Source organism: Triticum urartu, chromosome 1A (genome assembly GCF_056163025.1).
Source record: "Triticum urartu cultivar PI428250 chromosome 1A, HENAU_Tu73, whole genome shotgun sequence".
Classification (NCBI taxonomy): Eukaryota; Viridiplantae; Streptophyta; class Magnoliopsida; order Poales; family Poaceae; genus Triticum; species Triticum urartu.
This window is the reverse complement of record NC_141873.1, coordinates 12909400-13051611: the sequence shown is the minus strand read 5'-3', so window position 1 is coordinate 13051611 and position 142212 is coordinate 12909400. Positions and strand designations below refer to the sequence as shown.

General features: G+C 46.2%; 10 protein-coding genes, 1 long non-coding RNA gene and 4 pseudogenes across 13 annotated transcripts; 8 read left to right on the top strand and 7 right to left on the bottom strand.

Annotated features, from left to right (window-relative positions):
* Window positions 1–987: 987 nt before the first annotated feature.
* On the bottom strand, window positions 988–2808 carry LOC125535507 (putative 12-oxophytodienoate reductase 5). The gene is made up of 3 exons (XM_048698603.2): window positions 2630–2808; window positions 2073–2518; window positions 988–1692 (listed from the first exon to the last, which is right to left on the bottom strand). The coding sequence occupies exons 1-3, from the start codon at window positions 2791–2793 to the stop codon at window positions 1109–1111; spliced, it is 1194 nt and encodes a 397-aa protein (XP_048554560.2). The 5' UTR covers window positions 2794–2808; the 3' UTR covers window positions 988–1108.
* Window positions 2809–5317: 2509 nt separating this feature from the next.
* On the top strand, window positions 5318–6983 carry LOC125535421 (12-oxophytodienoate reductase 1). The gene is made up of 2 exons (XM_048698502.2): window positions 5318–6057; window positions 6221–6983. Exons 1-2 carry the CDS (start codon window positions 5511–5513, stop codon window positions 6808–6810), a joined length of 1137 nt encoding a protein of 378 aa, XP_048554459.2. The 5' UTR covers window positions 5318–5510; the 3' UTR covers window positions 6811–6983.
* A 7472-nt stretch (window positions 6984–14455) lies between these two features.
* Window positions 14456–22501, bottom strand: LOC147988377 (uncharacterized; annotated as a pseudogene).
* Window positions 22502–30109: 7608 nt separating this feature from the next.
* On the top strand, window positions 30110–32331 carry LOC125535321 (putative cysteine-rich receptor-like protein kinase 9). 2 transcript variants are annotated; one of them, XM_048698407.2, is made up of 2 exons: window positions 30110–30920; window positions 31684–32331. In XM_048698407.2, the coding sequence occupies exons 1-2, from the start codon at window positions 30128–30130 to the stop codon at window positions 31833–31835; spliced, it is 945 nt and encodes a 314-aa protein (XP_048554364.2). In that variant the 5' UTR covers window positions 30110–30127; the 3' UTR covers window positions 31836–32331. The 2 variants fall into 2 exon arrangements, with proteins under 2 accessions (XP_048554364.2, XP_087395424.1); XM_087539298.1 differs by having other exon boundaries at window positions 30110–30942; window positions 31684–31809.
* Window positions 32332–51043: 18712 nt separating this feature from the next.
* On the bottom strand, window positions 51044–54216 carry LOC147988376 (uncharacterized; annotated as a pseudogene).
* Window positions 54217–54274: 58 nt separating this feature from the next.
* Window positions 54275–55438, bottom strand: LOC147988375 (uncharacterized; annotated as a pseudogene).
* A 25112-nt stretch (window positions 55439–80550) lies between these two features.
* LOC125542495 (ras-related protein RABA2a) lies at window positions 80551–82712 on the top strand. The gene is made up of 2 exons (XM_048705551.2): window positions 80551–80917; window positions 82072–82712. The coding sequence occupies exons 1-2, from the start codon at window positions 80738–80740 to the stop codon at window positions 82561–82563; spliced, it is 672 nt and encodes a 223-aa protein (XP_048561508.2). The 5' UTR covers window positions 80551–80737; the 3' UTR covers window positions 82564–82712.
* A 3517-nt stretch (window positions 82713–86229) lies between these two features.
* LOC125542503 (ras-related protein RABD1) lies at window positions 86230–90302 on the bottom strand. Its single transcript, XM_048705563.2, has 8 exons — window positions 90092–90302; window positions 89917–89989; window positions 89761–89808; window positions 89598–89645; window positions 88099–88170; window positions 87663–87818; window positions 87173–87276; window positions 86230–86658 (listed from the first exon to the last, which is right to left on the bottom strand). Exons 1-8 carry the CDS (start codon window positions 90106–90108, stop codon window positions 86559–86561), a joined length of 618 nt encoding a protein of 205 aa, XP_048561520.1. The 5' UTR covers window positions 90109–90302; the 3' UTR covers window positions 86230–86558.
* A 2391-nt stretch (window positions 90303–92693) lies between these two features.
* On the top strand, window positions 92694–98095 carry PFI (tubulin folding cofactor E / Pfifferling (PFI)). Of its 2 annotated transcripts, none has more exons than XM_087544044.1 (15): window positions 92694–93082; window positions 93313–93483; window positions 94248–94294; window positions 94777–94923; window positions 95021–95095; window positions 95366–95475; window positions 95558–95685; window positions 95834–95895; window positions 95999–96106; window positions 96186–96220; window positions 96451–96519; window positions 97117–97208; window positions 97288–97364; window positions 97575–97652; window positions 97834–98095. In XM_087544044.1, exons 1-15 carry the CDS (start codon window positions 92773–92775, stop codon window positions 97930–97932), a joined length of 1608 nt encoding a protein of 535 aa, XP_087400170.1. In that variant the 5' UTR covers window positions 92694–92772; the 3' UTR covers window positions 97933–98095. The 2 variants fall into 2 exon arrangements, with proteins under 2 accessions (XP_087400170.1, XP_087400165.1); XM_087544039.1 differs by having other exon boundaries at window positions 97831–98095.
* A 153-nt stretch (window positions 98096–98248) lies between these two features.
* Window positions 98249–99277, top strand: LOC147988374 (SSUH2-like protein). Its single transcript, XM_087544049.1, has 4 exons — window positions 98249–98563; window positions 98679–98738; window positions 98844–98890; window positions 99055–99277. The coding sequence occupies exons 1-4, from the start codon at window positions 98387–98389 to the stop codon at window positions 99140–99142; spliced, it is 372 nt and encodes a 123-aa protein (XP_087400175.1). The 5' UTR covers window positions 98249–98386; the 3' UTR covers window positions 99143–99277.
* A 956-nt stretch (window positions 99278–100233) lies between these two features.
* LOC147988373 (glutathione S-transferase 1 pseudogene) lies at window positions 100234–100614 on the bottom strand (annotated as a pseudogene).
* A 6-nt stretch (window positions 100615–100620) lies between these two features.
* Window positions 100621–102753, top strand: LOC147988372 (uncharacterized). Its single transcript, XR_015616665.1, has 3 exons — window positions 100621–102090; window positions 102199–102256; window positions 102344–102753. It is a non-coding gene; the product is annotated as an uncharacterized LOC147988372 (long non-coding RNA).
* Window positions 102754–111724: 8971 nt separating this feature from the next.
* Window positions 111725–112927, bottom strand: LOC125532519 (uncharacterized). The gene has a single exon (XM_048696562.2). It carries the CDS (start codon window positions 112925–112927, stop codon window positions 111725–111727), a length of 1203 nt encoding a protein of 400 aa, XP_048552519.2.
* Window positions 112928–125464: 12537 nt separating this feature from the next.
* On the top strand, window positions 125465–127364 carry LOC147988371 (uncharacterized). Its single transcript, XM_087544035.1, has 2 exons — window positions 125465–126653; window positions 126929–127364. The coding sequence occupies exons 1-2, from the start codon at window positions 125489–125491 to the stop codon at window positions 126973–126975; spliced, it is 1212 nt and encodes a 403-aa protein (XP_087400161.1). The 5' UTR covers window positions 125465–125488; the 3' UTR covers window positions 126976–127364.
* Window positions 127365–136394: 9030 nt separating this feature from the next.
* Window positions 136395–138800, top strand: LOC147988370 (uncharacterized). The gene is made up of 4 exons (XM_087534665.1): window positions 136395–136651; window positions 136862–137544; window positions 138342–138638; window positions 138733–138800. The coding sequence occupies exons 1-4, from the start codon at window positions 136395–136397 to the stop codon at window positions 138798–138800; spliced, it is 1305 nt and encodes a 434-aa protein (XP_087390791.1).
* The last annotated feature ends 3412 nt before the right edge of the window (window positions 138801–142212 follow it).

Genomic DNA, 142212 nt, shown 5'->3' with positions numbered 1-142212 from the left:
TCTAAAATGGAGATCGGATGCAAAAGTTATGACAAGTTCGGAGATGCGCATATTGACATCAGATTATAAAATGGCCATATACTCGATTGAGATGGCCTCTGATGGAAAATGTTTCAACATGAAAGTTGTGTGTCTCGTCGAATCGGTTGATTTTGATATAAAAATCATCTTAATCCAAGGTCGTATGCAACCTGTGGAGGCAAAACAAGGTCAGAAACAGAAGCTGCAGAGTCATTTCAGACCGACCGAGTTGATTGACTCGGTGAGACCGAGTTGATCCGGAAAATTACAGAAAGTTACAGAAAGTTGGCAACGCTCACTCGGTGGGACCGAAACAAACTAATCGGTGAGACCGAGTTGATCTGGGAAATTACGGAAATTTACAGAGAGTTGGCCACGTTCACTCGGTGGGACCGAAGCAAACCAATCGGTGAGACCGAGTTGATCCGGAAAATTGCCAAAGATTCCTGTCCGGGTTAGGTTAGGGTTTTTGACGTTTTGGATGGACTTTTTAGTCCTTTTCTTGTACGGGAAGTTCAGCCGCCTCATAAATAGATGAGAGGTGACGGCCGATTGAACAACACACAATCAAACATATCAATCTATCATCTTTTATCTTTACCTTTATCTCCCTCCCTTGTTCTTCTTCTTCCTCGTTCTTCGTTCGTTCTTCTTGTTGCAGGGCGACGAACCTCGAGGCCCTAGGGGCGATCAGGTCGACCTAGGGCAGCCCATAGCCACCGCGCGCCCTGACGGGGTCCCTCCCGGGCGTGTGGGGTTTCGGGTCCTCAAAAGCACCCGCCGGATTGCCTGCGTACCGCGCTTCCGGTCGGGTCTCCTTCGACGTGAGCTGCGGTGCATCACCCCCGGCGTCGAGGATACACGGTGACGTGTTCGCGTGCGAACAATTATTAAATGAAAATCATAGTTGAAACAGTGTATGGGAGACTTGACAGAGAGTAATGTTTCCATAGAAACTTGAGCGACTTCAGCAATCATCAAACTAAGTTTATTGCTTCATGAAACAAAACACTTACACATACATCTAATTAGTGTCCTGCAGCACACTTATTTTGTTGTCGGAGCAAGAAGCTGACTCAATTGATGATTATTCAAGGAAGGGGTAGTCGGTGTAGCCGACGACAGGGTCTGAGGTGTAGAAGGTCGTTCTGTCATACTTGTTCAGTTCTGCGCCGACCTCAAACCGCTTTGGCAGGTCCGGGTTCGCCAGGAATAGCCGCCCAAAGGCCACTAGGTCAGTGTATCCCTCGGTGACCACCTTGCCCCCTTCCTCACGGTCATATCCACCATTGGCGATGAAGGTCCCTTTGAATGCTTCTCTATAAGGTAGCAACCGCTTCGGCACCACTCTCCGTCCATCCACAATGGCCATCCTCGGCTCAATCATGTGGATGTAGAGGATGTCATGGTCGTTGAGTTTGGTGGACATATAAAGTGCAAGGGAGTGGGGGTCAGAGTCATGGCAATCCATGTAGTCAGTGAATGGGGAGAGGCGGATGCCCACACGGCGGCCGCCGACCTCCTTGACGACAGCATCAACCACCTCGAGAGCGAAACGACACCGGTTTTCAAGGGTGCCACCATACTCATCTGCGCGGTCGTTGGCGCTATCCTTGAGGAACTGCTCGATGATGTACCCGTTTGCACCGTGTATCTCCACGCCGTCGAAACCTGCCACACCACACCATTCATGTAGGGGAGATCAGAGCACCATTCATGATACACGACCACTTTAGATATGACGGCAGTATCCAAGATACAAAATTTGGACATTCTAGTATGTATGTATTTACATGTTAGCGGATGACTTGTAAAATGGTTATTTGTTCTGAAATTACTACCTCCGTTTTACAACATAAGAGCGTTTTTTATCTAATGTCAAAAACGCTTTTATATTACAGAGAGGGAGTATTTTCGTTGGATGAACTAACGGTACTATTTCTGCAAAAAAAAGGTAAATTTATGTTTGTTGGTTGTCCAGGGAAGCAATGTTTGACCGAGCATTTCTGAGCAGAAAGCTGGCGTGTTAACGTCCTAATGTAGGTACGTACCCGCGTCGATGGCGTTCCTTGCGGCCTTCCTGAAGTCGTCGACGATGGCAGGTATCTCCTCAACCGTCAGCCTCCTCGGCGGCGAGAACTCCTCCCGATGCCCATCGAAGCTGATCTGCGGGCCCACCCCCTTCTCCGTGCTCGACAGCGGAGCGGCGCCGCCGGGCTGCAGCTCAAAGGTGGACACACGTCCGACGTGCCAGATCTGGCAGAAGAAGAGCGCGCCCTTGGCGTGCACTGCGGCCACGATGGGCTTCCACGCCTCGATGTGCTCCGTCGTCCAGATCCCCGGGGTATCGGTGTAGCCCTGCGCCGTGTCGGAGACCCCTGTGGCCTCGGCGATGAGCAGCCCGCCGGCAGTGGCGCGCTGGGAGTAGTACACGGCGGCGTGCGGCTGTGGCACGTTGCCGTAGGAGCGCTGCCTCGTCAACGGCGCCAACACCACCCTGCAGCATCAGCATGGTCGCCGGCCGGCCGTCGGTTCAGCCATGCATGATCCATGAGTGATCGAACATGTACAACATGTGGCTAACGGTTTCAGCGGATGGTTTAGGTACCTGTGGGCGAGGTCGAACTGGCCCATCTTGTACGGCGTCAGGAGAGGGATGGGCTCCATTGCTGATAGCTGAAGCTTTTCTTGATCAATTAATGGCAGAGGAGGAAGAAGAAGACTGCTGAGTGGTGTGGTAGTGAGTGGTGAGTAGTGGAGTTGACAGGACATTCATTTATAGATCATTGGTACGCAAATCATATATTATCATGTGATATGGTTATAGTAAACTAAGGTGATCCCGGCTGCTAATTGAGCCGACATACATCATGGGTGAGCTAAGCATGGAAGAAAAAGGCATCTTATTTTAGTTTTAGTCGTGCTATCACAGCTCATAAGCACGCATCAAGTTCTGTGTCTTTTGACTCCGCCAGAGACAGTGACCAATTATATGTACTCCTCCATCACTTTCTTCGCTCCCTATCTTTTGGGACGATGATGTGTATTGTTGCAAATAAAATCAAGCTTAACCTTTTATGATCATTATATTCCTAAGGAAAATCCCCGGTCCATTTTCTTGTATGCGAGAAAGGAAAATGAAAGGAACCATCCACAAGACTATATCCTCGCCCCTCTCGCTCTCCTCACTATCTACTTTCCCAGCCCTGGTCATCCACAAAACTAAGGTGGACCGCACCTCCATTGTTTTCTGCAAGGTTTTAGATTTCCATTTTGCATTGTACATGGCATGTGAAAGGAATAAGTCTCTCCTAGTCCCCGTCAATGGTGCTCACCATTGTACCGAAAGTCCTTCATTTAGGGGTGTGCGGTGAAAACGGCGACGAGAGAAGAAACGAAGCGTATATCCATGGTCAATGAAGCTTTCGTCAGTCGTCATTCCCGAGCATGGGCTGCACAACATTCATTCATTCTATGGTGCCATGTTGATCGTGGTGTCACTTGTTCGACTTTTGGAATCTTGATTGACATGTGGTATGCAATAAGCCACCTGAAAATTGTAAGTTGAAGTCACGCATTAGACCATGAAATGAATGTCGAGCAAGGCTTTCTTTCAAAACAAGAATTATATATACGCCGAAATGTTAGTTGGAGAGTCGAACTTGGATCGACAGGCTGCACGATCACATGACTAACCACTGAGCTCCGAGGAAGCCTCTCATTGCACGAGAGCACGATGCTTGTGCTTCGGATCAGAGAGAGCAGTGTCTTCCATGAGAAAAAAAAGATTCAGCAGCTTCATTTGATCCATTCCATGTTGCACTTGCATCAAAGTCCACTTGGCCCCTCCTCCTAAAAAAATCCACTTGGCCCCTGCTGTACTCAACACAATTGAATGCAGTCCTCAAAAGTCAAATTGCTTCCATTTGTTTATTCCCTCTTTGAAAACACTAAAAAAAGTTTCTACCTTTGTGATGTAGACCACAAAATGGTTGCGTGGCGATCCCACGGTTGCGCGGCGATCGGCTAAATTTTGGGCCGGTCGACCGGTGCCTAGTGGTCGCCAAAATGAAAGGAATTATCCACAAGACTACATCCTTGCCCGTCTCGCCCTCCTAACTACCTACTTTCTCAGCATTGGTAAGACGGTGTGGTCGCCCGCAACTCCTTTGGTGTTGTTTTTGCAGGGTTTTTGATTTTCTATTTGCATTGTACATGGCATGTCAAGGAATAAGTCCCTCCTAGTCCCTAATCAACAGTGCTCACCGTGGACCAAGGTCGATGAAGCTTTGGTCGGCCATACCCGAGCATGGGCTGCACAACATTCATTCTGTGGTGCAAATGCTGATAAAGGTGTCACTTGTTCGTCTTTTGGAGCCTTGATTGGCAGGCGGCATGCAATAAGCCAAGTAACAATTGTAAATCGAAAACATGTATTAGACCATGAAATAACTGCCGAACGAGGCTTTCTTTCAAAACGGGAGTTATATGTATGTCTGAATTTTGAGTTGAAGAGTTTAACTCGGGTCGACAGGCTACACAACCATGTGACTAACCACCGAGCTCCGAGCAAGGTTCTTATTGCACGAGAGCACGAGGCTTGTGCTTGGGATAGAGAGAGCACAAGCCTCGTGTATACACCCATGAGAAACAAAAAGATTCAACATCTTCCTTTGATGCATTCCATGTTGCACCAAAGTCCACTTGGCCCCTTATTCTTTGAAAAAAAGTACACTTGGCCCCTACTGTACTCAACACAACTGAATGCTGTCCACCAGACGCCTCAAAATTCCTCTTGTTCCATTTGTTTATTCTCTCATTGAAAACGCTAAAAAAGTTTGTACTTTTTTTAACACAGTATAGACGTAAGTGCTCGTATACACGTGCATACACTCACCCCTATGAACGCACACACACAAACCCTACCTCTATGAGCACCTCTGAAAGACTGAGCTAGCATATTATCTTGGAATTTACAAAGTCATCGTAGGCACCTCGTCGTCGACGGGAACTTCTCCTCCCACTGAATACGCATCGTCGGAAATTTTGAAATAATCTAGGAATAAATGCGAGTATCAGGATTTGAACCTTGATGGGCTGAGGATACCACAGTCCCTCTAACCATCCAATCACAAATTGGTTAGTTTGTACTCAATTTAAACTAAAACCACGACGAGTAATTTGGAACAAAGGGAGTGCAGGGGGGCTGCTGCTTTGGCGGAGGCAATACATCACGGCTTGCGTCAGTCAGTCACTCACTCAGTCAGTGCCTACCGATTCGACTGGCCAAGGGGCCAAGCTAAGCACAAAAGACATTTGTTCATGGTTGCAATCATCAGTGCATGCATCATAGCACGATGAAGATGAATAATAATCTGGTGATCTATATATACACTGCCTTCACATTGATCAGCAACGGAATCATCTCTGATCTCAGCTGCATACGTTGTCACTAGCTCAGTAGCTCACTGGTCACCCGCTCACTGGTCATGGCCGGAGAAGAAGGTGAGACGGGGGCGGCGGCGATCCCTCTGCTGACGCCGTACAGGGCGGGCAGCGGCGAGCTGGAGCTGGCGCACAGGGTGGTGCTGGCGCCGCTGACGAGGCAGCGGTCCCCGGGGAACCTCCCGCAGCCGCACGCCGCCGTCTACTACGCGCAGCGCGCGACGGCCGGCGGGATGCTCATCACGGAGGCCACAGGCGTGTCCGCCGCGGCGCAGGGCCACCGGCCCACCCCGGGCGTCTGGACGGACGAGCAGGTGGACGCGTGGCGGCCCGTCGTCGACGCCGTGCACGCCAAGGGCGCGGTCATCTTCTGCCAGCTCTGGCACGTCGGGCGCGTCGTGGGCAAGCTCCGGCCGGACGGGACGCCCGCTGGGACGCCGCGGGTGTCCAGCACCGGCAGGCCGATCGCCACTCCGCGGATGAACGACGGCGTCGAGGAGGAGTTCGCGACGCCCAGACGGCTGGATGTGGCGGAGATCGCCGGCGTCGTCGACGACTTCAGGAGGGCAGCAAGGAACGCCGTCGACGCCGGTACGTACGTACGAGCTCCGGTATCTGCTCGCCATTAACACTTCAAACACTCTGCTCTGTTTCGTGCCCTGCTCGTCGTGCCCAGCTTTAACTGCTCTGTTTTGTTCGTCGTGCTTTGCTCTAACTTCTCTACGTGTCTATGTCCATGGCGATTGGATTCTAGGGTTCGACGGCGTGGAGATCCATGGCGCGCACGGGTACCTCGTGGAGCAGTTCCTCAAGGACAGTGCCAACGACCGCGACGACGAGTATGGCGGCAGCCTCGAGAACCGGTGCCGCTTCGCGCTCGAGGTGGTCACCGCCGTGGCTAGGGAGATCGGCGGCCGCTGTGTGGGCGTCCGCCTCTCGCCCTTTGCCGACTACATGGACTGCCACGACTCCGACCCGCACGCCCTTGCGCTCCACATGGCCACCAAGCTCAATGGCGTCCCCGGCGGCATCCTCTACCTCCACATGGTGGAGCCAAGGATGGCACGCGCCGATGGTCGGCGGGTGGTACCGAAGAGGCTGCGGCCGTACCGGGAGGCGTTTGGCGGGACATTCATCGCTGCCGGCGGATACGACCGGGAGGAGGGGAATAAGGTGGTCGGAGAGGGGTACGCCGACCTAGTGGCATTTGGGCGGCTTTTCCTAGCCAACCCGGACCTTCCGAAGAGGTTTGAGTTCGACGCGAAGCTCAACGGGTACAACAGGGCCACCTTCTACACCTCCGACCCTGTTGTTGGCTACACCGACTATCCATTTTTGGGCTGACCGACTCATCGTTCACTGGTGGAGCTGAATATGTGTTTGACATTCCAGAAATAGTTTCAAGAACATTTTGAATATCTATGTGATTAGGTCTCTCAATGCGTCTACTTCACTAATATCAAATGTTCTATGGGTTTGTCGAAAACAAAATATTATATTGCTATTTGCTAGTGGTTCCCATAGAACATTTTGTAGAACTGCACTCCCCTAGAACAAAATACAATAGAACAAAATATAGCATTCCCACTTGCAGGCCTCCCCTTCTCACTCTCTGTCTCTCATACACACACCGCGGTGGGAATGCTATTTTAGGACAGTAGAACTGCACCTAATCTCCGCCCTCTCATGAATTGAACTGCACCTAATCACCGTTTGATTTCGTTCGATGGACATTCCTGATCATTTGATCTTCGTTTGATGCAGCATTTGGCACTAAATGTGCCACACATGCGCGGACAACGACCGTTCCGGGCCGCTACATGTCACGTGTCGTAGATGAGACCGGTGTAGTCGATGCCGAAGTCGAAGTAGAGGCGTGCGAAGGTTGACAGGCGACGGTGGGTGATGCAAACAGATTTTAGATCAAAAAACTAAAAAGAAAACACCAAACAAACGTTCGGCGCGAGAGAAAAATCCAGATCAATCAATCGGGAAAAAGACTCTCTAAGGTAGCCGATCAACATGATCGGCGAACAAACCCTCGGTACGGGTTGCGTGTCGCCCAGTGGAGATCATGGAGATCGACCTCCACGGGGGTGACGCGATGCGGAAGCGGGAATGACTAGGGTTTAGGATCGAGATAAGATTGATACCATGTAAGAGGATTAGAGAGGGATTGGTGATGTACTGCTTGAGCCTCGTAGGCGTATACATGACCATCTTGGAGTATAAGACAAGGTAGAAATCCTACGCTATCCTATTTCCTAACAATCACGATACTCATGGAGGTTATGCTACATGCAGTTTCTGGGATTAGGGAATGTAGTATCTGAAGCTACTCCATTTTTGTCACAACTATAGAAATGGTACTCCATTTACACATGTCTGATTTACCGAATCAGTCGAGCCAACTGTGTCAAGAATTAAATAACTTTTTGCAGGAATTAAATAACTATTTTCATACAATGAACATGCATTCCTGCATAATAATTTTGTGACCGCATGATTTAAGCCACTCCTCACCCTTAATTATTGTACTAGTTTATATGAAGCTAGCAATAGCAGTCCTACATGGTTTGTTTTTGGATGAAACACGATACACACACATACATCTAATAATCAATGGGCGGTAAAATTAAATGTTCGTCCATTGGTAATGAAGGTTCCCTTGAACGCCTCTCTGTATGGCAGTACCGCAGTAGCCGCTTCGGCACCATCCGCTGGCCGTCGATGATGGCCATCCTCGGCTCAACCATGTGGAGATAGAGGATGTTGTAGTCGTTGAGCTTGGCGGACATGTGGAGCGCGAGGGCATGCTGGTCGGAGTCGTGGCAGTCCATGTAGTCGGTGAAAGGGGAGAGCTTGGATTCTACGTCGGGGCGAGCAGTCCGATAATGATGGAGTTGTGAGGCAATGAGCATGAGGATGATTCACAACTCTTTCTGAAAAAGGTTGTGTGTACAAGTGTAATATGCATGTCTACACGAAGTGGAGAGCACAACAACCTGATGTGTGTAGATACATGTTGAACGGTGCATCATTAGTTGGATTTAGATTGAAGAAGAAAAAGAAGACGTGGAAATGCAATATGGTCCCATCTTTGAAAAACACTCCCTCCGTAAAAAAAGATAAGAGTGTTTAGTAGTGATCTAAACGGTTTTATATTTCTTTACAGTGGGAGTATGACATAGCAGATGTGTCATCTTGTTGATCGATAATTAACTAATTATATGTAAGATATATGATGTGATGTAATGACAGGCCTCTAGGTTGAAGGTTGAGATGTATTGAGGAACTTATGTATCAGTACTATTCTGTATTGAAACTATCATTTGTGTTTGCTATTTGTTATTATGTTTGCATAGTGATATATAATAGTTTATGAACGTATTGTGATTGCAATACTTGTGGTTAGCATTCTCTCCTGCACGGAGAACAGGAACCATCGTCAAGGCGATGTCTTTTATGCAGAAAAAATGGCCGAGGGCAACCGACTCTCACCAATTGCCATAGGGAAATGTTCCCTTTTAGAGGCACATCCGTAGACTAGAGACACTTAGCATGATGAATGGCAGAGGGCAGAACCAGACGCTCATATTCTTGTTTCATGGAGAAGCACCCCGATGCTTCAAGATCCTAAAATACAACGTCATAGTTGTTAAAGATTGCCGGGAGAAACTCTTTATGAAGCTACTCTTTTTTGTGAGACATGCGAAGCGAAGGTCCTAAGTGACCGATTCAATGTTGCTGAGGTTGTGCTTGAAGGTGGTGATGATTTGGTTCTCACGTAAAGCCTCATTAACGCGGATTTTGGGTTGTGAAGCAAGGACAAAGATGTCAAGAAATTTTTCATACAGAGGCGAATTACCCAGCCATTTGGCGAACCAGAACAACGTATACCGCCAATTACCCACTACAAACTTAGCACCTTAATTGAAGATCTCTTTGACTTTCACAACATTCCTCGGAGATGAGCTGCAAAAAAGGATGAATTGGGAAACTATTTGGCTTTAACGGTCCACTCCCACAACCCTATGGGGTGTTGTCAGAGCCTCCAACACTAGGAAATTTGTGAAATGAACCCACACAAAAAAGCCCTTTGCATCTCCTTCCCCAACGGCTAGGGGATGGGGAGCAACCCTAAGCTGCTGCCGACACCTTCCATCCCCCTCCCCCGACCCTTCCACCTCTCGCCGCAGCCGGAGGATGCCCACTAGCGAAGGTCAGGCCGGCCCCGAGGAAGGAAATGGCAGGGCACTTGTTCCTCGACGGCGAATTGCTTCCCTCCACCTCATGATCTGCCACAACTGTTGCTCTCCAGTCCTCTGACGCTCCCTTCGGACGTGGTGCAGCTCAGCCTCCACTGCTTGCCATGTCGGGCAGGACCACGTGCTACTACATGATTGCTCAAGCGCCGAAGTCGGCCTTGCCAGGGCCGTGCTGAGGCGTAAGCGGCTCTCTCAGCGGTGGCTACTCGTGAGGGTTGGGGTCGGTCACTCCCTTTCCCGCTGGTGGCCGCACCCGATCAGATTGACAAACGTGTCCCTCATGTATTTGATTTGGAAGGATATCTTTTACAAATCTTACTGTGGTGACACCAACTGACCAGTGGAGCTATATATTCTGGTGAACACCAAAGTCCTTGTGAGGGTTCTTCTCTCCATACCTGGTGGCCACTTTCGTCGCTCATACTGGTGAGGTTGCTGGATGCCGCTAGAAGGCTCCGCTGTGGGTTTTCACAGCTCTCGTTCTGGCCAGTTTGCTTTCGATGGTGAGATACAATCTATGGACAGTGGCTTGATGCAGAGCGTATAGTTGTGACACGGCAATGGTGGGATTCTTAGCCCAATGCATGTAGCTGCTGGGATCGTGAAAAAAATGGTGGATACAACAAATGATTGACTCTGATTGGTGGTGCTTCACGAGTATCAGGTCTCAAGCTCCGGGTGAAAACCCTATGTCTATGCCAAGTTGGTTATACCTAACAATGATGATGTTTTTGCGTCGTTAACTTGTTGAAGGCATTGATTGGATATGCTCGGACTTGTTCTTCATGGTGGAAACCAAGAATCCGACTTTTGGTGGTTCGTTCCGGTCACGGCGACGCTTGAGCATTGTTCCATTTCTAAAAGCGTTGTTGTTGAAGAACCACGTTTGTCCTTGTAGTGTCAAAGAGATGGTTGGTGCAGATATAGTAGTAGTAGTAGTTGTTGTTGTTGTTATTTGTCGTTCTCTGTTTAGTTTTGAGCCCTTCAGAATTTTTGTTCTTTTTCCTAGTTAAGAAATAGCTTTGAGTCGTATACAACTTTGCTATTCGTTCATGTATTTATTTGGGTGTGCGTTGATGTTGGCTGTTTGCATTCTAACGATGGAGATGTATGTTCACTGTGTTTGTACTTGCTTGATGTTTCCTTTCAAGTCAATAAAATTTACCCTATGTCCAATTATTATTTTCCTGAAATCAGTAGAAAGTAATACCAGGCTTCAACGACATTTTGACTTTTTGAATGCTAGAGCTAGTCAACACATACGGCTAGTTAAAGCTGCGGCAAGAACGTGCGTTGGTTTCGATTCACAGGAAAGGTAACATGCGGTACCCACTCTCCAATATTGGCCTGCATCCATCTGGCCGCACGCAATTGTCAGCGTACGCCATGGCGCTACCGGATCACCAATGCCTCCTCCTCCTCGTCGCCGCCATGCTGGTGTTCTCTGCGGCCGGCAGCTCCAAGGACATCACCGGGGGATACTTTGAGTACGACTGCCCCGTGAACACAGGGCCGTCCATCACCGGAGGCACCGTGTTCGATGATGACCTGAGGTCGCTCATGGCGGCCCTCCCGTCCGCGGCCGCGCCAACGGGCATCCCCTCCCTCCGGGCTGGCCGTGGTCGTGCGTTCGCCATGGCCCGAGGACTATGCTTCGGGGACTTGGCGCCGCCGGAGTCCTACCGCGACTGTCCGTCCCAGTCCGCGGGGATAGTCCTCGACGCCTGCGACGGCAACCGGAGCGCCGCCATGTGGACCGACGGGTGCTTCCTGGCCTACACCGACGGCAACGCCACAGCCTCAAAGGCCAACGACGTCTTCTACGGAGCGTCCTCTTCGTCCAATGACGTCTCCTGCGACGCGGAGGAGGTCGTCCCCCTGGCCCGGTCCCTGGTAACTCGATTACATGATGAATCTCATCCAACTCCTCACCGACCAACGAGTCTACGAAAAAATTACTCATTCTCGATGGGGAGCATCATGAAATTGGCGATGAAGATAGGTTGGTGATGACGAAGATCGAAGATCCCCTCTCCGGAGCCCAAAACGGACTCCAGATCTGCCCTCCCGAGAAAAAACAGGGCTTGGCGGCGGCTCCGTCTCGTGGATCACGATAATTCTTTCTCCCTGATTTTTTCTTCTGAAAATATATGATTTTATAGTTTCAGAGGGGTCATCAGCGGGGTCACCAGGTGGGTACAACCCACCTGGGCACGCCATGAGAGGGGCGCGCTCTGGTGGGTTGTGCCCACCCAGGGGCCTCTCTCCGGCGGGTCTTGGCTCCAGACATTCTTATTATTGGTATAAAAAATTCTCAAAAAGTTCCGTTTTATTTCGAGAACTTTTATTTCTGCACAAAATAACACCATGGTAGTTCTGCTGAAAACAACGTCAGTCCGGAGTTAGTTTTATTTAAATCATGCAAATTAAAGTCCAAAACAAAAAGAAAAGCGTGAGAAAAAATAGATACGTTGGAAACGTATCAGTCAAGAACTACTTCAAGTGACAAAAGGTTAGCAGAACGAAGAGGTGGGAAAAAATTCCCCAGTTCGGAGAATAGGAGAACCAATCGTGCCCCCGGCTCAAGGTGTCTAGCGACATCGTCGCAAATCTGCCGCAGATGCTACCCGGTACCAATCCTGGTGATTACCTGCCTGACGATGTACATTTTGATACAATGAAGGTGGACGAATTCAAATACCAGTACGGGAAGCATCTCGTCAAAGATGGAAGTCCTCCTCTAACAATGATGATGTGAAGATTCCATCGATGGTACATGAAAACCTGCAGCGAGTCTGGGAAGGATGCTTTGTCGATGAGAATTAAAGAGGACCACGACTTCATTGGACAAGAATTGTTAACTGTTGATTTTGACGAGTTTTTCCAGTTCTACAATCTAAAGGCCCTCGACAAATCACTCGTGGCTTGCTACTGTCTATAAGTACTACTTTCTGTAATTAAGTCTCTCTCTCTCTATCTCTCTCTCTCTATATATATCTATATATATAGCTCAGCTCTTTCATTGCATGTATATATAATTATCTTCACTATATTATGCAGATTGAAGATCGTCGAATGCAGAAAAACACAAATCTATGACATTGGATTCATTAACCCAAATATCATACATGAATGGACGGTTAAAAGGAATGTCTCAAAAAGGGAGGACAACTTGCTCAAATTGTTGCTCAATAATCAAAGCAAAGATAAAATATTCTTTCCTTACAACTTCAAGTGAGTGTTATTGTCTTGTGCACATTCGGTTTCCCATATTACTCAAGGTTATAGTAATGTAACTGATGAGTTATGCATGCGTGCGCAACTATCACTTTATTCTGCTAAAGGTTAAGCTTGAGCAGGGACTAGTAACCGTATTAGACTCGAGACGAAAAGATCCCCAGGAGTATGCGAAGATGATTGAGATGCTTCAGAAGTAGGTTCAATCGATCATTATCGCACCATATCGGCAACTTTGTTCGTTTCCTGATATCAAGTAATTATTTTCTTTGTCTGGCAGGGTTTGAAAAGAGTTCACTGCAATTTCTCCGGGACTGCTGACCGAGATGAAATTTAAACATCCGAAAGTAAGTACTACTACCTAGTTCCGCACATCTCCCATTGATTCTAGCTAGTTTCATCAATACCATTTAGCATGCTTTCTTATCAGTTTGATTGACCTATATTTCTCGTAAAGTACTTGTGGCAGGAAGTCGGGAATGATTTCTGTGGATACTACGTTTGCGAGTTCATCTACAACGAGACGACTAAGAATAAGCTGGGCTACTCTGAAAAACAATATGAAGTGCGTAAGCAAAATTATTCATAATTTCATTTTATTACCATCATTTGTGTTGAGTTTCATTCATACACATGTATTGACCCTCTTCTTCGATTTAGATCTAGCAGATGCGGGATGATCTCCTACCACAAGATCGCATAAAAGCAATTCAATAGGAAATCGCGGGATTCTTTATTGACCAGGTCATCAATAAAGCCAGAGAATACCATGTGGATCTTGACTTCAGATGTTAGGGATTGTAAGAGATCTTATATTGTATATATGTAGCTAGTAGCGTCGGATAGATATACGAAAACTTGTTGTTCGATCAATCTCTCGGAGAAGGAGGAGGTCGATCACTTCTCTCTGTATATATTCATGATGATGTTGTGTACTTAATAGCTAGCGTGTCGCGAGTTCTCTCTATACATATAGTACGTAGCGTTGACCAAGCACGGAGATAAGAGAGGTCACTTCTCTCTATTAGCTAGCTAACACAATATTTCTACTAGTGTATTATGGCCATCGGTGATGCACATATGGCAGTATAGTCGGGGTGGCTTTAGAAATGCCATAATAGGCATGTATGATGAACTTTTTGGGGGAAGATATTTAGGCTTATGTGTAGGAGATCGAGAGAAAGAATTCCACATATTTCAATGTATCAGTGAAGTATGCACTAAGTATCAATGTAAGGCAAGAAAATTAGGAGTACCGAAAATGCTAGCAAAAGAATGAAATGGAATATCAAAGCTCAGGGCATGTACCTAGTATTTAATTAATTAAAATGGCATGATATGTCTAGAGTCAAGCATCACATAGAACACCAAGCCACATATATATTCCTAGGGGGCACTTTGGTAGAAGTTAACCATCTTGACACCCCGGCCACACAAAATTCATCCGCTGTAAGGAGTCACCATGTAACAATAGCAATGCCACTCTAGGTGAAATCAAGACAACTGAAGCAAAGCAAGAGTACATATGTAACACCAAGCAACTTCAGATAAACAATTACCTCTCTTTTTTTGCGAATCCAATTACCTCTCAAACTGCAAGTAAAAAACTATTAACCCACGTAAAGCACAGACGGGAGACGCTAATTTTGACAAATCTAAAATTCTTTGCTATAATTGTTACTCAAGAGTTAATTATAATTTTTAAACATGATGTAACTTAATGAAACAACCAAAAATCATAGAAATTTGCCTAGCAGATTGTACATAATGTATTGAAATACCTAGAGATTTCAAATTGATGCAGAGGCAACTTGGTAGCAGTTGGTAAATTTGTTTCAAACATAATATTATGAGTTTGTATTTAACATGTGTTATTATCAAGTTATAGTAGGTTTCTTCCTATTCTAAACTGCATCACTTTGTTACATAGATTTTTACACAAATGTCTAAAATGTTTATAAACTAGACTCTCAATTCAAAAGATAAAATAGATGCAAACTTGGAAACCATATGAAAAGACATGGGCAGGTACCGGGTAATTAATCTCTGCCACAGCCCACAAAGCTACTCCCTCCTTCCATCTATATAAGGCCTAATGCGTTTTTCAAGACGGCCTTTGACTATTGACAAGATTAATAGTACATGACATGCATAATGTGAAAATTATATCATTGAAATCTCCTTTCACATACGAATTTGACGACATGCTTTGTGTAAGTTGTATGTCATATATTGTTGCTCTAACATTTGGTCAAAGTTAGTCTCGAAAAACGCATTAAGCCCTATAGAGATGGAAGGAGAGAGTAGCTATATTGGAAAAGTTTGTGTGCATTGATGGAGGAAGTGGGGACACATATGCATGTAACCAAATCTCCAACTAGATGAACGGCTGCACCATGCATGTATATCCCCATGCATGGTAGATATGTTTTTCTCCAGTTTTTCCAACATCATCCTAGAAAATGCAACGTCATTCTGAAAAAACTGTCATCGCACATATGTTAAAAATGCCATGAAAATCGTTCGAAATGCCACCCGTTCTTGACGAACGAACGTTCGTGAGATATGAGGTCCAAAACTTATGCCAGGCACAGTTCATGTCCCTGACTAATTTTGAGCTAGAGCGTTTGCGTGAGGCTTTGAGTGCTAGAGCTAGTCAAACATATACGGCCGGCCAGGTTGCGTGAGATTTTGCTGCTGCCTGGCTTGAACGTGAGTTCGATTCGATTCGATCCCCCGGAAAGGTTCCGTACATCAGACTGAACGACCCACTCCAGCACTTAACTCCCTCCGTATAGCTTCTGGCAAGCGCCATTGTCAACGCCATGGCGCTACCGGATCGTCAATGGTTCTTCCTCCTCGTCCTCGTCGTTGCCGTGATGGCGTTCTGTGCAGCCGGCGCCTCCAAAGACATCACCGGGGGATACTTTCAGTACGACTGCCCGTTGAACACAAGGCCGTTCATCACCAGAGGCACCGCGTTCGGTGACAACCTGAGGTCGCTCATGGCGGCCCTTGTTGGAAAAAATTGCGGTCTACCCTTTAATTTCTCTGTGCTTATCCGTGGTCCCGCTCATAGTTCGCATATCTAAGGTTAGGAGGTAGGGACCTTCTTATACTGTCTTTTCAACTAGTTTTCCGGATAGAGTCCAGATCAAATTACCAACTACGATCATATTTTTCTGTTAACGGATTCTACCCGTTATGTCCCCGAAGCACGCGCTTGTGAGCAATGCGCCATAATAGAGTGTAAATTCCTCTAATTATGTAGATCAACATTAGGGCTGTAACCTAACTATACGATCTAGCTCCTTCCAATCATCAGTGTACCCGTGTAGTCCTTCCAATATAAATAGTATATTGTATTTCACTGATAATCGTCCAGCTTCCTTAAGCATATATTACTTAAGTACATTCCAACAAGTGATAATTCCATGATAATCATGTAAAGTAATTCCATGCATAAATACATGTATAATTCCATAATGAGGTATTCTGAATATTAACAATTTCAAGTAATTTGAATATAGTTATAGGACACATAATTTGAATATAGTTGTAGGACACATATCACGATGGGGAAAGTAGCTCCATGCTATTTACGTATTAAATTGGCATATTTCTGAAGTGTACTTCCCCCACCAATCAGTGGATATTTCTTAATCAACTGATTTTCCACTTCAGTACAACAATTGAACATCACAATAAAACCTTCCGACTTGTATAGTGAAAAGTAAACATATAACCATATAAAGTGCAATCATAGATGAGCGGAATGAAATAAACAATCCTACCTCTAGTGGGAGTGGAAAACAAGAACTATGAGTATATATAAAAGAATGATGTGAAGCTTTTTATCCCCTTCCACCTTCAGAAAAGGTGTGCAAATCAAATACCCATTAGATACATGCTTCAGAAAACCAAATTACTCCCACTAAAGTTTTGAATTCCAGAACTAGTGACCAAGTCGTCCATGACAAAATTAATAAATTCTAAGCATGTGTTCCTATTATCAGCATTCCTCTCTATGGAGTTACCTTCCCCAAATAACAATTCAGGTTTCTAACTTCCAATGAACCATCAAGAAAGAATAAACCATTGTGTGAAATTCTGTAATGCACTAATTTTATCATTGAGCAATATTTTCACTCCTCCTTTTCCAAATAGTATTTCATAAACAATGGGTTTCAAGATAGAACCATAAATCAAACCCCTTCTTACTAAAGTTGCACAGAATGTCCTATAACAAAAATACTTTTCCTCCACAAGGGAGTTTCATGGCAAAATTTCCAATTCCAAATTGTATAAGATTTAGCAGCAATGATGAAACACGTAAATATGGATAATTTCCTTTGGCACTATCAGCATGTCAATAAAATTGCTATTGTATTCCAGCAACAAGACATAGCCTAAATCCATTTATACTTGAAAAAATAGCACCAAATAAATAAATATAGTGCAAATATTATCATTAGGCATACCGGCAAATGAAGAGCAAATTTCCTCGTCCTTGGAGTAACTCACATCTTCCTCCATAAACAAGTGATGCAATTATAATATGTACTTCTCTGAAATCCCTTTCCAGGTTATGCGTAAGTTTCCGCAGAATAATTCAACCATTTGCTCAACTTCTTCCAAGGAGTAGACGTATTTTCCTTGTTATGACATACATGCAGTAGATTAGCAAACCATTAATGAGTGATGTAATAAAATATAATAATTGTGAGATAAGCTGGAAGCGTATGCATCAAGCAGGGACGCGGTGCGTGTTATATAGGCACAAAGGCCGGAGAGATATACATCAGGAGGAGTTAGGATCGGTCTGCTCTTATCTACAGATTAAACAGAAAGGAGAGAGATCAATCCTAACGTCCTAACCATACAGAATCACGCACGCACGCCCTACCAACTTGCTACACACGGTTTATACATGTACCCTGTATTATACAGAGAATACAATGTCTAACACCCCTCCTCAATCACAACTATCCAAGTTGAGATTGCGGCGAAAAACTTCTAACTGCTTAGCTGTCAAAGGTTTCGTAAACCGATCTGCCACTTGATCACCTGTAGGTATGGACCTGATATTCAACAATTTGTTTGCCACTCTCTCTCGAACAAAGTGATAATCTATCTCAATGTGTTTCGTTCGAGCATGAAAGATAGGATTGGCAGACAGATAAGTAGCACCAAGATTATCACACCAAAGGGAAGCTGCTCGTGGATGATGCACACCCAATTCTGTCAAGAGAGTCTGAACCCAAATAATTTCTGCAGTGGCATTAGCTAGTGCTTTATATTCAGCCTCTGTACTAGAACGAGACACGGTAGCCTGCTTGCGAGCAATCCATGACACCAAGTTGCTGCCAAGAAACACTGCAAAACCACCTGTGGATCTCCTATCATCTGGACAACCCGCCCAATCTGCATCGAAAAAAGCACTAACCAACATAGAGTCTGACTTGCCAATTCTGAGACCATGAGTCATGGTTCCTTGCAAATAGCGAAGAATACGCTTTACCAGTGACCAATGTACATTTGTGGGAGCATGTAAAAACTGACAAACTTTGTTGACGGAGAAAGAGATATCAGGCCGAGTTAAAGTCAAGTATTGCAAAGCACCAACAATGCTTCTGTATTTGGTAGATTCCTCTCCTCCAAGAGGCTCACCATCATAAAGATAATTTTTCGGATGTTGGCAGTGGGGTGGGTACAGGTTTACAACCCTTCATGCCCACACGTTTAATCAAGTCGAGCAAATACTTGCCTTGTGACAAAATAATTCCATCTCGGGAAGGGGTTACCTCAATGCCAAGAAAGTAGTGTAAATCATCTAGATCTTTAAGGGCAAAGTCCTTGCGCAGATCTTTCAAAAGAGCTTCAACGGCTTGAGCTGAGGAACTAGTGACAATCATATCATCAACATAGATAAGCATAAAAATGGTGACCCCATGCTGAGAATAAAAGAATAACGAGGTGTCTGCCTTTGAAGGATGAAAGCCAAGAGACTTAAGTTTGGATGACAAACGTGAATACCATGCTCGAGGTGCTTGTTTCAGGCCATACAATGCTTTGTCAAGTTTGCAAATAAAGTGAGGTGACCGTGGATCTTTATATCCAGGAGGTTGTCTCATAAAGATGTCCTCTTCCAGAACACCATGTAAGAACGCGTTCTTTACATCTAACTGCCGCATGCACCAATTGCGAGAGACAGCTACAGACAAAATTAAGCGGATGGTGGCAGCTTTGACAACCGGACTAAAGGTATCCTCATAATCAATGCCATAACGTTGCTTGAATCCTTTTTCAACTAAACGTGCCTTGTATCTATCAATTGTACCATCAGACTTGCGTTTTACCTTATACACCCAATTACAGTCGATGATATTGTTTCCTTTACTTGGAGGAACCAAATGCCAAGTTTTATTTTCCAAAAGTGCGCCAAATTCTTCATTCATGGCAGCTTTCCACTTGGGATCACCAAGCGCCTCCTTCAGATTTTCCGGTTCACCTGTAGCACAGAAAGAACTCCAACGAATGCAACCATCTTTATAAACTTTGGGTTGAAAAATACCACTTTATGACCGTGTCTGAGCACGAGTGGGAGGAGGAGCTGCTGGAGCCGGTTGCATGCGCTCACAAATACGGTGCACCATAGGAGAGTCAGATGAAACAGCACCATCTGAAACAGCAGCATCCGCATGCAAATCGGAGACATGCAGCGAATCAAGAGGTGCCAAGCGGTTGTCCAAGGAATCAGCAACCGTAGCAGGAGACGCGTCGTGGGAGGCAGCTGCGTTAGAAAACAGTGCAGGACCAATGGAGGAAGCGGCCGCATCATGGAGAGCCCGGGTGGGAGACCGCGCGGGGTCCGCAGCTGCATGCGAGCCGGGTTGGTGCGCCGATCCCGTGGCGGATCCGCCCGACCCAGGCGCTGCAGTCGGCGATCCCGAGGAGGACGGCGCAGGCGAATCAGTAGCAAAACCCGTGCCGCTCGGATCTTCTGCGGCCGCCGACTCTGCATCACTGTTGGCCTGCATAAAATCATAATTTGTTGTGCTGTTTTCTCCTGATTCCTGCACACTATTAGCAGAGTTGGAATCAAAAGTATTGGAAATTGACATGTGATCATTCTGAACTTCTGTACGGCCATGAAGACTGGAGGAATTCAAAAGTGTGGGTGGAAGAAGAATGAGCTCTGCACGAAGTTGGGCACCGGCGTTGGGATGCAAGGCAGCAAAAGGAAAAATGTGCTCATCAAAGATAACATCACGAGAAATATAAACTCGTCCAGTGGAGACATCAAGACATTTATATCCTTTGTGAAGAGCACTATAGCCAAGAAATACACACTGCTTAGACCGATACTCAAGTTTATGTTTGTTGAAAGGTCGCAAATTCGGCCATACGGCACACCCATAGATGCGAAGAAAATTGTAATTGGGTGGAGTGCCAAAAAGTCGTTCTAATGGAGTTTGATTGTGGATGACACGACTAGGGACACGATTGATGAGATAGACCGCCGTAAGAAACGCCTCATCCCAGAATTTTAGCGGCATAGATGCATGAGCTAAAAGAGAAAGGCCAACTTCAACAATGTGTCGATGTTGCGTTCGGCCGAACCATTCTGTTGGTGTGCATGGGGGCATGATACATGATGGGTGATTCCAAGTCGCTCAAAAAACTGATTCAACTTTTGATATTCACCCCCCCCCCCCCAGTCCGTTTGCATGGCAATAATTTTACGATCAAACAAACATTCAACAAGTGCTTGAAAAAGATGAAATTTCTGAAACACATCGGATTTATTTTTGATAAGATAAAGCTAACTAAACTTGCTGAAATCATCTATGAAGCTGACATAGTATTTTTGTTTGCCAACAGAAAGAGGCCCGGGGCCCCATACATCCGAAAAAATGAGCTCTAAAGGAGCTTGAGACACACTAGTTGAACGAGAGTACGGTAACTGATGGCTCTTAGCCATTTGACATGCATCACAAACTAGATGATGATCTACTTTATTTGACATTTGAAGATTATTATCACGAAGAATTTTCTGCACCACCGGAAGTGATGGATGACCGAGGCGCCTATGCCACCTAGAAGTAGATGGCTTGGTTACTCCAAGAATTTGTCGTCCATGAGCAGCCGGTTGGCCAGCAACTGGGTACAACCCACCCTTACTCGGACCGTGAAGAATTGTGCCCCCCGTTGCCTGATCGTGAACAGAAAAGAATTCCGGGTAAACAACAAGATAGGCATCATTATCTTTAGTGGGTTGGTAACCAGAAATAAGACTTTGGGAGTGTGGAACATGAAGGATGTTGTTCAACTTTAAAGATTTGTGTGGAGTAGGGAGAAATGAATGACCAACATGCTTAATTTCCATGCCTTGACCACTTGCAGTGTGGATTTGTTCCGATCCGGTGTAGCGGTCACGAACAGCAAGCTTTTCTAACTCGCCGGTCACATGATCAGTGGCTCCGGTGTCGAGATACCAATTGGTATCGACGCCATAGGAGGCAGCAGCAGCGTTGGCAGATTTCTTGCCGCCGCCGCCGTTGCCACTACCGCCGCCTTGTCGCTTGGGAGGGGGGTTGAAGGTCTTGTCAAAATCGTTTGTAGCAGCGCCATGCAGCATGCCTTTCACGTTTGCAAATCTGACACTTCTCAGCACCCCCTCCTCCTGAAGATTGGATGACACCATTGTTGGAGAAGTTTTTGGAGGTGTCGCCCCCACCATAGCTGCCACCAGTAGGACGGCCAGAGTTGTTGCGGGGGCCGCCCTTGGAGGCAAGGTTGATGGAGTAGCTGTTGCTGTTGCCGCCGTTCTGCGCGTTGAGGCGCGCCTCTGCTGTGATCAGCAGCGAGTAGAGCTCCGTGAGACCGATCTGCTGATCAGTCCCGGTGCGGGTGGAGAGAGCTGCGACGTACGGGTTGTAATCCGAGTCCAGCCCCTGCAAGATGTAGGAGACTAGATCATCATCGTCGACAGGTTTCCCGGCCGCCGCCAGTTCGTCGGCGAAGCCCTTCATCTTGGAGAAGAAGAGGGCAGCGGACGAGTCTCCTTTCTTCGTGTTGCCGAGTTGTCCACGAAGCTGGATGTGACGCGCCCTGGATTGGGACGCGAACATCTGTATGATGGCCGCCCAGACTCCTGCAGAGGAAGTGATCGAGTGCACCTGAAGGAGAACCTCCTGTGACAGAGAGGCAAGGAGAAAAGTGAGGACCTGCTGGTCCTGCGTGTACCAAACAGCATGATCAGGATTCGGAGCAGATGAGAGCTCCTTCTTCCCGGAGACATCCTGCTCCGAGACCAAAACGGCGGGCAGCTCGACCGTGGTGCCATCTAAGTAGCCCATCAGCCCAGCGGCGCGCACGTGTGGGAGGACCTGGGCCTTCCACACCAAAAAATTGTCCCTAGCTAGCTTCTCTGTGATGGTGTGTCCTAGCGCAGCAAGGGAGGAAGCCATGGCAGAGCTTGAGGAGGAAGATGACATAGATGTGGAAGAGGTAGGCTCTAATACCATGTGAGATAAGCTGGAAGCGTATGCATCGAGCAGGGACGCGGTGCGTGTTATATAGGCACAAAGGCCGGAGAGATATACATCAGGAGGAGTTAGGATCGATCTGCTCTTATCTACAGATTAAACAGAAAGGAGAGAGATCAATCCTAACGTCCTAACCACACAGAATCACGCACGCATGCCCTACCAACTTGCTACACACGGTTTATACATGTACCGTGTATTATACAGAGAATACAATGTCTAACAATAATCAACAGATAGAATTCATAATTTGCTTCTTTTTCCTCGTAGCACCCGTGCACAAGTGCATGCACGGCTCTTCCGGCCGGCCTGTTGACCGTACAGTTGGCTAGATGTTAGACACAATAAATAACAATAGAAATTCCCTCTCTTTCCTTCCAATAATGGCTTGAAATTCCAGTAATTTTCAAATGAAAAATTGCTGTTCTTGATGATATAGATAGTAGCGGCAGCAAGCGTTGGCATGACCTGCAGTTCCCGAGCAGTTGCTCGTTCAACTTGGAAAGTCGTTGAGTGGAGATTTTCTGTTCCTTGGTCAGCAAGCTGCCAAGTTCAGGTCAATTAGAGATGAGTTTGATCCTGTATATCTGTCGACGCATCCGTGCCTATGCATGCAGCAAGTAGGAGAGGCCGCAAACTTCTGAACATCCCGACGGAGCGGTGCGAAGACCATGGGAGTCGCGACTGTTACATGCATGATGCCAGAGTAAATCTTTAACTTCCAGATCCGATTAAAATAATAGACGAATCTGTTAACAATTTCCGGCAGCAAATCTTTGCCGTGTTTCCGATCACACACACAGGCATTGGATCACCTTTCCAGCACTCCTTCCTCACGTGCCCTGAATTACCTCTTGTGGCTTCACGAAATATCAACACCAGTAGTACTCCTTGATCTCCGTGCAGCAAGTTTAACCTTCCATGCCCCACGTGATGTCACGATTAGCTTCCTAGATCTCCGTCTTGGCTTGCTTCCGTCAAAACTTCCAGCAACCTGCAGTGCGGCGCGCCAAGAGATACAAGCGGACTGCACGCGTGGGATCCGATTGTATAGGAGAACCGATCGACATACGAAGGAGTGTACGCAGCGGAATCAGATGCGACCGGCGGCAATCACGACGACCGCGGATAGTTTGCATGGGACTAGTGTTAGAGCGGTCGAACCTTTGCGCTGATGCCAATGTTGGAAAAAATTACGGTCTACCTCTTAATTCCTCTGTGCTTATCCATGCTGCCACTCACAATTCACATATCTAAAACTAGGGGGTAGGGACCTTCTTATACTGCCTTTCCAAAAAGTCCATCTCTTTCCAACTAGTTTTTCGGATAGAGTCCAGATCAAATTACCAACCACGATCATATTTGTCTGTTAACAGATTCTACCCCGTTATGTCCCCGGAGCACGTGCTTGTGAGCAACGCGCCATAATAGAGTGTAAATTCATCTAATTATGTAGATCAACATTAAGGTTGTAACCTAACTATACGATCTAGCTTCTTCCAATCATCAGTGTACCCGGATAGTCCTTTCAATATAAATAGTATATTGTATTCCACTAATAATCGACCAGCTTTCTTAAGCATATATTACTTAAGTACATTCCAACAAGTGATAATTCCATGATAATCATATAAAGTAATTTCATGCATACATACATGTATAATTCTATAATGAGGTATTCCGAATATTAACAATTTCAAGTAATGTGAGTATAGTTGTAGGACATATAATTCCAACATTCCCATCCGCGGCCGCGCCGACGGGTTTCGCCTCCCTCCGGTCTGACCGCGGCCGCGCGTTGGCCACGGCCTGGGGTTTCTGCTTCGGCAATTCGCCGCCACAGGAGTCCTGCCACGACTGCCTGTCCCAGTCCGCCTGGATGGTCCTCGACGCCTGCGACGGCAACCGGAGCGCCGCCGTGTGGACCGACGGGTGCTTCCTGGCCTACAGCGACGGCAACGCCATAGCCTCAGAGGCCAACGACGTCTTCTACGGAGCATCCAACAGTCGTCTTCTACACCGACGTCTTCTGCTCATTTTTTTTAAAATGGAGGCGTACCCCCGGCCTTAAAAAAATGGGGGAGAATTTCACTTCCCCGGCCTCTACACCACTGTTCAAGATATCTTTCGATATTCCGATAAATCGGCCGATTTATCGCTTACCGTTGTCTGGACGATAAGATAAATCGGCTGATAAATCAGCCGATATGGCGATAAATCGGCCGATATGCCGATAAACTGGCCGATTTACCCCTTATCATGGGTCGACCGATAAGTTCCCGATAAGCGATATCCCCAACATTGCTCTGCACCAACTAGGAATGCATACGGCCATTTTAGTATGAGTACCAAGATAAACATGATCCTCAGAATTTTTTAAATGAGTATCAAGATATTTTTTGATGAGTGGTTCCACCACACACCAAACTTGATCCTTAATAAATGGGGGAAAACCCCTGTGCATCACCTGTCAATTTTTGGAATTGAACTCGGGTCGTTAGGCTGCACAACCGCATGCCCAACCACTGAGCCAAGGCTCTCTTTGCTCATAGGGCCTAAATTGTTTCTGTGTTGATTATTTGCTTTGTATGATCAAATCCAACAGAACTAGATGACTCATTTGCGCTATGTTTTACAGGGTTTTTTCCATCCATTCAAACATCACGGAAAGAACAATTTATTTATCTTATGATCCAGTCAAAAATTGTGAAAACACAACCCAATAGAAACCAACGTATTTGATGGGCTGGAGGGTCCATGTCGGTATTTAGTACTCTCTCCGTCCCATAATAAAAAATCATTGTGCAAGCTATTTTACCGTACAAAACAATCTTGTATTATGGGATGAAGGGAGTAGTAACCAATGTATTGGCATCTTTTGTAAGCCTGGTTTGTTTGTAAGATGAAGAGAAGTTGTAATGGATAACGAGCTGCCTTTTTTATTTGCTTATAATTTGTACCGCAAGAAATTTCCCGCTTATGATTTGTAACGCTTAATGTTTGTAATGCAAGAAAGTAGCCCCGCTTGCCACACGCAAATGAACCTTGTATGCAAACCATGAAAACACTATGGACAACCAGCAACAAATGTCAGTCATTGGATTTCTTTTTACAGCCGATCGTTCCAAGGCGTCCATTCCACCACACTATGTAGATATTTACTCTCTTCGTCTTATAATATAAGAGCGTTTTTAACACTATGGAGGGAGTAATTCGCAAGGCGAGTATGTGAGCGCGCTAGATGCTACGAACATGCTGAGTGTAGAAGATGCTTTAAGGGCATCTCCAAATAAACTCAGCTGGTTTTGGACCGTTTGTGTTAGCTTTTGCCATTTAAGGGCATGTACAATGGTTAATAAGACAACCTTATCTTAAGTCTTACATGTAATTTAGAGATGAAAAAAGAGTATGTCTACAATGGATTATATTTTAGTCTTATCTTCAATAACTAGCAATTCCTTAAAACATGGTGAGACAAATTGTGCTAAGAGATCATCTCTTGTTTTATCTTAAATAAGAGAAGACAGACCTTTTCTTATGAGTTCTCTCTCCTCCACCTCATCATTTATCCTACGTGGCACTCCTAAGATAGCACCATTGTACATGCCCTAATTGGACCCCATCGATTCGCAAAGTGGTCCAGATGTTTGTTTTCCGGCAAATTCGAGACAAACGTCAGAGAGCTATACCGGCGTCCGGACAACTACTTGACCAACAAAAAGCCACCAGTGGTCCTCCTCTCATTTCGTTCTCCGCACATGCATGATCTCCACTCTTCTCTCTCTCCTACCAAATGGACAAATAAGGATTAAATTCCGAAAAGTGTTGGATGACTCTGTCCCGTATCATGTCTACGGACCATGTCCGGATATAAAAACGGATGTTTGCCGTGTCCATTTGTTGGTCAGCATTGGAGATGCTCTAACACCGCTTGTTCGTCTTCTTTGGCTGAGCGCGCATTTGAATTTTGTTGTATGTCAACGCAACTTTCGACTTGTCCTTTTTCGTACGCTTCACTAGAGGGGTCTTAAAATAGTCGTCATCAATCACTTGACTATGTTGGGTTGGAGATGCTGGCTAAACTCGAATTCATTGGATGGGACTTCGTCCTTGGAGTCGTTGATACATCCCGTACGTAGCTACTTTTCCAAACACTTCTGCTCTTATTTTGGACTCAAATTTCCATGATTTGAATGGAACTAACCCAGAGTGGCACTGTTTTCAGCAGAATTACCATGGTTTTGTTTTTGTGTAGGAAAAAAATTCTCGAATTGAGCTGGAAATTTATGGAGAATATTTTCATAATATACAAAAAAATATTGGCAAAGAGAACTGCTGGAGGGGGCCACCCAGGAGCCACAAGTCCAGGGGCGCGGCCACCCCCCCCCCCCCCCAAGGGCGCGCCCCCAGGCTTGTGGGCTCCTAAAGCCTCCGGCAACCCTAATTCCAACTCCATAAATACCTATTTATGGAAACAAATAGAGAGAAAAATCGTCACGTTTTAAGATACAGAGCAGCCGCCACCTCGGTGAATAGATGATCTCTGTTGACAAAGTTCTATAGGGTTCGCAGTAGCAATAGTGTTTACTTCCTGCCATATTAGTCAAAGATGTTGGCATTGAAGGAGGAGGTGATTTGTTGATTCGGTCATTGGGCGGAAGGGGCAACTATCTAAGGAACCAATACCCCTTCTAAATTGTCGGTCATTGGTGGTCTTTGTTGGCAAGCTAGAGAAAAAATCTACATTTGTTAGAGGTGTAGTTCATTTTTTTTAGAACGAAGGCTCACGACGAGCCAGGCTTTGAATTAACAAAGCCATCAATCGGCCAGGATTACAGCATCAACCCACTTACAGGAGCAGAAAAAAAACAGCTAAGAGATACATGGTGCTCTGCAATAGCTAGCTAGCTGCACGCAACCTACAAGCAAAGATGAAGAAAAACTAAAGCCCAGGAGCAGCTTGAAGAGAGTGAAGCCCTCCATCGATCGCAATCCATCGCTCAGTGACACCATGGAGGCCTTGAGGAGACACAACTTGCAGATTGGAAGAAACACGTTGTCAGCTCCATGGGCTGCGGCCAAAACGGATACACCCTTCTCCATCTCCGAAAGGGGCTCCCTGCCCCCTCGCCTGGCTCAAGGCGCCGATCCGTCGGAAGATGCAAACGCTCTCCCTAGAGCTAGGATGATTAACCGCCACCGAAGCCACCGGGAAGACCAAACCAGAGCACCGCCAACATGCAGCGCCGGGCTCAACAAGGAGAACCTTGGCACTGAGAGGAACTGCACACGAGGAGAAGCAAATGCACGGCGCGAGACTGGGATGACAAAGCTGCAATGGAGGAAGCCTAAACGCAGCCTCCAACCACGTAGCCGCCGAACGCCTACCAACGGAGCAGACTCGCCATCGCCCCAAAACTCACCAAAGGCGGCACCTTCATGAAGGAGACGGCGCCACGGGCGTCGCTGCCGCCCAATCCAAATGGATTTTGGCTTTTGCCCGGAAACGAGCAGGGGAGAAAGGCAAAAGGGGGAGGGAAGTACCAAAATGGCGCCTACATGAGGGGGACGGCGCCCGCGGGCGTCGCCGCCGTCGTGGCCGGCTGAGTCGGCCTGGATTTCTCCGGGCACTACACCGCCCCCAGCCCCAGCTTCAAACACGGCGCCATCAGCCAGGGACGACCGAAGACCGGATCTGAAAGGGGATCTGAGCGTTGGAGGCGAAGGCGTCAGATCCGGACGGGGGCCCCCGCAGCCCGGCGTCCGGCAGCCTCCACCCGCCGCCACCTTGCCGCCCGAGCGGCCAAGGCAGCCGGCCAGCACCCGCAGCCGCTGCTGGCTGAGAACGGCGTCGCGCCACCACCCGAGGCCGCCGCCTCGGCTCCAGAGCCCCCCGCGCACGACGGAGCAGGCAGAACCTCGCCGCCACCTTCCTCGGCGGCCGCGCGGCTTGCCGGCGACCCCCTCCGGTGGCGACGAGGTAGAGGGGAAGGGGAGGGGGCCCGGCGGCGGCTAGGGTTGGCGCCGCCCGAGTCGCCCCTGCGGGAGCGACGCGGGGGCCGGGGGGTCTTTTTCCAAAATGAGATACTCTTGAGGTGTAGTTCATTGAAATGGCAGTCACGAATGATCTGATCGGTTGTCCATGTCTGATTACCTTGTGCGCTGATTTGCAAGTCAGGTTTTCCGTTGAGACGTTCCATTGGCTTGTTCAATAACTGCGGATTCAAAGAGACATAAGCAAGCATAGCAAGAAATTGCATGATTTATGTACGTCAACGTGAGTAAGATGAGGATCAAGGTCTAGGTTCGGTGGAGGGGTGCTTAGAATCTTGGCAATGATGGCAGTGTGGCGAAGAGTATGAGAAAAAATAGCAGGAAAAAATGTTGCAATATTTTCAGTTGAGTTATGAACCCATTGATGTTTCGAAAGAATTAGATCCCCTTTATAATGTCTTACCAAACAATGGATTACGTAGGCAGGGTGGAAACACTCCTATTAAATATCATACTAAATGATCTCTATATTATGCCCATCGGGGATACACATATGGCAATATAGTTGGAATAGCTTTTAAAATGTCATAATAGGCATGTATGATGAACTTTTTTGAGGAAGATATTTAGGATTATGTGTAGGAGATCGAAAGAAAGAATTCTACATATTTCAATGTATCAGCGAAGTATGCACTAAGTATCAATGTGAGGCAGAAAATTATGAGTACCGACAATGCTAGCAAAAAGATGAAATGGATTATCAAAGCTCAGGGCATGTACCTAGTATTTTTTTAATTAACACAACATGATAGGTCTAGAGTTCAAGCATCACATAGAACACCAAGCCACATATTCCTCGGGGGGACTTTGGTAGGAGTTAACCATCTCGACATTCCGGCCACACAAAAGTCATCCACTGTCAAGAATCACCATGTAAGCATAGCAATGCCACTCAGGCCATCAACTTGTTGCCAAGGCTATGTCATTAGGTGAAAGCAAGGCAACTGAAGCAAGAGTACATACCTAACACCAAGCAACTTCAGATAAACAATTGACTCTCTAACTGCAAGTAAAAAGAATATTAATCCACGTTAAGCACAGATAAGAGTACATACATATCAAGAGTATGGACACCACGCCCGAAAGTGTCCTTGCCCGTGGAATGAAGCTAGGAAGCTGCGGTGGACTCTACAGCTAGCTAAAGTGGGTATGGAACTATGGACGATGATGACACGAACTTGAACAAATGAGGTGATGATGACAAGGTCAATAGTCGTTTGTGTGGTTCGACCAGAAGACCAAGACCAACGTGAGGATAAGGACGCACCATTTTCAGTTGGGTTCATGCATGAAAGATTATATGTCTGGTCTACATGTAGCATGCTAAGACATGTCTCTCACTAATTTTGAAATTCATTACTGAATCATAGAAGAAGAAAAATGCCAGCCACAGCCCACAGTCGTACATGTCTCTCACTAATTATGAGCTACAGCGTTTGCGTGAGACTTTGAGTGCTAGATTGGAGGAGCTAGTCAACATATACGGCCAGGTTGCGTGAGATTTTGAGTGCTTGAACGTGCGTTCGATTCTGACACGCCATTGTCAACGCCATGGCGCTACCGGATCGTCAATGCCTCCTCCTCGTCGTCGCCGTGATGGCGTTCTGTGCGGCCGCCGCCTCCAAGGACATCACCGGGGGATACTTTGAGTACGACTGCCCCGTGAACACAGGGCCGTCCACCACCAGAGGCACCGCGTTCGATGACAACCTGAGGTCGCTCATGGCGGCCCTCCCGTCGGCGGCCGCGCCGACGGGCTTCGCCTCCCTCCGGTCCGGCCGTGGCCACGCGTTCGCCACGGCCCGGGGCCTCTGCTTCGGCGAGTCGCCGCCGCCGGAGTCCTGCGGCGACTGCCTCTCCCAGTCCGCCGGGATAGTCCTCGACGCCTGCGACGGCAACCGGAGCGCCGCCGTGTGGACCGACGGGTGCTTCCTGGCCTACACCGACGGCAACGCCAGAGCCGCAGAGGCCAACGACGTCTTCTACGGAGCGTCCCCTTCGTCCAACGACGTCTCCTGCGACGCGGAGGAGGTCGTCCCCCTGGCGCGGTCCCTGGTGCCACGCGCCGCCAACGACAGCTCCGGGCGGATGCTGGCCACAGCCTACACGACCTGCCAGGCCAACGGCGGCGGCGACACGGTGCACGCGCTGGCCCAGTGCCCGAGAGACGTCGCTCCGGCGGACTGCGCCCTCTGCCTGGACAAGTCGGCGCGGACCTTGCCGGACAGCCTCCAATGGTCCCGAGGCATTCCGGTCGGCGCGTCGTCGCTGCACCGCTACAACTGCACCATGCGCTTCGAGAGATCCCCTCCGGCGCCACCCATGGGAAGAGGAGCAAGGATCCGTACGTGAGCTCGCCAGCCCCAGTTAATTTTCTTTCACCGTCCTCTGCTAATTAATACTCCCTCCTTTCGGAATTACTTGTCGCAGCAATGGATTATAATAAATGTATGTAGAACTAAACTATGTCTAGATACATCCATTTCTTCAACAAATATTTCCGGATGGAGGGAGCACTACTAATGGCAGTAGCAAAAGGCCCTCACCATTGCAACGGGACGATAAAATAGCGCCTTCAAATCAAACCGTTGAGAATATATAATACCTACAATAGTTATACTAATATGCAAATTATATTAGTTAAAACATATAAATTATTCAACCAATAAATTGAAGATATTATCTCTTTATCTCATTTTCCATGCTTCGTTAGTATGAAAATTATCATTTTATAGAACCGTATGAAAATTACTTGCATTTAAATTTTCATAAAGTGCATTTGCCTTTGGATATGAAGTGTAGCTATTCTTATGATTATCTACTAAAGCATTACATAATACTTGAAACCGAAATGTGTGAGATATATTTCAAATAACGTTTGCGTGAGATATATAAATGCATGTTTCCTTCGAACATTTTCTCGATATAACTTTCTCGTCAACGAAATAAACTATGAGAACTAAATATACACCATGTAGTGCATCATATGTGGCATGAATTTATATGTTTACATGTAATAATGCAATCTTTTGTTAGTTTTTTGTACTTTAGTTATCCGGACTCATGTGCAAGGCATGTGTAATTTACAAGTATATGTTTGTTTGCAGGGAAGAAGGTAAAAGATAACATTGTCGTCGTGATAGTTGGTGCCGTCGCAATCGTGGCCATGATCAGCGTTGCAGCTTTTGCACTGGTCAAGCGAAAGGTCAACAAGGCTCAAGCTGCTCGACAACTGAACAGCGAGGTAGGACATATATGAAGGCTCCATGTTACTGCACCAGCAAGGGAAGACTGCAATAAAAGCTCTTCTTGTGGTTTAAAAAATAGAACAAATAAATGTGAGCTGCATTGGAGCTGGTGGAGAGCTCTGTTCATTTCATGGAAACCCTTCTGCTCATCGGGCCTAAATTGTTTCTGTGTTGATTATTTGCTTTGTACGATCATTTGCGCTATATATGTTTTACAAGGTTTTTTTTCCATCCATTCAAACATCACGGAAAGATCAATTTATTTATCTTATGATGCAGTCAAAACTGTGAAAACACAACCCAACAGAAACCAACGTATTTGAGGGGCTGGAGGGTCCATGTCGGTATTTAGTATTCTCTCCGTATCATAATATAAAATCGTTTTGTAAGCTAGTTTAGCGTACGAAACAATCTTGTATTATGGGATGAAGGGAGTAGTAACAAATGTATTGGTATCTTTTGTAAGCATGGTTTGTTTGTAAGATGAAGAGAAGTTGCAATGGAGAACGAGCTGCCTTTTTTATTTATTACTTACAATTTGTATCGCAAGAAATTTCCTGCTTATCATTTGTAATGCGAGAAAGTTGCCATGCGCGAACCAACTCGTGGTTGGATGGTTAGGAGGACAGTGGTATCTCCAAATCACGAGGGTTCAAATTCTGATGCTCGCATTTATCCTGAATTTATTTCAGAATTTTTGACGATACGGGTCCAGTGAGAGGAGACGTTTCCGTCAATTACGAGGCGCGTGCGGTGACTTCGTAAAATCTCAAGATTACATGCTGGATCAGTCTCTCAAAGGTGGTTACAAAGATAAAATATGCGTGTGTGCGTTGCGTTCATAAGGTGAGTGTATGCGCGTATATATGAGCATTTGGGTCCGTACTGTGTTAAAAAAATGTTACCTCGCTTGTCACACACAAATGAACCTTGTATGCAAACCATGAAAACATTAAGGACAGCCATCAGTCAATGTCAGTCATCGGTTTTTTTTTTCCGGCTGATCGTTCCAACACGCCCATGCCACCATGCTATGTAGGTACTACTTCGCAAGGGGAGTATGTGAGCGCGCTAGGTGGTATGACATGCTGAGAGTAGAAGATGTTCTAACTTCTAAGGGTATCTCCGAAAAAGACTCTCAAAACTCCGGTAATGTATGAATTATGGTGTTCAGACCGTGTTTATGTTAACTTTTGTCATTCAGTGAGGACATCATCGATCCACGAACTGGTCTCAACGTTCGTTTCCTGGAAAATTCTAGGCAAATGTGGGGAAACTATACCGGTGTGTCTTGACAACTACTTGACCAACAAAAAACCACTATGTGGTTCTTCTCTCTTTTCTCTCTCAGCACATGCATGGTCTCCGCTCCTCTCTCTCTCTTCCTCAAATGGACAAATAAGGATTAATCTATGAAAAGCGTTGGATGATTCTCTTCCGTATCATGTCTACGGATCGGACCACGTCCGAACATAAAACAGACATTTGTCGTGTCCATTTGCGGGTCAGCGTTGGAGATGCTCTAACACCGTTCTTCGTCTTCTTTGGCCAAGCACGCATTCGACTTTTGTTGTACGTCGACGCAACTTTCGACTTGTCCTTCGTATGCTTCACTGGAGGGGTCTTAAAACAATCGTCATAAATCACTTGACTACATTGGGCTGGAGCACGGTTTTGGGTACCGCCCGAGAAAAACGGTTACCGGGCGGATACCGAGTTTCTCGCTGCCCCACGAGAAAGATCGATCCCGAGCAAAAAATTCCGATTTTTTTGAATTTTTACGTACAACGTAGTCTGAAATAAGGGAGCATCTATGTAGTATGACAAAACTTAGCTGCGGCGCGATGGTAACCATGTAGTTACCTCACCTAGACGACGCAGGTTCGATTCCCCTACTCTACACAACATGTTTTTGTCTATTTTTCAAAAAATTACGTGAAAAAAGAAGTAGCGGGCAAGACTCGAACTCCCGACCTCTTTACCTAGAGCGGGTAAATGTTCCACTAAGATACTACCACTTCGTTGTGCAATATCGGTTTAAGTTCTATCTACCTCTAGTATAAAAAATTTTGAATTCAAAATTCAAAAATAAATTTCGTCCGAAATATATTCGGTATTTCTCGGTAACCGTGGTAACCGAGAATCTCCCCCCCCCCCCCCCCCGAGAAAATTCGTTCATTCGGAATCCAAAACCTTGGGCTGGAGATGCTGGGTAAACTCGAATTCATCGGATGGGACTTCGTCCTTGGAGTCCTCTGCGTGCCTCATAAGGTATTCCACCTCAGCCTCCTCACCATCTTTGGAAGTAGCATAACTTGCATCGTTAAGCTCACTGGTACGACTACGATCTTCTGCGCACGTAACTCCATGAATATTTCTATGAGTGGGAGCTCTGGGGCCATTGCTTCCAACGCTGCCTCTCCTCTTCCTCCACCTCTTCAGCCACCTCGTTTTCCTTGATGCCCATGCCTGTTGTCCGCCTCTCCAACCGAGGCCTCTTTGACAAACATGCATCGTGGTCTGCCTCAGTGCCTTCTTCATCGTCCGTTGCTCCTGTTTCGTGGTTCAGATCAAACTCACCAAGCCCATGGTTGTCGGCTTCTAGATTGTCCTACTTCTGTGTAAACGGGGTGCTAACTTCTAGCAACGGATGGCTCCCGGTGAAGGTATCATAGATCTTTGGTCTGGTAGTGGCTATGTTGTGGCTATGGGCTCCAGACTTATGGCCATCGCGTCCTACCGGCAGGAGATTAAGGTCTACTCCCTCCTTTCCGGTTTATAGGGCTTATCTCAAAATTTTAGTTTTTCCATTTTATAAGGCTCAATTTGGTTGTTCCCCATCACATGTTCAGATCTCAAGATGCATTAAATCATTGCATGCAAGTATTAAGAGAAAACTGACCAATGCATGCACTTTATGCATGCATGCATTGTAGTTAATGCATTCGTAAACATAATTTTTTTGAGGAAAACAAAAGCATTAATTAGGTACTTTTGCAAACTACAAAAAATATTCCACCATTCATCATCTACCTTGGTTGATGAGATTTTTGAATTGAGCCTTATAAACCGGAAAGGAGGGAGTATGTCACAGAGGATACGACCTGGCTTCTCCAATTAATATGTAGCAAGGATCTCGATGCAAGATTCATCGACCATTTCCTCGTAGTTCTCCCAAGCATAAGCCTCTGGCACGGGGATCATTTGCACCACGACCTAGGCGGCCATGTGCCGGTGTCATACCTTTCTTCCAAACTTACTTCACAATTTTCTCCCACACCCAGCTCTATGCATAAGGTTCTGTAGCGTATACAACCAAACCTGAGCCGGGCAACCTGCTTAAATTCTCACCTAAATCGGTGGATTTTAGCCTAGACGGGTGAATTCTTCAAAGATTTGACAAGTTTTGCCATTTTTTATGTAAATGTGGGCCACTTTTAGGCATGCGTGGGTGGTATACTGGTATGGCTGGGGGTCTGGGCGTTTCTTAGGCCAAGAGTGGGTGGGCGGGTGCCCGCACAAAAACAGGGAGTGGGTGCCCAAGCAGCAGCGGCTAGCTGCTTTGGCTGGGCCGAATTCGTCGCGGCATCAGTCCAATCGAACAACCGACTAGAGGAGCTGGTCAACATATACGGCCGGCAAGGTTGGGTGACATTTTGAGTGCTTCAACGTGCGTTCAATTCAATTCCATCCACGACTGGGAAAGGTTCCGTACATCGGACTAAACAACCCACTCCAGCATTCAACTCCCTCTAGCTTCTCGCAGGCCATTCTTGTCAAGCACATATATGTTATGACACCATCTCTAGCCATAGCCTTGCCAATGCAACACAAGGAAGGAACGGAGATATTGAAGACGAGCACGGCGGAGTATGCCGGCGATTCCTTTTCAGGACAGGACAGCAACGTGGAGGAGGTCGTCCGCCTGCTGGCCATGGCGCGTGGGTGGATGCTGGCCATGGCGGGCACGACCAGCCAGGCGGATGGCGCCACGGTGCACTCGATGCGACCCGAACTCACGACCGAACACCACACGTTCACCACAAAAGTGTTGGCTACGGTCATGGCGACACATGTAGCTGCTAGTATTGTGAAAAAGTGGTAGCTACAACATATGATTGACATTGATTTGATGGTGCTTGATGAGTACCTGCTCTCGGGTTGAAAACTCTAGGTCAGAGTCAAGTTAGTTATACCTGGCAATGATGATATTTTTTGCGTCGTTAGTTCGTGAAGGCATTGCTTGGATATGCTTGGACTTGTTCTTCACGGTGAAAACCTAGAATCTGAGGCCTCTGCTTCGACGAGTCCCCGCCACCGGAATCCTGCCGCGTGTGCCTGTCGTTGTCCGCCTTGAGCCTACTCATGGTGAAAATCTAGAATCCTACAATTGGTGGTTGGATCTGGTCATGAGTCATGACGACACTTGAGCATCATTCCCTTTCTAAAAGCATTGCTGATGAAGAATCTCGTTTGTCCTCATGGACGTGACGGCTGGATGATGACACGGGCTCGGATGGCGGGCGCCGTCGTCGTAGGATAGGTTTAGGGTTGGGTCGGGTTTGTTTTGTTCGAAATCTAATGAAAATCCGCCGTGTTTGTATTCGCTTTATGCTTCATTTCGAGTGAATAAAATTTATCCTTTTTATTATTATTATTTTCCTAAAATCAGGAGAAAGGAATGCTAGGCATGATGCATGTCTCTTAACTAATTTTGAGTTGGTGTGGTTGTGTAATTTTGATTCTGTCGACGAGATTTCCGGCTTTTTGATTGCAAGAGTTGGTCAACACATAGGGTTAGTCAAACTACGGCGAGAACGTGCGCCCGACTCGATCCCGGGGAAAGGACATGCAGTGCCATACACATCGGCCAGTCAAGTTCCATTGTCAACGTCTAGCTGCCATTGTCAACGTATGCCATGGCGCTGCCGAATCGTCAATGCCTCCTCCTCCTCCTCTCCGTGATGGCGTTCCGGGCGGTCGGCACCTACTACACGGACATCACCGGGGGCTAGTCTCATCACGACTGCGACCCGAACCCACGGCCGTCCACCACCAAGGGCGTCGCGTTCGGCCCCAACCTGAGCGACGGAGCGTTCGTCAGGGCCCGAGGCCTCTGCTTCGGCGAGTCCCCGCCGCCAGAGTCCCGCCGCGTGTGCCTGTCGTTGTCCGCCTTGAGCCTCCTCGCCGCCTGCGACGGCAACCGGAGCGCCGCCGTGTGGACCGACGGGTGCTTCCAGGCCTACACCGACGGCAATGTTAGACTGTATATATACATCACCTCTGTATACAAATTGTAACACTGTATTGTATCTCTTGGTATCTTTATATAATGAAATAGCTGTTGAGGACACACATAACAGGTAGGCACATGAAGGGTCAAAATATCACAAAGCTTGAGGTCTAGGTGGGTCCAGGTAAATCTCATTCATATATACTATCCACTCGGATATATCGATGTATCGTCCACTCGGATGGCAGGCAACCACTCGGTAGTATGATTCACTCGGATATGTGAAGACCAACAGTCGGCAAGGCAGTCGAAGTATCATACTAGTAGTAGGCTAACATTATGGCATTCATACTCCACCTTGTAACATAAGGGATGAGGGGGTGGCGTACTCTATATAAGCCACCTCCATCACTAGACTCGTGCAGGCCCTCATTCTTCTCCTCTTAGTTCTCTCTCTCTCTCGCCATTAGTCTCGGGACTTAGCTCAGGCATGGGATCAACAATACCCTCTCTGGAACCACAGCTGGTTTGAAAATGAAATTGTCAGCGAAACCTGCACCGGCAAATTCAGGCACCAATGCCCTGTCTACTTGTTCCAGTTTTGTCTCTTGCAAGCAAATCATGTTACAATTCAATTCAGCAATCAGCTTCGCAACACTTCTTCTTTTTGCAAGGTTATGCAGCCCCCTAACGTTCCAATTGAGCATCTTTAAATCCATAAACAACAGGAAACTCTTTGCCAAGCCGCTGCCCAGCCCACAACCAGAAACGAACACCACAACATCCTTTCAAACATCATCCTATTCAATCTATAAGCAGTCCCAGCAGACCAGGACCACCAGCACAACCCCTTACTAACCCAGTACATTGACAACAAGACTACAACTGAATTTAGCGAAAGAACAACCAAACACACTAACTGCAGAGAGCTTTTTTCGAAAAGGGGACTCCCCGGCCTCTGCATCAGAACGATGCATACGGCCACTTAGATAAATAAAATAGGTTCAACAATGTCAAAGAGTCGTAAAACAAAATAAAGGCGAGCTCACATAGAGCCTCGACGCTAAAACAAGAAAAGGCCATGAAGCCAGAACCGGTTGGCAAAATAAAGATAGGAAAACTAATTGCCTATCCTATTACATGACCGCCATCCAAATCGGTTGAAGATATCCCGCGCTGCCATCTCTCACCGGACAGATCCAGTAACCAAACGCTCCCTGGCCTCCGTCGGAGTGAGTAAGGACCACATACGGAGCAGCGCGGTAGCACGGAATGCAACCTGCAAAAAATGAATAGTGGTTATTCTGTTAAAAGCCAAATCATTTCTGCAGTTCCAAATTGCCCATAACAACGCACAAACTCCTACACGAATGTATCTAGCTGTATCGGACTCTATCCCATCCAGCCACGTTCCAAATAAAGACCCGACCGAACTCGGAGGAGTAATGTTAAAGGCAATTTGCACGGAGCGCCACAAAATTCTCGCCAACGGGCACTCAAAAAAGAGATGCTTAATGGTCTCATCCCGATCACAGAAACTACACCTAGTAGATCCTGTCCAATTGCGCTTAACCAAGTTGTCCTTTGTTAGAATGACCTGTTTATGGAAAAACCACATAAACACTTTAATTTTCAAAGGAACTTTGACTTTCCAAACATGTTTGGAGCTAGGAATGACACTCGAGTTAATAACATCGATGTACATCGACTTAACGGTAAGTTGTCCAAACCTAGTAAGATTCCAACACAACTGATCGGGCTGATGATGTAGCTGGACTTCCATCAGTCTACGCACCAGATGAAGCCAAGCTTCCCATCTATCACCAACAAGCACCCTCCTAAACTAGATATTAAGGGGAATGGACTACATAATCGTTGCCACTAGCGCATCATGGCGATGGACAATACGATACAGAGATTGGGTACTGTAATGCCAATGGTGTATCACCAAGCCAAGTGTCCTCCCAGAAACGAGTATCGTTGCCATCTCCGACAACAAACTTTGTTCTATTAAAGAAGGCTGCCTTAACTCTCATAAGCCCCTTCCAAAACGGCGAATCAGTTGGTCTCACTGTCACCTGTGACAAAGTTTTGGAATGCAGATACTTGTTACCGAGAATCTGTGCCCAAGTCGCGTCAGTCTCAACTGATAGCTTAAACAGCCACTTACTAAGCAGGCATCTATTCTTGACCTCAAGATTCTCGATACCCAACCCCTCTTGATCCTTTGGTCGACAAATAACATCCCACTTGGCGAGTCTATACTTTCTCTTAAGATCATCACTCTGCCAAAAAAATCTTGATCGATAGAAGTCCAGCCTTTTCCTAACCCCAACTGGAACCTCAAAGAAAGATAGTAGGAACATCGGCATACTTGTGAGTACCAAATTAATAAGAATTAACAGGCCTCCATAAGACATAAGTTTGCCCTTCCAGCAACTAAGTTTCTTTTCGAACCGATCTTCGATGCATTTCCACTCTCTATTCGTGAGCTTACGATGGTGAATGGGTATACCTAGGTAAGTAAAAAGTAAAGCCCCTAATTCACATTCAAACAATTGCCTATAAGCCTCTTGTTCCTCCTTGGCTCTACCAAAGCAGAACAACTCGCTTTTATGAAAGTTAATCTTTAAACCGGACAATTGTTCAAATAAGCACAACACCAGCTTCATGTTTCTCGCTTTTGCCAAGTCATGCTCCATAAAGATGATTGTATCATCAGCGTACTGCAGAATGGACACACCCCCATCAACTAGGTTAGGCACCAAACCACCTACCTGACCGGCCTCCTTTGCCCTGCCTATGAGAATTGTCAACATGTCAACCACAATGTTGAACAAAATAGGGGACATTGGATCTCCTTGCCTCAGGCCTTTGTGTGTCTGGAAATAATGCCCTATATCATCATTAACTTTAATTCCAACACTACCTTTTTGCGTAAAGGATTCTACCTGGTGTCGCCAAGCCTCATCAAAACCCTTCATGCGTAAAGCCTGTTGAAGGAATGGCCATTTGACTTTGTCATACGCTTTTTCGAAATCCACTTTGAAAATAACCCCATCCAGCTTTTTCGTGTGGATTTCATGGAGCGTTTCATGAAGGACCACAACCCCCTCAAGGATATTCCTGTCCGGCATGAAAGCAGTTTGGGTAGGCTGCACAACAGCATGCGCGATCTGTGTGAGCCTATTGGTCCCGACCTTGGTGAAAATTTTGAAACTAACATTAAGAAGACAGATTGGCCTGAATTGCTCAATTCTCACAGCCTCTGTTTTCTTAGGAAGAAGGGTGATCATTCCAAAATTTAGCTGAAAAAGATGAAGCTGTCCAGCAAACAGATCATTGAACAAAGGCAACAAATCCCCTTTAATGATATGCCATCATTTCTTATAAAACTCCACTGGAAATCCATCAGGGCCCAGCGCTTTATTATTTTTCATTTGCAAAATGGCCTCAAGTACCTCTTTCTCGGAGAAAGGAGCCGTAAGAATATCATTCTCCACCGTTGTGAGCTGAGGAACATCCTCAACCCTGGACTCATCCAGAGACACACAGTTCTTTTCTGGAGGGCCAAACAGCTGCTTATAGTACTCGGTAATGTACACTTTTAGGTTTTCCTGTCCTACAATTGTATCCTCATCTTGCTCAAGCTGAAAGATCCTCTTCTTTCGATGCTTACCATTAGCGATCATGTGAAAGAATTGAGTGTTCGCGTCCCCTGGACTACTCGCCGGACCTTGGCCCGCAACGCCCACTTCAACTCTTCTTCCCTAAGAAGTTCTTTCAACCTCAATTCCGCGTCAAGCTTGGCATGCAGCTCCGCGGCCGGCAGTATCGTGGTTTCTGCTTTTACATCCAGGGACTAAATAAGGGAAAGGAGCCTTTCCTTTTCATCCTTATAAATCCCGCTAAGATGCTTAGCCCATCCACGCAGGAAACTCCTCAAGTGCCTAATCTTATTCTGCCAGCGCTGAAGCGCGGTCTTTCCTCCTGAATCCTTAGCCCACTCTCTAGCCACGAGATCAAGGAAGCCTTCACGCTCAAACCAAGCCATCTCAAAGGAGAACACATTCTTGTTCCCCAGGTGGGAGGGCTCACCAGAGTCCACAAATAACGACGTGTGGTCAGAAATACCACGGGACAGGGCCTGGACTGTTACTAGAAGGAACTTCTGTTCCCAATCGACACTGGCCAACACTCGATCCAACTTCTCATACGTCGGATTTGGCAGCGCGTTAGCCCAGGTGAATTTTCTACCCGAGAGCTCAATTTCTCTCAGGTTCAAACTTTCAATGATAGTATTGAACATGAACGACCATCTGTCGTCAAAGTTATCATTGTTCTTATCCTCACGCCTTCTAATAATATTGAAATCACCTCCCACCAGGATCGGCAACTGCTCGGAACCACAAATCCGAACGAAATCAGCCAAGAACTCGGGCTTGAGCTTGTTGGGGAACGTTGCAGAAAACAAAAATTTTCCTACAGCTTCACCAAGATCCATCTATGAGTTCATCTAGCAACGAGTAATCGGATGCATCTACATACCTTTGTAGATCGCGAGCGGAAGCGTTCAAAGAACGGGGATGATGTAGTCGAACACGACGTGATCCAAATCACCGGAGATCCTAGCGCCGAACGGACGGCACCTCCGCGTTCAACACACGTACGGTTAGCGTAACGTCTCCTTCTTCTTGATCCAGCAAGGGGGAAGGAGAAGTTGATGAAGATCCAGTAGCACGACGGCGTGGTGGTGGATGCAGGGTGTCACAGTAGCAGGGCTTCGCCTATACTACGAGAGAGAGATGTAACAGGGGAGAGAGAGGTGCCAAAGGCTGAGGTATGAAGTCCTCCCTCTCCCCCACTATATATAGGAGGGCCTAAGGGGGGCGCCGGCCCTAGGAGATCCAATCTCCTAGGGGGGGCGGCGGCCAAGGGAGGTTTCCCTCCCCCCCCCCAAGGCACCTAGGAGGTGCCTTCCACTATTGGGACTCTTACCTTTTGTGAAACCCTAGGCGCATGGGCCTCTTGGGGCTGGTGCCCTTGGCCCATGTAGGCCAAGGCGCACCCCTAAAGCCCATGTGGCCCCCCGGGGTAGGTGGCCCCACCCGGTGGGCCCCCGGGACCCTTCCGGTGGTCCCGGTACAATACCGATAACCCCGAAACTTGTCCCGATGGCCGAAACAGCACTTCCTATATATAATTCTTTACCTCCGGACCATTCCAGAACTCCTCGTGACGTCCGGGATCTCATCCGGGACTCTGAACAACATTCGGGTTACTGCATATACATATCTTCACAACCCTAGCGTCACCGAACCTTAAGTGTGTAGACCCTACGGGTTCGGGAGACAGGCAGACATGACTGAGACGACTCTCCGGTCAATAACCAACAGCGGGATCTGGATACCCATGTTGGCTCCCACATGCTCCACGATGATCTCATCGGATGAACCACGATGTCGAGGATTCAATCAACCCCGTATGCAATTCCCTTTGTCAATCGATATGTTACTTGCCCGAGATTCGATCGTCGGTATCCCAATACCTCATTCAATCTCGTTACCGGCAAGTCACTTTACTCGTACCGTAATGCATGATCCCGTGACCAGACACTTGGTCACTTTGAGCTCATTATGATGATGCATTACCGAGTGGGCCCAGTGATACCTCTCCGTCATACGGAGTGACAAATCCCAGTCTTGATTCGTGTCAACCCAACAGACACTTTCGGAGATACCCGTAGTATACCTTTATAGTCACCCAGTTACGTTGTGACGTTTGGTACACCCAAAGCACTCCTACGGTATCCGGGAGTTACACGATCTCATGGTCTAAGGAAAGGATACTTGACATTGGAAAAACTCTAGCAAACGAACTACACGATCTTATGCTATGCTTAGGATTGGGTCTTGTCCATCACATCATTCTCCTAATGATGTGATCTCGTTATCAATGATATCCAATGTCCAGAGTCAGGAAACCATGACTATCTGTTGATCAACGAGCCAGTCAACTAGAGGCTTACTAGGGACATGTTGGTGTCTGTTATTCACACATGTATTACGATTTCCGGATAAGACAATTATAGCATGAATAAAGACAATTATCATGAACAAGGAAATATAATAATAATGCTTTTATTATTGCCTCTAGGGCATATTTCCAATAGTCTCCCACTTGCACTAGAGTCAATAATCTAGTTACATTGTGATGAATCGAACGCCCATGGAATTCCGGTGTTGATCATGTTTTGCCCTAGGGAGAGGTTTAGTCAACGGATCTGCTACATTCAGGTCCGTATGTACTTTACAAATATCTATGTCTCCATCTTGAACATTTTCACGAATGGAGTTGAAGCGACGCTTGATGTGCCTTGTCTTCTTGTGAAACCTGGGCTCCTTGGCAAGTGCAATAGCTCCAGTGTTATCACAGAAGAGTTTGATTGGCCCCGACGCATTGGGTATGACTCCTAGGTCGGTGATGAACTCCTTCACCCATATTGCTTCATGTGCTTCCTCCGAGGCTGCCATGTACTCCGCTTCACATGTAGATCCCGCCACGACGCTCTGCTTGCAACTGCACCAGCTTACTGCCCCACCATTCAAAATATACACGTATCCGGTTTGTGACTTAGAGTCATCCAGATCTGTGTCGAAGCTAGCATCGACGTAACCCTTTACGACGAGCTCTTCGTCACCTCCATAAACGAGAAACATTTCCTTAGTCCTTTTCAGGTACTTCAGGATATTCTTGACCGCTGTCCAGTGTTCCTTGCCGGGATTACTTTGGTACCTTCCTACCAAACTTACGGCAAGGTTTACATCAGGTCTGGTGCACAGCATGGCATACATAATAGAACCTATGGCTGAGGCATAGGGGATGACACTCATCTCTTCTATATCTTCTGCCGTGGTCGGACATTGAGCTGAGCTCAATTTCACACCTTGCAACACAGGCAAGAACCCCTTCTTAGACTGATCCATATTGAACTTCTTCAATATCTTATCAAGGTATGTGCTTTGTGAAAGACCTATGAGGCGTCTTGATCTATCTCTATAGATCTTGATGCCTAATATATAAGCAGCTTCTCCAAGGTCCTTCATTGAAAAACTCTTATTCAAGTAGGCCTTGATGCTGTCCAAGAGTTCTATATCATTTCCCATCAAAAGTATGTCATCTACATATAGTATGAGAAATGCTATAGAGCTCCCACTCACTTTCTTGTAAACGCAGGCTTCTCCATAAGTCTGTGTAAACCCAAACGCTTTGATCATCTCATCAAAGCGAATGTTCCAACTCCGAGATGCCTGCACTAGCCCATAAATCGAGCGTTGGAGCTTGCACACCTTGTCAGCATTCTTAGGATCGACAAAACCTTCCGGTTGCATCATATACAATTCTTCCTTAAGGAAACCATTAAGGAATGTCGTTTTGACGTCCATTTGCCATATCTCATAATCGTAGAATGCGGCAATTGCTAACATGATTCGGACGGACTTTAGCTTCGCTACCGGTGAGAAAGTCTCATCGTAGTCAACCCCTTGAACTTTTCGATAACCCTTAGCGACAAGCCGAGCTTTATAGATGGTCACATTACCATCCGCGTCTGTCTTCTTATTAAAGATCCATTTATTTTCTATGGCTCGCCGTTCAACGGGCAAGTCAGTCAAAGTCCATACTTCGTTTTCATACATGGATCCTATCTCGGATTTCATGGCTTCTAGCCATTTGTCGGAATCCGGGCCCGCCATCGCTTCTTCATAGTTCGAAGGTTCACCGTTGTCTAACAACATGATTTCCAATACAGGGTTGCCGTACCACTCTGGTGCGGAACGTGTCCTTGTGGACCTTCGAATTTCAGTAGGAGCTTGATCAGAAGTATCCTGATCATCATCAATAACTTCCTCTCTAGTCGGTGCAGGCACCTCAGGAACATTTTCTTGAGTTGCGCCATTTACCAGTTCAAGAGGCAATACTTCATCAAGTTCTACTTTCCTCCCACTTACTTCTTTCGAGAGAAACTCTTTCTCTAGAAAGAATCCATTCTTGGCAACAAAGATCTTGCCTTCGGATCTCAGGTAGAAGGTATACCCAACAGTTTCTTTAGGGTATCCTATGAAGACGCATTTTTCCGACTTGGGTTCGAGCTTTTCAGGTTGAAGTTTCCTGACATAAGCATCACATCCCCAAACTTTTAGAAATGACAGCTTAGGTTTCTTTCCAAACCATAATTCAAACGGTGTCGTCTCAACGGATTTCGACGGAGCCCTATTTAAAGTGAATGCGGCAGTCTCTAAAGCATAGCCCCAAAAAGATAGCGGTAAATCGGTAAGAGACATCATAGATCGTACCATATCTAATAGAGTGCGATTACGACGTTCGGACACACCATTACGCTGAGGTGTTCCAGGCGGCGTGAGTTGTGAAACTATTCCACATTTTCTTAAGTGTGTGCCAAATTCGTGACTCAAGTATTCTCCTCCACGATCTGATCGTAGAAACTTGATTTTCCTGTCACGTTGATTCTCAACCTCACTCTGAAATTCCTTGAACTTTTCAAAGGTTTCAGACTTGTGTTTCATTAAGTAGACATACCCATATCTACTCAAGTCATCAGTGAGGGTGAGAACATAACGATAGCCACCGCGAGCCTCAACACTCATTGGACCGCACACATTAGTATGTATGATTTCCAATAAGTTGGTTGCTCGCTCCATTGTTCCTGAGAACGGAGTCTTGGTCATTTTACCCATGAGGCATGGTTCGCACGTGTCAAATGATTCATAATCAAGAGACTCTAAAAGTCCATCTGCATGGAGCTTCTTCATGCGTTTGACCCCTATGTGACCAAGGCGGCAGTGCCACAAGTATGTGGGACTATCGTTATCAACTTTACATCTTTTGGTTTTCACACTACGAACATGTGTATCATTACGCTCGAGAAAGAATAAACCATTCACCATCGGAGCATGACCATAAAACATATCTCTCATATAAATAGAACAACCATTATTCTCGGATTTTAATGAGTAGCCATCTCGAATTAAACGAGATCCCGATACAATGTTCATGCTCAAAGCTGGCACTAAATAACAATTATTAAGGTTTAAAACTAATCCCGAAGATAAATGTAGAGGTAGCGTGCCGACGGCGATCACATTGACCTTGGAACCATTACCGACGCGCATCGTCACCTCATCCTTTGCCAGTCTCCGCTTATTCCGCAGCTCCTGCTTTGAGTTACAAATGTGAGCAACTGCACCGGTATCAAATACCCAAGAGCTAATACGAGTACTGGTAAGGTACACATCAATTACATGTATATCACATATACCTTTCGTTTTGCCGGCCTTCTTGTCCGCTAAGTATTTGGGGCAGTTCCGCTTCCAGTGACCACTTCCCTTGCAATAAAAGCACTCAGTCTCAGGCTTGGGTCCATTCTTTGGCTTCTTCCCGGCAGCTTTCTTGCCAGGCGCGGCAACTTCCTTGCCGTCCTTCTTGAAGTTCTTTTTACCCTTGCCTTTCTTGAACTTAGTGGCTTTATTGGCCATCAACACTTGATGTTCCTTCTTGACTTCTACCTCTGCTGATTTCAGCATTGCAAATATCTCCGGAATGGTCTTTTCCATCCCCTGCATATTGAAGTTCATCACGAAGCTCTTGTAGCTTGGTGGAAGCGACTGAAGGATTCTGTCAATGACCGCATCATCCGGGAGATTAACTCCCAGCTGAGTCAAGCGGTTATGTAACCCAGACATGGTGAGTATGTGCTCACTGACAGAACTATTTTCCTCCATCTTACAGCTGAAGAATTTGTCGGAGACTTCATATCTCTTGACCCGGGCATGAGCTTGAAAAACCATTTTCAGCTCTTCGAACATCTCATATGCTCCATGTCTCACAAAACGCTTTTGGAGCCCCGGCTCTAGGCTGTAAAGCATGCCGCACTGAACGAGGGAGTAGTCATCAACACGTGTCTGCCAAGCGTTCATAACGTCTTGGTTCTGTGGGACGGGAGCTTCACCTAGCGGTGCTTGTAGGACATAATCTTTCTTGGCAGCTATGAGGATGATCCTCAGGTTCCGGACCCAGTCCGTATAGTTGCTGCCATCGTCTTTCAGCTTGGTTTCCTCTAGGAACGCGTTGAAGTTGAGGACTACGTTGGCCATTTGATCTACAAGACATATTGTAAATATTTTAGACTAAGTTCATGATAATTAAGTTCATCTAATCAAATTATTCAATGAACTCCCACTTAGATAGACATCCCTCTTTTAGTCATCTAAGTATAACATGATCCGAGTCAACTAGGCCGTGTCCGATCATCACGTGAGACGGACTAGTCAACGTCGGTGAACATCTTCATGTTGATCGTATCTTCTATACGACTCATGCTCGACCTTTCGGTCTTCTGTGTTCCGAGGCCATGTCTGTACATGCTAGGCTCGTCAAGTCAACCTAAGTGTTTGCATGTGTAAATCTGTCTTACACCCGTTGTATGTGAACGTTAGAATCTATCACACCCGATCATCACGTGGTGCTTTGAAACAACGAACTGTCGCAATGGTGCACAGTTAGGGGGAACACTTCTTGAAATTATTATGAGGGATCATCTTATTTACTACCGTCGTTCTAAGTAAACAAGATGCAAAAACATGATAAACATCACATGCAATCAAATAATAATAGTGACATGATATGGCCAATATCACATAGCTCCTTTGATCTCCATCTTGGGGCTCCATGATCATCTTGTCACCGGCTTGACACCATGATCTCCATCATCATGATGTCCATCATCGTGTCTCCATGAAGTTGCTCGCCAACTATTACTTCTACTACTATGGCTAACGCGTTTAGCAATAAAGTAAAGTAATTTACATGGCGTTTCTCAATGACACGCAGGTCATACAAAAAATAAAGACAACTCCTATGGCTCCTGCCGGTTGTCATACTCATCGACATGCAAGTCGTGATTCCTATTACAATAGCATGAACATCTCATACATCACATATATATCATTCATCATTCATCACAACTTTGGCCATATCATATCACAAAGCACTTGCTGCAAAAACAAGTTAGACGTCTTCTAATTGTTGTTGCAAGTTTTATGTGGCTGAATTAGGGTTCTAGCAAGAACGTTTTCTTACCTACGTGAAAGCCACAACGTGATTTGTCAACTTCTATTTACCCTTCATAAGGACCCTTTTCATCGAATCCGCTCCAACTAAAGTGGGAGAGACAGACACCGCCAGCCACCTTATGCAACTAGTGCATGTTAGTCGGTGGAACCGGTCTCACGTAAGCGTACGTGTAAGGTTGGTCCGGGCCGCTTCATCCCACAATACCGCTGAAGCAAGATAAGACTAGTAGCGGCAAGAAAGTTGACAACATCTACGCCCACAACAAATTGTGTTCTACTCGCGCAAGAAGAACTACGCATAGACCTAGCTCATGATGCCACTGTTGGGGAACGTTGCAGAAAACAAAAAATTTCCTACGGTTTCACCAAGATCCATCTATGAGTTCATCTAGCAACGAGTGATCGGATGCATCTGCATACCTTTGTAGATCGCGAGCGGAAGCGTTCAAAGAACGGGGATGAGGTAGTCGTACACGACGTGATCCAAATCACCGAAGATCCTAGCGCCGAACGGACGGCACCTCCGCGTTCAACACACGTACGGTCAGCGTGACGTCTCCTCCTTCTTGATCCAGCAAGGGGGAAGGAGAGGTTGATGAAGATCCAGCAGCACGACGGCGTGGTGGTGGATGCAGGGCGTCACAGTAGCAGGGCTTCGCCTTATACTACGAGAGAGAGAGGTGTAGCAGGGGAGAGGGAGGCGCTAGGACTCAGGGTGCGGCTGCCCCCTCCCTCCCCCTCATATATATAAGCTCCCCTAGGGGGGCACCGGCCCTAGGAGATTGGATCTCCTAGGGGGGGAGGCGGCCAGGGCTGGAGTGGCTCCCAAGCCAAGGTGGGGCGCCCCCCCCCCCACCCCTAGGGTTTCAACCCTAGGCGCATGGGGTGGGCCTAGGGGGGCGCACCAGCCCACTATGGGCTGGTTCCCCTCCCCACTTTGGCCCATGGGGCCCTCCGGGATGGGTGGCCCCACCCGGTGGACCCCCGGGACCCTTCCGGTGGTCCCGGTACAATACCGGTGACCCCGAAACTTGTCCCGATGGCCGAAACAGCACTTCCTATATATAATTCTTTACCTCCGGACCATTCCGAAACTCCTCGTGACGTCCGGGATCTCATCCGGGACTCCGAACAACATTCGGGTTACTGCATATACATATCTTCACAACCCTAGCGTCACCGAACCTTAAGTGTGTAGACCCTACGGGTTCGGGAGACAAGCAGACATGACCGAGACGACTCTCCGGTCAATAACCAACAGCGGGATCTGGATACCCATGTCGGCTCCCACATGCTCCACAATGATCTCATCGGATGAACCACGATGTCGAGGATTCAAGCAACCCCGTATGCAATTCCCTTTGTCAATCGGTATGTTACTTGCCCGAGATTCGACCGTCGGTATCCCAATACCTTGTTCAATCTCGTTACAAGCAAGTCACTTTACTCGTACCGTAATGCATGATCCCGTGACCAGACACTTGGTCACTTTGAGCTCATAAAGATGATGCATTACCGAGTGAGCCCAGTGATACCTCTCCGTCATACGGAGTGACAAATCCCAGTCTTGATCCGTGTCAACCCAACAGACACTTTCGGAGATACCTGTAGTATACCTTTATTGTCACCCAGTTACGTTGTGACGTTTGGTACACCCAAAGCACTCCTACGGTATCCGGGAGTTACACGATCTCATGGTCTAAGGAAAGGATACTTGACATTGGAAAACTCTAGCAAACGAACTACACGATCTTGTGCTATGTTTAGGATTGGGTCTTGTCCATCACATCATTCTCCTAATGATGTGATCTCGTTATCAATGACATCCAATGTCCAGAGTCAGGAAACCATGACTATTTGTTGATCAACGAGCCAGTCAACTAGAGGCTTACTAGGGACATGTTGGTGTCTATTATTCACACATGTATTACGATTTCCGGATAAGACAATTATAGCATGAATAAAGACAATTATCATGAACAAGGAAATATAATAATAATGCTTTTATTATTGCCTCTAGGGTATATTTCCAACACCCATAACCACACTGCGAACCTCAAGCGTTTCGCACCTAACGCCGAGTAAGATTCCACCTGATCTCCCTTTCGGCGGCAAGCAATGCCAATCAAAATCTATACCCCCCGACAAAGTATTTAGAAATTGAGGCGCAAAATTATCTCTACCCGTCTCCGATAGAGCGATAAAATCTACACGATGCTCGACAGACGCCTTAGCAAGAAACCTTCTTTTAGCCAAGTCCTTTAGACCTCTGCTATTCCAAAAGATTCCTTTCATAGTTCATCATGGAATTTTGTTGCCTTACGAATCCTAGCACTCCTACACACTGTGGACACCGGGTACACCTTCCATTTCCACTTGCGCTTGGGGACAAATTGACGCTGCAACTGGTCCTCACAACCAGTGTCAAAGGGGCTAGCCAAAACTATGTCAGTAGAATCATCCTCTACATCCGCCTCAGAACTAGGCGGCATAAGATCCGCACAAAAATTGTCGAGCACCCTGACCCCGAGCGCATCAACCTCAGAATCACACATGGGTTTAACAGCCGCAGTATTACGAATCATCTCTAAGGCCCGCTCGGCCTCTAGATCCAGAAGATCATTAATAGAATTAGAAATTTCAGTGCCATTACTACCCAGTGAAACTCCTAATTGATTTGCATTATCAACAATCTCATCATTTGAAAAATGCAAAATGGAATTAGAAGTATTGACTGACATACCAGTAGTGACCTCCACGTCACGAATCTTAGCCGCCCTCATGGCGCACCGCTGCTGAATGTCGTCCACATCCGGATGTGCCTGGAGACGGCCACTCACCCGGCGCTCCTCAGACATCGGACCCTGAATCCCTCCAACGCAATGACCTCCTCCCGAGAGATCGCGGTTGGGGTCCGGCCTCCTGCCTCACCCCAACCAGCTGGCCGATCCACCTGCACGGGCTCCCCCACAGCCTCGCCAGAAGGTGGACAGACACGCACCAATATCTCAGATGCCTGGCACGCCCCACACGACGGGGTCGGCAGCGGGGGTGGTGGAGGCGGAACAAGAGCCGCCTGCCCTCGCTCCCCACCCAGCACCGGAGAAGCCACCACCACAGGCGCCTTAGGAGGAGAAAGCTCCGAGGCCACCTGCCCCGAGCCCTCTCCCGAAGGCAAAGCTGGCACCAACCGACAGGAAGATGCAACGGGAGAAGAGGTATCCGAGGCCTCCTGCCCCAGACCTCCTCCCAACGAAGAAAAGGACACGGGAGGCACCTGCCCCGCATCCCCTCCCTCAGCAGAAAGAGAGCAATCCGAGGCCGCCTGCCCCAGGGCTCCTCCCGACACGCCAGGCACGAGAAGCTGCGTCATCTCCTGAGGGGGAACCGCGTGCTGAGTAGAAGAGGGAGTGGCCACCTGCCGACTCACCTCCTCCTCCCCCCAGACCGAAGGTGATGGGACCCCACGATCCCCAAGACTCGTATCCACAGCATCCTGAAACTCCAAAGCAGGCAAGGCGAGCTCAAAAGCCTCCTTGGACTCGACCCGATCACTCCACAACCTCGGTGGTGCCGAAGAGGGCTCGAAGGACCTAAATCTCAGTGTCGTCGAAGGCACCGAGGAGGGTTGGGCAGCTCCATCCCCGGTCGTCGCGGTCTCAGACCCCGGCCCCTTGGACAGCTGTCGTCCAGAGTCCTCGACCGGCGGTTCCTGTACTCCCGCGCCACCGTCACTCTCATGCATATCAACGTCAGACTCGTGAGCCGGCGCAGCCAGAAGGCTCTCATCCTCAAACTCAATAACCAGATTATAAACCCTGCCTCGATAAGCCCACTTAACCACTTCCCGCACATACTCAACGTTCAGAATACTGACCAGAACCCGAGCAATCCCGTGAGCTCTGCTGAAAGCCATGTCCACACGCTCAGGCTTCCCCACTAGAATGCCCATGCTGGCCACAACCCGAGCATCCAGCAGCGGCTTGGAAGGGCCCCCGGAAAACCGCAACCACGCCTGCGTAAGCGGTTTAGCCTGAGGCTCAACAAGCTTCCATTCCTGAAACTCAAGGATGCCATCAGTACCCGGCACCTTACACATCCCAAAACTCAACAACCTCTGCAGATCCTCCACGGAAGGGAACTCAACCCTGAACATCTTATCATCAAGACTGACAAGGTCCCACTGGACATCCCCAGGGGCCAACTCTCGAAGCCTCTGCATGATCTGTGTCTCGGACACCTCCCCTCTGGTGACCTTGACAATCCCCGTGGTCAGACTCGGGGACTCGTCAGGAACCTAACGCTCAGTCGGAGACTCGAAAAAACTTAGCTCAGCACAGAACACTCCATACATCATGAGTGACGGTGCTTGATCACGCAGTAACGGACAATCCCCAGAGTCGTGTGCCAGTTTACCACAGGTATCACATAACCGGGCCACGCACTCCGCAATGAAGTGGCCCTTGTCTCCGCAACGATAACAAAGTATCTTTTCCTTCCCGCGCGCCCACTTGGACGCCCTATCAGACTCAGCTCTGTCCATCATCTCCACGGACACATCAGCCATAACCTCGTTCTCAGGAACCGGAACAGTAGCAAGAGCCGTTACCACCTCCATAGTGTGACCGGCCAAGCCTGGCTCCTCGGCAGCCCCGCTATCTGTCGTCTGCTCGACAACAATAGGTGGTGGCGGCAGACGTGGATGGTACCGGCCCCCTCGCCCGCCTCGACCACCACGATGTCCACGGAAGCCACCTCGCTGCCTAGAATCCGGGCCAGAAGCACCCTCAACAAAGCCACCCTGGGGACCCAGGAACAGTCGCTCTGCCGGACCCAGGAACAATCCAACAAACCTCGACCACCGCCCGTCGACGACGAGCCACGGTGCACACCTGCCCCATAGGCGTCGAAACCATCGTCTCCCCAATGTCCCCGAGGTGCGGCATTAGCACCAGCCGTAGGTTTGGTAACGAAGTGAGGTGGCGGTGCTGGCCTAGGCTAATGTCCCACAGACCCCGGCGCTTCCGTCGTTGGCGGTGTAGGCGCCGTGCCGCCCCGACCAGCAGCACCACCAGCCAGCCCACCGCGACCAGGCGCCATACCAGAGGTCGCAGGCACCGGTACGCGAGCGCCGGCAGGCGCCGCGGCACCACGCCCCACGGCCGCACCCGCCATCGCACCTCCCCGACCGACCGCCGGCAGCACGGGGGGCACCACACCACGGCTAGCTCCAGGGAGCAGGGCACCACGGCCGGAGGCAGCAGCCGGCAGCAGCACAGCCGAAGGCACCGCTCCACGGCCACCTCCCGACAGGAACGCGGCCCCAGGGCGGCCCGCCCCAGGGGGCTCGGCCGGTCTCTTCGCCGCCGCACCACGTCCAGCCATGGACACTAGCGGGGGAATGCGACGAGCACGACCGCCAGGATCCGCCCGCCGATGTGTAGTACGCCGAACCAAAACCCTACGGCGCGAACTGGAGGAGGAGGATACCGATTGATCGCTGCATGCGTCTCTAACGTTGTCGATCGATACAGCCTCGAGCCCATCCTTTTCCAGTCTGACTGGACCCGGCCCAACTGCAGCCTCTTCGCACTGGGCCACATACCCAGACGAAGAAGGCCCAGTAGCCACCGGTGGCCCACAAGCGCCAATCAAGGAATTCAAACGCACGGCCCTCGCCGCCGCAATCCCGATCGATGCCGCCAGCGCCACCTGCTGCCGGCCGGCCGCCGCACGGCCACCCTTCTTCCTTCTTACCACAACCGTCCACGCCTCCGGCGCAACCAAATCGAAAACAGTAAGCTTGGGTAGACTTACCTTGGGAATAGGGCCCTTCCATGGCCGAGATGCGGTCGCCGCCGTCCTCCGATGGACAACACGCCGGAGCAGCTCCAACTTCTCTCCAGGACGCAAGCCATTCCTCGCTGGATCTTCGGGAGGGACGACCGTCTCCACGATCTTGGCCACCTCATCCTCATCATAGCCGGCAGAAAAAGCTTCACAGATCATATCTGAGGGAGTTGGCGAGTAGGCCGTCGAGCCGCCGGATCGCCCGCCGTCGTTCTCGTCATCTCCGCCCGCCGTCGTCCTCGTCATCGCAAACCCCGGGTTGTTCTGACTCATGCCGGCCCCATCATCAACCTCCATCCCCCGCTAATCAGGCTCTTGATCCTCCTCATCGTCCCTATCTGCAAGAACCCAGAATCGTCCTCCAAAACGATGATCCGATCTTCCGGCTTTGGGCGTATCCGTCAAATCGATCAGATCCGCATCCTCCGTCTGATCCTCCTGCAAACGACAATCGACACGCACATCATAAATATCAAAATGTAAACGAGATCCTACCGTAATCTGGACGTCGGCCGCCAGGTAATCACCGGCAAGGACATCGTTGTCCAAATTGATAATCCCCGTCCACCTAGAAGTTGGATTATGATGAAGACGGCCCTCGATCCAGCCACCAGACGAGCGCTCATCGGCGAAATGAATCTTCCAGCGCTCTGTCTGCGCACTGTGAAGGATCGCAAGATCAGCGTCCGCCGGATCTGCTTGAGTGCACTCTGCCCCCTACGTCGCCGGCACCGACGAGGGGCAATGCGATGAGGGATCAGCATGGATCTCCGGTAGCGAGAGTGCGGAGATCTGATCCTCCGGGGGCCGTCCCCGCAATGTGCGCCCCAGCTAGCATCCCTCAATTGGCTGATGGTGGACTCGAGCCAAGGAATCCAAGTGGATGATATTCCGCTGCCAAGAAGGAGCACACAAACACTCCACCACCTCGGCGCAACGTGTCGATGACAACGGGCATATCTTACACGACGTCGTACACGGAAATATCGACCTAGGCTCTTCCAACTTGGAAATTGACTTAACATAAAAAAGAGTTGGGAAACTAGATGGATCAAACCAAACTTCATACAACCAAAGCCTGTCCTTCAGCCCCCATCCTGGAAAGCGGTGCCTTGTTCTTTCCCCTTGCAGTCGCTTCCACCAGAGCGGTGACAGCGTCGACGAAGCGTTGGGGGAGCTCTTCTTTGTACATATCCTTGTTTTTCTGGAGCACGTCGAGAGTGGGTGGCCCGTCCCCGACTAGGATCCCCTCCTTCTTCATTAGGACCAGTCTAGCCTTGTCCATGGAGCTGAGTCCCTTTGTGATCTTGGCCGCGAGCCGTCCGCTGCTCCTTTGAGAGCCAGCGATGGAGGTGGTTGGAGGAGGGTGAGGTGGCATCATTGCAGCGGGAGGCATCAAAAGAGGAGGTGCGACGGGCGACGCGAAGCCTTGCTCAGCAGCGGTAGATGGGCAGAGGAGTAAGGAGCGCTGATGGAGTCGAGGAAAGAGGAAATTTGGTCAAGATCTGCAAGCACCTCTTCATTATTCAGCACATCCAGAGTCATGGGCTGGCTCAGCCCATCTTGTGGTTGGCCTGTGCACTCTTGTAGCAAAGGCATAAATTCGGGCCCGGTCGGGCCCTTCTCGATTTCTAGTGGCCCATAATCTCATGCACTGCTGGTCTTCGGGGGATCACAAGCTACTAGGGAATCAGCCTTGGATATTCCATTAAAACATGCATTTGTCCCCAACTCATGGTCAACGCCAGTTGCAGCGGGCAGCACCAGAGCTTGCACAGGGGAAGAAGCACTCGCCAGAGCTTGCGCATGGGGGGCAACAACATTGGCAGCATGTTGAGCCGTCTGTCCCAAAGTTGCGAAGGGATGGCAACTGCCCATCTGGCTCTCCTCATCCCGAAGCGCCTCAGCTGCCAAAGGAGTGGCTGATGTCAGCCGCTCCTCGTTTTCTTCTGAGCAGATTAACAGAGTAAGTGCACCTGTAGAGCTCGAGAAGGGGTCGCCGGAGACAGCCGAAGGAATGATTGGCTCGATGTCAATCAGTGACATGACAGCACCGCCTGTGCCATGGTACAGCCTTCTACTTGTTGGGGAACGTAGTAATTTTAAAAAAATTCCTACGCACACGCAAGATCATGATGATGCATAGCAACGAGAGGGGAGAGTATGTCCACGTACCCTCGTAGACCGAAAGCGAAAGCGTTAGCACAACGCGGTTGATGTTGTCGTACGTCTTCATGATTCGACCAATCAAGTACCGAACACACGGCACCTCCGAGTTCTGCACACGTTCAACTCGATGACGTCCCTCGAACTCCGATCCAACCGAGCTTTGAGGGAGAGTTCCGTCAGCTACCGACGCAGGGCTTCGCCTAAGCACCACTACGATATGATTGAGGTAGATTATGGTGGAGGGGGGCACCGCACACGGCTAAGAGATCCAAGGGATCAATTGTTGTGTCTCCAAGGGGTGCCTCCCTCCCCGTATACAAAGGAGTGGAGGAGGAGGAGAGGGCCGGCCCCTATGGCGCGCCCTGGAGGAGTCCTACTCCCACCGGGAGTAGGATTCCTCTCCTTTCCAAGTAGTAGGAGTAGGAGACAAGGAAGGGGAAGAGGGAAGAGAAGGAAGGAGGGGGCGCCGCCCCTCCCCCTAGTCCAATTCAGACTAGTCATTTGGGGGGGCGCCCCGCCTCTCTCTCTCCCCTAAAGCCCAATAAGGCCCATATACTTCTTCCCCCGTATTCCCGTAACTCCCCGGTACTCCGAAAAATACCCAAACCACTCGGAACCTTTCCGATGTCCGAATATAGTCGTCCAATATATCGATCTTTATGTCTCGACCATTTCGAGACTCCTCGTCATGTCCCCGATCTCATCCGGGACTCCAAACTACCTTCGGTACATCAAAATACATAAACTCATAATAGAGAGCTCAAATTAATTCTGCAAAAGACTGTTAATAGATCTAGAAAGAATTGGTCCAAGAAACTTGATGATGCATTATGGGCTTATAGAACTACATATAAAAATCCTATAGGTATATCTCCGTATAAAATGGTTTATGGCAAAGCATGTCACTTACCTCTTGAATTAGAACATAAGGCATATTGGGCTATTAAAGAGCTTAATTATGATTTTAAACTTGCCGGTGAGAAGAGGTTATTTGACATTAGCTCACTTGATGAGTGGAGAACCCAAGCCTATGAGAATGCCAAACTGTTTAAAGAAAAAGATAAAAGATGGCCTGATAAAAGGATACAAAAGCGTGAGTTCAATATAGGTTATTATGTATTGTTATACAACTCTCGTTTAAGATTTTTTGCAGGAAAACTTCTCTCTAAATGGGAAGGTCCTTACGTTATCGAGGAGGTCTATCGTTCCGATGCTATAAAAATCAACAATTTCGAAGGCACAAATCCAAAGGTGGTGAACAGTCAAAGAATCAAACATTATATCTCAGGTAATCCCATAAATGTTGAAACCAATATTATTGAAACCGTAACCCCGAAGGAATACATAAGGGACACTTTCCAGAACGTTTCAGACTCCGAAAAGGAATAGGTATGTGGTACGGTAAGTAAACCGACTCCAAAACAGTTCTAATGGCAATTTTTCTCCGTTTTGGAATATTTAGAAAAATAGGAAAATAAGAAGCAGACCGGAAAGGACACGAGGCTTCCACGAGGGTGGAGGGCACGCCCTACCCCCCTGGGCGCGCCCCCTGCCTCATGGGCGCACCTCGTGTGTTCTCCGGACTCCGTTTTCTTGCACAATACTTCTTTTGGTCGGTAAAAATTCATTATATAATCTCCCGAAGGTTTTGACCACCGTATCACGCAAATATCTCTTGTCTTTGTTTCGAGCTATTTTTCTGACAGATCTAGGTCGCCATGTCGTCTTGAAGTGCCCCCAAGGACAAGTTCTTCGAGAAGGTCATCAATCCCTACTTTGCGGAGGTGCTGCAACACCCTCAAACCATTGAGATGCATGAGGGGTTGTTGCACATCCACGATCTCGAGGGACCAAGGAGGACCGGAAGCACGGAGATAAGGCTCGAGGCATTGGATCAACAAGTTTTCAAGTGTCAGGAGATGGTGGATCGTGGACTCGACTCCAATCACATAATGATCATGGAGTTCACCAACAACCACAAGCTAGATGTCAAGGACATTGGGGAGGCCATCTTCAAGCTTCATGAGAAAATCGAGCACCTCCAAGCCCAGATCAATGACCTGCAAAATCAAAACTGTGAGTATGAATATAGATTCAAGAGGATGAGTTTGGCTACAGATTTGAGGACTCAGGAGACTCGATCATCCTTCTATGATGGTGAGCCTGTGCCTTGGAAGAGGGACGACAAGCCTACATCATCAACAACTCCAACTCCTTCATCGGCAAAAGAGATATAATCACATGGGTATGGGCACTCCCCTTGGCAACTACCAAGCTTAGGGGAGTGCCCCGGTATCATAGCACCATCACAACTTTTATCTTTACCGTTTTTCTTAGTTCGATCCTTTTGATAATATCTTGATCTAGTAGAATAAAGTTTTAGTATGATCTAGTTGTGAGTTTTGCTTTATGATCCTTCTATGTAATCGAGTCTGTGAGCTATATATAATAAAGTTTAGTGTTGAGTTAAGGGCTTTATTATTTTGCTATGATCTTGAGGGAATAAAATAAGAGAAGAAATAAAAAGAAACAAAGAGACCATATGGATCTTATGGAAAGTAATGAGCTCACATATAAAGAGTATGATGAATAAAAGTTGTTGAGAGTTGACAAACATATTTTTGGTCATCGTTGCAATCAATAGGAAGTAATAAAGAAAGAGAGGTTCGCATATAAATATACTATCTTGGACGTCTTTTATGATTGTGAGCACTCGTTAAAGTATGACATGCTAAGAGCTGACGTTGGACAAGGAAGACAACGTAATGGGTTTTTTTTTCTTACATCTGAGATAAATTATATTATCATGGATCATCCAACATGTTGAGCTTGCCTTTCCCTCTCATGCTAGCCAATTTCTTTGCAACAAGTAGAGATACTACTTGTGCTTCCAAATATCCCTAAACCCGTTTTTGCCATGAGAGTCCACCATACCTACCTATGGATTGAGTAAGATCCTTCAAGTAAGTTTTTATCGGTGCATGCAATAAAAATTGCCTTCTAAATATGTATGACTTATGGATGTGGAAAAAAATAAGCTTTATACGATCTTGTGATATGGAAGAAATAAAAGCGACGGACTGCATAATAAAGGTCAATATCACAAGTGGCAAAATAAAGTGACGTTCTTTTGCATTAAGATTTTGTGCATCCAACCATAAAAGCGCATGACAACCTCTGCTTCCCTCTGCGAAGGGCCTATCTTTTACTTTTATCTTCTACCTTACATAAGAGTCATGGTGATCTTCACCTTTCCTTTTTACATTTTATCCTTTAGCAAGCACAATATGTTGGAAAGATCCTGATATATATAGCTAATTGGATGTGAGTCTTCATGAACTATTATTGTTGACATTACCCTTGAGGTAAAACGTTGGGAGGCAAAACTATAAGGCCCTATCTTTCTCTGTGCCCGATTAAAACTTCATACCCATAAATATTGCGTGAGTGTTAGCAATTGTGAAAGACTAAAAGATGGTTGAGTATGTGGACTTGCTGAAAAGCTCTTATATTGACTCTTTCCTATGTTATGATAAATTGCAATTGCCTCAATGACTGAGATTAGAGTTTGTTGGTTCTCAATGAAGTTTATGATTCATATTTGAAATTGTGATTGAATTGTTACTTTAGTATAAGAGATCATATACTAAAGAATGATCATGATGCCCTCATGTTCGTATTTTATTTTTATCGACACCTCTATCTCTAAATATGTGGACATATTTTTTGATTTCGTCTTTCGCTTGAGGACAAGCGAAGTCTAAGCTTGCGGGAGTTGATACGTCCATTTTGCATCATGCTTTTATATCGATATTTATTGCATTATGGGCTGTTATTACACATTATGTCACAACACTTATGCCTATTCTCTCTTATTTTACAAGGTTTACATAAAGAGGGAGAATGCCGGCAGCTGGAATTTTGGGCTGGAAAAGGAGAAAATATTACAGACCTATTCTGCACAGCTCCAAAAGTCCTGAAACTTCACGGAAGTTATTTCCGAAATATATAAAAAATACTGAGCGCAAGAAGTACCAGAGGGGGACCACCCACCAGCCACGAGGGTGGGGGCGCCCCCCTGCCTCGTGGGCTCCCTGGTGGCCCTCCGATGCCCATCTTCTGCTATATGGAGTCTTTCGTCGAGGAAAAAAATCATAGGCAAGCTTTCGGGACGAGACTCCGCCGCCACGAGGCGGAACGTTGGCGGAACCAATCTAGGGCTCCGGCAGAGCTGTTCTGCTGGGGACACTTCCCTCCGGGAGGGGGAAATCATCACCAACGATCCTCTCATCGGGAGGGGGTCAATCTCCATCAACATCTTCACTAGCACCATCTCATCTCAAACCCTAGTTCATCTCTTGTATCCAATCTTTGTATCCAAACCTCAGATTGGTACCTATGGGTTGCTAGTAGTGTTGATTACTCCTTGTAGTTGATGCTAGTGTTGGAAATATGCCCTAGAGGCAATAATAAATTAGTTATTATTATATTTCCTTGTTCATGATAATCATTTATTATCCATGCTATAATTGTATTGATAGGAAACTCAGATACATGTGTGGATACATAGACAACACCATGTCCCTAGTGAGCCTCTAGTTGACTAGCTCGTTGATCAATAGATGGTTACGGTTTCCTGAACATGGACATTGGATGTCGTTGATAACGGGATCACATCATTAGGAGAATGATGTGATGGACAAGACCCAATCCTAAGCCTAGCACAAAGATCGTGTAGTTCGTATGCTAAAGCTTTTCTAATGTCAAGTATCATTTCCTTAGACCATGAGATTGTGCAACTCCCGGATACCGTAGGAGTGCTTTGGGTGTACCAAACGTCACAACGTAACTGGGTCATTATAAAGGTGCACTACAGGTATCTCCGAAAGTGTCTGTTGGGTTGGCACGAATCGAGACTGGGATTTGTCACTCCGTGTAAGCGGAGAGGTATCTCTGGGCCCACTCGGTAGGACATCATCATATGCGCAATGTGACCAAGGAGTTTATCACAAGATGATGTGTTACGGAACGAGTAAAGAGACTTGCCGGTAACGAGATTGAACTAGGTATTGGATTCCGACGATCGAATCTCGGGCAAGTAGCATACCGATAGACAAAGGGAATTGTATGTTGGAAATATGCCCTAGAGGCAATAATAAATTAGTTATTATTATATTTCCTTGTTCATGATAATCGTTTATTATCCATGCTATAATTGTATTGATAGGAAACTCAGATACATGTGTGGATACATAGACAACACCATGTCCCTAGTGAGCCTCTAGTTGACTAGCTCGTTGATCAATAGATGGTTACGGTTTCCTAACCATGGACATTGGATGTCGTTGATAACGGGATCACATCATTAGGAGAATGATGTGATGGACAAGACCCAATCCTAAGCCTAGCACAAAGATCGTGTAGTTCGTATGCTAAAGCTTTTCTAATGTCAAGTATCATTTCCTTAGACCATGAGATTGTGCAACTCCCGGATACCGTAGGAGTGCTTTGGGTGTGCCAAACGTCACAACGTAACTGGGTGCCTATAAAGCTACACTACAGGTATCTCCAAAAGTGTCTGTTGGGTTGGCACGAATCGAGACTGGGATTTGTCACTCCGTGTAAACGGAGAGGTATCTCTGGGCCCACTCGGTAGGACATCATCATAATGTGCACAATGTGATCAAGGAGTTGATCACGGGATGATGTGTTACAGAACGAGTAAAGAGACTTGCCGGTAACGAGACTGAACAAGGTATCGGGATACCGACGATCGAATCTCGGGCAAGTATCGTACCGCTAGACAAAGGGAATTGTATACGGGATTGATTAAGTCCTTGACATCGTGGTTCATCCAATGAGATCATCGTGGAACATGTGGGAGCCAACATGGGTATCCAGATCCCGCTGTTGGTTATTGACCGGAGAACGTCTCGGCCATGTCTGCATGCTTCCCGAACCCGTAGGATCTACACACTTAAGGTTCGGTGACGCTAGGGTTATAGAGATATTACTATGCGGTAACCCGAAAGTTGTTCGGAGTCCCAGATGAGATCCCGGACGTCACGAGGAGTTCCGGAATGGTCCGGAGGTAAAGAATTATATATAGGAAGTGCTATTTCGGCCATCGGGACAAGTTTCGGGGTCACCGGTATTGTACCGGGACCACCGGAAGGGTCCTGGGGGTCCACCGGGTGGGTCCACCTGCCCCGGGGGGGGCACATGGGCTGTAGGGGGTGTGCCTTGGCCTATATGGGCCAAGGGCACCAGCCCCAAGAGGCCCATGCGCCAAGAGAGAAAAAAAAAGGGGAGAGTCCTAAAGGGGGAAGGCACCTCCGAGGTGCCTTGGGGAGGATGGACGCCTCCCCCCCTTGGCCGCACCCTTCCTTGGAGGAAGGGTCAAGGGCTGCGCCCCCCCCCCTCTCCCTTGGCCCTATATATAGTGGGGAAAAGGAGGAGCAAACCAATCTAAGGCCTGGCGCCTCCCTCTCCCTCCCGTGACACATCTCCCTCCTCCCGCAGCGCTTAGCGAAGCCCTGTTGGAATCCCGCTACTTCCACCACCACGCCGTCGTGTTGTTGGATCTCCATCAACCTCTCCTCCCCCCTTGCTGGATCAAGAAGGAGGAGACGTCGCTGCTCCGTACGTGTGTTGAACGCGGAGGTGCCGTCCGTTCGGCGCTAGGATCATCGGTGATTTGAATCACGACGAGTACGACTCCATCAACCCCGTTCTCTTGAATGCTTCCGCACGCGATCTACAAGGGTATGTAGATCCACTCATCCCTCGTTGCTAGATGACTCCATAGATAGATCTTGGTGACACGTAGGAAAATTTTGAATTTATGCTACGTTCCCCAACATTGTATACGGGATTGATTAAGTCCTTGACATCGTGGTTCATCTGATGAGATCATCGTGGAACATGTGGGAGCCAACATGGGTATCCAGATCCCGCTGTTGGTTATTGACCGGAGAACGTCTCGGTCATGTCTGCATGTCTCCCGAACCCGTAGGGTCTACACACTTAAGGTTCGATGACGCTAGGGTTATAAAGGAAGTTTGTATGTGGTTACCGAATGTTGTTCGGAGTCCCGGATGAGATCTCGGACGTCACGAGGAGTTTCGGAATGGTCCGGAGGTAAAGATTAATATATAGGAAGTCCTATTTCGGCCATCGGGACAAGTTTCGGGGTCATCGGTATTGTACCGGGACCATCGGAAGGGTCCCGGGGGCCCACCGGGTGGGGCCACCTATCCCGGAGGGTCCCATGGGCTGAAGTGGGAAGGGATCCAGCCCAAAGTGGGCTGGGGCGCCACTTCCCTTATGGCCCATGCGCCTAGGGTGAAGGGGGAACCCTAAGGAAGAGTCCCAAGGGGGTAAGGCACCTCCTAGGTGCCTTTGGGGGGAGGGAAACCTCCCCTGGCCGCCGCCCCCCTAGGAGATTGGATCTCCTAGGGCTGGCGCACCCCCCCTTGGGCTCCCTATATATAGTGAGGGTAGGAGGGCCTCTTGAGACACCCCCTTATGCCTTTGGTGCAGCCCCTCCCTCTCTCCCAAGTCCTTCTCCTCTTCTGTGGTGCTTGGCGAAGCCCTGCAGGATAGCCACGCTCCTCCATCATCACCATGCCGTTGTGCTGCTGCTGGATGGAGTCTTCCTCAACCTCTCCCTCTCTCCTTGCTGGATCAAGGCATGGGAGACGTCACCGGGCTGTACGTGTGTTGAACGCGGAGGTGCCGTCCGTTCGGCACTAGGATCATCGGTGATTTGGATCACGACGAGTACGACTCCATCAACCCCGTTCACTTGAACGCTTCCGCTTAGCGATCTACAAGGGTATGTAGATGCACTCTCCTTCCCCTCGTTGCTGGTTTCTCCATAGATAGATCTTGGTGATACGTAGGAAAATTTTGAATTTCTGCTACGTTCCCCAACAGTGGCATCATGAGCTAGGTCTATTGCGTAGATTCTATGCACGAGTAGAACACGAAGTAGTTGTGGGCGTTGATTTTGTTCAATATGCTTACCGTTACTAGTCTTATCTTGATTCGGCGGCATCGTGGGATGAAGCGGCCCGGACCGACCTTACACGTATTCTTACGTGAGACCGGTTCCACCGACAAACATGCACTAGTTGCATAAGGTGGCTGGCGGGTGTCTGTCTCTCCCACTTTAGTCGGATCGGATTCGATGAAAAGGGTCCTTATGAAGGGTAAATAGCAATTGGCATATCACGTTGTGGTCTTTGCGTAGGTAAGAAACGTTCTTGCTAGAAACCCATAGCAGCCACGTAAAACATGCAAACAACAATTAGAGGACGTCTAACTTGTTTTTGCAGGGTATGCTATGTGATGTGATATGGCCAAAGGATGTGATGAATGATATATGTGATGTATGAGATTGATCATGTTCTTGTAATAGGAATCACGACTTGCATGTCGATGAGTATGACAACCGGCAGGAGCCATAGGAGTTGTCTTAATTTATGACCTGCGTGTCAACATAAACGTCATGTAATTACTTTACTTTATTGCTAACCGTTAGCTATAGTAGTAGAAGTAATAGTTGGCGAGACAACTTCAAGAAGACACGATGATGGAGATCATGATGATGGAGATCATGGTGTCATGCCGGTGACAAGATGATCATGGAGCCCCAAGATGGAGATCAAAGGAGCTATATGATATTGGCCATATCATGTCACTATTTGATTGCATGTGATGTTTATCATGTTTATACATCTTATTTGCTTAGAATGACGGTAGTAAATAAGATGATCCCTCATTAAAATTTCAAGAAGTGTTCTCCCCTAACTGTGCACCGTTGCTACAGTTCGTCGTTTCGAAGCACGCCGTGATGATCGGGTGTGATAGATCCTTACGTTCACATACAACGGGTGTAAGACAGTTTTACACATGCAAAACACTTAGGGTTAACTTGACGAGCCTAGCATGTACAGACATGGCCTCGGAACACAGAAGACCGAAAGGTCGAGCATGAGTCGTATAGAAGATACGATCAACATGAAGATGTTCACCGACGTTGGCTAGTTCGTCTCACGTGATGATCGGACATGGCCTAGTTGACTCGGATCATGTAATCACTTAGATGACTAGAGGGATGTCTATCTAAGTGGGAGTTCATAAGATGAACTTAATTATCCTGAACATAGTCAAAAGGATTTTGCAAATTATGTCGTATCTCACGCTTTAGTTCTACTGTTTAGATATGTTCCTAGATAAAAATTAGTTGAAAGTTGATAGTAGCAATTATGCGGACTAGGTCCGTAGACTGAGGATTGTCCTCATTGCTTCTTAGAAGGCTTATGTCCTTAATGCACCGCTCAGTGTGCTGAACCTCGAACGTTGTCTGTGGATGTTGCGAACATCTGACATACACGTTTTGATAACTACATGATAGTTCAGTTAAACGGTATAGAGTTGAGGCACCAAAGACGTTTTGGAAACGTCGCAAAACATATGAGATGTTTTGAGGGCTGAAATTGGGATTTCAAGCTCGTGCCCACGTCAAGAGGTATAAGACCTCCGACGATTTTCTTAGCCTGCAAACTAAGGGAGAAAAGCTCAATTGTTGAGCTTGTGCTCAGATTGTCTGAGTACAACAATCATTTGAATCGAGTGGGAGTTAATCTTCCAGATAAGATAGTGATGTTTCTCCGAAGTCATTACCACCAAGCTGCTAGAGCTTCGTGATGAACTATAATATATCAGGGACATATATGATGATCCTTGAGATATTCGCGATGTTTGACACCACGAAAGTAGAAATCAAGAAGGAGCATCAATTGTTGATGGTTGGTGAAACCACTAGTTTCAAGAAGGGCAAGGGCAAGAAGGGATACTTCATGAAACAACAAATCAGTTGCTTGAACCCAAACCCGAGACTAAGTGCTTCTGTAATAAGGGGAATAGCCACTGGAGCACAATTACCCTAGATACTTGGTAGATAAGAAGGCTGGAAAGGTCGATAGAAGTATATTGGATATACATTGTGTTGATGTGTACTTTACTAGTACTCCTAGTAGCACCAGGGTATTAGATACCGGTTCGGTTGCTAAGTGTTAGTAATTCGAAATAAAAGCTACGGTATAAACGGAGACTAGCTAAAGGTGAGCTGACGATATGTGTTGGAAGTGTTTCCAAGGTTGATATGATCAAGCATCGCACGCTCCCTCTACCATCGAGATTTGTATCAAAACCTAAATAATTGTTATTTGGTGTTTGCGTTGAGCATAGACATGATTGGATTATGTCTATCGCAATACGATTATTCATTTAAGAAGAATAATGGTTACTCTGTTTATTTGAATAATACCTTCAAATGGTCTTACACCTGAAATGAATGGTTTATTGAATCTCGATCGTAGTGATACACATGTTCATGCCAAAAGATAGTAATGATAGTACCACCTACTTGTGGCACTGCCACTTAAGTCATATCGGTACAAAACGCATGAAGAAGCTCCATGTTGATGGATCTTTGGACTCACTCATTTTGAAAGGTTTGAGACATGCGAACCATGTCTAGTGGTGTATATGCATGAAGAAACTCCATGCAGATGGATCGTTTGGACTCACTTGATTTTGAATCACTTGAGACATGCAAATCATACCACATGGGCAAGATGACTGAAAGCCTCGTTTTCAGTAAAATGGAACTAGAAAGCAACTTGTTGGAAGTAATACATTTTGATGTGTGCAGTCCAATGAGTGCTGAGGCGTGTAGTGGATATCGTTATGTTCTTACTTCACAGATGATTTGAGTAGATGTTGAGTACATTTATTTGATAAATCACGAGTCTGAATTATTGAAAGGTTCTAGTAATTTCAGGGTGAAGTTGAAAGATCGTCGTGACAAGAGGATAAAAGATCTATGATATGATCATAGAGACGAATATCTGAATTACGAGTTTGGCACAGAATTAAGACATTGTGGAAATTGTTTCACAACTAATACAGCCTGGAACACCATAGTGTGATGGTGTGTCCGAACATCATAACTGCACCCTATTGGATATGATTCATACCATGATGTCTCTTATCGAATTACCACGATAGTTTATGGGTTAGGCATTAGAGACAACCACATTCACTTTAAAAAGGGGCACCACGTAATTCTGATGAGGTGACACCGTATGAACTATGGTTTAGAGAAACCTAAGCTGTCATTTCTTAAAAGTTTGGGGATGCGACGCTTATATGAAAAAGTTTCAGGCTGATAAGCTCGAACCCAAAGCGGATAAATGCATCTTCATAGGACAACCCAAAAACAGTTGGGTATACCTCCTGTCTCAGATCCGAAAGCAATAAAGGATTGTTTCTAGACTCGGGTCCTTTCTCGAGGAAAAGTTTCTCTCGAAAGAATTGAGTGGGAGGATGGTGGAGACTTGATGAGGTTATTGAACCGTCACTTCAACTAGTGTATAGCACGGAACAAAGAGTTGTTCCTGTGGCACCTACACCAATTGAAGTGGAAGCTTATGATATTGATCATGAGACTTCGGATCAAGTCACTCCCAAACCTCGTAGGATGACAAGGATGCGTACTACTTCGGAGTGGTACGTAATCCTGTCTTGAAAGTCATGTTTCTAGACAACAATGAGCCTACAAGCTATGGAGAAGCGATGGTGGGCCCGGATTCCGATAAATGGCTCGAGGCCATAAAATCCGAGAGAGGATCCATGTATGAAAACAAAGTATAGACTTTGGAAGAACTACTTGATGGTCGTAAGGCTGTTGAGTACAGATGGATTTTAAAAGGAAGACGGACAATGATGGTAAGTATCACCATTAAGAAAGCTCGACTTGTCGTTAAGATGTTTTTCCGACAAGTTCAAGGAGTTGACTACGATGAGACTTTCTCACTCGTAGCGATGCTAAGAGTCTGTTGCAATTATATTAGCGATTACTGCATTATTTATGAAATCTTGCAGATAGGATGTCAAAACATTGTTTCCTCAACGATTTTCTTGAGGAAAGGTTGATACAACCGGAAGGTTTTGTCAATCCTGAAAGATGCTAATAAATATGCAAAGCTCCAGCAATTCTTCTAAGGACTGGAGTATCTCGGAGTTGGAATGTATGCTTTGATGAGATGATCAAAGATTTTGGGTTTATACAAAGTTTATGAGAAACTTGTATTTCCAAAGAAGTGAGTGGGAGCACTATAGAATTTCTGATGAGTATATGTTATGGATCAGAAATGACGTAGAATTTCTGGAAAGCATATAGGGATATTTGGAAAGTGTTTTTCAATGAAAACCTGGATTAAGCTATTTGAACATTGAGCATCAAGATCTATAAGGATAGATCAAAACGCTTAATGGTACTTTCAAATGAGCACATACCTTGACATGATCTTGAAGGTGTTCAAGATGGATCAGTCAAAGAAGGAGTTCTTGCCTGAGTTGTAAGGTATGAAGTTAAGACTTAAAGCTCGACCACGGCAGAATAGAAAGGACGAAGGTCGTCCCCTATGCTTAAGACATAGGCTCTACAGTATGCTATGCTGAGTACCGCACCTGAAGTGTGCCTTGCCATGAGTCAGTCAAGGGGTACAAGAGTGATCCAAGAATGGATCACAGTACAGCGGTCAAAGTTATCCTTAGTAACTAGTGGACTAAGGAATTTTTCTCGATTATGGAGGTGGTAAAAGAGTTCGTCGTAAAGGGTTACGTCGATGCAAGCTTAACACCTATCCGGATAGCTCCGATAGAGATACCAGATACGTATAATGGAGCAACAATTTAGAATAACTCCAAGTAGAACAGTTATTTGGAATAGCTCCAAATAGAACGTGGTAGCTACATCTAGGAGATGACATAGAGATTTGTAAAGCACACACGGATCTGAAAGGTTCAGACCCGTTGACTAAAACCTCTCTCACAAGCAACATGATCAAACCCAGAACTCATTGAGTGTTAATCACATAGTGATGTGAACTAGATTATTGACTCTAGTAAACTCTTTGGATGTTGGTTACATGGCGATGTGACCTGTGAGTGTTAATCACATGGCGATGTGAACTAGATTATTGACTCTAGTGCAAGTGGGAGACTGTTGGAAATATGCCCTAGAGGCAATAATAAATTAGTTATTATTATATTTCCTTGTTCATGATAATCGTTTATTATCCATGCTATAATTGTATTGATAGGAAACTCAGATACATGTGTGGATACATAGACAACACCATGTCCCTAGTGAGCCTCTAGTTGACTAGCTCGTTGATCAATAGATGGTTACGGTTTCCTGACCATGGACATTGGATGTCGTTGATAACGGGATCACATCATTAGGAGAATGATGTGATGGACAAGACCCAATCCTAAGCCTAGCACAAAGATCGTGTAGTTCGTATGCTAAAGCTTTTCTAATGTCAAGTATCATTTCCTTAGACCATGAGATTGTGCAACTCCCGGATACCGTAGGAGTGCTTTGGGTGTGCCAAACGTCACAACGTAACTGGGTGGCTATAAAGATACACTACAGGTATATCCAAAAGTGTCTGTTGGGTTGGCACGAATCGAGACTGGGATTTGTCACTCCGTGTAAACGGAGAGGTATCTCTGGGCCCACTCGGTAGGACATCATCATAATGTGCACAATGTGATCAAGGAGTTGATCACGGGATGATGTGTTACGGAACGAGTAAAGAGACTTCCCGGTAACGAGATTGAACAAGGTATCGGGATACCGACGATCGAATCTCGGGCAAGTATCGTACCGGTAGACAAAGGGAATTGTATACGGGATTGATTAAGTCCTTGACATCGTGGTTCATCCAATGAGATCATCGTGGAACATGTGGGAGCCAACATGGGTATCCAGATCCCGCTGTTGGTTATTGACCGGAGAACGTCTCGGCCATGTCTGCATGCTTCCCGAACCCGTAGGGTCTACACACTTAAGGTTCGGTGACGCTAGGGTTATAGAGATATTAGTATGCGGTAACCCGAAAGTTGTTAGGAGTCCAGGATGAGATCCCGGACGTCACGAGGAGTTCCGGAATGGTCCGGAGGTAAAGAATTATATATAGGAAGTGCTATTTCGGCCATCGGGACAACTTTCGGGGTCACCGGTATTGTACCGGGACCACCGGAAGGGTCCTGGGGGTCCACCGGGTGGGTCCACCTGTCCCGGGGGGCCACATGGGCTCTAGGGGGTGTGCCTTGGCCTATATGGGCCAAGGGCACCAGCCCCAAGAGGCCCATGCGCCAAGAGAGAAAAAAAAGGGGGAGAGTCCTAAAGGAGGAAGGCACCTCCGAGGTGCCTTGGGGAGGATGGACTCCTCCCCCCCTTGGCCGCACCCTTCCTTGGAGGAAGGGTCAAGGGCTGCGCCCCCCCCCTCTCCCTTGGCCCTATATATAGTGGGGAAAAGGAGGAGCAAACCAATCTAAGGCCTGGCGCCTCCCTCTCCCTCCCGTGACACATCTCCCTCCTCCCGCAGCGCTTAGCGAAGCCCTGTTGGAATCCCGCTACTTCCAGCACCACGCCGTCGTGTTGTTGGATCTCCATCAACCTCTCCTCCCCCCTTGCTTGATCAAGAAGGAGGAGACGTCGCTGCTCCATACGTGTGTTGAACGCGGAGGTGCCGTCCGTTCGGCGCTAGGATCATCGGTGATTTGAATCATGACGAGTACGACTCCATCAACCCCGTTCTCTTGAACGCTTCCGCACGCGATCTACAAGGGTATGTAGATCCACTCATCCCTCGTTGCTAGATGACTCCATAGATAGATCTTGGTGACACGTAGGAAAATTTTGAATTTATGCTACGTTCCCCAACATTGTATACGGGATTGATTAAGTCCTTGACATCGTGGTTCATCTGATGAGATCATCGTGGAACATGTGGGAGCCAACATGGGTATCCAGATCCCGCTGTTGGTTATTGACCGGAGAACGTCTCGGTCATGTCTGCATGTCTCCCGAACCCGTAGGGTCTACACACTTAAGGTTCGATGACGCTAGGGTTATAAAGGAAGTTTGTATGTGGTTACCGAATGTTGTTCGGAGTCCCGGATGAGATCCCGGACGTCACGAGGAGTTCCGGAATGGTCCGGAGGTAAATATTAACATATAGGAAGTCCTATTTCGGCCATCGGGACAAGTTTCGGGGTCATCGGTATTGTACCGGGACCACCGGAAGGGTCCCGGGGGCCCACCGGGTGGGGCCACCTATCCCGGAGGGTCCCATGGGCTGAAGTGGGAAGGGATCCAGCCCAAAGTGGGCCGGGGCGCCACTTCCCTTATGGCCCATGCGCCTAGGGTGAAGGGGGAACCCTAAGGAAGAGTCCCAAGGGGGTAAGGCACCTCCTAGGTGCCTTTGGGGGGAGGGAAACCTCCCCTGGCCGCCGCCCCCCTAGGAGATTGGATCTCCTAGGGCTGGCGCACCCCCCCTTGGGCTCCCTATATATAGTGAGGGTAGGAGGGCCTCTTGAGACACCCCCTTATGCCTTTGGTGCAGCCCCTCCCTCTCTCCCAAGTCCTTCTCCTCTTCTGTGGTGCTTGGCGAAGCCCTGCAGGATAGCCACGCTCCTCCATCATCACCACGCCGTTGTGCTGCTGCTGGATGGAGTCTTCCTCAACCTCTCCCTCTCTCCTTGCTGGATCAAGGCATGGGAGACGTCACCGGGCTGTACGTGTGTTGAACGCGGAGGTGCCGTCCGTTCGGCACTAGGATCATCGGTGATTTGGATCACGACGAGTACGACTCCATCAACCCCGTTCACTTGAACGCTTCCGCTTAGCGATCTACAAGGGTATGTAGATGCACTCTCCTTCCCCTCGTTGCTGGTTTCTCCATAGATAGATCTTGGTGATACGTAGGAAAATTTTGAATTTCTGCTACGTTCCCCAACAGTGGCATCATGAGATAGGTCTATTGCGTAGATTCTATGCACGAGTAGAACACAAAGTAGTTGTGGGCGTTGATTTTGTTCAATATGCTTACCATTACTAGTCTTATCTTGATTCGGCGGCATCGTGGGATGAAGCGGCCCGGACCGACCTTACACGTATTCTTACGTGAGACCGGTTCCACCGACAAACATGCACTAGTTGCATAAGGTGGCTGGCGGGTGTCTGTCTCTCCCACTTTAGTCGGATCGGATTCGATGAAAAGGGTCCTTATGAAGGGTAAATAGCAATTGGCATATCACGTTGTGGTCTTTGCATAGGTAAGAAACGTTCTTGCTAGAAACCCATAGCAGCCACGTAAAACATGCAAACAACAATTAGAGGACGTCTAACTTGTTTTTGCAGGGTATGCTATGTGATGTGATATGGCCAAAGGATGTGATGAATGATATATGTGATGTATGAGATTGATCATGTTCTTGTAATAGGAATCACGACTTGCATGTCGATGAGTATGACAACCGGCAGGAGCCATAGGAGTTGTCTTAATTTATGGCCTGCGTGTCAACATAAACGTCATGTAATTACTTTACTTTATTGCTAACCGTTAGCTGTAGTAGTAGAAGTAATAGTTGGCGAGACAACTTCAAGAAGACATGATGATGGAGATCATGATGATGGAGATCATGGTGTCATGCCGGTGACAAGATGATCATGGAGCCCCAAGATGGAGATCAAAGGAGCTATATGATATTGGCCATATCATGTCACTATTTGATTGCATGTGATGTTTATCATGTTTATACATCTTATTTGCTTAGAACGACGGTAGTAAATAAGATGATCCCTCATTAAAATTTCAAGAAGTGTTCTCCCCTAAATGTGCACCGTTGCTACAGTTCGTCGTTTCGAAGCACGCCGTGATGATCGGGTGTGATAGATCCTGACGTTCACATACAACGGGTGTAAGACAGTTTTACACATGCAAAACACTTAGGGTTAACTTGACGAGCCTAGCATGTACAGACATGGCCTCGGAACACAGAAGACCGAAAGGTCGAGCATGAGTCGTATAGAAGATACGATCAACATGAAGATGTTCACCGACGTTGGCTAGTCCGTCTCACGTGATGATCGGACACGGCCTAGTTGACTCGGATCATGTAATCACTTAGATGACTAGAGGGATGTATATCTAAGTGGGAGTTCATAAGATGAACTTAATTATCCTGAACATGGTCAAAAGGATTTTGCAAATTATGTCGTATCTCACGCTTTAGTTCTACTGTTTAGATATGTTCCTAGAGAAAAATTAGTTGAAAGTTGATAGTAGCAATTATGCGGACTAGGTCCGTAGACTGAGGATTGTCCTCATTGCTTCTTAGAAGGCTTATGTCCTTAATGCACCGCTCAGTGTGCTGAACCTCGAACGTTGTCTGTGGATGTTGCGAACATCTGACATACACGTTTTGATAACTACATGATAGTTCAGTTAAACGGTATAGAGTTGAGGCACCAAAGACGTTTTGGAAACGTCGCAAAACATATGAGATGTTTTGAGGGCTGAAATTGGGATTTCAAGCTCGTGCCCACGTCAAGAGGTATAAGACCTCCGACGATTTTCTTAGCCTGCAAACTAAGGGAGGAAAGCTCAATTGTTGAGCTTGTGCTCAGATTGTCTGAGTACAACAATCATTTGAATCGAGTGGGAGTTAATCTTCCAGATAAGATAGTGATGTTTCTCCGAAGTCATTACCACCAAGCTGCTAGAGCTTCGTGATGAACTATAATATATCAGGGACATATATGATGATCCTTGAGATATTCGCGATGTTTGACACCACGGAAGTAGAAATCAAGAAGGAGCCTCAATTGTTGATGGTTGGTGAAACCACTAGTTTCAAGAAGGGCAAGGGCAAGAAGGGATACTTCATGAAACAGCAAATCAGTTGCTGCTCTAGTGAAGAAACCCAAGGTTGAACCCAAACCCGAGACTAAGTTCTTCTGTAATAAGGGGAATAGCCACTGGAGCAGAATTACCCTAGATACTTGGTAGATAAGAAGGCTGGCAAGGTCGATAGAAGTATATTGGATATACATTGTGTTGATGTGTACTTTACTAGTACTCCTAGTAGCACCAGGGTATTAGATACCGGTTCGGTTGCTAAGTGTTAGTAACTCGAAATAAAATCTACGGAATAAACGGAGACTAGCTAAAGGTGAGATGACGATATGTGTTGGAAGTATTTCCAAGGTTGATCAAATATCGTACGCTCCCTCTGCCATCGAGATTGGTGTTTGCGTTGAGCATAGACATGATTGGATTATGTCTATCGTGATACGGTTATTCATTTAAGGAGAATAATGGTTACTCTGTTTATTTGAATAATACCTTCAATGGTCTTACACCTAAAATGAATGGTTCATTGAATCTCGATCGTAGTGATACACATGTTCATGCCAAAAGATATAAGATAGTAATGATAGTACCACCTACTTGTGGCACTGCCACTTAAGTCATATCGGTATAAAACGCATGAAGAAGCTCCATGTTGATGGATCTTTGGGCTCACTCGTTTTGAAAAGTTTGAGACATGCGAACCATGTCTATTGGTGTATATGCATGAAGAAACTCCATGCAAATGGACCGTTTGGACTCACTTGATTTTGAATCACTTGAGACAGGCAAATCATACCACATGGGCAAGATGACTGAATGCCTCGGTTTCAGTAAAATGGAACTAGAAAGCAACTTGTTGGAAGTAATACATTTTGATGTGTGCAATCCAATGAGTGTTGAGGCGTGTAGTGGATATCGTTATGTTCTTACTTCACAGATGATTTGAGTAGATGTTGAGTACATTTATTTGATAAATCACGAGTCTGAATTATTGAAAGGTTCAAGTAATTTCAGGGTGAAGTTGAAAGATCGTCGTGACAAGAGGATAAAAGATCTATGATATGATCATAGAGATGAATATCTGAATTACGAGTTTGGCACAGAATTAAGACATTGTGGAAATTGTTTCACAACTAATACAGCCTGGAACACCATAGTGTGATGGTGTGTCCGAACATCATAACTGCACCCTATTGGATATGATGCATACCATGATGTCTCTTATCGAATTACCACAATAGTTTATGGGTTAGGCATTAGAGACAACCACATTCACTTTAAAAAGGGGCACCACGTAATTCCGATGAGATGACACCGTATGAACTATGGTTTAGAGAAACCTAAGCTGTCATTTCTTAAAAGTTTGGAGCTGCGACGCTTATGTGAAAAAGTTTCAGGTTGATAAGCTCGAACCCAAAGCGGATAACTGCATCTTCATAGGACACCCAAAACAGTTGGGTATACCTCCTATCTCAGATCCGAATGCAATAAGGGATTGTTTCTAGAATCGGGTCCTTTCTCGAGGAAAAGTTTCTCTCGAAAGAATTGAGTGGGAGGATGTGGAGACTTGATGAGGTTATTAAACCGTTACTTCAACTAGTGTATAGCAGGGCACAAAGAGTTGTTCCTGTGGCACCTACACCAATTGAAGTGGAAGCTTATGATATTGATCATGAGACTTCGGATCAAGTCACTCCCAAACCTCGTAGGATGACAAGGATGCGTACTACTTCAGAGTGGCACGTAATCCTGTCTTGAAAGTCATGTTGCTAGACAACAATGAGCCTACAAGCTATGGAGAAGCGATGGTGGGCCCGGATTCCGATAAATGGCTCGAGGCCATAAAATCCGAGAGAGGATCCATGTATAAAAACAAAGTATAGACTTTGGAAGAACTACTTGATGGTCGTAAGGCTGTTGAGTATAGATGGATTTTAAAAGGAAGACGGACAATGATGGTAAGTATCACCATTAAGAAAGCTCGACTTGTCGTTAAGATGTTTTTCTGACAAGTTCAAGGAGTTGACTACGATGAGACTTTCTCACTCGTAGCGATGCTAAGAGTCTGTTGGAATTATATTAGCGATTACTGCATTATTTATGAAATCTTGCAGATAGGATGTCAAAACATAGTTTCCTCGACTATTTTCTGAGGAAAGGTTGTATGTGATATAACCGGAAGGTTTTGTCAATCCTGAAAGATGCTAATAAGTATGCAAAGCTCCAGCAATCCTTCTAAGGACTGGAGTAAGCATCTCGGAGTTGGAATGTATGCTTTGATGAGATGATCAAAGATTTCGGGTGTATACAAAGTTTATGAGAAACTTGTATTTCCAAAGAAGTGAGTGGGAGCACTATAGAATTTCTGATGAGTATATGTTGTTAACATATTTTTAATCAGAAATGACGTAGAATTTCTGGAAAGCATATAGGGTTATTTGGAAAGTGTTTTTCAATGGAAAGCCTGGATTAAGCTACTTGAACATTGAGCATCAAGATCTATAAGAATAGATCAAAACGCTTAATGGTACTTTCAAATGAGCACATACCTTGTCATGATCTTGAAGGTGTTCAAGATGGATCAGTCAAAGAAGGAGTTCTTGCCTGAGTTGTAAGGTATGAAGTTAAGACTTAAAGCTCGACCACGGCAGAATAGAAAGGACGAAGGTCGTCCCCTATGCTTAAGACATAGGCTCTACAGTATGCTATGCTGAGTACCGCACCTGAAGTGTGCCTTGCCATGAGTCAGTCAAGGGGTACAAGAGTGATCCAAGAATGGATCACAGTACAGCGGTCAAAGTTATCCTTAGTAACTAGTGGACTAAGGAATTTTTCTCGATTATGGAGGTGGTAAAAGAGTTCGTCGTAAAGGGTTACGTCGATGCAAGCTTAACACCTATCCGGATAGCTCCGATAGAGATACCGGATACGTATAATGGAGCAACAATTTAGAATAACTCCAAGTAGAACAGTTATTTGGAATAGCTCCAAATAGAACGTGGTAGCTACATCTAGGAGATGACATAGAGATTTGTAAAGCACACGCGGATCTGAAAGGTTCAGACCCGTTGACTAAAACCTCTCTCACAAGCAACATGATCAAACCCAGAACTCATTGAGTGTTAATCACATAGTGATGTGAACTAGATTATTGACTCTAGTAAACTCTTTGGATGTTGGTTACATGGCGATGTGACCTGTGAGTATTAATCACATGGCGATGTGAACTAGATTATTGACTCTAGTGCAAGTGGGAGACTGTTGGAAATATGCTCTAGAGGCAATAATAAATTAGTTTTTATTATATTTCCTTGTTCATGATAATCGTTTATTATCCATGCTATAATTGTATTGATAGGAAACTCAGATACATGTGTGGATACATAGACAACACCATGTCCCTAGTGAGCCTCTAGTTGACTAGCTCGTTGATCAATAGATGGTTACGGTTTCCTGACCATGGACATTGGATGTCGTTGATAACGGGATCACATCATTAGGAGAATGATGTGATGGACAAGACCCAATCCTAAGCCTAGCACAAAGATCGTGTAGTTCGTATGCTAAAGCTTTTCTAATGTCAAGTATCATTTCCTTAGACCATGAGATTGTGCAACTCCCGGATACCGTAGGAGTGCTTTGGGTGTACCAAACGTCACAACATAACTGGGTGATTATAAAGGTGCACTACAGGTATCTCCGAAAGTGTCTGTTGGGTTGGCACGAATCGAGACTGGGATTTGTCACTCCGTGTAAGCGGAGAGGTATCTCTGGGCCCACTCGGTAGGACATCATCATATGCGCAATGTGACCAAGGAGTTGATCACAAGATGATGTGTTACGGAACGAGTAAAGAGACTTGCCGGTAACGAGATTGAACTAGGTATTGGATTCCGACGATCGAATCTCGGGCAAGTAGCATACCGATAGACAAAGGGAATTGTATACGGGATTGATTAAGTCCTTGACATCGTGGTTCATCCGATGAGATCATCGTGGAACATGTGGGAGCCAACATGGGTATCCAGATCCTGCTGTTGGTTATTGACCGGAGAACGTCTCGGTCATGTCTGCATGTCTCCCGAACCCGTAGGGTCTACACACTTAAGGTTCGATGACGCTAGGGTTATAAAGGAAGTTTTTATGTGGTTACCGAATGTTGTTCGGAGTCCCGGATGAGATCTCGGATGTCACGAGGAGTTCCGGAATGGTCCGGAGGTAAAGATTAATATATAGGAAGTCCTATTTCGGCCATTGGGACAAGTTTCGGGGTCATCGGTATTGTACCGGGACCACCGGAAGGGTCCCGGGGGCCCACCGGGTGGGGCCACCTATCCCGGAGGGTCCCATGGGCTGAAGTGGGAAGGGATCCAGCCCAAAGTGGGCTGGGGCGCCACTTCCCTTATGGCCCATGCGCCTAGGGTGAAGGGGGAACCCTAAGGAAGAGTCCCAAGGGGGTAAGGCACCTCCTAGGTGCCTTTGGGGGGAGGGAAACCTCCCCTGGCCGCCGCCCCCCTAGGAGATTGGATCTCCTAGGGCTGGCGCACCCCCCCTTGGACTCCCTATATATAGTGATGGTAGGAGGGCCTCTTGAGACACCCCCTTATGCCTTTGGTGCAGCCCCTCCCTCTCTCCCAAGTCCTTCTCCTCTTCTGTGGTGCTTGGCGAAGCCCTGCAGGATAGCCACGCTCCTCCATCATCACCACGCCGTTGTGCTGCTGCTGGATGGAGTCTTCCTCAACCTCTCCCTCTCTCCTTGCTGGATCAAGGCATGGGAGACGTCACCGGGCTGTACGTGTGTTGAACGCGGAGGTGCCGTCCGTTCGGCACTAGGATCATCGGTGATTTGGATCACGACGAGTACGACTCCATCAACCCGTTCACTTGAACGCTTCCGCTTAGTGATCTACAAGGGTATGTAGATGCACTCTCCTTCCCCTCGTTGCTGGTTTCTCCATAGATAGATCTTGGTGATACGTAGGAAAATTTTGAATTTCTGCTACGTTCCCCAACAGCTAGTTGGTTTACTTGGTGGAAGATCATATGTTCAGATTCATTATGCATATTAATACCCCTCTGATTATGAACATGAATATGCTTTGTGAGTAGTTACGTTTGTTCCTGAGGACATGGGAGAAGTCTTGCTATTGGTAGTCATGTGAATTTGGTATTCGTTCGATATTTTGATGAGATGTATGTTGTCATCCCTCTAGTGGTGTCATGTGAATGTCGACTACATGATACTTCACCATTGTTTGGGCCTAGAGGGAGGCATTGGGAAGTAATAAGTAGATGATGGGTTGCTAGAGTGACAGAAGTTTAAACCCTAGTTTATGTGTTGCTTCGTAAGGGACTGATTTGGATCCATATGTTTCATGCTATGGTTAGGTTTACCTTAATACTTCTGTTCTAGCTATGGATGCTTGCAATGGGGGTTAGTCATAAGTGGGATGCTTGTCCAAGTAAGGACAACACCCAAGCACCGGTCCACCCACATATCAAATTATCAAAGTACCGAACGCGAATCATATGAACGTGATGAAAACTAGCTTGACGTTGTCCTTTGCTACAAAAAGGATTGGGCCATCTTGCTACACTTTATTTACACTTGTTACTTGTTACTCGTTACCAATTACCTTATCACAAAACTATCTGTTACCGATAATTTCAGTGCTTACAGAGAATACCTTGCTGAAAACCGCTTATCATTTCCTTCTGCTCCTCGTTGGGTTCGACACTCTTACTTATCGAAAGGACTACGATAGATCCCCTATACTTGTGGGTCATCAGGCATTCTCACGGCAGCAGCCCAGAGTGCAGACAAGGGAGGGCGGCAGGACCCGGAACACCACAGAGTTCCTGTGTTTCCAGAGCTGCCAGCAGCACAGGAGAATAAAGATGTCAGGCAAGGTGGCCCCAACCGCGGGACTGACGTCTAGGGCATGCAGGGGTATCCACTCTGGGCGCCCCCGCCTCGATGTTGACACCCACCCTTTGCCACAATGAGCGGGCGAACGGACAAGCAAAGACCAGATGGCCAGCCGTCTCCATTGCCGTCGCGTGGACTGGGCATCCAGCTTCATCCACCTAGACAATGGTCTTCCGTAGCAGGACATCTCGCGTGTGGATGTGACGCTACACCAGGAGCCATCCGAAGAACCGGACCCGCGAGGGCGCACGCGTGCCCCAGATGAACTCCGCGTGGGGAGCCCGAACCCCACCCAGGCGCGACAGGGCGTAGGCCGAGCCGGTGACAAGGCGTCCATGCCCGTCAGAGCATAGAGGCAAGCGTTGCTCGTCTGCTCCATCAAGCGCCGGATCAGTGTTGACGAGGTCGAGGAGCGCGATGCGGACATCCCATCAAGTGGGGCAGCACCGTTGGATGCATCGACCATGTCCGCTGTCTATTTTGAGAATCCAAATGGACGAAAAGTGAACGTCCCTTTGGGTCACCGTGTTGGAGCTGCCCTTAAGGGTCATTTAGTAAATTTGACGCTGAGAGAGTAGAGTGGGGTACAGGCGTTCAGCCATCCAGCAGAGCAGATCCAGCCAGCTGCGGGGAGATGTACTGGCACTTGACTGGAGGCAGTAGAGTAGAGTACAGTAGCGCAGTAGAGAAGTAAAGAGTACGCTCTCCCCCTCCCTCCCTCGCTGAGCAGAGCAGAGCTGTTGCTCACCAGTAGCAGAGATCCCAGGCAGGCAAGCAAGGCAGCAGAGGGGATCCGGCAATGGCGGGCGGGGGGCGCAGCGGTCGCGGGGAGGAGGAGTACGACTACCTGTTCAAGGTGGTGCTGATCGGCGACTCGGGCGTGGGGAAGTCCAACCTGCTGTCCCGCTTCACCCGCAACGAGTTCTGCCTCGAGTCCAAGTCCACCATCGGCGTCGAGTTCGCCACCCGCACCCTCCACGTGAGTTCCCACCCCCGTCCCGGTAGGTAGTCGATTTCATTCCTTGCTTTGCTTGCTGCTAGTAGATCCGATGGATCAGTCGGGGTTCCCCCTCCCTCCTCGGACCCGCGGCTTGTTTCCTTCCTCCCTGCGCCCCAGATCCAGATCGTTGCTGCCATGCGCAGGAGCTGCTAGTAAACCCATCGCTGCGGGGACAGATTCAGAGCCGAGATGCCTGAGGATTTCCACCGTGCCATGGCAGCCAGATCTACCATATCACCTTGTTTCACTTTACTGCTACTAGTTTCCACGCCATAGCTCCTGCCTGCTTCCTTGCTTGCTACAGTGCTCAGCCTCACAGAAATTAACCACTGTAGCTAGGATTTCCTTTAATTCCAAAGTTTCAGTTTCACAACCAGCTCAACGCTGGCGCTTTAGAGGGTTCTGTACTTTCGTATCTTAAAACATACCAGAAGGGGGAAAGGCGTCCATGTTGGAAGGCTAACATTGCAAAGGGGAAAATGACAGGTATGTAGCACTCCCTCCGTAAACGAATATAAGAACGTTTGGATTACTACTTTAGTGATCTAAACGCTCTTATATTAGTTTCCAGAGGAGAGGAAGTATGTAGTAAAGCTCTGTCTTTCCTGCTGAGATCCTAATAACCCGGCCGTGTTCGGGTTGCTTGCTTCGGGCGGAAATCAGCCGTGCGACATGTAGTTTGATCGGTCGTGTCGTGCCTATCCTTGTGCTTGCTGGTTTGGATTTGGATGGTGACTAGATGCCAGCTGCGTGCTTGGTCATCTGATAAACTTGCACCGCCATTGATTAGTGCTAACTCTAGTACTATAATCAACTTCAACTTCAACTTCAGAGAGTGTCACACTCGGTTCAGTAGCTGGCAGACCAAGTGGCGCTGTCAACTTGTCTTTCTGCCCCTTGTTTAGACAGAGGTGTAAGTATGTAGCAACAGGCTGATAGACAGAGGTGTACCATGATCATGACAAAGTCTGCTGTTATCTTATTCCAAGCTGCACATTTCCTCTGAAACTTGGCAAGATCATGACAAAATTGCATCGTAATGATGTAGAGGCTGGGGATGGTCCTCCTTTTCAAAGAAAAAAAAAACATTTTCTCTGAAACTGACATGTTCTTAATATGGACTTTGTTTGCAGGTGGAGGAGAAGATCATCAAGGCGCAGATCTGGGACACGGCGGGGCAGGAGCGGTACCGGGCCATCACGAGCGCCTACTACCGGGGCGCGCTCGGGGCGGTGCTTGTCTATGACGTCACCAAGCCCACCACCTTCGAGAACATCAGCCGGTGGCTCAAGGAGCTGCGCGACCACGCCGACGCAAACATCCGGATCATGCTCGTCGGCAACAAGACCGACCTCAAGGACCTCCGGGCCGTCACCACCGACGACGCGGGGGGATACGCCGAGGCCGAGGGGCTGTCCTACATCGAGACGTCCGCACTCGAGGCCATGAACGTCGAGGAGGCCTTCCAGCTCATCCTCGGCGACATCTACCGCACCGTCAGCAAGAAGGCCGTGGCCTCCGAGGAGGACAGGGCAGGGGCTGCTGGGGTCAAGGAAGGGAAGACCATCAATGTCGCCGCCGCCGCCGACAATGGCGGTGAGAAGAAGCAATGCTGCTCAGCTTAGGATGGACGGATGATGCCCAGCAGATGTATGTTATGTGACGGTTGTTTTTTGAGTTTTATGAGCCTTGTTGATTCATTTTGTCAGATATCCACCTACCTGAAACTCACATATATTCAGTTACTATATGATATATCAACTTCATTGGTTTACATATCAGCAAAAGAAAAAGATCGTTGTCTGTATGATATGTTTCTGGCCTCTTGTCCATTTTGAGTTCCATCAGTCGGCTGTCAAGCTTCCAGAAAAGTGCCAAAAAGAAAAACTCCACCGAATCAACAAAAAGAAGATGACAAGATATGATTGACAAAGTTGAGGCCATATTTTCATATAATTTCTGTTACCTAAAGTTCAAGTTGAATTGTAAAAATGTCTTGTATTTTGGTACAGAGGTAGTACTTTTTAAAATATACGGAGTACCCTTGATGGATCTTCCAGCTTCCCAGCACTCAACCAGATATCACGGGAACCATATTCAAATATTCTACTGAGAGTAACCCACAAAAAAATAAAGAATTTTCTATTGAGAGTATCTCAGTGCACGTAAGTGCCCTTGGTAACAATGAAAGACCAGTTGCCCAAAGGTTAATGGCACCTCGTGCAAATTTTGTACTCAAAGTGAAAGACTTCTCTAGCTTGCTATTGCGCATCTGTCATTTTTTTGCCAAGTTTTTTTGACCGAAAGGCTTTCATGGCTAACTTTATTAACTCAAATAACACTTATCATCTGCTAAAAGTGTGATAATAAAACTAGGGGGTGTATCCGACCATACAACCGGTGGATTACAGTTCCCAAACTTAGCTAGCTCATGAGCAACCATATTTGATTCTCTAAACACAATGTTCAATAGAACCCCCCCCCCCCCCCCATAAGCTTAGACATTCATCTAGTATAGGAGCTGCCACCATCGAGTATCCCGCATTGTGGTTCGCCTCTATCTGTTACATTGTCCGCGTCAATAAGAACTTGATGGCTGAGTGAATAAGAACAAGATTTCAAAAAATATTCTTAATTTCAAAAACTGTTCATGAATTCACAAAAAAAATTCACGAATTTGCAAACTGTTCGGATTTCATACAATGTTCATGACTTTGGAAAATATTCACCAGTATTTTAATAAATCGAATTAAAAACTGTTTGTGAATTACAAAACTGTTACCCAAATTCATAAAATGTTTTTGATTTAAAAAATGTGTGTCCATTGAAAAACTATTTTTGAATTTCAAAAACAAATCATGATTTAAAAAATGTCCATGAATTCAATAAGTGTTCACAATTTTAAAAAATGTTTTAATTTTAACAAAATTCCCAAAATTTCAATAATTTTTATCAATTTTAGAATAAAAAGGAAAAAATAAATTTAAAAAATGGGAAAAGGATAAGTAAAAAGAAAAGTAAAAAAATTAGGAAAAACTTGAAAGAAAAAACACACACAGAAAACGGTCTGCGAGGCCTCTAGGGCAATTCCTATTTAGCGCTGCAGGCGGCGGTTTCTACTCTTTTTGCTAAAGAAAACTGCAAAAATTTCACGCAAGCTAGGATTCGGATCCCGCGTCGTGGGTTACCAATGATCAACCTCAAAACAACCCGACCGCCTCAACAGGTGTAATAACATTCACGTTTTTCCTCTTTTTCCTTTTTCCCTGTCCTTTTCTTTTTCCAAATTCGTAATTGTTTTTTTTTCAAATAGATGAACTTCTTTTCAAATCCATGAACTAATTTTTTCGAAACTCGTGAACTTTTTTTAAACTTTATGAACCTTTTTCTAAATTGATTAACTTATTTTTGAAATTTGATGAACTTTTTTCATTTATTTTTAATTTTTTTCTCCAAATCGATGAACTTTTTTCGAAATTGATGGACTTTTTCGAAATCAGTGAACTTTTTTCAAAACGATTTACTTTTTCTTCTAAATCGATGAACTTTTTCCAAATCCGATGAACTTTTTTCAAATTGATGAACTTTTTTCAGATTTGATGAACTTTTTTTAAGCTGGATGAACTTTTTTTAGAATCGGTGAACTTTTTTAAATTTGGTGAACCTTTTTGACATTCGGTGAACATTTTTTCAAATTCGATGAACTTTTTCCATTTTTGCGAACTTTTTCAATTGGTACAAACCTTTTCAAATTTTGATTTCTATCAATTCGTGGTTTTTGTGAATGCCTTTTCAAATTTATATTTTTGTATTCAATAATTTATAGCGGATATATAATAGTACTATATGTCTAATGTTTGTAGTGATATTTGGTACTGCAGTCAACAAACTGTTCTTGGTCGAGTTGTTTAACGTGTGTGGCATTGACTCTAGCGTCAGGAGTTCGACATATCATGTAGTTCAACATGAGGAGGAGTCGAACTCAGGCTCAGACCGCACCTCTCACGCAAGAGAATGGATACCACTGCACCATTCGCCTACTAGTGATTGATTGCAGCGCACACTACTTAAGAACTATTTCAGCAACGGTATTTGAAAGATAACAAGTTCACTAATATGGGAAAATGTCTCGCCAATTGACCGGTCTGGCCGGATGAACACTGACTGTTCAAAAAAAAAGGTGTAAGTTTTTTGAAAAAATGGGGATTTAAAAAATCATTCACAAAAAAAAAGTTCACTACTTAAAAAAAGGTTGACGAATTTAAAAGAAAAAACTCAAAAAAATGAAAAAAAAACAAATTGATATTTAATAAAAGTTCATCGATTTTGAAAAAAATTCATCGAATCTGAAAGAAAGTTCATCAAAAAAGGACAGACCCTGCAAAGTACAATGCATAGAGGCTGGTTCGAACTCAGGACCTCTTGGCACAAGTGGGGAGGACCCCACCACTGCGCCGGGCCTGCCCTCCAAAAGAAAGTTCATCAAATTTGAAAAAAGTTCATCGAATCTGAAAAAAGTTCATCGAGTTGAAAAAAGTTCATCGAATTTGAAAAAAGTTCACCGAATCTGAAATAAAGTTCATCAATTTTGAAAAAACTTCAGCGGATTTAACAAAAAATTCATCGAATTAGAAAAAAGTTCATCAAGTTTGTAATATTTGAATTTTGCATTTAGTCAAAGTTTTAGTAATATCTGTTGTGCATTTGTAGTATCTGTTGTGCTACCTCATTTAGTCAAAGTTTTGTTTTGAATTTTGCATTTGTAATATCTGTTGTGCTACCTCATTTAGTCAAAGTTTGTTTTGCATTTAGTCTCTGCCACGTTGGCCCGACGAGTGGGCCCAACCTGTCAGTTTCCCTGTTATTGCAAGCAAATCAGACAATCAATGCTCTGTGTTAGTCGTTAGGCACAGAGTTGGTGGTTCCTTGTGTCCTGCCTACGTGGTATTAAGTTGTTACCCTAGCCCCAAGTATGGTGGTTTGGGGTAAATAACTATCTGTATTCCCTATATTCACAAATAGATATCCTGCCTTGTTACACCTGAGACTCACATATGCTATATGACATGTCAAATTTCATTGGTTTACATGTCAGCCAAATGTTCCTGGCCTCTTGTCCATTTTAGGAGTTACTCCCTCCATCCCAAAATATAAGATCATTTTTGACACTATCATAGTGTGAAAAATGATGTTATATTAAGATCATTTTTTACACTATCATAGTGTGAAAAATGATGTTATATTTTGGGGCAGAGGGAGTACAGCAGTCAGCTTCCAACGTTCCAAAGAAGTGACAAACACCGAACTGCAGATAATTTCATACAATTTCTGTTACAAAGTAATGACTAAAGACAAACTCCAGATAATCAGCAACAATATATGGTCCTTTTCTGAAAGATGACAGGATGACTGACAAACTTGGATTAACCATATTTTCATGCAATTTTTGTAACCTAAGATCCATCAAATGCGCCTAAAACACTGACGAAGTAATGGCTAATGAGATTGCAGAACAAGCTCAAACTGTGACAAGTATATTAAACAGTAAGTATTAACACACGCTCTGTTGTATACAAATTCTGTATTCAGTATATCCAATTCACTGCTCGACTTGCTGAGCTTATGAGGAGCAGCAGCTGCTGTTCTGCTGCTGTATGGGCTGCCCTTTCATGTGAACATGGACCGTCGATTTCCTCTCCGCCGCAGGTTGGCTCGCCATCCTGCAAGCAAGTAAAAAAGCTCAGTAGTCAGCTAGGATCCATCACTCGAACAGAAGGCGAGACTATCACATGGTAAGCATGCACATAAGATTTTTTTTAAAGGTGCCTAAAGTAACGATAAGAGGAGAGAACTGTATGATCTGCATTTAGCCCTCAGGGAAACTGATGTGAATATCTATATAAACTGAAGCGATATCATTGTCAAAGAATCGAAGTAATGAAAGCTCCCATGGGAAGTGTTTTGAGGAGCTGTTGTTCATTGTTGCTCTTGCTGTCGAATTTTCTTCAGAAAAGCAATGATTTATTGCTCTCCCGGTCTCTCTTGATGATGCAGAGCCCAAGCAAAATATGAGCATTGAGTTATCATATTTTAAAAACCAGTAGTGAAAATATAATTACGGAATTCCCAGAGCTTTTCTTTCCACAAGCATACAGCTCATTTGATGACCTATCAGTGGTAACAGAGAACCTGGCAAGAAAAAGGGCCTCTAAAAGTGAGCATTTCTTGGCTTACTTGTTCTTGATTTCTGATGACATGGTTAAGAAAGCTGTCTCCACATTGATGGATTCCTTTGCACTTGTCTCAAGAAAATTCATTCCCAGCGATTCTGCAAAAGCCTGAAATTCATCATAGATATGTTAGCCACTTGATTACCATATTCGGAGTAATTGTCCTGATGAATAGCATAGATCGGAACTGCATTAAGAAGAGGAGTATCAAGAAGAATAAAGAAGCATGTCAATTTATCAACAGATTCATGGTGGTTATTGTTTTATTGTGGCAACTAGAGACACATTGTTCCATGTATGCTCAAACTAAAATCACGGTTGGGTATTTTAGCCAACACAAAAGAAATCACATTATTTTCTAAATGTTGATAACAGAAAGCTGTGAAATTGAGTAACTGACATTAGAACTGTAGCATGGTCGCAGGAATTTGTTGTCATTTGGACTGTATGGCTAATATTGTCAATGGGGCCAAAAAAGAGAGAAGGGTTTTTACCTTGGCCTCCTCTGTATCGACAACCTTACTATCAACCAAATCACATTTGTTCCCGACTAGAAGCTTGCACACACTGTCACTCGCATACCTATCGATCTCACTCAACCACTGCTTGACATTGTTGAAGCTTTCCCTATCTGTCACGTCATATACGATCTGAAAAGTGTAGTGAGGAGTATTAAGTATTAACACCGTGGTAATTTTATAAAAATGTAGATCCTCGTTCCTGAGTGACAAAGCATAATAACCAATGGGGAGCGAAAATGAATAAGTTCAGTTCAATAATGACTAGAGTGAAATTGTGAAACAATTCAAACGATCTTTAGAGTATTACTGTGTTACTGCATATGAGGAGTAAAACAACTCCAAAAAAAAAAAACCGCAAGTGTAAAAAAGATCGGGATAAACAGTACTATGGGTGTCCATGAGGGCTTACAATGATTCCATGCGCTCCCCGGTAGTAACTGCTTGTTATTGTCCTGAACCTTTCCTGGCCTGCTGTGTCCCACTGAACAAGGAACAGACCATCATTACATTACAACAACCGGAGGATTGAATGAACACAGGTAGATTTTGTAAAGCAATGCTGACCTAACACATCAAGTCTCAACTAACAACTAACCATCAACGCGATAGCTTCCAATTGTTTGTAATTATGACCGCTTAGCAAGCATGTACAGTCTAAGTTGCACAGTAAGTAATTACTCAGCGAGTACAGTGGCCCAATTTATGTTCGGTGATGTACACGCACAGGGTTTATCATAAAAGACCTCCCTTAAATATAAAGCAACTCCTCTTGAAACAAATAAGGGCTTTAGTTGGTGCAACCTTATCAACAACGACAGGCGATAATACAAGACCAACCAGGCCATTTTATTTTCCAAGGAAATATCTGCCCCCCTAATGAAAATCAGCTAAAAAAGGCACGCCGACAGCTCAACGGAGTTACAGCAATTGTTGAGCTCAAGGAATGCTGCACAGATGGTCCATTAATTCTACGTGTCTGCTTTCCCCCACAGTTTAATACTGAAATTATTGTCACCTCCCTGGTTCCACCACTGGGACAAATTTAACACAGATTAATAAAAAAAATGCCATCCAATCCCTTGAGTTTTGTTGGGACAATGCATAAATCAGAAACCGTTAATTAACTTGCAGTGTTGGTACCCAATCAACGCGATAGCTTCCAATTACTTGCAATTATGACTGCTTAGCAAGCATGTACAGTCTAAGTTGTACAGTAATTAATTAATTGAGGAGTACACTGGCCCAATATATGTTCGGTGATGTACACACAGGGGTTTATCATAAAAGATCTCCCTTATAATATAAAGCAATTCCTCTCCAAACAACTACGAGCTTTAGTTGGTGCAGCGTTATCAACGACAGGCCATAATACAGGATAAACCAGGCCATTTAATTTTCCACGTAAGTGCCAGCCTCCCCAATAAAATCAGCTAAAAAAAGGTGCGCCGCAGCTTAACGGAGTTACGTCAATTGCTGAATCCAGGGCATGCTCGACAGATGGTATATTTTGCTAGGTGTCACTGCATTCCCCCCACAATTATAGTACCGTAATTATCCCCACAGTTTCCCTGGTTCCACCATTGGGGGAGCTTAAATATAGTTAAGAACCAGAAACCGCCAGCCAAACCATATTGAGTATTGTCGGGACAATGTGTCGAGCAAACAAACCAGAAGCCCCTGATTAACTTGCAGAGTTGGTACCAACCATTTTGGATAAAGCAATCCATGTAACAACCTAACACCAAGATCTAGCACAGCAAGTCCCACCAATTCCCACCCACCCACCCTTGTATATGATTTATATGAAGTGAGAATGAATCCAAGCACCATATCCCAAATATTAACAGATAACAGAGCTACCAAACAAATGAATTGGCACCAGCAAAATTCATGTAAACTGAAACTCACAATCTGCAGCTTCACCGACTTGCCATCGAGCTCGACGGTCCGGATTTTCTGCGACACGTTCATGGAAAAGGTTAACCAAATTCAGTCAGAAGCCCGTACTTGCAGCAGCTACTTAATGGAGCTCCATCAATCACAGGAAAAGGGGATCCTTTGCTGTACTTACGAAATCAACGCCGATGGTACTGATGTAGGTGTCGACGTACGCATCGTCCTGCAAAAGGGACCAATCGATCAAACCTCATAAATTTCCCCCCAAAAGAAAGAGACACTAGGAGGTTTCCCCCGGCCGGAGAAGGCGGAAGGGGATCGGGTTTCTCACGGCGAAGCGGAGGAGGAGGCAGGACTTGCCGACGGAGGAGTCGCCGATGAGGAGCAGCTTGAAGAGGTAGTCGCTGCAGCAGCCCACGCACACCAATCAATCACCCGCCCGGACCAAAAAAAGAAACTGACGGTGAAAAGAAAGATCGGCGGCGGCGGCGGCGGCGGGGACTTACTACTCGGAGGAGCTCATGGCCGGCGTCGGCTGGGTTCCGGCAGATTCGGGGGCGGAGCGCTCCTAGAGGGGATCAGGAAGAGGTGGCGTCTGCTCCAGATCAGGGGGAGAAGAAAGAGGGGAGAAGCAAGGGGAATCGGGCGAGAGAAGTCTCCGCCTTTTCTTGTCTTTGGTCCGCTTATATGCCGCCATGGCCGACGGAGGACGCGTGAGGGGGAGGGGGGTTGGGATGGCTTAGCGGCGAATCAATCAAGCGGTGCACAAAGAGTGCAAAAGTTGTCTTCACATTTCCTCTTTTTCTTCTCTTTTCTTTGGCTATAAAATAAAGAGTTTTTAGCCTTTATTTGTCTTTACAAAAAAGGAGAGTTGTTTATCTTTCAATTTTGTTGTGATGGTACACAGTTAATGCGTTTCGATTCGATCGCGTAAGTAGTATCGTGGTTTACCAAGTGTTGTTAGATAGTCGATATTAGTGTAGGTATCACATTGTCTAATCAGTAGTACATGTGATGGTCTGATTTCGGTGGGCTATTATTTTTGCCTAATAACATAGATTGGTTGACGAGACGCACAACTGTCATAGTAAATTTGGGTCGTCGGTGTTTACAAAACAACTGAAGATGAATCAAGATTCATGGGCGAATTACTGTGAACTGGACGATGAAACCCTTACAATTTTGATTGCTGATATTGGGATTGGATAGTTGAGAATCTTACATATGGACTTGTTTGAGAAGTGTCTTCTTAAGTTACAATATTATAAAACTTTTATAATATGGTATAATAAAAAAATAATGGTCAAAAGCAACATTTTGAAGAATGTGTCGATGTTTGATGTCTAAAGCGACAACTTCTATGGTAACACCAGAAGCGGGAGCCAGGGGACAAACGAGGGATGACAAATAGAAATAAGTGCTATACTTGGATGGTTATGTCAATACCAATTGAACAGAGCATGTTTATGGTACGTTGAATATTATTAAAAACAAAAATGACACCTTAGATGTAGATACTTTTAGATATGAATTAGAACGGACGAGACATGAGAGAGGTTGGCATAGAGGCTAACGAAGAGTAGTGAAGCATTTTCCTTGTTATAAAAAAATAATCCTTGGCGCTTTTTAGAGCACAAGGCTAATTATTTTGATTGTATATTGTGTTGTGTTTTTCGTATGCGTTGATAACCATTTTGTGTATGTGTTAAGCACTTATTAATTGGTTGTTAATTTTATAACAACCACACTCTTTTATGTAGTGTGAAACGTTTTTGATACGCTAGTGCTTTTGGTAGACATAATTTTTTTTTGACATCACTACAAATGAATTTCAACCAGTTTAAACACTATAACCTTTTGAGTTTTAGAGGGTTTGTTGATGGGACACACACACATCTTGTAACCAATTTGCGGCTTCTGTTTCAAAATGCACATTTTACAAATTTATTAACCAAGCAAGTTTTTCCAGCAATTACTCTTCCATCACAAAGTATACAGTTGTAAGACTTATTATTTTTATATTTTAAAATACTTATTTGCATTAACGATTCTAAATAGTAGTTATAACATTTCTTTTACCATTTGCATAGTTTAAATTTCATTGATAGGAAAATAGTACGAGAGAATAGCCAAAATACCACCGATGAAAATCAAACATGCCAATATACTAGTAATAAAAGTCAACTTGCCGAAATAGCACTATGGTTACATGTCAAAGAAATTATGTGAGTCAAACCGTTTATTACATTGTCAGTTTTTTTGGTTATCCCAAAATTACCTCTATAAATCTGTACATATATTCTCTCTGAAAGACGTTCTTCTCCCAAAATTACCTCTATAAATCTGTACATGTCAAAGAAAGTTGTTATCTGCTGCCCATGGTCGCGTGGCTCGGCTCTCCGACGCCTCAGCTCTGACATCCATCGTCTCTGCTCGACATCATCCGCCCCTGCTCTAGCGACCATCCACCGAACCGGCTCATCCACCTCCCCTACTCTCCTACCCGAGGCTCCACACACGCCCTCCTGTGCCACCTCTGGCCAATCTCTCCGTTGGCCTCAAAGAGTACTCCTTCCTCCCCGATATCATAAGCGTATTAGGTTCTAGCATGAAAATTAATGCATGTGGTTTGTTATTGCAGTCATCGTACAGGTAGTAGAGAAGGAGGCATGCACAATCTATTCTGACCAGTCGACACTGAAATGAGCGCTTCGTTGAAACGCCGACGCTGGAGGAAGCACGAAACCGGCCTGGCGGATGCTAAGCTGTGCGGCAATCCCATCATTGACGCCAAGATGGGCAGCAACTGCGTCGCCGATGAGACCTCGTCCCCAACACCTCCTCGTGGATGGAGCTCAGCATAGATAGAGGTCTTTACTGACTTGAAAGGATTGCCCAAAAAAATGGAGGCAACACAAAATAGGTTCTAACCGCACAAAAGGATCATTCACTTTTTTCTCCACAAAATTAGAGATTGTTGGCGAGGTTGTGACTATGCGATTTACATCTTCAGAATGCATGCAAATATTCATTTCTACAGCAAGTAATTTCGGACAGAGGGAGGATATATGCAACGAGGGAGTACTACTCAAACGAGTCGTGGGTGGGTCCACCCTGGTCAGTGGCACATCGCTCTCTGCTCTCCTCCCTCCGATCCAGTTCCACTCCCTCTCCGCATCACGCCCACATGGCCGCTGCCGGCGCCGCCGGGTTCCGGCTGGGCCAGCGCGTGCACGCGGCGGGCGACCCGCGCCGCTCCGGCACGGTGCGCTACCTGGGCCCCGTCGACGGCCACTCTGGCGACTGGGTGGGCGTCGACTGGGACGGCGGCGCCGGCGGCCGCCACGACGGCTCGCTCGCCGGCCGCCGCTACTTCGCCGCCGCGGGCGACCGCTCCGCCTCCTTCGCGCGCCCCTCCGCACTCAGCGCCGGGATCGCGCTCCCCGACGCGCTCCGCCTCCGCTACCGCGTCGACGACTTCACCAAGGAGGAGGAAGGTGCGTCCATACATTCAAAATAGGATTTTTATGCCGCTAGCTTCGAAGACAGTCAGTTGAGCATCTATCATGTTGATAATCCTGTCTTTGTTGGCGAGCCGGCGTAAGATCCCAACCAGTTTATTATTGTTCCTGAGTAATCATCAAGTGAAAATGAATTTGTTTCCGGCTGTAGTTGGATCTTGTACATTGACAATGACACCTCCTTACGCATGCTCTGTCGTGTTCAGATGAAATGTACGTGTTCTCGACGAGCCAGAAGCGCGTATCGGTGGAATTGGTCGGGACGAACAAGGTCCGGGACAAGCTGAAGAACTTTGATGAGCTGCTGTGTGCGTCTGTTTCATTCATGGGAGTAAGCTCCGCCGGATCGCCAGAGGAACTACAGGGGTTGGTTCCAAGTAAGTGTACTAATTTTAGAATCCTTGCTTTGTGTCTTTGACTTGCCCCGAGTGATGCACGGCAAACCACCTGAATTTCTTGTTTTGATTGCTCTGTTTGGTAGGACAATCAACAATGTATCATGTTTTGTTCATCAAGATTCCATATGTAGTGCATTCAGTGCCTTCCGTCATGGGAGATAACAGAACAGATGGTCCCAAGCCCGGGTAAAGGAGGAGGGTTGTGATAGGCTTGGCGAGCCAACGTAAAAACTAGCCAGTCCCATGGGTATGAAACCCATTTGAGCAAGAGTAGTGCTAGGATGGGTGACCTCCTGGGAAGTCCTCGTGAAAGGGTTTCATATCTAAGGGTTGTGATAGGCTTGGCGAGCCAACGTAAAAACTAGCCAGTCCTTTGGGTATGAAACCCATTTGGGCGAGAGTAGTACTAGGATGGGTGACCTCCTGGGAAGTCCTTGTGAAAGGGTTTCATATCTAGCCTACCCCAACTTGTCTGGGACAAAAGGCTTAGTAAGTAAGCAATTCGAAATGTAAAAACAAAAGGGACCTATACCTGTCGTAACTTTCAACTGAAAACCCGTATGCTAGCTCTTAGGACACACCTTACTCTGTTTGGAAGTGGTCTGAATTTCCTAAATGCATGAGAACCAACAATTTTACTAATAATTTATTTGAGACTGAAAGCTTGTCAAGCGTGCATACAATGTCTATAATCAGCATCCCATTTTCATGAGTGTCCTGGCTAATTGTTTTGCTTGTTTCAGATCTCAGGCAACTTGATTTAACAGGAAATCTCATTTCTCAGTGGCAAGTATGTACCCCTTTTTTGAAGCATACTTTCATAGATTTGATTTGAACTACGACCTTTTGCAATTCTTAACTAGTATGGAGATAAGATATGCAACTAAATAAAATTGAAGCAGACAGAAATTCTTTACCTGTTTGTTTTCTCATTCCATTTGATTTTTATTTTAAAATTTGACCGTGCTATGTCATGAAGAATGCAAGAGATGAGTAACTGGTATGTGGTGCTGCCAAATTTCATCACCAATAAGCTTGAGTTATTACTAATTCTTGTGATAACATATTAGTGTTAGTTCTGCTGTCACATATCAGTATGTCCTTGTGTTAATGCTGTCCATGTTCATTGTTATTACATCAGTTCAGAACACCTTTAGTACTTTTTCTGAGTTGACAGTACATGTCACTTTCCATTATCTATGATTTTTTTGCCGCTAATGTTAATGCCATGTATCTTCTGGAATGTTCCTAAACTGTTTGGATTTTTCTCAGGATATATTCTCTCTGTGTCAAGCTCTGCCATCTCTGGAAGTTCTCGATCTGACAAACAATACCATGGAGAATGACTTTGTAGAAAGTCCATTGCTGAAGAATATTCGTGTTTTGGTTCTCAACAACTGTGGTGTAACCTGGGAACTGGTATGTGCTATGCTGCATGCGGACTACTTGAAATATTATCAGTCGATATCAAATCATCAATCACACTAGAAGTTTGATGCTGACTTATGTGGAACAGATTGAAAAGCTTAAAGTTCCATTTGCATGTCTCACTGACCTCCACCTAATATGGAACAAGCTGAACATAATCACGGTTAGCATTTCTCCTCGTACTTCTGTTCTTATGTGCTTTACATAAAATTGCTATTTTCTTGTTCTTCATCTCATCTGTATCCAAAGAAAAGAGCAAAACACCTCAGTACCTAATAAATGCTTTTGGAAGCTTTCTGCCAGTTCATTGCCAATGTGCTGCATTTTAAATGGATAACCATTCCCAAAGTTTGTAGTTCATAATTTTATTCCTTCAGCAAAGTGTGCATTAAACAATATTTGAGGACTAACTGTATTTTACCATCTTCTCCAGACCCCAGTTGGAAAATTTGTGCAAGGTTTCGATACACTGCGGCTCTTAAATTTGGAAGACAATCACATTGTTTCATGGGATGAAATGGTGAAACTTTCTTATTTAAGAAGGTACAAGTATAAAAATTGAAGCTTTTGTACTTAAGTTACTGCTACTTCAGCATTTCTTTCATTTGGATCTTGTGACTCGCAGCTTGGAACAGCTCCATTTGAACAAGAACAAGATAAAGCATGTAAGATACCCGTCTAATCTTCCATCATCAGGGCCTCTTGGTGATGTATCTGTTCCGGCCTTCGAAAAATTGCAAGTCCTTTTATTAGGTATTTTCGCGCTTGCCTTTTTCTGTATTCCCATACTTCACAAAACTAAGATTGTAAGACAATACCCTGTTCTAACAAAGTATTGCCTTCTGTGCTGTTCAAGTAGAAACAGAAATGTTGTGCTAATGGTGACATTTAAATGCCTCAGGATCTAATGAAATAGAAGACTTTCCTTCTGTGGATTCACTTAACCTCTTTCCAAGTTTAATGGTGAGCTAGTTTCCAAGGAATTATCCTTCTATTTTTTTTACTTTGGTATCGCTGCGTAATTATAAATCGACACGGCTACACTGAAATATGTTTTTTCTGGAAGGACGTCAGGATTTCTGATAATCCTATAGCTGATCCTGCCAAGGGTGGTGCTCCTCGATTTGTGCTTGTTGCTCGACTAGGAAATGTTAAAATACTAAATGGCAGTGAGGTAATTGCTGTTTCTCTGGGTGCTCTTCAGCATATATGTAGCAATACATTGCATCCTTAATATGTCATTCTTTTTCTAGGTAAGTGCACGTGAACGGAGGGAAGCAGAAATACGGTCAGTTAATCCCTTTTGCCCTTCCCTGTAAATTATTACCTTCTCAGATCGTGTATGGCTGGCTAGTAGTCATCTTAAGTTGGTTGGCGGGACCATATTTCTGTTTTTCTCTGTGTCTACCCTCAATTTTCTTCTGGTGTTCTGAGAAGGCCTCTTTAATATCACACATCTTTAAATAAATATGGTTTGCCCATCTTCATAATTCTGTTACTTGTGATATAACATTGTAGATACATTCGCCTTGTTATGGGAAAAGCAGAATCAAATGACCCAGAAGTGCTCAAACAGTTACACCCTAGGTAAGTTTGTCAAAATTCGACTCCATTTTTAGCACTACAGGATCCATCGAGGAGATAATCCATTGATTTGATCATTCTTTTAATCAACAACAACAACAACAACAACAAAGCCTTTAGTCCCAAACAAGTTGGGGTAGGCTAGAGGTGAAACCCATAAGATCTCGCAACCAACTCATGGCTCTGGCACATGGATAGCAAGCTTCCACGCACCCCTGTCCATAGCTAGCTCTTTGGTGATACTGTTTGATCATTCTTTTAATCCAAATAGAAAATTCAATTGCTCAAATGGTGTTCCCATGTTCATCTCAGAAGGTTGATGTTGCAATATCACCCTAATGCAGTGACCTCTCTAACTAGAGGAGTACTTGTATGATTTTATCTTCTCTCATGAGAAGAATACTTTTGTAACATTAACTGACTGTAAAGTGTTATGTTTCACTTGTTAGTCAATTAGGACTATATGGTTTGCTTATCGCTGACATGTATTTGTGTTTTGTGGCATTGCTTGCCAATTTGATTACTTCTGCAAGATTCCTGATTTTTGGATCAACAGTAATTAATTGATTATACTTAGGCAGCACATAATTGTTAATGCAGGTTTGCTGAACTGAAGGCCTTTCATGGCATTGAGGATGAGAAGCCAACTTCAAGGACGTCAGGCCCACAAAAGATGGCCTCTGGGCTTATAAGTAATGATCTTGAACTACATAAATTGGACAATAATATGGCTACATGAATTGACTGGGAATTTTTCTATCCTTCATGCAGGTATCACCTTGAAATGTGTGGGGCCATCCATGGGTGAGAAGCAACCATTGACAAAGAAACTGCCCCCTGCAACTACTGTAAGTATTTCCTGGTAATCCTTTTTTTTTGCTCCCTCTGGCACGTATTCGTACTACTTATAGTGATGACGATCATTCTTCTGATCTCCCTTTTGGCAACGTACGTAAAGTGGGCTGCCAATCTGTATCTGCTGCTCTATTCTTAAGCTGGTTATGAGATGCTACAGCACTTTGTTCCATTCGACGTTTTAACTGCCAATGTCTGTGTAGGTTGGGAAGCTGAAATCATTGTGCGAGAGCTTCTTTAAACTGAAGGACATCAAACTGAGATTGTTTCTTGAGGAAGAGGTATGGCATATCATTTTTCTCTAGTCTCCTCCAACAATCATACTTCGGGAGCTCTATTGTTAATGTATGAGAGTGCAATCATGGAAAAAAGCACTGCTTTGGCGTCTCAAAAGAATTTACTTATGAATATGCCAATATTTGGTAGTAGATTCTTGTTGAGTCATTGCTTGTTTTTTAGCAGGGATGCCCACTACCACAACTACTGGAAGAAGAGACGGCTTCGCTTGTGGAACTTGGGATAGGCACGGGAGCAACCATTACTGTCGATGAAGAAAGCTAGTCATCTGCTGGGACAAAAGAAAGAATACATGTATTTGTGTGCATGGATACCACAGACTAATATCACTTTAAGAGAGCCACTCTCCTCCTGTTCATTTGTTAGAGAAAACATGAACTTCTTCGTGTGAGTGTATTCTGTTTTCATCTCATATTTGTTTACACAAGTGAGATGCTGTATTTTCTAGATCTGCTGTCGAGAGCAGAGATACGGTCTCTGTAGCGCTTTGTTGTCTTCAGGTAAGGCCGAAGTAAGCGCAGAGAGAAAATCAGCTTCATCCTTATCCTCATCATATGGCCAGGGGAGCTCACAACACAAATAATGCAGCTCACATTTCTTTCTTTCTGTGGCTCCAAAACTTCCAAGTCACTGTCCTCCTTTGTCTCTTCTTCAGAGGCTTAACTTAGATACAACTTCATGGCACTCTGAGGGTAGTTTACCTCCTGTATTGGACTGCATGCATAGGGCTGCAGCTTGCAGGTTTTCGAGGCAAGCAGCAGCAGCAGCAGCCATGGAGCCTGCCATCTCCCTGAAAGCATCTGCCGTTGTGAATCACAGCTTCTTGTGGCGGCAGCCTGTGACGACCAAGACCAGGACGCTTCCGGCCATGGCGTCGAAGTCTGGGGCGAAACTGGTATGTGAATCTCACAAATCTTTCAGTTCTTCTTCTTGAACGAAGCTGTTTCTAGCCGTGCTGCCTCGAGATTGCAAGTGCTGCTGAGAAACCATCGTCTTCTTCTGTTGTTCAGGTAGCCGCAGGCTGCAAGACATGCAAGGGGAAGGGTGCAGTGGAATGTGAAGGCTGCAAGGCAAGACCAGTTTTTCTGCCTGCTGCTGCCAAGCATGTCTTGTCTTCTAAAGGTATTTTTCACTGGAGCAAGGTAACTAATTGGCTGATTTGTTGATGGATGCAGGGCACTGGCAGGAACAAGAAGAACGGCAACATCTTCGAGAGATGGAAGTACGTTTCTTCTTCTGATTATTAAAAGAGATTTTTTCCTGATTAATTAATTAAAAAGAGAAATGTTAAGCCATGATGATATGATATATTTATTGTGGTAGGAATACCATTTGTTAGTGTTTGTGTGGCTAAACTGCTGGTATTAATTATGGGATATGGTTCAGGTGCTTTGACTGCCAGGGGTTTGGGATGAGGAAGTGCCCCACCTGTGGCAAGGGAGGCCTCACGCCTGAGCAGAGAGGGGAGAGATAGAAGAAACTTCCATCCATCCTTGCATCCATGGCAATGGCAGACAGATACACTTTCCAAATGCCATATTTACCATGGTTAACTTTGTGTGAATTTGTTACTATCATCTAGCAGTAATTATTATACACAATCGCCAAACGGAGTGTCAAAAACCGAATATGGTACTCCCTCCGTCCCATAATAAAGCGTTTGTGACACTAGTAGTGTAAAAAACCCTCTTATATTATGGGACTGAGGGAGTTCATAATCGTTTTGAGAACCAGCAGTATAGTGCCAGCCAAACAGTGTGTTGTGAGGAAATCAATTGGTTTCCGCGCGTATTGACTGGTTTGGATGCTTTTGAATTTGGAGTGTACATATACAACAACAACAAAGTCTTTAGTCCCAAACAAGTTGGGGTAGGATAGAGTTGAAACCCATAAGATCTCGTAACCAACCCATGGTTCTGGCACATGGATAGTAAGCTTCCACGCACCATTGTCCATGGCTAGTTCTTTGGAGTATACATATGTTGTAAGTATTTTTTTGGAATATGTTCATTTTTTTGTAAGCATATTCTTTGAAAAAACCTGGTAACAGGGCGACAGGTGGTGCTCATATGAGGGTGCAGGCAGTCCCTTTGCACACTTAGCTACATGGCACCAATGTGTCGTCGCGGGTTTGCGCCCGTTGCAGTGGCTGCCTGGTGGGCCTTCCATAACATGTTCAATTTCAACAGAAAATCTTGCCCATGAAGTTCATCTGAGAAATACTATGGATAAATCCGTAAAATGATAACAAGTTTATGTATTCTAGCTTGGTCGATAGAATTGCTAAGAATATATAGATCCAGATGCCAAAATCAGAAAGATACATAGATCCATGATCAACAAAGCTAAGAATATCACATTGTCCCATACACCATAAGAAATCACAAGCATAGTAGTAAGCCGCACAACACACATAGTCGAACAAATTATTAAAAATTGACCACAAATCAAAAGATGGAAATCAAAGAGCGATGCTTATGAACTTCCAACACCCATAAGACATACCTTGGGCAACGTAATATAACTTCCTTGTCCCCAAAAATACTAAACAAGCTGCCAACTAAATCATTTCAGATCATTCTTCACGGATGGATTCATTAGGCCAGACACCCTCCTCACGGCCGGCCTGGCCCTAAGTCCATCCCACCATGCCCTCACACGTAGGTACGAGTCGAGAACCGACCCATATGCAGTGACTCCTAGGCACAACATGGTGGACACATGGTTGAGGTCCGTGAGGCTGATGAAATCACCAGCCAGGTACCTGGAGCTCGACAGCCTCGACTCGTACACCTCCAGCACCTTCTTTAGCTTCTCGATGTTGCCCTCCACAGCGCTCTCGTCTACTCTTTGCCCAAAGATCGGCCGGATCCTGACCTCCATGAGGATAGCATCCATTATAGGGCTGTAATGGTGAGCCTCCACCTCCATCCACATGTCCACCATTGCTGATCCCTCCAGCTCCTGGTTGCCGACCCCGAGAAGCTCCGGTTTGTACTTGCGGCATACATATTTAGTGCTCGCGCGCGACTCTGCAATATATGCGGTGAGAAAGCAAGGCTTGAAACATGTTTGATTTCAGCAGAAAATTTGCTCATGAAGTTTCTTACCCCAGAGGCAGAAATCACCATCCTCCAAGACAGGTACCTGACCAAATGGCTGTGAAAAGAGAAAAACCACACACACATGTACTCCCTCTGTTCCAAAATAGATGATCCAACTTTGTACTAACCTTATACAAAGTTGAGTCATCTATTTTGGAACGGAGGGAGTACCACTTAGCAGCTAATCAGCAACATCAACGCTCAATGTAAAATGACACCCTTGCGATCTTCCAGCTAGCTGATATTTCAGTCTGTATTCAGAATTTTTATCTGGTCGACCCCTTCAATCTCGACGATCGTTGTGTTACTAACTGGTCTTACATGTTACTAAGGATGGAAATCTGACTGGCAGCGGATTGAAATTCAGCTAGATGTTGATTAGACACTACCTCCTCCAGGATCAAGAGCACCCTGACTATGTTCCAAGACCTGGCCGCCCCGTACACCTTCACGGCGGCGGCCATGTCCGCTGCTCTTCTTCCGGCCGGCTGGTTTCCCTCTTCCTATGCCAAAATATATCTCTGTCTTCACCTCAACTGATGTGTCTCCCTGGTTGACTGATAGCATAGAATAGTATTCTCTTCATCTTACTATAGTAGAGGTTGCAAGCTTAGAACCGCAAACTTGGTCAAAATATGCGTCCATGTTCCATCAGGAGGGTTTTTATATGGAGTATATACTTTTCAAGGGGTACATATTTATCTAGCAAATGCTGACATGCTGTGGTGCTGCCATGTAGAGGACCTGAAATGGATGGCTTCACAAGGTTAGTATATACACTAGTAGAAAACAAGGCTTTGGTCCAGGCCGGGTCAGCCCATTAGTCCCGGTTCAGTCCAGAACCGGGATCAATATGGGCATTGGTCCCGGTTCGTGAGCCCAAGGGGCCGGCCGGGCCACGTGGGCCATTGGTCCCAGTTCATCTGGACCTTTTGGTCCCGGTTGGTGGGATGAACCGGGACCAATGGGCCTCGCTCCTGGCCCACCACCATTGGTCCCGGTTGTCCCGGCTCATGTCATCAATCGGGACCAATGAGGTGCCTATATATACCCCTCGCTCGCGAGCAGAGCACCCCAGTGCTCTGTTTTTCTCTGGTCGAGGGGGAGAGGGCTTGGTGGTGCTCTAGCTCACCTCCTATGCACACAAGGTGTTCGATGGAATGCCCGAGCCACACAACTTAAGCTTTCTCCTCTCCAAGCTCGACCTCCAAGCTCCATTTTCCATAATATTTGTCTAGGTTTAGCGGTCCGTCACGCTCCGTCCCCGTCTTCACCGCCGTCGATCACCCGCGCCGAGCTCATCGCCGGCACCACCGTGGTGAGCCTCTTGTTCTTATCTTCTTTCTGAAAGGAAAAATATTCTTACTTATATGTTTACATAGATACTTGTATTATTTTCTTACTTTTATTATTGCATCTTATATAGTGCGATGGTTTTGGTATCTGCCCCCGTCGGTCCTCGTCCTGTCTATGATTCGGATGTGGTATATATATTATCTTTATAACTATTGATTCATTTATTGTTTATGAAAATTATGCCGACCAACGTGACATAGATTTTATTTATGTAGGATGTATGTGAATCGGAAATGCCAACCGACCCTATTGTCGAGAGGTTAAATTTAGTTGAAGAAGAAAACAATTTGTTGAAGGAAAAAATAAAAAAATTGAGAAGGAGAAGATGATATTGGAGTTGCATGTTGGGGATGTCGTCGATGATCACAAGATCAAGATGGATGCAATGCGCTTGAAGATTAGAAAGATTAGAAAATATGCCATTCATACCGAGGCTTGGTATCATTATGCCGTTGGATCAATTGTTACCTTGGTTGCGATTATGATCGCATTTGTTTTCGCATTGAAATGTTTTACATAGTTTCAATGTATGGTTTAATTAATTAGATGCTCTGGAGAGCTATATGTTGTTAGATGAGAACTATGTATGCACTTTGGTTTTAATGTGATGATGAAATTCTATTAATTTGGACACTTAATTATATATAATGCACGCAGATGAACCAGCAATGGATGTACGGTGACAGACACACCCGCGAGTACATTAAGGGCGTGCATGAGTTTCTCGATGCGGCTGAGGCAAACAAGCAGAATGGTTTTATGTGTTGTCCATGCACTCAATGTGGGAATACGAGGTCTTACTCTAACCGGAAAATCCTTCACTCCCACCTGCTTTACAAGGGTTTCATGCCACACTATAATGTTTGCACGAGGCACGGAGAAATAGGGGTTATGATGGCAGACGGCGAAGAAGAAGAGTACGATGACAACTATGTGCCCCCTGAATACGGTGATGCTGCAACGGGGGGAGCTGGTGAAGATCAAGAGGAACCGGACGATGTGCCCAATGATGCTGCAACGGGTGAAGTTGCTGAAGATCAAGAGGAACCAGACGATGTGCCCGATGATGATGATCTCCGCCGGGTCATTGTCGATGCAAGGACGCAATGCGAAAGTCAAAAGGAGAAGCTGAAGTTCGATCGCATGTTAGAGGATCACAAAAAAGGGTTATACCCCAATTGCGAAGATGGCAACACAAAGCTCGGTACCGTACTGGAATTGCTGCAGTGGAAGGCAGAGAATGCTGTGGTTGACAAAGGATTTGAGAAGCTACTGAAAATATTGAAGAAGAAGCTTCCAAAGGATAACGAATTGCCCGACAGTACATACGCAGCAAAGAAGGTCGTATGCCCTCTAGGATTGGAGGTGGAGAAGATACATGCATGCCCTAATGACTGCATCCTCTACCGCGGTGCATACAAGGATCTGAATGCATGCCCGGTATGCGGTGCATTGCGGTATAAGATCAGACGAGATGACCCTGGTGATGTTGACGGCGAGCCCCTCAGGAAGAGGGTTCCTGCGAAGGTGATGTGGTATGCTCCTATAATACCACGGTTGAAACGTCTGTTCAGAAACGAAGAGCATGCCAAGTTGATGCGATGGCGCAGTGAGAACCGAAAGAAAGATGGGAAGTTGAGAGCACCCGCTGACGGGTCGCAGTGGAGAAAAATCGAGAGAAAGTACTGGGATGAGTTTGCAAAGGACCCAAGGAATGTATGGTTTGCTTTAAGCGCGGATGGCATTAATCCTTTCGAGGAGCAGAGCAGCAATCACAGCACCTGGCCCATGACTCTATGTATGTATAACCTTCCTCCTTTGACACTAGGCAACCTCCCGACCCCTCGGCGATCCTCTCGAACATGAGAGGAAGAAGAGGATAAAAAAAGAAGAGGAAGAAGAAAAAAAAATAGGAGAAGAAAGAATAGAGGAGTTCTTCTCCTCTATTCTTTCTTCAACTCCTCTATTCTTCTCCTCTTTTTTTTCTTCTTCTTCCTCTTTTTTTATCGGGAACGAGGGTCGTCGAGGGACATAGATGTAGTGTCGTTGTTGTCGATATACCCCCTCCCGATAGCTTCAACACGTAGGGGGGGTCGATATTACCCCCTCCTTGAAGCGTTCTCGAGGCCACCCCAAACCCTTGAAGCGTTGTCGAGGCCACCCCAAACCCTAGAGAAGCAGTGTCAAGGCCACTAATTAATATATATGATTCCTTACTATGATTAGGTAGCTAGTTCTACGTTTGCCACTAATATATCCATCTGTCATGTTTGAATAATAATTGCCATGTTGTAAAATTTTGTAGAAACTATGGACACCGTCCGAGACGAAGCAAAAGAAGCATTGTTGAGGAACATAATCGCAGAAGGAAGTGATGCCGTCTCGTTGTTTCTCAACGACACCGATGGTCTGGAAGGAGAGGGTGAAGAAGCTGGCTACGGTGACCTAATGCCGGTGCAAGAAGAAGAACATGAGGACGGCTCCGGTGACCCAATGCCGGTGCAAGAAGGAGATCGTGATGACGGCTCCGGTGACCGAACCGAGTCCGGCTAGGTATATATATTAGTTAAGCCTGTGCTGACTAGCTAATTGATGCATTCATTGTTTTGGTATGTACACATATTAATTAAGTATTTGTTCTTTTTTCTAGCCCTCCGGATCGAGCACAACTTCGGTAAAGAGACGAGGCCCGAAGAAAAAGTTGAGCTCGGATGAAAGGTTTGAGATCATAGAAATCGCGCCCGACGGCCAACCGATTGAACCCATCCGAACAAAGAACGGATTTGTTGCTCAGTGCGGGGTTCTGGTTAGGGACAAGATCCCGGTAAGCATCCAACAATGGTTTAAGCCGGCTACAGAAGACCCTGAGGTGTCTTATGTCAATGATATGCAGAAAAATAATCTTTGGACTGAGCTGAAGTCAAATTTCACCCTACCGCCAGAGGATAATCCAGAGAAGCCAGTTAAAGAGCAATTAATCAAGTCTTTTGCTCTTAAGAGGATGGCAGAACTATTCAGGAGGTGGAAGAAAGAGCTGAATAAGTTTGTCGAAAATAATGAGACACCAGAATTCAAGGGCAGATATGAGAGGATCAGAGATCACTGGCCCGCATTTGTGGCCCACAAGACATCGGAAAAGAGTAAGAAGATATCGGCAAAAAACAAGCAAAATGTTGCGAAGAAGAAGTATCACCATCGCACGGGGTCAGGTGGCTACCTCGTAGCCCGGCCTAAGTGGGCCAAGACTGAGAATGATCTGGTTGATAAAGGGATCGAACCAGAGACAATTAACTGGCCAGACCGTTGCCGGACTTGGTTCTTCGAGGCTGGCGGAACCTTGGACCCTGTAACAGGGAAGTGCATTTGGACGAACGATCAAATGGACATACCAGTCAGGAAGCTTAAGCAGTATATCGAAGTAGCGCAGCAAGGGACGTTCTTTCCAGACAGAGAGAACGACGAGCTCACAATGGCCCTCGGGAATCCTGAGCACCCTGGACGGACACGAGGCACGCCAAGCTCCATTCCGTGGAAGGTTGGGTTTTCGGACGCAGGCGGTTACAAATCCCATGAGAGGAGAAAAAAAGTGCAGCAGACCCAAATGCAGGCGCTGCAAGCAAGGGTAGACGTGATAGAGGAACGAGAAGCAAATCGCAGCAAACGTACTGCCGAAGCTTCCCCCGAAGCTACCCCGCCATCTCAGCGGAGAAGCAGCGTGGCTTCCACCGAGCTGCTTCAGCTGGAGCATGCCTTGACGGCTCCTGCCAGCTATCCCGTGGATGCTATCACAGAGTCTCAAAATTTCCACCTTATGACGCAATGGATGAATTTGAAGGTCAAGGCGGCTGTTGGCTCTGTTTATCCTACTGAACCCGGCGCAACTTTTCACTGCCGGCCGATTCCAGAAGGATATGCTAGGGTGATGGTGGATGAAATAACGGAGGGATTTGAGGACCTCCAGCTTGACCACCCTACCGGTGAAGGGGAGAATAGGCTGGGGTCTGCTCTGAAGACTCCATGCCTATGGCGGAAGGAGCTCATCAACCTTCCGAACTGGACGCCTTCGCCTCCTCCTCCTCCTCCAGCAAGTCAGGGCACTCCGCCTCCTCCACCGCCTCCTTCTCCGGCGAGTCAGGGCACTCCGCCTCCTCCACTGCCTCCTCTTCCGGCGAGTGACGATCAGGGCACTCGACCGACTCCTTCTCCAGCGCGTGGCGGCACTCCGCCTCCTTCTTCGCCAGCGCCGACGCGCCCGAGCAGCCAGCCTCCTCCTTCTCCGCCTCGTCAGCAAGGGCGGAAGAGACCTGCCGCCGCTCCGGCTGCTCTGGCGCGTCGTAGTCCTTCTCCGCCTCGTAAGCAAGTAAAGAAGACAACCGCTCCGTCTTCTCGGTCGGCGTCTAGCAGTACAACCAGAGGCGGGAGGACATACAGATTCGGTCCTTCTCTGAAGACTCCAAAGAAGTTACCATACGAGAGGACCCCGGAGGAGAACGCTGAGATCGCACGAACCGAAGTGGATGACTGGCTTCAAGGGTTGAAAGCAAAGAGACATCCACTTCCGGACGAGAAGGTAGATCCGGTGAAAGTGAAGCGCACTCTGGCTGCCCTGACAAAACCACCGAAGTCTCCGCCGAAAGGAAACTATGAGCGCATTATTGGAAAGGAATTTGCTGAAGCAGAGCAGTCGGGAAGTACTGTCAGTGATCAAAGGCTGAAAGAATGACGAGCTGGGAAACAAATTGCCCAGCTCGGCGAACAAGCGAAGCAATCGTGCCCCCCGCTCAAGGTGCCTAGCCACAACGTCGCTAATGATCCGAGGATGGTGCCCGGTTATAGCAATCTTGCAGATTACCTGCTCGACGACGTACATTATGAACCCATGGACGTGCAGATACAAAGATACGAGTACGGGAAGCCTCTCGTCAAAGATGAAAGATCTCTATCAACGATGATGCGAAGATTGCATGATTGGTACTTGAAAAATCTGCAGAGACTCTGGGGGAGGAGTACTTTGTATGTGAAAGTTAAAAAGGAGTATGACCTCGTTGGAATTGAACTGTTGCCTGTTCCATTTGAGGAGTTCTATCAGTTTTTCAATCAATTGGCCCTCGATAAAACAACGGTCGCCTGCTACTGTCTGTAAGTAGTACTACTTCTGTCATTAAGTCTCTCTATATAGCTCAGCTCTTTCATTGCATGTATTTATAATCATCCTCACTATATTATGCAGATTGAAGATCGCCAAATTGAAGAAAAGACAAGTCGGTGATATTGGGTTCATTAACACATATCTCATAGATGCAACTCAGGTTAAATTTCATGCCGCAGCTACCGAGGCCAACTTGCTACGATCGTTCGTAATAAATGAAAACAAAGATATAATACTCTTTCCTTACAACTTCAAGTGAGTGTTACTGTCTTGTGCGTATTCGGTTCCCTTATATATTAGTCAAGGTTATAGTAATGTAATTGATGAGTTATGCATGCGTGTGCAGTTTCCACTATATTCTCCTAGAGATTAAGCTTGAGCAGGGACTAGTAACCGTCTTAGACTCAAGACGAAAAGATCCCCAGGACTATGCAGACATGACTCAAATACTCGAGAAGTAAGTTAAATCGATCATTATCCACCATATCAGCAACTTTGTTCATTTCCTGAAATATCAAGTAATTGTTTTCTTTGTCCGGCAGGGTTTGGAGAAAATTCACCAGAAAAGCTCTGGGACTGCCGAAGGAGCTGCAATTTAGACACCCGAAAGTAAGTACTATAGTAGCATGTTCCGCGCATCTACTAGTCATTCAAGCGCTAGTTTCATCAATACCATTTGGCATTCTTACTTATCAGTTTGATTGACCTCTATTTCTTGTAAAGTGGTTGTGGCAGGAACAAGGGAATGATTTCTGTGGATACTACGTTTGCGAGTCCATCCGCCACACGACCTGTGAGCGGGGCTACACTGACGAACAATATGAAGTATGTAAATAACAACATTCACAATTTTATTTTATTACCATCATTTGTGTTGAGTTTCATTCATTCATATATATATGTATTGACCCCCTTCTTTAAATTAGATGTTTCGGAAGCGGGATGAACTCCTAGCACCAGCTCGCATGCGAGCAATTCAAGAGGAATTGGCGGCATTCTTTCTTGACCACGTGATCCCTGAAGACGGAGAATTCTATGTGGACCCTGAGTCCGTAGGATTATATTTGTAAGAGATAATTATTGTATATATGTAGCCGGTAGTGTCGGATAGATATACGAGAACTTGTTGTTCGACCAATCTCTCGGAGAAGGAGAGGTGGTCGATATCACTTCTCTCTGTATGCATATATGTTCATGACGATCTTCTGTTTCCTTCGTTTGCTTACTAGCTAGCTAGCGTGTCTAGTCCTCTCTATACGTATGTATAGTATGTAGCGTCGACCAAGCACGGACATAAGAGAGGACACTTCTCTCTATTAATTATAGCTAGCTAACACAATATATGAAACACCTAAATTAACCCCCCAACCCCCCCCCCCCCTTTCAAAAAACAAAACAAAAATCTCAGCCACAGAAATGCTGATGCGTGGATGCCTATTGGTCCCGGTTGGTGTGCCACCAACCGGGACCAAAGGGTCTCCTGCCTAGGCTCCGCGCACTGCCCACGTGGAGGCCCATCTGTCCCGGTTCTGGATTGAACCGGGATTAAAGGGACAGGGCATTAGTACCGACCCTTTAGTCCCGGTCCCAGAACCGGGACAAAAGGCCCTTACGAACCGAGACAATAGGCCCTTTTTCTACCAGTGATATGCGGTTCTGAAATGGCTTGTCTCTTTCCCGCAAAAAAAAGAAAAGAAAAGAAAAAAGAAACGGCTTATATGTGCCTGCCAGGTTGACGAAATCTCCAAGTTGGATATCATCCCAACCAAAAAAGGGTATTCGTCCCCAAGCCCACCTTGATGGACGATCCAATTTGGAGCATTGGAAGCAGCTAGATTACGGATTGCAGAATTGAGATCCTCCAGTTTACAGAGCGAATGCTACATGTTGGCCTTGCAAATATTTTGCTGGGATGATATCCAACCGGAGACCCCCTTCTCCGGTTGCAATCCGCCAATGCCACTTAGATAGTAGCACGATATCCATCCGCTTGGAGGAAATTATTCTCAGCCCCCCTTGGTCCTTGGGTTTGCAAGTTTCCGACCATTTGACCATATGATACTTTTGCTTGTCTCCCTTTCCCGCCCAGAATAACCGGGATTGGTACTTCACAATATCATGGTGAAGGGATTCGTGAAGACTATAGAATCCCATCAAGTACATAAGCAGGTTGATCATAGATGAGTTAATGAGCACATCATAGGCCACTTTCAATAACCATATTCCCTGCCATGGCTCAACCCTATGATGAACTTTCTCCACCGTCAGGCGTAGGTCCTTAACTAACAACCTAGAGTTACTAATTGGCATCCCCAGTTAATATGTCAGGAAAGACCCTAGGCGGCAATTTAGTCGGTTTGCAATTCTTTGCTTATCCATGTCAGAGTATCCAAGCACCATTACCTCACTCTTAGTGAATGATGGGTAACCCCGACATTTCCTTAAAACAGAGTAGCAGAAATTTGATGTTTTGGATATCTGTGTCCGATCCCTCCACCATAAGGATGGTATTGTTTGCATATTTGAGGTTGGTAATTCCACCTACCCTAATAAGATAGGGGCATATTCCCCTAATGTGCCCTGCATGCTTCGCCGCATCAAGGATAGCTGCGAGCGCATCAACTACCAAGTTAAACAGAAATGGTGATAGGGGGTCACCCTGACGTAACCCACGAGAGGTGGCGAAGTATGGACCGGTTTCACCATTTATGTTAACTGCTGTTCTACCACTAGAGACAATTTGCATAACCATCACAATCCAATGGGCGTCAAAACCTTTCCAGATGAGGACCTCCCTCATGAAGGATCAATGGACGCTGTCATAAGCTTTAGGAAAATCAATTTTTAAAAAATATACCGATTTGAGGTGTTTTCTCTTGACTTCATGGATGACCTCATGGAGAACGAGGATCCCATCAAGAATGAATCTCCCTTTAATGAAGGCAGTCTGATTCAGGTGGGTAATCCTATCTGCGATAAGGGTTTGTCCTACTAGCGTACCCTTTAGCAAGGATCAAAAAGATAGCATTAATGATAGTTATCAGACGGAAATGACAAATATTGGTCGCTCCAAAGATTTTGGGGGTGAGCGATAGTATCCCATACTTAAGGTGGGAAATGTCCATCACTCCCTGGAAGAATTCCCCCAAAAAATCAAAGATATCGTTCCCTAGAAAGCTTGGAAGAAGCGCACTGGCAAGCCGTCCGGACCCGGAACCGGTGCCCGGTTCATGAACTTGATGATCGCTACGACTTCGGCCTCCTTGAAAGGGCTAGTAGTAAGTTGTTCTCCTTTGGAGAAACCAGACTATTCCCTGTTCAAATATGTTCGGCGAGGTTCCATCCCTAGCGACCTCGGAGAATAACTGAGCATAAAAACCATCGACATGCGCCCTAATATCCACGGGATCCTAGATTAAACGGTCACCATCCCATAAAAGGGGAATAGTACATCTATGCCTCCTTCCGTTGGCAATAGCTTGGAAGTACCCCGTGTTGCCAACCCAAAAAAGTACCCAGTTCATGGCGCCAATAGGTCTCTTCTTTACAATAGATTTTGTGGATCTCGTCCTCGAGATTATAGCGGAACGCCCATTCTTCCAAAGATAAGCCTACCCCGTTGGCCTTAAGATCCAAGAGCCGAATCTCGAAGAGCAGGCCAGCCTTGCGGACCTTGAGATCTCTTCCAAGGTTAGCACCCCACCCCTTCATGAACTAGCGGGAGCGTCTAGCCAGAAAATGCCCACAGTCAACCGTGGACATCATCTTATGAGGTTCATCTTTGGGTACTTACATAATGTTGCATTTTTTTACAATGTTTCAAAGTGTATTGTAATGTTTCATTCTATACCAGCAAATCCGACCTTAAACAAGTGTACTCTTATTTGTTTGTACATAATGAAACATTATGATATACACGTTGGAATGAGAAAAAAAATACCACAATGAAATATGTAACACTAAAAAACAAAACAATTTTTGTCACAACCTAGAAAGCGTGGCATGAATCTCAAAGTAACAACGGATGGTAGATCCATGCACAGGATATCCCGTGCATGGTAGAATATCATTCACAGAGAAGCTCGCACAAACTTAACTTTGGTTCTCCACCTGTAATAAGTAGAGCTAGCTACTGAAAAGGCATAGTCATCACAACAAATTCATGTCCATGCTACCCAATTACAACACGGAATGGCTAGCCCCATATATACTAGTTCAATCACAACAAAATTCATGTCCAAGAGAAATAAAAGCTAGGAAAACATACAAGGTACAACATGCCAACAAATAGTCAGTACAGATGGCAGGTCAAGAAACATAGAAGGCATCTAATGATCAGCATCAATTAATGTTTTCATCAGCATTTCCTTTCTCCACTGTTTCAGTTTTCCTTTGAAGTTGATCAGAGGTAGCAGCTCGGAGTAGCTCACAACCATCTTTGGGGGCACTAAAGAGCTTCTTCCCCTGGTATCTTGTTACCCTCCTCCACTGCCTCTGTCATCTCCTCAAGGAGCTCTTTAGAAAGAGCAGCTGGATCTACCTCATAGCAACCCAAGGGCACATCTGGAGCTTCTTCCCCTGTCATCCTGTAAAAAGGAACCTGGTGTGAAAACCGAAGCATCTCTTCTTTCATAATCCTCTTGATGGCATACCCATCCGGGCAGCGTCGAAAAACCGTTCTGAATCCAGCAACCTTGATCAATGGGGCGACAGAAATGCCGTGCTCATCATCATAATCATCCAGAACCTCAACAAGATCATAGACTTGCATCACATTATCAGGAGTATTTCCATTCCAATCAGGTGACCAGTTTCGGTACACGGCCCATATGTCGCCTTTCTGCGGATAAATGCTGATTATCCCACGAGGACCTTTATCCCATGTAATCTGGTGAGAGAATGTGTTCAGTGCAGTGCTGGTTTCATACATGCCAATCCTGAAATCACCACACGTCTTTCTTAAATCAGAAGAAACCCAATTGAAAGGCCCAAATTCATTGCTCGTCCTTGCGCCGTGGAGAAAATTTATTCCGAGCTTAAATGGTGATAAGGACAGACGTTTCTTAATGAGCACATAACAGTGAGGCATGCCATCTTTATCACCATACGAAGCCCAAACTTGACCACTCTGAAAAGATTCCTCGGTACGATCCTTATCAAAATCATGAAAATGAGGATCAGGAACAATATATGTGGATGGGTGATCATCTTCTTTTTCAGCATCTGTGTTATTACCAGAACCATTCTTGTTACTTCTAATCTCCCTCAGCTTCTCGGTCAAACAGCTCTTCGCTCTTTTAGTCAAAAGTTTCCTCATTTCATCCTTATCAATGGACTTGGCCAGGCTGATTTTGGTAGGAGGTTGCACTTTCACATTGCGCCCAACATTAACATGTTCAGACTTTCTAGCACTGCTTGCATCTTGATTCTCAGCTTGTACTGCATGAACATTCTCAGTTTGCAGCGTTGATGCCTCGTTTTCTTGGAACGGCATATGGACATTATGGTGCACTGCGGATGTTTCTGATCCTACATTCCGCTTCCTTTTGCTTGCCATGGAAGAAGCATGGTTGAAGATGGTAGTCATAGTTTCAAACTTCCTCTCCGCAGCCTCCTTTTCAACAAGGGCCGCATCCTTGTTGCACTCCATTTCAAAGCACCTCAGCAAGTACAAACAGACACACCGAGCGATGGATTAGGAAAAAGATATTTGACTTCAGAGCACTCCAATGTTATCCACCAATCAGCGCTGAGCACGTCACCATACAATAACCTTCAAAAGCCGTAACCAAAAGGAAATAAATGGTACTTAAAATCATCGAAAAATGTAGATATAGAAACTTTTTGGTACAAAGAGAACCCTGCACAGAATTAAAAACTATCCTAGCAAATAATGCGCTAGGCGCCAAATCGAAGTTATAGTAGCTTATCGTAAATAATCATGCCCCCATCATGACCAGAACTGTAACCATGGATAACTCAAAATATTTCTTTACTGGAAAGATGTAGAACACGCCAAAATATGAGTGATAAAAGGCATATTAAAGATAATAGAACTTAACATACATACATACAACCCTAAAATTACTGAATTATATCTACACAGTACTCGGCCACTACCTTAGCATTCAATGGGTGGCGCGCGGAAATATGAAACATACAAGATCATCTGCAGTTACATAAATTTGTTATAAATAACTGTTCCAACATCACCGGAATTATTAACTACTCAAACATGGCCCTACTGTGGGTTGGATGGGGTGCGGATATAGAAAGAATACATGACAAGTTGGACATGCTGAAACTTAGCATGAAATACAACCATCCCTTACACTGAGAATGCAGACTTTCAAACACTGCTCTAGCAAAATATGGGAGGCGTGCCAAAATATGAGGGATACAATGCGTACATGCCGCGTTCGTGCGAGAGTGGGGACGGGCTGACATGGGATGTAGACTTGGTTGGGGAACAAGAGCATGCGAAGCTAGGAGCAGGGGCCGATCGATGGGCAGCGCGAGGACCTCGCAGTGCGGCGGCGCCTACTGGTTCTACATGTTCCTCTCTCTGCCTATCCATGACAAGCATAGAGGTGAATTCATGGTTGTTTGCTTCCTGGCCTAGCTGTTGTATTGATAGGTGATTTAAGGGAAAGTTGTGGCTACTCTCGGGTGTAGGTACACCCGAGTTTGCAAAACTTCGAAAAATGTGATAAAATCTTGGTTGTCGGAGTTCCCTTGGAACTCCACAGAAGATGGGGTGATGGATTCAGTGTCAAGATTTAATGAAGATCCATCTGTTCATGGCCTGCTTGTTCACCCACCACTACCACAAGCAATGTATTTTACTTTTTTCTGGATGCAGCCCTAGAAAGGAATTATGTTTGGTTTAGTTCATAGAAAGATATCATAAAATCGTTTTTGTTTACATACTAACTGAATTATGCAAAGTATTTTAGTTCTCATGGTAATAGACAAGCAACTTCAGCAGTATTGATTTGAGTTTTTGTTTTTAAGTATATGTTTGGTCAAGCTTCAACTTTCTTTATGTCCATGTTTTGCTGGTATAATGCATTATCAAGATTTGTTTTTGTATGATGACATTGTGTAAATCAGCATATGGATGAGGAAAGTATTCTGAGGGCAGATGCTTGCCGCCGCTGCCGCTTCCGACAACGTGTGAGCCGCCTAATCAAGCGAGGACGCAGGGCACTGACGCCGGAGTCTCCTCATCCGAAGAGGACTTGCAGGCTCTTCCACGCCGCCGCCACTGCAACGCGGTGTTGTTCCAGCACCAAATCACAGGTTTTTGCCGGTGCCTATTTACTTGCCCTTTGTCTGCATAGTTGAGGGCAAGCTTCTGACCTTAATATAGACTTTTGAAAACATTATATTTCATGCTTGCACATTACTAGAAACATAATTGCACTGCATAGATTTAACGGATTTACATAATACTATTGTGTCAGTAAAAAAATATTTTTCAACTTCAAGTTATATGCTGGATTCAGATTATTTTCTTAAAAACCAAGAGCTCTTTTGGGGTTTGCAGTAGTCTTTTGGGGTTTGCAGTAGTGTGGTTTACAAGAGGTAGCCACGGTTCTTCAAAATTTTGAAGTGTTAGCAAAAAGAGTGGAACAGATCGAACTGAAGCTATTTTTTTTAATATCATCTACTTCTACTTGACCTTTGATGGGAATCTCATGTAACCATCCCGCAATCTGAAAATACTGTATGATGTGTAGAGAAGATTTCTGTTTACATGTAACTGCGCCTAACTCTGCTTACATTTCTCTAGGGCCGCAAAGTTCAAGCAGTTGTAAGTAGTATACATACATACTTTGCTCACAGTATAATCATCTGATGCAATGTGATAGTTCCAGCAAAATGTCTTCACCTATAAATCAAATTATGTTACTTCTCTTTGTGTAAATCTTGGATTTCTAGATCTTATGAAAATGACTTTTTATTTCAACAAGTGTTAATTTGAATTTGTAATCTTTTTAAATATAGATGCATCTTTGCAAATCCAACAAAGTGGTGGGAATATCTACAACATGAAGTTTCTCAATCTGATAGGGCATTCTTCTGCATGCTTGTGACATGATCATGGTGCACATATATTTAATAGTGAAGGTCTTCTGCTATCACTATGAATGGTGCTGCTGTTGTGTAAGTGATTTCTTAAGTGTTGTGTTCTAACACATTGGAGTAAAACATTAATTGTGTATGAAGAATAATATTACAGAGTCAAGCATAACTTGACCTTAGTTCTGACACTGGTAGAAAAAGGGCCTATAGTCCCGGTTCGTAAGGGCCTTTAGTCCCGGTTCCTGAACCGGGACTAAAGTGTCGGTACTAATGCCCCGACCCTTTAGTCCCGGTTCAATTCAGAACCGGGACTGATGGGCCTCCACGTGGGCAGTGCGCAGAGCCCAGTCAGGAGACCCTTTGGTCCCGGTTGGTGGCACCAACCGGGACCAATAGGCATCCATGCGTCAGCATTTCTGTGGCTGGAGTTTTTGTTTTTTTTGAAGGGGGGGGGGGGGTTGGGGGTTTTGGGGGGTTAATTTAGGTGTTTCATATATTGTGTTAGCTAGCTATAATTAATAGAGAGAAGTGTCCTCTCTTATGTCCGTGCTTGGTCGACGCTACGTACTATACATACGTATAGAGAGGACTAGACACGCTGGCTAGCTAGTAAGCAAACGAAGGAAACAGAAGATCGTGATGAACATATATGCATACAGAGAGAAGTGATATCGACCACCTCTCTTTCTCCGAGAGATTGGTCGAACAACAAGTTCTCGTATATCTATCTGACACTACCGGCTACATATATACAATAATTATCTCTTACAAATATAATCATACGGACTCAGGGTCAACATAGAATTCTCCGTCTTCAGGGATCACGTGGTCAAGAAAGAATGCCGCCAATTCCTCTTGAATTCCTCGCATGCGAGCTGGTGCTAGGAGTTCATCCCGCTTCCGAAACATCTAAGTTAAAGAAGGGGGTCAATACATATATATATGAATGAATGAAACTCAATACAAATGATGGTAATAAAATAAAATTGTGAATGTTGTTATTTACGTACTTCATATTGTTCGTCAGTGTAGCCCCGCTCACAGGTTGTGTGGCGGATGGACTCGCAAACATAGTATCCACAGAAATCATTCCCTTGTTCCTGCCACAACCACTTTACAAGAAATAGAGGTTAATCAAACTGATAAGTAAGAATGCCAAATGGTATTGATGAAGCTAGCGCTTGAATGACTAGTAGATGCGCTTAAAATGCTACTATAGCTAGTACTTACTTTCGGGTGTCTAAATTGCAGCTCCTTCGGCAGTCCCGGAGCTTTTCTGGTGAATTTTCTCCAAACCCTGCCGGACAAAGAAAACAATTACTTGATATATCAGGAAATGAACAAAGTTGCTGATATGGTGGATAATGATCGATTTAACTTACTTCTCGAGTATTTGAGTCATGTCTGCATAGTCCTTGGGATCTTTTCGTCTTGAGTCTAAGACGGTTACTAGTCCCTGCTCAAGCTTAATATGTAGGAGAATATAGTGGAAACTGCACACGCATGCATAACTCATCAATTACATTACTATAACCTTGACTAATATATAAGGGAAACCGAATACGCACAAGACAGTAACACTCACTTGAAGTTGTAAGGAAAGAGTATTATATCTTTGTTTTGATTTATTATCAACGATTGTAGCATGCTGGCCTCGGTTTCTGCGGCATAAAATTTAACCTGAGTTGCATCTATGAGATATGTGTTAATGAACCCAATATCACCGACTTGTCTTTTCTTCAATTCGACGATCTTCAATCTGCATAATATAGTGAGGATGATTATAAATACATGCAATGAAAGAGCTAAGCTATATAGAGAAACTTAATGACAGAAGTAGTACTACTTACAGACAGTAGCAGGCGACCGTTGTTTTATCGAGGGCCAATTGATTGAAAAACTGATAGAACTCCTCAAATGGAACAGGCAACAGATCAATTCCAACGAGGTCATGCTCCTTTTTAACTTTCAAATACAAAGTACTCCTCCCCCCAGAGTCTCTGCAGATTTTCAAGTACCAATCATGCAATCTTCGCATCATCGTTGATAGAGATCTTTCATCTTTGACGAGAGGCTTCCCGTACTCGTATCTTTGTATCTGCATCTCCATGGGTTCATAATGTACTTCATCGGGCAGGTAATCTGCAAGATTGCTATAACCGGGCACCATCCTCGGATCATTAGCGATGTTGTGGCTAGGCACCTTGAGCGGGGGGCACGATTGCTTCGCTTGTTCGCCGAGCTGGGCAATTTGTTTCCCAGCTCGTCGTTCTTTCAGCCTTTGATCACTGACAGTACTTCCCGACCGCTCCGCTTCGGCAAATTCCTTTCCAATAATGCGGTCATAGTTTCCTTTCGGCGGATCAGACTTCGGTGGTTTTGTCAGGGCAGCCAGAGTGCGCTTCACTTTCACCCGATCTACCTTCTCCTCCGGAGGTGGATGTTTCTTTGCTTTCACCCCTTCAAAGAATTTCCTCACTTCTTCTCGCGCGATCTCGGCGTTCTCCTCCTGGGTCCTCTCGTATGGTAACTTCTCTGGAGTCTTCAGAGAAGGACCAAATCTGTATGTCCTACCGCCTCTGGTTGTACTGCTAGACGCCGACCGAGCAGACGGAGCGGTTGTCTTCTTTACTTGCTTAAGAGGCGGAGGAGAAGGACTACGACGCGCCGGAGCAGCTGGAGCGGCGGCAGGTCTCTTCCGCCCTTGCTGACGAGGCGGAGAAGGAGGAGGCTGGCTGCTCAGGCGCGTCGGCGCAGACGGAGAAGGAGGCGGAGTGCCGCCACGCGCCGGAGAAGGAGCTGGCCGAGGGCCCTGATCGTCACTCGCCGGAGGAGGAGGCGGTGGAGGAGGCGGAGTGCCCTGACTCGCCGGAGGAGGAGGAGGAGGCGGAGGCATCCAGTTCGAAAGGTTGATGAGCTCCTTCCGCCATAGGCATGGAGTCTTCAAAGCAGACCCCAGCCGACTCTCCCCTTCACCGGTAGGGTGGTCAAGCTGGAGGTCCTCAAATCCCTCCGTTATCTCATCCACCATCACCCTAGCATATCCTTTTGGAATCGGCCGGCAGTGAAAAGTTGCGCCAGGTTCAGTAGGATAAACAGAGCCAACAGCCGCCTTGACCTTCAAATTCATCCATTGCGTCATAAGGTGGCAATTTTGAGACTCCGTGATAGCATCCACGGGATAGCTGGCAGGAGCCGTCAAGGCATGCTCCGGCTGAAGCAGCTCGGTGGAAGCCACGCTGCTTCTGCGCTGAGATGGCAGGGTAGCTTCGGGGGAGGCTTCGGCAGTACGTTTGCTGCGATTTGCTTCTCGTTCCTCTATCGCGTCTACCCTTGCTTGCAGCGCCTGCATTTGGGTCTGCTGCACTTTTTTCCTCCTCTCATGGGATTTGTAACCGCCTGCGTCCGAAAACCCAACCTTCCACGGAATGGATCCTGGCGTGCCTCGTGTCCGTCCAGGGTGCTCAGGATTCCCGAGGGCCATTGTGAGCTCGTCGTTCTCTCTGTCTAGAAAGAACGTCCCTTCCTGCGCTGCTTCGATATACTGCTTAAGCTTACTGACTGGTATGTCCATTTGATCGTTCGTCGAAATGCACTTCCCTGTTTCAGGGTCCAAGGTTCCGCCAGCCCCGAAGAACCAAGTCCGGCAACAGTCTGGCCAGTTATTTGTCTCTGGTTCGATCCCTTTATGAACCACATCATTCTCAATCTTGGACCACTTAGGCCGGGCTACGAGGTAGCCACCTGACCCCGTGCAATGGTGAAGCTTCTTCTTCACAGCATTTTGCTTGTTTGTCGCCGACATCTTCTTACTCTTTTCCGATGTCTTGTGGGCCACAAATGCGGGCCAGTGATCTCTGATCTTCTCATATCTGCCCTTGAATTCTGGTGTCTCTTTTTTATCGACAAACCTATTCAGCTCTTTCTTCCACCTCCTGAATAGATCTGCCATCCTCTTAAGAGCAAAAGACTTGATTAATTGCTCTTTAACTGGCTTCTCCGGATCATCCTCTGGGGGTAGGGTGAAATTTGACTTCAGCTCAGTCCAAAGATCATTTTTCTGCATATCATTGACATAAGACACCTCAGGGTCTTCTGTAGCCGGCTTAAACCATTGCTGGATGCTTATCGGGATCTTGTCCCTAACCAGAACCCCGCACTGAGCAACAAATGCGCTCTTTGTCCGGAGGGGTTCAATAGGTTGGCCGTCGGGCGCGATTGCTGTGATCTCAAGCTTTTCATCCGGGCTCAACTTTTTCTTCGGGCCTCGTCTCTTTACCGAAGTTGTGCTCGATCCGGAGGGCTAGAAAAAAGAACAAAGACTTAATTAATATGTGTACATACCAAAACAATGAATGCATCAATCAGCTAGTCAGCATAGGCTTAACTAATATATATACCTAGCCGGACTCGGTTCGGTCACCGCAGCCGTCATCACGGTCTCCTTCTTGCACCGGCATTGGGTCACCGGAGCCGTCCTCATGTTCTTCTTCTTGCACCGGCATTAGGTCACCGTAGCCAGCTTGTTCACCCTCTCCTTCCAGACTATCGGTGTCGTTGAGAAATTACGAGATGGCATCACTTCCTTCTGCGATTATCTCCCTCAACAACACTTCTTTTGCTTCGTCTCGGGCGGTGTCCATAGTTTCTACAAATATTTACAACATGCCAATTATTATTCAAACATGACAGATGGATATATTAGTGCCAAACGTACAACTAGCTACCTAATCATAGCAAGCTACCGGGAGGGGGTATATATCGACAACGACGACACTACATCTATGTCCCTCGACGACCCTCGTTCCCGATAAAAAAAGAGGAAGAAGAAGAAAAAAAAGAGGAGAAGAAAGAATAGAGGAGAAGAACTCCTCTATTCTTTCTTCTCCTCTTTTTTTTCTTCTTCCTCTTCTTTTTTTATCCTCTTCTTCCTCTCATGTTCGAGAGGATCGCCGAGGGGTAGGGAGGTTGCGTAGTGTCAAAGGATTCAACAAGACCATGTCTTCATCATTAGGCGAAAGTAACATGTGCATGATGGTACGAAGCTCTTCAAAGTTTTTCTGGAACGGAGTCCCAGATAGGATAATTCGCTTTTTGGTACAAAGTTCAGCAAGAGCCTTCCGAATATCGCTATTTGGAAGGCCTTTGCTGAATTCGTACCAAAAGGCGGATTATTCTATCCGGGACTCCATTCCAGAACAACTTTGCAGAATTTCGTACCAACATGCCCTGGTTACTTCCGGCTAATGATGAAGGCATGGATTTCTTCAATACTTTGACACTAGGAAACCTCTCTCGACCCCTCGGCGATCCTCGACCCCTCGAACCCTCGACGACCCTGGAACCCTCGACCCCTAGACGACCATGCTGGAACCCTCGACCCTATAGGAAAAAAAAGAAGAAAAAAAAGAGGAGAAGAAGAAAGGAATAGTGGAGAAGAAGAGAAAATAGATTTTCTCTTCTTCTCCACTATTCCTTTCTTCTTCTCCTCTTCTTTTTCTTCTTTTTTCTTCTTCTTATTTATTTCTCCTCTTCTTTTCGGTAGAGGAAACCCTAAATAGCTAGCAAGTATCGTGGGTGTGAGATACATGTGGCCTTCGATGTCGGACACTACATCCACGTCCCACAAGTGACGTGGGCGTCGAAGCCCGCGCCACTTGTGGGATGTGGATGTAGTGTCCGACACCGATGGTACATGTATCTCACACCGACGATACTTTCTATTTAGGGTTTCTCCTCTACCGCTCAGCGACCCTCTCGACGACCCTCATTCCCGATAAAATAAAGAGGAAGAAGAAGAAGAAAAAAGAAGAGAAGAAAGAATAGAGGAGAAGACTTCCTCTTCTTCCTCTCCTCTTCTTCTCCCTCTTCTTCCCCTTCTTCCTCGCCTCTCTCATGAATGTCCGACGTTCTCGACCCCCCCACGTGTCGAAGAAAAAGAAGAAGAAAAAAATAGGAGAATAAGAAAGGAATAGAGGAGAAAAGAGAAAATAGAATATATATTCTATTTTTCTCTTCTTCTCCTCTATTCCTTTCTTCTTCTCCTCTTCTTTTTCTTCTTTTTTCTTCTTCTTATTTATTTCTCCTTGTCTTCCTCTCCCCTCTCGGCGACCCTAGACCCCCTCTCGACCCTCGACCCCTAGGCGACCGTCGACCCCTCTCTTTTTTTCTTCCTCTTCTTTTTTATCCTCTTCTTCCTCTACCGCTCGGCGACCCTCGACGACCCTCGTTCCCGATAAAAAAGAGGAAGAAGAAGAAAAAAAGAGGAGAAGAAAGAATAGAGGAGATCTTCTCCTCTATTCTTTCTTCTCCTCTTTTTTCTTTTCTTATTCCTCTTCTTTTTTTATCCTCTTCCTCCTCTCATGTTCGACGACCCTCGACCCCTCGGCGACCCTAGACCCCCTCTTCTTCTCCCTCTTCTTCCCCTTCTTCCACGCCTCTCTCATGAATGTCCGACGTCCCCCCTCCCCCCCTCATCATCATCTATCATCCCCCCTCTCATGTTCGAACTTTTCTGAACATATATAGCCACACATACACATAGCCACATACACATACATAGCCACACATACATATAGAACTTTTCTGAACATATATATATATATAGCCACATTCATATAAACTTTTCTGAACATATATAGATGATTTTCTAAAAATGTAACTTTTGCATATATGAACAGGAGAGCAGCGGCGGCAATGGGTGGCATCGTCGGCGACGGGGATGGGAAAGGGGGGAGCTCACTGGGGGCGGGCGGCGATGGGGAGAGGAGGCCAGCGACGGGAAGGAGGACGGCGGGCTCGGGGACGGCGTGCGCGGGGCTCGGGGACGACGAGCTCGGGGTGGCACACGGCGACGGGGACGGCCGCGGGCTCGGGGCGGCACACGGCGACGGGGACGATCGAGGAGGCGGGGCTCGGGGCAGGGCGCGCGGACGGCAGCGAGCTCGGGGCAGGGCGGCCGGCGACGGGCAGGAGGGCGCGACGACGACGACAGCGACAGGGCGCGGCGACGGCGATGGGGCAGGGCGCAGCGACGGCGACGGGGCAGGGCGCGGCGACGGCGACGAGGAGGACGAGCAGCCTGGCGGCGTCGGTGATGGGGAATGGAGCAGTTGGCGAAAATTTCCAAAGTGTGGGCTTATATAGCAGAGCCTTTAGTCCCGGTTCGTGGCAGCAACCGGGACCAAAGGTGGGCATTAGTCCCGGTTGGTGCCACCAACCGAGACTAAAGGCCTCTTTTCGGCAGCCCAAAGGGCGGGAAGCGAAGGCCATTGGTCCCGGTTGGTGGCACCAACCGGGACTAAAGGGGGGCAATGGTCACGGTTGGTGCCACGAACCGTGACCAATGCCACCTTTAGTCCCGGTTGGTGACCGTGACCATTGCCCCCCTTTAGTCCCGGTTGGTGCCACCAACCGGGACCAATGGCCTTGTGCTGCCCCGCGCCCAAAAGTTTAGTCCCACATCGCTAGCTGAAGGGCGCCGACACTGGTTTATAAGCGCTGGTGTGCCTCCCCATTCGAGCTCCTCTCTAATGCAGGCTTTCGGGCCTAAACTTGCTACTGCCTGTGGGCCTATTGGGCCTTCTGCGGGCCTGAATCCTGGCCCATGTAGGGTTTCTAGTCGTATTCAGGCCGTGGAGGCCCAGTAGGAGGCATTTTTTTGGTTTTTTCTTTTTTATTTCTACATTTTTTTGGTTTTTTATTTTTTATTTCCACTTAAAACTAAATACTTACAGTTTTTTAGTGATTTCTTTTTGCTTTTAGGTCACAAAAATTATAAACTTTCTGTTAGTGCCATTAGTTTTAAATTTTAAATAGTTTAAATTTGAATTTTTAAAAATTTGTGTGAATCACTAGTTTATGAATAACTTTACTGTAAAAATAGATTTTTTTTCTATTTACTTTTTTTTTCTACTTAAAACTAAATACTTACAGTTTTTTAGTGATTTCCTTTTGCTTTTAGGTCACAAAAATTATAAACTTTCTGTTAGTGCCATTAGTTTTAAATTTTGAATAGTTTAAATTTGAATTTTTAAAAATTTGTGTGAATCACTAGTTTATGAATAACTTTACTATAAAAATATAATTTTTTTTCTATTTATTTTTTATTTCTACTTACAACTAAATACTTACAGTTTTTAGTGATTTCTTTTTGCTTTTAGGTCACAAAAAATATAAACTTTCTGTTAGTGCCATTAGTTTTAAATTTTGAATAGTTTAAATTTGAATTTTTAAAAATTTGTATGAATCACTAGTTTATGAATAACTTTACTATAAAAATAGAATTTTTTTTCTTCTTTGCTATTTATTTTTTATTTATACTTACAATCAAATACTTATAGTTTGATTTTAGGTCACAAAAATTATATTCTTTTTGCTATTGAAGAATATTATAGTTTTATTTTAGTTGATCATAACATAATATTTTAATTGATTGTTTTTATTTTCATAAAAGTTTTGTAGTTTATTCTGTTTGCTATTAATTCATTCTTTGAGCTAAATGACTCTGAAATTGGAAAGCATTTCAAAATGAACTCTGAAAAGGTTGAAAGTTGGCATGGTATCATCATTTCACCCACATAGCATGTTCCAAAAAGTAGAGAGGGTTACGACAAAAACTTGATGCACTTCGTGTACAAAATGGACAATCACTTTTGAAGTATCAAAGTTTCGAACCAGAAGACATGAAAGCATTTCAAATGAACTCTGAAAAAGTTGAAAGTTGGGATGGTATCATAATTTCACCCACATAGCATGTGCATGTACAAAACGGACAATGGTAGCATGTTCGTCTGTTACAAATTTGGCATGGTATCATCATAATAGTTGCGGGAGAAAGTCTTCACTTTTTCTTCGCTTGTGTCATTTGCTTATTGCGCCGTAACCATGGATAATCTTCATTGTTTATCAGGATGCTTGGGTCAGCCTTGACATTGAAGGGAGGAATTTCATGAAACTTTTCATAATCTTCAGACATGTCTGTCTTGCCGTCCACTCCCAGGATGTCCCTTTTTCCTGAAAGAACTATGTGGCGCTTTGGCTCATCGTATGATGTATTCGCTTCCTTATCTTTTCTTTTTGTCGGTTTGGTAGACATGTCCTTCACATAGATAATCTGTGCCACATCATTGGCTAGGACGAACGGTTCATCAGTGTACCCAAGATTTTTCAGATCCACTGTTGTCATTCCGTACTGTGGGTCTACCTGTACCCCGCCGCCTAACAGATTGACCCATTTGCACTTAAACAAAGGGACCTTAAAATCAGGTCCGTAGTCAAGTTCCCATATGTCCACTATGTAACCATAATATGTATCCTTTCCGCTCTCGGTTGCTGCATCAAAGCGGACACCGCTGTTTTGGTTTGTGCTCTTTTGATCTTGGGCGATCATGTAAAATGTATTCCCATTTATCTCGTATCCTTTGTAAGTCAATACAGTCAAAGATGGTCCCCTGGACAACAAGTATATGTTCCACACCTGTACATGTATATATATATCGGCCTATGGCCTCATGGGAATACAAGTTGCTTATTCCTAACATGGTATTAGAGCTAGGTCAATTTTTTGCATGCCGCAACTCGTGCTGATTGATCCGCCTCGCGACGCCACCGTCCTCTGTGGCCGTCGCTCTGTTCTCCGTCGCTGCCGTGTGGATCGCTAGGCTGGGCCGCTGTCTTCGCTCCCGCCCGTGCGATTCCCTCTCCTCCTGATCGCATCCACACCGTGCTCCCTGATCCGGATCAAGCCGCCAGCCGTTCCCCTCGCTAGATTCTACCACTGTGATTTCCCTGGTTCTGATCTAGTCGCCGGCGTTATCTCCAGCGGACGGCCGCCCGCCCGATCCGGTCGCCCGTTTCCACCAATCGCCAGTGCCCTCCCGCCCAAGCTACTCCGTTCTATCCATCGCGCGCCATAGCCGCCGCTAGCCCCGTCCGATCCAGCAGCCGGCCAAGTAAATTCACGTATACGTCATCTACGTCTACATGTTTGTTGCTTGAGAATCCATCAGGTTTGGTCTAGCTAGCTTTGCACTTCATGTGCACAGCATCGCTAGCCCCGCGCGCTACAGCCGTCATTCGCCAGCCCCACGCACTTCGCCAAGTCTAGTCGGTTCTAAAAAAAATGTCTGCTGCATCGGGCTATGTTGCTGTCCCTCGCTGTCCGGTGATCTTTGATGGTACTAACTACACCGAGTTTACTGGCTTCATGCGCATTCACATGCGTGGCATCCGTCTTTGGGGTGTTCTTTCTGGCAAGGTCTGCTGTCCGCCACGTCCAGTTCCTCCGGTGGCCCCTACTTCGCCAACTCCATCGGTTCTTCCTACGGATGCTAATCAGGCTGCCAAGGATGCGGCTAAGCTTGCTAATGAGGCTGCTGATCGTGCTTATGATGAGAGGGTTTTGGCTTATGAGGAGGCTCTTCAGACGTATCATGGTGCTCTGTCTGTTTACACCCAGTGGCTTGATGATGATGCTCGTGCTGCAGCTGTTCTCACTGCTAGTGTTCTGCCTCAGTTCGCTTCTGAATTTCTGGGTCTTCCTACTGTCTTTGAGATGTGGACCCGTCTTCGTGAGCGCTATCAGCCCTCTGGTGATGCCTTATACCTCTCTGTGATCCGTCAGGAGCATGCTCTTCAGCAGGGTGACTCTACTGTTGATGACTTCTATGCACAGAGTTCTGCTATCTGGCGCCAGCTTGATTCTCTCCGTAGTGCTGGGTGTCGTACCTGCCCCTGTTGCCAGGCTGTCCAGGCCAATTTGGAGTTTCATCGCGTCTATGAGTTCTTGTCTCGGCTCCGTAAGGAGTTTGAGCCCCGGCGTGCTCAGTTGTTTGCTCGTGGCCGTATTTCTCTCATGGAGGCGCTTTCTGAGATTCGTGCTGAGGAGACTCGCTTACGTGGTGCTGGTTTGCTGGAGGTTCCCTCTGTGCTTGCTACTCGTGCTCCTACGCCACCTGCTCCATCGACCACTTCTCGCTCGAGTGCTCCGCCGCTCTTGCCCACTCCTTCTGGAGGCTCAGGTCGCCCCTGTCCACATTGCGCCTATTGCAACAATGATGGTCATCTTGAGTCTCAGTGCTACACGAAGAAGAAACACCTGCGCAAGGCTCGATCATCATCTTCAGGGACTTCGTCATCTACCTCGACAGCTTCAGCCATTGCTTTGACTGAGCAGGATATTCTGAGACTTAAGCGTCTGCTCGCGGCTTCAGGTTCTTCCTCGACGGGTACTGCCGGTTCTGTGACTGATGCTTCCCGCACTGAGCAATCACCCTCTACACAGTCAGGTACATCCCCATGGGTTCTGGACTCTGGAGCTTCTTTTCATATGTCTTCTCATTCCTCCACTTTGTCCTTTCGATCGCTGGATTCCCCTATTCATGTCTTCACTGCTGATGGTACTCCACTTTCTGTTGCTAGTAGAGGCAATCTTACTACTCCTTCTTATTCTGTTCCTGATGTTGCTCATGTTCCTCGACTTACCATGAATTTGTTTTCTGCTGGTCAACTTACGGATTCTGGTTGTCGCGTCATCCTCGACGTTGACTCTTGTTCTGTCCAGGACCGTCACACGCACACTCTGGTTGGGGCTGGCCCTCGCCGCCGTGATTCTCAGGGTCTTTGGGAGTTGGACTGGCTTCATGTTCCTTCTGCTGCCACCACCATCGCCAGTTCTTCCGCTTCTGTTGCCTCCGTCACTGGTTCCTTCCAGCAGTGGCATCATCGACTTGGTCATCTGTGTGGTTCTCGGTTGTCTTCTTTAGTTCATCGAGGCCTTCTGGGGTCTGTCTCAGGAGATGTCTCTTTAGAGTGTCAGGGTTGTCGTCTTGGCAAGCAGATTCAGTTACCATATTCACATAGTGAGTCAGTGTCTAAGCGTCCTTTCGATTTAGTCCATTCTGATGTATGGGGTCCGGCCCCTTTCGCTTCGAAAGGTGGTCATAAATACTATATTATTTTCATAGATGATTTCTCTCGTTACACATGGCTTTATTTCATGACTTCTCGTTCTGAGGTGTTGTCTATTTATAAGCGTTTTGCTGCCATGGTTCATACTCAGTTCTCTTCACCCATTCGTGTTTTTCGTGCTGACTCCGCTGGCGAGTATATCTCTAAGATGTTGCGTCGTGTTCTTGCTGAGCACGGGACTCTCTCTCAATTCTCTTGTCCTGGTGCTCATGCTCAGAATGGTGTGGCTGAGCGAAAGCATCGACATCTTCTTGAGACGGCTCGTGCATTGATGATTGCTGCCTCTCTCCCGCCTCATTTTTGGGCTGAGGCCGTCTCCACATCCACCTATCTTATCAATATACAGCCTTCCGCTGCTCTACAGGGTGGTGTTCCTTTCGAGCGACTTTTTGATCGTTCTCCCGATTATTCGATGCTTCGCTTGTTTGGTTGTGTTTGCTATGTTCTTCTTGCCCCTCGCGAACGCACCAAACTAACCGCTAAGTCTGTTGAGTGTGTCTTCTTAGGCTACAGTGATGAGCATAAGGGCTATCGTTGTTGGGATCCTATTGGTCGCCGGATGCGTATCTCTCGAGATGTGACTTTTGAAGAGTCTCGTCCCTTCTACCCACGCCCATCTTCCTCGACTTTTTCAGTGCAGGATATCTCTTTCCTCACTTTTCCTGACTCACCTATCATCCCCGCCAACACTGTACCTCTCTGTTCCACTTCCTCTCCTTCTCCACATCTAGTTGATTTGCCGCCACCATCCTCCCCGGTCTCCTCGCCTAGCATGTCACCGGGTTCTCCACCTTCATCTCCGGTGACTTCCTCCCCGGTCTCCTCTCCCAGTCTGTCACCGGATTCTACACCTTCATCTCCGGCGACTTCTTCGTCTCCACCCCCTGATTCTACCTTGCCGATTCCTCCTTCTATTATTCCATCTCTTCCTCAGCATTACACTCGTCGTCCACGACCAGTCGATGCCTCTGTGGATGGGTCGTCATCTTCCTCTCAGCCTACTTATGGCTTGCGTTCTCGTCCTCGTCCGCCTGTTGATCGCTTTGGATTTCCCACCGCTGGTGCTGCTGTTCTTGAGCCGACTTCTTACCGTCAGGCTGTTGTTCATCCTGAATGGCAGTTTGCGATGGCAGAGGAGATTGCTGCTCTTGAACGCACTGGCACCTGGGATCTTGTTTCTCTTCCTCCCGGAGTCCGTCCGATCACTTGTAAGTGGGTCTACAAGGTTAAGACTCGCTCTGATGGTTCTCTTGAGCGTCACAAAGCTCGTCTTGTGGCTCGTGGTTTTCAGCAGGAGCATGGTCGTGATTATGACGAGACTTTTGCTCCTGTGGCTCATATGACCATTGTTCGTACACTTCTTGCCGTTGCCTCTGCACGCCACTGGTCTATATCTCAGCTTGATGTTAAGAATGCCTTTCTTAATGGTGAGCTGCGTGAGGAGGTGTACATGCAACCACCACCTGGGTATTCTGTTCTTGATGGCATGGTATGTCGTCTTCGTCGCTCTCTCTATGGCCTTAAGCAAGCCCCCCGTGCCTGGTTTGAGCGCTTTGCCTCTGTGATCACTGCTGCTGGTTTTTTAGCAAGTGCTCATGATCCAGCATTGTTTATTCAACTTTCTCCTCGTGGTCAGACTCTTCTTCTTCTTTATGTTGATGACATGATCATCACGGGGGATGACCCCGAGTATATTGCCTTTGTAAAGGCCCGTCTTAGTGAGCAGTTTCTTATGTCTGATCTTGGACCCCTTCGCTACTTTCTTGGGATTGAAGTCTCTTCTACCTCTGATGCCTTTTTTATATCCCAGGAAAAGTATATCCAGGATCTTCTTGCTCGTGCTACTCTTACTGACGAGCGCGTTGTTGAGACTCCTATGGAGCTCAATGTTCACCTCCGTGCTACTGACGGTGATCCTCTCCCTGACCCGACGCGTTATCGTCATCTTGTTGGCAGTATTGTCTATCTAGCTGTCACTCGTCCGGACATCTCTTATCCGGTTCATATTCTGAGTCAGTTTGTCTCTGCCCCACCTTGGTTCACTATAGTCATCTCCTTCATGTTCTTCGATATCTTCGAGGCACGATCTCTCACCGTCTATTCTTTCCTCGCTCCAGTTCTTTACAGCTCCAGGCCTATTCGGATGCTACGTGGGCTAGTGATCCTTCCGATCGCCGTTCACTTTCTGCTTACTGTGTTTTTCTTGGTGGTTCTCTCATTGCCTGGAAGACGAAGAAACAGCTTGCAGTTTCCCGTTCGAGTGCCGAGGCTAAGTTGCGAGCAATGGCTCTTTTGACGGCAGAGGTGACTTGGTTACGGTGGTTACTTCAGGATTTTGGTGTTTCTGTCACTACACCGACTCTGCTTTTATCTGACAGTACAGGTGCTATCAGCATTGCACGCGATCCTGTGAAGCATGAGCTCACCAAGCATATTGGTGTTGATGCTTTCTATGTGCGCGCTGCTGTGCAGGATCAGGTTATTGCTCTTCAGTATGTGCCTTCCGAGTTACAGTTGGCGGATTTCCTGACGAAGGCTCAGACTAGAGCACAACATGGCTTTTATCTCTCCAAACTCAATGTTGTTCATCCACCATGAGTTTGAGGGGGGTGTTAGACTTATAATATAAGTCATGTACCCCTTTTGTATTTATCCCGTTGTATGAGGGGTTTCCTGCATATGTTCCACACCTGTACATGTATATATATATATATCGGCCTATGGCCTCATGGGAATACAAGTTGCTTATTCCTAACATCTTCCAAGAGTGCCTTTTCCAGTCAGTCTCCCCTCATACCGCGATTTAGGGAGACCTATCTTGTTAAGGCCAGGAATGAAGTCAACACAAAACCCGATAACATCCTCTGTTTGATGGCCCATGGAGATGCTTCCTTCTGGCCTAGCGCGGTTACGGACATATTTCTTTAGGACTCCCATGAACCTCTCAAAGGGGAACATATTGTGTAGAAATACGGGCCCCAGGATGACAATCTCGTCGACTAGATGAACTAGGACGTGCGTCATGATATTGAAGAAGGATGGTGGGAACACCAGCTCGAAATTGACAAGACATTGCGCCACATCACTCCTTAGCCTTGGTACGATTTCTGGATCGATCACCTTCTGAGAGATTGCATTGAGGAATGCACATAGCTTCACAATGGCTAATCGGACGTTTTCCGGTAGAAGCCCCCTCAATGCAACCGGAAGCAGTTGCGTCATAATCACGTGGCAGTCATGAGACTTTAGGTTCTGAAACTTTTTCTCTGGCATATTTATTATTCCCTTTATATAGCGTAGTTGGCAGGACCTTTATACTGCTTCGGAGGCATGCCATCTTTTTCGTGCAAACGTTGCAGGTCCTCCCGTGCCTCAGGTGTATCTTTTTTCTTCCCATACACGCCCAAGAAGCCTAGCAGGTTCACGCAAAGGTTCTTCGTCACGTGCATCATGTCGATTGAGGAGCGGACCTCTAGGTCTTTCCAGTAGGGTAGGTCCCAAAATATAGATTTCTTCTTCCACATGGGTGCGTGTCCCTCAGCGTCATTCGGAACAGCTAGTCCACCGGGACCCTTTCCAAAGATTACGTAGTGTAAATCATTGACCATAGCAAGCACGTGATCACCTGTGCGCATGGCGGGCTTCTTCCGGTGATCTGCCTCGCCTTTGAAATGCTTGCCTTTCTTTCGACATTGATGGTTGGTCGGAAGAAATCGACGATGGCCCAGGTACACATTCTTCCTGCATTTGTCCAGGTATATACTTTCAGTGTCATCTAAACAGTGCGTGCATGCGTGGTATCCTTTGTTTGTCTGTCCTGAAAGGTTACTGAGAGCGGGCCAATCATTGATGGTCACGAACAACAACGCCTTAAGGTTAAATTCCTCCTGTCTGTTCTCATCCCACGTACGTACACCGTTTCCATTCCACAGCTGTAAAAGTTCTTCAACTAATGGCCTTAGGTACACATCAATTTCGTTGCCGGATTGCTTAGGGCCTTGGATGAGAACTGGCATCATAATGAACTTTCGCTTCATGCACATCCAAGGAGGAAGGTTATACATACATAGAGTCACGGGCCAGGTGCTGTGATTGCTGCTCTGCTCCCCGAAAGGATTAATGCCATCCGCGCTTAAAGCAAACCATACATTCCTTGGGTCCTTTGCAAACTCATCCTAGTACTTTCTCTCGATTTTTCTCCACTGCGACCCGTCAGCGGGTGCTCTCAACTTCCCATCTTTCTTTCGGTTCTCACTGTGCCATCGCATCAACTTGGCATGCTCTTCATTTCTGAACAGACGTTTCAACCGTGGTATTATAGGAGCATACCACATCACCTTCGCAGGAACCCTCTTCCTGAGGGGCTCGCCGTCAACATCACCAGGGTCATCTCGTCTGATCTTATACCGCAACGCACCGCATATCGGGCATGCGTTCAGATCCTTGTATGCACCGCGGTAGAGGATGCAGTCATTAGGGCATGCATGTATCTTCTCCACCTCCAATCCTAGAGGGCATACGACCTTCTTTGCTGCGTATGTACTGTCGGGCAATTCGTTATCCTTTGGAAGCTTCTTCTTCAATATTTTCAGTAGCTTCTCAAATCCTTTGTCAGCCATAGCATTCTCTGCCTTCCACTACAGCAATTCCAGTACGGTACTGAGCTTTGTGTTGCCATCTTCGCAATTGGGGTATAACCCTTTTTTGTGATCCTCTAACATGCGATCGAACTTCAGCTTCTCCTTTTGACTAATGCATTGCGTCCTTGCATCGACAATGACCCGGCGGAGATCATCATCATCGGGCACATGGTCTGGTTCCTCTTGATCTTCAGCAGCTTCACCCGTGGCAGCATCATTGGGCACATTGTCTGGTTCCTCTTGATCTTCACCAGCTCCCCCCGTTGCAGCATCACCATATTCAGGGGGCACATAGTTGTCATCGTACTCTTCTTCTTCGCCGTCTTCCATCATAACCCCTATTTCTCCGTGCCTCGTCCAAACATTATAGTGTGGCATGAAACCCTTGTAAAGCAGGTGGGAGTGAAGGATTTTCCGGTTAGAGTAAGACCTCATATTCCCACATTGAGTGCATGGACAACACATAAAACCATTCTGCTTGTTTGCCTCAGCCGCATCGAGAAACTCATGCACGCCCTTAATGTACTCGCGGGTGTGTCTGTCACCGTACATCCATTGCCGGTTCATCTGCGTGGATTATATATAATTAAGTGTCCAAATTAATAGAAGTTCATCATCACATTAAAACCAAAGTGCATACATAGTTCTCATCTAATAACATATAGCTCTCCAGAGTATCTAATTAATTAAAACCATACATTGAAACTATGTAAAACATTTCAATGCGAAAACAAATGCGATCATAATCGCAACCAAGGTAACAATTGATCCATCGGCATAATGATACCAAGCCTCGGTATGAATGGCATATTTTCTAATCTTTCTAATCTTCAAGCGCATTGCATCCATCTTGATCTTCTGATCATCAACGACATCCGCAACATGCAACTCCAATATCATCTTCTCCTCCTCAATTTTTTTTTATTTTTTCCTTCAACAAATTGTTTTCTTCTTCAACTAAATTTAACCTCTCGACAATAGGGTCGGTTGGCATTTCCGATTCACATACATCCTACATAAATAAAATCTATGTCACGTTGGTCGGCATAATTTTCATAAACAATAAATGAACGAATAGTTATAAAGATAATATACATACCAAATCCGAATCATAGACAGGACGAGGGCCGACGGGGGAGGATACCAAAACCATCGCACTATATAAGATGCAATAATAAATGTAAGAAAATGATACAAGTATCTATCTAAACATACAAGTAAGAATATTTTTCCTTTTAGAAAGAAGATAAGAACAAGAGGCTCACCACGGTGGTGTCGGTGATGAGATCGGCGCGGGTGATCGACGGCGGTGAAGACGGGGACGGGGCGTGACGGACCGCTAAATCTAGACAAATCTCGAGGAAAATGGAGCTTGGAGGTCGAGCTTCGAGAGGAGAAAGCTTAAGTAGTGTGGCTCGGGCATTCCATCGAACACCTCATGTGCATAGGAGGTGAGCTAGAGCACCACAAAGCCCTCTCCCCCTCGGCCAGAAAAAACAGAGCACTGTGCTCTGCTCTTGCGCGAGGGGGTATATATAGGCACCTCATTGGTCCCGGTTGGTGACATGAGCCGGGACTAAAGGGGAGCCTTTGGTCCCGGTTCAAGCCACCAACCGGGACCAATGGTGGTGGGCCAGGAGCGAGGCCCATTGGTTCCGGTTCGTCCCCCCAACCGGGACCAAAAGGTCCAGACGAACCGGGACCAATGGCCCACGTGGCCCGGCCGGCCCCCTGGGCTCACGAACCGGGACCAATGCCCACATTGGTCCCGGTTCTAGACTGAACCGGGACTAATGGGCTGAGCCGGCCTGGACCATAGCCCTGTTTTCTACTAGTGTGACCAAATTAATCTTTATTTGTTTGCCAGATTGTGTGTCAAACATCACTTCATGCTGTAGTGCATTTTTTCCTTTCAAAAGCCACATTATGCAATATGGCTTTATAAGAAGTTTCACTTTATTATTAGTGGAGAATGGGAGATAAGGCTAGGGAAGGGAAAAATAGTAATTCTAGCAACTAGCCATTGTTCCGTGGCAAAACACAGGTGTTTGTTCTATTATGTTCATCGGAAGTCTTTATGGAGGAGTTGGGATTGAGTGAGTGACATAGATTTTCTTGAGGTTATGAATTCTTTTCTGCTGTTACTTGCATCTTACTTGAATTTTTTCTTCAAGTTCTTCCTGTTTTCCCATATCGTCTGCTCTATAGAAGCTGCTACATCAAATTATGTAAGTGCATCCTTCTTTTTTGTGCAAGTTTGTTCTATTCTATTACTCGGAAGTCTGTACAAGACTGAGAGAGTGAAGCAGATTTGCTTGAGATTTGAATTATTTTTTGATGTCGGGTTTGTACGCTGTAATGTTTGATTAATGAAAACTGATGAAAAGTAGTGACAAACACTTGATTGAGTAAGCTACTGGATTTTACCAGTAATACACAGTGGTTTCTTGCAATATTATCTGCATGACAAGAAACACCCATATTTGATTTTGCTCTGTAATTGGTTCAAATATCACTTTTTGGGCTAAAGCTGATTAATTTATTATTTGGATACGAGTAGTAGTTTCAACAGTAATAACTTAAAAATTGATTTTATCATGGCTCTAAAGTTTATTGGTGATGATTTGTTTCAGGATATTTGGAGGGGCTATTTGCACCGCAGTTCAAGGCAGATGATAGAATACAGTCTAGGCAACTCACTTATATTGGTATTCGGTTAAATGGTCATCTATTCTGCCGGCATAGTCACATGCCATATTAATTTCAGAAGAACAATTTCTAATTTAGTGTTGTGCTTGCATGCATTGTTATGTCCAAAAAGAAAATTCCAAACAAAAACAAAAACAAAGTCACAGTTTGTATTTACAGATTGGATAATGGATGTTTCAATCGCTAAATTAAACTAAGCCTTTTAGAATAAATTGTGGCCTCTAAGCTTGTGTGTAATATTAGCATATATTAGCACGACTATTTCTTAAGTGCAGCCAGCCACCAATTTCATTTGATTTGAATTAACATATTATTTATATACTCATTTAGATATTTATGTTTTCGATGGATTGATTTCAACGCCGTAATTTTATTACCCCGTTGCAACGCACGGACCCTTTTCCTAGTAAGTATACAAAATTAGTAATTTGGTTTTGTTTATCATAAAAAAGCTTTCGCCCCGCTTTATATATAAAGCAACAATCCACTGCGCCCGCTACAAACTCAGCACACAACTTACAAAACATCTAATTAATTAGGTGGATAAACAATTCTACTCTCTGAAGGAAGAAAGATAAGACACAGCCGTGCAGAAACCTAGCACATAACCAGATCTGCTGCACGTATCAGACAGAGAGCCCGGCTGCGTGATTTTCCTTACCAGGGGAACACGGCTTCGAGGAGGGGCCAGGAAGGATGAGGGACGTGGCGCTCCAAGCCGGGGAAGGAGGGGGAGGGCCGGCGGCGCAGCAAGCACGCCGCGAATTGGAGGATTACGGCGGCGAGATCCAGAGAGTGTTGGAGAGAGGGGAAGGAACTGAGAAGAGACGCGGAGGGTGAGCAGGGTTTACGTCTGATCTTCGACCGATCGGCTCTCTGTAGCCGGACGTTACAATTTCGGTCAGCAGGGTGGGGCCGCATGCATGTTTGACCTCCTCCGCTATCTGCATGCCAGGTACTACGGGAGGGTGTCCGTCTGCGGGGATTTCTTTTGTCGTTCACTTGGGCCAACTTCAACGCACAACCCGAAATGGTCCAACGATGATTGTTTGAATCGAAACGAACAGCTGCGGCGGCCCAACACGCGATCCCATCTGTAAAATCTGTGTTTTATGTCCGGCTCGACCAAGCCGAGAGTAAATTTGGCCAGACTTTGCGGCCAGATGAACAGCGAACGGTCGCGCACGCGTCCTCTCGGCCTCTGTCTCTGGCCCACCTATCGGTCATCAACCTATATTCCACCGGTCCCATTTAATCCGCACACGTGGGTGGGCCTGCACGTCAGCCATCCAGCCGCCCCCAGCCGTGTCCTTTTTTATGGCGAAGTTGTGGACTGGCCTATCTACTTCCCCATTGTTAGAGTTATAGTGAGATATATTTATGTGGCCTTTGGCCTTTTGTATTCTAGCCTTCTGGCATTTTCTTGTACATGTATATATGCTGGTCTTTGGCACCATAGTAATACAAGTTGCTTTCATAACATGGTATCAGAGCCTAGGTGTAGGTCTTCTCGAACGCCGCAACTCGTCCTCGTCTCCCGATAGATTTTTCTTTCCGGCTGCCGTGTCTTCCTTCCAGCTGCTCCCTGTTCCCCACGTCGTCGCTGCCCTATTGACTGCCGCCCCGTCCGGCTCACCTCTGCTGCCACCCAGATTGGATCTCGGAAGCCCTGCCGGAGTTCAAATTGCCTCCCGTCGCCGACTCCTCAGGATGCTGTCGCGGCCGCCGGCCGCCGTCCTTCCCTCCATCGGCATCGGGCCGTTCCTCGCAAGGAACTGCCCGTTCACCTGCAGCGGCGCCTGCTGGTGGTTGCCGGCCGTCCTGATCCGTCCCAGTCGTCGCCGGCCGTCCGCCGTCGGCCACCGGCCCTGTCCGCCGCCGGCCAGCGGCCTCGTCCGCTTGTCGCTGACGGCCGCCCGTCCGGTCCTGCTCTCTCCGCCTGCTGCTGACTTTCGAGCGCTCGTGTGGTGTGGTCGTGGGAGTTGGAATTGCTGTTGTTTCGTGATCAGATCGGGATTTCCCTTCATTCAAAAGAGAGAGAGAGAGAACGCCGCCGGCCCGATTCCTGGAGCGCTAGCTGCTGGTTGCCTCCAACGAGTGCTTGGCTGGGGCTGTTGGCTGCGATCTGTTGGCCTGTCCTGTCTCGGTTGACCGATTATGTCAATGTTGTCGGGCAGGATTTCCTCTCGTGGCTGCCCGCTGATTTTGGACGGTGTACCTTACACTGATCCTGTCTCACAAATGCGTCTTTCCTCGGTGCTTGGTGCTCGTCCACATATGACGTCGTCACCTACGGCGTATTCCGTAGGTTGTGCTGGTCGCTTTACCGCTGCTCCTCTCTCGACCTCTACACACGGCGGTGGCCGCTCTACGTCGACTCCTCTCGCGGCTTTCGCGCGCGGTGATGACCGCTCTACGTCGACTCCTCTCGCGGCTTCCGCACGCGGTGGTGACCGCTCTACGTCGACTCCTCTCGCGGTTTCCGCACGCGGTGATGACCGCTCTACGTCAACTCCTCCCGCGGCTTCCGCGCGCGGTGGTGGCCGCTCTACGTCGACTCCTCTCGCGGCTTCCGCGTGCGGCGGTGACCGCTTTACGCCGACTCCCCCAGTGGCTTTCACATGCGACTCTGCGTCGACTTGCTACTCTCGGTCAACTCTACACGCGGTTTCGACGGGTGGCGGTGAATGCTCATCGTCGGCGTGTGTTTCTACATCGACTTCTTCCGCTGTGTCCTTGTCTGCGCGTGAGATTGCGCAGCTGCAATGCTTTCTTGCTGCTTGGGAATCTTCACCAACAGGTTCTGCAGTTTCTGTGACGGACTCCTATGGCAATGAGAAACCACCTTCTACTCATTCAGGTACATCCCCATGGATTCTTGATACTGGAGCATCTTTTCATATGACTTACGATTCTTCCACTTTGACCTCTGTTCGACCTGTCGAGTCTCCTATTCGTGTTCTTACGACTGATGGCACCCCTCTCCCTGTAGCTAGTCGAGGCACGCTTAGCACTTCTTCATTTCATGTCCTCTCTGTCGCTCATGTTCCTCGACTTACCATGCAACTCATATCTGGTGGTCAGATTGTTGACTCTAGTTGTAGGGTCACTCTCGATTTTGATTCGTGTTCTGTTCAGGATCGTCGCACAGGCGCTCTGCTTGGTGCTGGCCCTCGACGCTCCGATGGTCTTTGGGAGCTTGACTGGCTTCGTCTTCCCTCCGCTGCCAACGCCACCAGTCGTGCAACCCCTGTTGTTGCATCTACCAGCTCTTTTCAGCAGTGGCATCATCATCTTGGCCATTTATGTGGTTCTCGTCTCTCATCCTTGGTGCATCGCGGTGTTCTAGGGTCTGTCTCTGGTAACGCTTCGTTGGATTGTCTGGGTTGTAGGCTTGGTAAGCAGATTCAACTACCTTATCCTCACAGCGAGTCAGTGTCCGAACGCCCTTTCGATCTCGTTCACTCTGATGTTTGGGGTCCGGCTCCCTTTGCTTCGAAAGGGGGTCATCGCTACTATATTATCTTTATAGACGATTTTCTTAGTACACTTGGATCTATTTCATGTCTTCTCATAGTGAGGTGTTATCTATATACAAAAAATTTGCTGCCATGGTTCATACACAGTTTTCCACTCCTATTCGTGTTTTTCGCGCAGATTCTGCCGGTGAGTATATCTCCCATGCGTTGCGAGGATTCCTTGCTGAGCAGGGTACTCTTTCTCAGTTCTCTTGCCCTGGTGCTCATGCTCAGAATGGTGTTGCTGAGCGCAAGCATCGTCACCTTCTTGAGACGGTGCGTGCGATGATGATCGTGGCCTCTCTTCCGCCTCACTTTTGGGCTGAGGCTGTTACCACTTCCACCTATCTCATTAACATTCAGCCATCTGCTGCTCTACATGGTGGTATTCCTCTTGAGCGTCTTTCTGGCCGTTCTCCTGATTATTCGGCGCTTCGTTTGTTTGGTTGCGTTTGCTATGTTTTGCTTGCCCCTCATGAACGCACCAAACTGACTGCTCAGTTTGTCGAGTGTGTCTTTCTCGCATACAGTGATGAGCATAAGGGCTATCGGTGTTAGGATCCTGTCGGTCGCAGGATGCGTATTTCCCGGGATGTGACCTTTGATGAGTCTCGTCCCTTCTACCAGCGTCCATCCTCCTCGGCCTTTTCCACGGACGACATCTCTTTTCTTACGTTTCCGAATACACCTCCATCTATGCCCAGTATTCCCACTCCTCGTCCTGCTATTGCAGATCCGACGTCGTGCTCTCCTACGGTTTCTTCTCCTCCCTCATCGCATGACTCTCCACCTGAAGCAAATATGCCCTAGAGGCAATAATAAAGTTATTATTTATTTCCTTATATCATGATAAATGTTTATTATTCATGCTAGAATTGTATTAACCGAAAACATAATACATGTGTGAATACATAGACAAACAGAGTGTCACTAGTATGCCTCTACTTGACTAGCTCGTTGATCAAAGATGGTTATGTTTCCTAACCATAGACATGAGTTGTCATTTGATTAACGAGATCACATCATTAGGAGAATGATGTGATTGACTTGACCCATTCCGTTAGCATAGCACTTGATCGTTTAGTTTGTTGCTATTGCTTTCTTCATGACTTATACATGTTCCTATGACTATGAGATTATGCAACTCCCGTTTACCGGAGGAACACTTTGTGTGCCACCAAACGTCACAACGTAACTGGGTGATTATAAAGGTGCTCTACAGGTGTCTCCGAAGGTACTTGTTGGGTTGGCTTATTTCGAGATTAGGATTTGTCACTCCGATTGTCGGAGAGGTATCTCTGGGCCCTCTCGGTAATGCACATCACCTAAGCCTTGCAAGCATTGCAACTAATGAGTTAGTTGCAGGATGATGTATTACAGAACGAGTAAAGAGACTTGCCGGTAACGAGATTGAACTAGGTATTGAGATACCGATGATCGAATCTCGGGCAAGTAACATACCGATGACAAAGGGAACAACGTATGTCGTTATGCGGTCTGACCGATAAAGATCTTCATAGAATATGTGGGAGCCAATATGAGCATCCAGGTTCCGCTATTGGTTATTGACCAGAGACGTGTCTCGGTCATGTCTACATTGTTCTCGAACCCGTAGGGTCCGCACGCTTAAGGTTTCGATGACAGTTATATTATGAGTTTATGAGTTTTGATGTACCGAAGGAGTTCGGAGTCCCGGATGAGATCGGGGACATGACGAGGAGTCTCAAAATGGTCGAGACATAAAGATCGATATATTGGACGACTATATTCGGACATCGGAAAGGTTCCGAGTGATTCGGGTATTTTCCGGAGTACCGGAGAGTTACGGGAATACGTATTGGGCCTTATTGGGCCATACGGGAAAGAAGGAAAAGGGCCTCAAGGGTGGCCGCACCCCTCCCCTTGGTCTGGTCCGAATTGGACTAGGGAGGGGGGGCGCCCCCTTCCTTCCTTCTCCTTTTTCCTTCCTCTTTTCCTATTCCATATGGGAGGTGGAATCCTACTAGGACTAGGGAGTCCTAGTAGGACTCCACACTTGGCGCGCCCCTTCCTAGGGCCAGCCTCCTCCTCCCTTGCTCCTTTATATACGGGTGCAGGGGGGCACCCCAAAGACACAACAATTGATCATTGATCTCTTAGCCGCGTGCGGTGCCCCCTTCCACCATAATCCTCGATAATATTGTAGCGGTGCTTAGGCGAAGCCCTGCGACGGTAGAACATCAAGATTGTCACCACGCCGTCGTGCTGACGGAACTCTTTCCTGACATTCTGCTGGATCGGAGTCCGGGGATCGTCATCGAGCTGAACGTGTGCTAGAACTCGGAGGTGCCGTAGTTTCGGTGCTTGATCGGTCGGGCCGTGAAGACGTACGACTACATCAACCACGTTGTGCTAACGCTTCCGCTTTCGGTCTACGAGGGTACGTAGACAACACTCTCCCCTCTCGTTGCTATGCATCACCATGATCTTGCGTGTGCGTAGGAAATTTTTTGAAATTACTATGTTCCCCAACAGTGGTATCAGAGCCAAGTTTTATGCGTTGATGTTATGCATGAGTAGAACACAAGTGAGTTGTGGGCGATATAAGTCATACTGCTTACCAGCATGTCATACTTTGGTTCAGCGGTATTGTTGGATGAAGCGGCCCGAACCGACATTACGCGTACGCTTACGCGAGACTGGTTCTACCGACGTGCTTTGCACACAGGTGGCTGGCGGGTGTCAGTTTCTCCAACTTTAGTTGAACCGAGTGTGGCTATGCCCGGTCCTTGCGAAGGTTAAAACAACACTAACTTGACAAACTATCGTTGTGGTTTTCGATGCGTAGGTAAGAACGGTTCTTGCTAAGCCCGTAGCAGCCACGTAAAACTTGCAACAACAAAGTAGAGGACGTCTAACATGTTTTTGCAGGGCATGTTGTGATGTGATATGGTCAAGACGTGATGAGATATAAGTTGTTGTATGAGATGATCATGTTTTGTTGAAGTTATCAGCAACTGGCAAAAGCCTTATGGTTGTCTCTATATTGCATAAGATGCAAGCGCCAAATAATTGCTTTGCTTTATCGCTATACGATAGCAATAGTTGCAAGAGCAATAGTTGGCGAGACGACCATGTGATGACACATTAATATAGATCAAGATGATGGAGATCATGGTGTCATGCCGGTGACGATGGAGATCATGACGATGCTTTGGAGATGGAGATCAAACACACAAGATGATAATGGCCATATCATGTCACATATTTTGATTGCATGTGATGTTTATCTTTTATACATCTTATTTTGCTTAGTTCGACAGTAGCTTCATAAGATGATCTCTCACTAATTATCAAGGTACAAGTGTTCTTCCTGAGTATGCACCGTTGCGAAAGTTCTTCGTGCTGAGACACCAGGTGATGATCGGGTGTGATAGGCTCTACGTTCAAATACAACGGGTGCAAAACAGTTGCACACGCGGAATACTCAGGTTAAACTTGACGAGCCTATCATATAACAGATATGGCCTCGGAACACGGAGACCGAAAGGTCGAGCGTGAATCATATAGTAGATATGATCAACATATTGATGTTCACCATTGATACTACTCCATCTCACGTGATGATCAGACATGGTTTAGTTGATTTGGATCACGTGATCACTTAGAGGATTAGATGGATATCTTTCTAAGTGGGAGTTCTTAAGTAATATGATTAATTGAACTTTAATTTATCATGAACTTAGTCCTGGTAGTATTAGCATATCTATGTTGTAGATCAATAGCTCGCGTTGTTGCTTCCCTATGTTATATATATGTTCCTAGAGAAAACTAAGTTAAAAAATGTTAGTAGCAATGATGCGGATTGGGTCCGTGATCTGAGGTTTATCCTCATTGCTGCACAGAAGAATTATGTCCTTGATACACCGCTAGGTGACAGACCTATTGCAGGAGCAGATGCAGACGTTATGAACGTTTGGCTAGCTTAATATGATGACTACTTGATAGTTTAGTGCACCATGCTTAACAAC

Excerpts from the sequence above, each read along its gene's own strand:
- PFI (XM_087544039.1), top strand. The coding sequence starts at position 92,773 with ATGGCCGCTGCCGGCGCCGCCGGGTTCCGGCTGGGCCAGCGCGTGCAC. Across the intron at positions 95,896-95,998 it reads ACCTCTTTCCAAGTTTAATG|GACGTCAGGATTTCTGATAA; the intron begins GTGAGCTAGTTT and ends TTTTTCTGGAAG. Across the intron at positions 97,653-97,830 it reads GATTGTTTCTTGAGGAAGAG|CAGGGATGCCCACTACCACA; the intron begins GTATGGCATATC and ends CTTGTTTTTTAG.
- LOC147988371 (XM_087544035.1), top strand. The coding sequence starts at position 125,489 with ATGTCTGCTGCATCGGGCTATGTTGCTGTCCCTCGCTGTCCGGTGATC. Across the intron at positions 126,654-126,928 it reads ATCACCCTCTACACAGTCAG|GACCGTCACACGCACACTCT; the intron begins GTACATCCCCAT and ends TGTTCTGTCCAG.
- LOC125535507 (XM_048698603.2), bottom strand. The coding sequence starts at position 2,793 with ATGTCCTGTCAACTCCACTACTCACCACTCACTACCACACCACTCAGC. Across the intron at positions 2,519-2,629 it reads CAGTTCGACCTCGCCCACAG|GGTGGTGTTGGCGCCGTTGA; the intron begins GTACCTAAACCA and ends CTGATGCTGCAG. Across the intron at positions 1,693-2,072 it reads AAGGAACGCCATCGACGCGG|GTTTCGACGGCGTGGAGATA; the intron begins GTACGTACCTAC and ends GTGGTGTGGCAG.
- LOC125535421 (XM_048698502.2), top strand. The coding sequence starts at position 5,511 with ATGGCCGGAGAAGAAGGTGAGACGGGGGCGGCGGCGATCCCTCTGCTG. Across the intron at positions 6,058-6,220 it reads AAGGAACGCCGTCGACGCCG|GGTTCGACGGCGTGGAGATC; the intron begins GTACGTACGTAC and ends ATTGGATTCTAG.
- LOC125542503 (XM_048705563.2), bottom strand. Across the intron at positions 89,646-89,760 it reads GTACCATCGGCGTTGATTTC|AAAATCCGGACCGTCGAGCT; the intron begins GTAAGTACAGCA and ends AACGTGTCGCAG. Across the intron at positions 86,659-87,172 it reads TCATCAGAAATCAAGAACAA|GATGGCGAGCCAACCTGCGG; the intron begins GTAAGCCAAGAA and ends ACTTGCTTGCAG.
- LOC147988374 (XM_087544049.1), top strand. The coding sequence starts at position 98,387 with ATGCATAGGGCTGCAGCTTGCAGGTTTTCGAGGCAAGCAGCAGCAGCA. Across the intron at positions 98,564-98,678 it reads CGAAGTCTGGGGCGAAACTG|GTAGCCGCAGGCTGCAAGAC; the intron begins GTATGTGAATCT and ends TCTGTTGTTCAG. Across the intron at positions 98,891-99,054 it reads AACATCTTCGAGAGATGGAA|GTGCTTTGACTGCCAGGGGT; the intron begins GTACGTTTCTTC and ends GATATGGTTCAG.
- LOC125532519 (XM_048696562.2), bottom strand. The coding sequence starts at position 112,927 with ATGGAGTGCAACAAGGATGCGGCCCTTGTTGAAAAGGAGGCTGCGGAG.
- LOC125535321 (XM_048698407.2), top strand. The coding sequence starts at position 30,128 with ATGGCGCTACCGGATCGTCAATGCCTCCTCCTCGTCGTCGCCGTGATG. Across the intron at positions 30,921-31,683 it reads GGGAAGAGGAGCAAGGATCC|GGAAGAAGGTAAAAGATAAC; the intron begins GTACGTGAGCTC and ends GTTTGTTTGCAG.
- LOC147988370 (XM_087534665.1), top strand. The coding sequence starts at position 136,395 with ATGCTGTCGCGGCCGCCGGCCGCCGTCCTTCCCTCCATCGGCATCGGG. Across the intron at positions 137,545-138,341 it reads ACCACCTTCTACTCATTCAG|ATTCTGCCGGTGAGTATATC; the intron begins GTACATCCCCAT and ends TTTTTCGCGCAG. Across the intron at positions 138,639-138,732 it reads TCCTGATTATTCGGCGCTTC|TGATGAGCATAAGGGCTATC; the intron begins GTTTGTTTGGTT and ends TCTCGCATACAG.
- LOC125542495 (XM_048705551.2), top strand. The coding sequence starts at position 80,738 with ATGGCGGGCGGGGGGCGCAGCGGTCGCGGGGAGGAGGAGTACGACTAC. Across the intron at positions 80,918-82,071 it reads TCGCCACCCGCACCCTCCAC|GTGGAGGAGAAGATCATCAA; the intron begins GTGAGTTCCCAC and ends CTTTGTTTGCAG.